This window comes from Pogona vitticeps, chromosome 4 (genome assembly GCF_051106095.1).
Source record: "Pogona vitticeps strain Pit_001003342236 chromosome 4, PviZW2.1, whole genome shotgun sequence".
Lineage (NCBI taxonomy): Eukaryota > Metazoa > Chordata > Lepidosauria > Squamata > Agamidae > Pogona > Pogona vitticeps.
This window is the reverse complement of record NC_135786.1, coordinates 34873257-34995152: the sequence shown is the minus strand read 5'-3', so window position 1 is coordinate 34995152 and position 121896 is coordinate 34873257. Positions and strand designations below refer to the sequence as shown.

The 121896-nt window shown below is 40.2% G+C and overlaps 1 long non-coding RNA gene across 2 annotated transcripts; it reads left to right on the top strand.

Moving 5' to 3' along the window:
• The first annotated feature begins 1702 nt into the window (after positions 1–1702).
• Positions 1703–81893, top strand: LOC110073342 (uncharacterized). 2 transcript variants are annotated; one of them, XR_013545063.1, is made up of 5 exons: positions 1703–1863; positions 6485–6604; positions 6953–31726; positions 76778–76988; positions 78996–81893. It is a non-coding gene; the product is annotated as an uncharacterized LOC110073342 (long non-coding RNA). The 2 variants fall into 2 exon arrangements; XR_002299563.3 differs by having other exon boundaries at positions 76778–81893.
• Positions 81894–121896: the final 40003 nt, after the last annotated feature.

Sequence of the window (121896 nt, the reverse complement as noted above, 5' to 3'; positions counted from 1 at the left end):
GACAATTTAGTGAGCTCAGTTTAGAAAATGAGCATTCTTGCAGGGTTTTCTGGGGCAGCCATGAGCTTAAATTAACATTGCTGAATCACAGAGCTCAGGACCATGCAAGGCAAAGAGTGCATCCATACATGCGTACCTTGTCATCAGGACAGCCAGACTGAAAGCAGAATCTTTGGCATTAGGAATGGGACTGTTTTATCTACCACACCTGAAGGCAGCAGGCAAGCTTAAGAGCCACAGGGCAGGCCACAGAGACCTTTTCTTCAGCAGTCCCTCACCATCTCATGCTTGTCAGCATTCCAGAAGTTGAAGGTAACTAGTTACAAGCCGGGGCAATGAAATATGTAGCTAACAGAAAGTTACTTTTTAGATGTAACGAGTAACAACAAATGGTTTTCAAAAGTTACCTCTAGAAATGTCTTAATGTACCCTTTAAACGTATCTTGACAAGAGTTTTTCATATTTTGTGCCATTCTAAAATGCAGTGGTTCCCAAACATTGGGCTTCCAGATGTTCTTTGACTACAACTCCCAGAAATCCTGGCCAGCTCAGCTAGTGGTGAAGGCTTCTGGGAGTTTTAGTTCAAGAATATCTGGGGACCCAAGGTTGGGAACCTCTGCTCTAATCTGTGCTAAATTACTATACAAGGGAGGCTGCAGGGCTGTTTTGACTTATTTTATCAATGAGAGCTGGCATGGTAGGGTGGACAGAGTGCTAGCTGAGGACTCAGGAGACCACATTCCTGCTCATTCATGGAAACTCACTGGGGAATGGCAATGGTAAAACCACTCCTTGAACATCTCACAAACCTTAAAAATCCAATTCTGGGTGCTGTCATTTGGAAGTAAGTTGACAGCACATTACCATTACTATTTTTGTAAATATTTCCAATGTGCAATATCAGAATAGGCTGTTAGGGGGAACCAGAGAGTACTGCCCTGCATTTTTCTTACTTTTTGCTTATAGAGTACAATATACAGTATTGTGCAACACAACAAATTAGTGCTCATTTGTAGCAATAGTAATAACAGCAATAGTTCCTTCTAAAATGTAACATTTAGAGCTGAGTGACTTCTGCTGTCTGAGGTATCTGTCTGACTTCACCACCACTTTGCACATGTGAAAATCTGTTACATGAGATAGCTGCCCAACTCTAACTATTGGTAACAATAGCCTTGCCTGATCAGCCCCACACCAAAGAAGATGTGGTGAATACTTTGAAACTAGAAGGTTCAGTTCTCTACATAAACTCTCTTTTCACTTTCACCTAGCATAAATCCTGGAAGCAAACAGATTTACAAATACCAGCCTTTAGTGGCAACTGGACTCAATTTACACATTTTTCGCCAAAGTGTTTTGGAGCAGAAATCACAAAGCCTTGCCTGTGGTCTTACAACAAGAGCACAAATAATCTTTCACAGACTTCCCTTTAGGCTGTGATGAGTTGTGAGCCTAACATGCCTTGGTGTAGTCACATGACTGAGTCCAACAACAAAATGGGTTGTAATACTATTTCCTATTTCTGCATGGTCATTATTTTTCTGTGGTTTCTTCATGAAGGCAAGAGCCGTTCCATGATGAGAAACGGTGCTGCCTCTGACACAGACAAATGACAAAGCATTTCCCCTAGCAACGCAGAGCAGATGAAAGCCATCAGATCATTTTCTTCTACATATTCAGTTCCTTCCTCCCCCCCATACTACTGTTGTCAACAGGAGAGCTAGATTCCAATTATCTGATTCAAGTGTTTCCAGTGAACTGTCATACACAGAAGCTAACAGCAGAATAACCTAGTTTTGTTCATGAACCAGTGAACAATAAAAATATGGATGTATTGCTTTGCTCAACCTTTCCTGCAAGGTGGTAAGTACAGGGCAGCCATTTCAAGTTTTTCTTCAAAGGAGAGACAGTGCTGTGTTTTAGAATATGTGAAAATCTATTTATTTGTACATGTATATGTTGTGACCAAATGACATGGAAGCAGCAATCAGCCTAGACAAGACATAATATTCTCAGGAGAGAAGCATCATGAATTCCCAGAATCCACTGAGTTCAAGACATTTTGTGGGTCTTGAAATAAGCTATCATTCTTAGCATTCAAGACAGTTCAGACTATAGCTTCCTTTCACATTCGTTTGATCCCTAAGAAACTGTTTACACCTGTCTGTGTTTTATTATTGCTAGCTACCTTGAGCAGCATTTTTGGCAGAAAGGTGGGATATAAATTTGTGAGATGAGCACTCCGGGGTAAAAGTGTACTAAAACTTTGGTAGCTGAGTGACTGCTTGTTGATGCTTTTGAATATTTTGCCCCTTAAGGTTCTGCTTATAGAAATCCTGCCTGGAGTTGTTTCATAGCATTAATCAGCTAGCAGTAACACCAGACTGATAGAAAAGGTAAAATTTATCACTTACCCAAACTATAGCTGAGTACAGTTGCCTTAAAACTATGGCAACTTCAATAGCTTCTTCGTAAACACAACCTTGCTCATTGCATTTGGGAGAATTGTCAGAATACTACTGGGGGAAAGAATTGAAAGCAGAGTTCAAGATGATAAAGGTCCAGTCTGGCTTCAAGAGAAATAAGAGTGACAACTCATAAACTTGTATTATTTCCATTTTAGTTCTCTAACAAGCCCCCACCCAACATTGTCCAGTAAAAAGCAGAATATTTTAGGGCTAAAGTACACATGATATTGGAGATCAGTGATCTGATTATTTCCTGGCATTATTTTTAAAAAAACTTTTGGAGTATGTGGATGTACAGTATGTGCAAATCCTCCCCCAGGAAGACCTTGGTTTGAATTGCCCTTTCTTGAAGCTGCTAGTAGTTTTGCAGGGGAAAAGGAAGGCACGTTTCTGTACTGTGCTGGAAGTAGTTTTTGAGTAGATGGTGTTCCGCCCTCTTTTGACCAGTTACCAGGAATTAGAATTCGAGAAATATAAAATAATCTTTTAATAGTAAAATGGGGAATCTCTGTGAGAAAAATGCAAGAGCTGAGTAAACAAAATATGTAAAAAACATAATGAACTTGTTTGGCCAAACAGTTCTGCCTACTAGACATATCACTGTGTTGTTTCCTTGTGTAGCACAGCTCCTGCTGCCCAAGAAGCTGGCAAAACCATGTGTCCTTCCACTTGGGAGCGAGGAGTGCAGAAAGCATCTCAGGCAGAAATCTATGCACATTTGCACACTGTCCTTGAAGTAAGCTCCATTGACAATGGTGGAACTTTCTTCTGTATAAACATGGATAGTTTGTGCTGCAAATAGTTAGAGCCTGACAATCAGTTCTTTGTCTCATTCAAATCTGCACATTTGTCCTTAAAAACATAGCCAACATACTTTCTCCAGTGCATTCAACAAATGTATGATAAGGAGAAACAAAAGTCTGCAGCTGACATGTTCCTGGCATGGAACTGCAGTGATGAGAAAACTTTCACCTGCTGAATATTTGTATGTCCTGCAAAAATAACTTTAAAGCCATCAGACCCGCCACCCCCAGTTAAAATAATACTCATAATACCAATTGACACCCTCCTGTTGGAAGTGTGTTTTGGGAGAATACGTATGACATGAATTTAGAAATCAAGGTACCTTTCAGCTACAGTGGTGAGATGGCCATGGATCTCAACAAAAACAACACTGTGAAAGGGGAATATTTTTAGATTTGTTGTATTTTGTTTCAACAGAATTGTTACTCTAAACACATGCCACTTAATTTCTAAATATTGCTGTCAATTTGAGCAGCTTAGCCAGTGGTTTGGAATGATGGGAGCTTGCACTCAACAACATCTGGAGAGCTACAAGTTGCTCATCTCTTTGTGTGTAGAGCACAGCTTCCTTTACTAAAACAATGAATGGCTTTTCTCTAGCCACTAGAGGTCATAGCATACCCTAAATAAAGAGAGCTTAAAATACTAATTAATCATTTACTCTTGCCTGAAAGAAACATCAGTTGCATGTACTCAGTCCCTAGCTGAGTGAATAAGTGTCCCTCATTTCACTAATTTGTTCTTGATAGTAAGTATTCTCCCCAGCTCTTATTTGGATCTCTAATTTGAGTGATGACTAAATGAGGTAAGGCTAGATCAAACTTTGCTGAGCAGCATCTGAAAACAGAATTCTGTGCAAATTTGCTCAGAAGAAGTTCAATAGCAGTTGCTCCCTGGAAAGCATCCTGTACTGTTCTTTACATTCATGGAAGACCAGCTGGCAGGGGAGGTATCTAGCAAGAAAGATGTGGTTCTGGAGGCACAATGAGGTTCCAGAGAAACAATGGGGGTGAGTGTTGTTCTCCCACCCATTCCTGGTTTGTTATTAGGGCCTTCATCTGCAGCATGTCTTCTCCTTATGAGTAGCATTAAGGATATTTAACATGCTCCCAGATGGGCACTTGCACTGCCAGCTGCGGGCTTCTATCTAGATATGCTACCATCTTGGTTCTTGGTTCCTTGGGTTAATCATGGAAAGCATGAAACAGGGAGATCCAACAAATCCAGGTGCTTTGGTTCTTCCAAACCTATAACCTCCCCAAGAAGGACATTGCTCCTGGTGCAGTGAGAGTCATCAGCACCTCCAGCTATCCTAGATCCAAACAACCATGAGGGCAAGTAACAAGCTCACTCTGATACTTGGATATCTCCTCCCTTTCTAGGGGTGTCCTTTTTAAGAAGGTGGTTGAATATGCTGCATATGTTGTTGTTTCAACTTTTGTACTGTCCTATGATGCTAGATAATTCTCTGGGTAGTTTGCAGTGTGATTATGCAAGGAACATCCCCCCCCCAGCTACCTGGATCTGTTGGGATCAAACTCAGGTTGTGAGCAGAGGCTTAACTGCAGTACTGCAGTTTAACCGCCGTGCCACAGGACTTCCATATAACTCCCCTTGTGCAGCCCAAAAACCTTCTCTAAAGAACTGGAAGATGCACCAGAGGGGGATTGCAGCATTATGGAAGACTGTGGTGTTGAGTCCTGATGCTACTGCTGGCATTGCTTTGGATTTAGCCCAATGAGACTTTTGACTAGATATAAATAAGACTGTACTCTTAACTATATATCCTTAGTGAAGTTTGAGCCTAAATAAAAAATCAGGCAAAGACACAATATGTGTAATAGAGATGGAGTAGACTTGTTCTTTGTCGGTCCAGAAGATGGAACCAGAATTTATAATAATATCATCATGTGCCATCAAATCAATTCTGATATATGGTGTCATATTCCAGGGTTTTCCAGGTAGAGAATAATGAGAAGCAGTTTACCATTCCCTTCTTTTAGGGGCATCCTGGGACCGTGCAGCTTGTCCAAGGCCACACAGGCTGGCTGTACTCCCAGGAGGCACAATGGAGAATCAAACTCCCAATCAATAGCTCTGCAGAGAGATACCTAAACCACTGAGCTATTCAGCCAGCTGAAACTAGAATTAGTGGGTGGAAATTGCAAGGATGCACATTTCAGCTAAATCTTTAGAAAAACTTCTTAATAATAAAATCTGTTCCACAGCAGAATATACTGCCTCTGGAGGTGAGGAGCTTTCTTTGCTAGATGACCTCGGATATCTCTTCTAACTTTGAAATACCTTGATTCTAGGGCTTACAAGAGAAAATCTAAAGACAACACTAAACCTGAAATCAAAACAGTGGGATAAAAGCAGTGAGATGAAAACAGTTTTCATCAGAAATTAAAAGCCTGGAAAAAACAAATTAAGAGCCCTTAGGTTTTGCTCTTTATTCTGCTCCATACTCTCCAGCTGGCCCATCTTCTGGTACCAATTCCTGGTGACACCTTATATCTATGTTGCTTCTTTTTTGCATTTCGAAGAGGCCCTGGGCTACTTTTTAAAATCTTGAGCAAGGCATGGGTGGGAGGAACCATGGTTGCCTCCTCTTCAATTGCACTGGATTTAATGGACGGCTTCCAGCTTCTGGGGAAGCAATGCTATACATTCGATTAAGCGTTAGGGATGCTCAAGGACATTTCAAAGAGGCCCAAACTGATTCTGGGATAACATACAGATCAGAAGGTAATTTTCCTCTAGACTTTGTGTATCACATTTTGTGGTGCCATTCTCTCTTTGGTACATAAACATGACAACATGTTTATAAAATGAACATTGTATGGTAAATTACATTTAGAAATGAATACATTTGGATGAAGTGCATAGAAATACAAGCATTTAAATACTACTTACATGCAGATTTTTGTTCGGATTGAAAAAAATTGTGAGTCTGTACAAGTCCCCCTCAAAGTCCTATTCTACTCCTACACTGTGCCATGGAAATGACCCTATATTCTCAAAAGCTGTTCTGTCAGTGCACAAGCTATGGCTGCTTTACTACTCTGATAAAGCTTTAAGTATGGCTGTGCTGATGGATCTCATGTCTGTGATTCAAGGCTCAGCTTAAATAAATATACAGAACCTTGTCATCAAAATGTTCCCCTTGCTTCCTTATGATTAATACAAGTATTTATACATTCCTTTTCTAGCCACCAGGACCCTCAAAACAAGTTGAATCAGCCAACGGGCCAAGTCTCCAATGGCAACTTTTTAATCAGCCAGTATAGACATGGGTCTAACAAGTGGTTGGCTACATTCTTTTAAGCAAGGTATGCACATTTTCACATCCAACAAACTGAAACTCATCCATCAATACTGGTTATATGGTTGCCTCAAGCAATTCGTCAGAAACTATCCTTGGTGTGGATTCCAAGCTGAAGTTAGTCTGAGTCATTTTGTCAGCAAACTGTTTCGAAAATTTACCACCCTGAGTTTTTGAAGGTTTCTGTTCAAAATTCTCTGGAGTCTAGAAGGTAATAGTTCCTCAGTGATTTAAAGAAAGTCCATTAGATGATATTGTGCTGACACTACCAGACAAGAAGAACAACTTCTTTGTTGCCTTCACACCATAAAAATGGAATTTAACTCATGTTTGATTGAATTTATCCTTTCTGCAGCTTCACTCTGGTGATCAATCCAACTGCTTCACCGCTCCAATCTTTGCAGAAAACCAAGGAGTCCATGCTTTGCATTCACATAGAGGGCCTTGGGTGTCAGCCACACAGGTCATTTCCCCTCTCAACAGTTCAGCTGGAGCTTCAACAGAATAACCAGACATAGCAGCCGAAAAATCCTCCAGGGCATCCTGGAATCCTTCTGGGTCCATCAGTCTCCGAAGGTGAATCTTTCTAACATGTCCTGCACTTCTATAAAGGCTGAGAATCCCAGTGGATCAAAACTCTGTTGGGTAGACAGGGCTCCATCCATGACAACAGAGTTATTTTAACTCCTCTAACACCATTTCATTCTGGCCATCAGATCAAGTTAAATGTAATTAAATACTGGGAGTAAATGATTGTGATCAGTTTACTAACATTGTCCATGCCACCACAAGTCAATTGCACTAGAGTAAATGACTGCAGTGTACAGCAGACAGAGAACCTGAACTGGTACTTAGAATGAAAAAAAAAACCTGTTCAAAAACACACCAATATCCCTTTTTCATTTGTGAAATTTAGAGGGTACAAATGCAAATTTACATCACATGACTGGTCAAGGAAGACTGGGATTTTCAGGTTGCAGTCTGTATCTTTGACAAACAGCAGTAATTAAAAATGATGCAGCCATTACTACTTTTTTACTGATCCTCTTTTAACTGCCACTCAGAATTGCTGGTGGAAAATGAGAGGCCTCCATATTTTAGAGGGCAAACTCAAACTATTTTATTATAACGGTCTATTATTAGTAACTATTTAAAATAGTTTAAATTTAGCTGCTTTTTCAGTTTGGTTCTGAATGGTACTACAGTATTTAATAGTATAAGCCTCACTGGCAACACTGTGGCCTGAAAATAAAACACGTATGCCATGAACAGATGGACTGTATGCTTCACCCCCAGGACCAATGAGTCCTATGCCCCCCCCCGACACTTGACATTATAGGCCAATATTTCTGGAGATCACTAAGTTGTGGTAGACTATTTTGCAGAGACAACAATATCTCTGAGTTGTAGTTGGCAACCCTTGGTGAAAGGATGGATGTTACATTTCTTCTGGAAATCTAAAGACAGGAAACCCACAAACAGCAATTCAGATCATGCCAAAATTCTTTTTAAAACCAACTCTTAAATTAACAGGTTCTTTTAGATAAGGGGTAATAAATAGTAATGGGCAGAGTAGGTATCAGACAGCTCCATAAATACACAAGGAATGGACTAACTATGAGATTTGTTAATCTATGGGATAAGAGCTATGAAATAAAAGCAACAAAAATCTATTACATCCATATCACCGTGAGGTTGGAATAAATTTTCTGGGAAGGAGAGAAGCCTGATTGTGTTGCCTGAGATGTCTCTGCTGGACCCACTGAGAGGCTCCTCCACCTCTTCCTCCACCTTGTGGCCTTCACTGTTTTCATTGTATTTACCTGTCAAAACCGTTCATCAAATGAGAAACGGTGAATTTGGCTCTGCTAGGGAGCCATCCAAGTTTTGTTTGGTGGTTATTGTACAGCATGTCATCTTTTGTCAATATTTGTAGTCTAGTTGAATCACTGGGTTCCTTGTGCAGGGCTGTGATGAGTCTTGAAGCTGGGCAAGATGGATGGAAAGTTTATCCAAGCATAGTCATTGCTTTTATCATGACATCTCTGGAAAATGCATGATGGCATTAATAGGGCTGCCATGTTCTTGCCTAGAGGTAGTGCCCATATATTTTTTAAAAACTCTACAACAAATTCAGTAGTAGCATTTAATAATGTTTTCTATGGCTCACTATATAGTGAATATAAAGATTCAGGTCTCTTACATATTTATGGAAATTTATATTAATATCCTATGTGATTTGGAAGACTCTGACACTTCAAACTGAATTCAACTGGAATAATTCAGATTTCTAACCTTATAATTCCCATCTTCCCATTCAGTCACACATGGTTTTTATGTCCACAATTCAGTAATATCTTCTTCAAACATGTCCATCTCGGTCCCCCCAGCCTTCCATCCCATAATATTAAAACACTTTGGTGACAGACATGAAAGAGAAACCAGTATTTTAGATGGCTAAACATCTCTAAGAACAACTGCCAAATAGAATTAAGCTTCACCACAATGCTGCTTCCTCTACCATAAATAATTTCCCCCTTGTTGGCCAAATTGAAACCCTACATTTATTGCTCTAAAGACAGAGACTGCTTCTACATCCAGTACTTCACAGTACACTTTGTCACAAATGCCACCCAGCCTGATGAGCATTGCCTGTCATGAATACATCATAGGAACTGATGGATTCTTTTCAATGTATCAGGATTTTTGGCATTATTTTAGTGAAACCTTGCATAAATGGAATGCAATTCCACGTTCAGTAGGCAATACATATGAGGAGCAATAACTGTATGAGTATAAAAGCAAACTTGAAGATTAACCTTGCAACTCAAAAAAGTCCCCTTACTTGGGAGAAAGTCCCACAGAAACAAAAAAAACTATCATAGGACACAATGAAATCCCTGCTAGTTCTCAGTATTTTAAATGGATTTGTGGCCTCTAACCTGCTCCGGTGCTTGATCATTAGATGCATTTATTGTATATGATGATATGTAGGTGAACCCCTGATTAAGACTACAGCTCAAAAATATTATATTGTGATTCTAATTACTATAGGTCCATCAGGACATGGATAACCAAGATCTGTGTTCTTGGTGATCACCTTATTCTCCAAATAATATGATGGAATTTCATTTTGTCAGACTGTTCTTAAAATCATCAAGTTGGCGCCATGTGGCAATAATCGTTTCACTATTACTAAGCTTATGCAATCAAGCAGAGCTGAGGCATTGCCTTCAATTTCCTACAGGAGAGGTGTGAACATCAACATGTGGCGTGCCTTTCTTTCCCGGACAAATGAAACTATGGATGAACTGTTCAATATACATTGGACAAAATGTTGCAAGAGGAACAGGTGGAATTGGTGTTTGGTGTGCATGGAGTGGGAAAGAAGAGATCTGTTTTATGGTTTGCTAGTTGGCCAATCCTGCTAATGGCTTTAAATACTGATGTGCCTTAATACTCCAGATCTGAAATGAAGGTGGGCAGTTTTCAGAGTTCTGGGGGCTTCTTACACCCCTGGAGATCTTAGAAGACTATCCCTGCCCCTTGTACCCCAATACATGCCCCTTTTAAAATAAAAAAAAACCACTAGGATGTAAAAGAAGAGTGCTGGAAACTGTGGGGTCTGAGGGTGTGTGTCACACTTTAACCACCATTGATTTAAAGGGCTAAATGACTTGTATGGGATTTCTGCTAATCTGCTGGAATTCACAGAAAGAATAAGCCTGTGAAATCTGTCCTCTGTAAAATGCATATGTGCATGTGGAAAGTAAAACATTTGAAAAAAGAGTTTCCTCTCTTATTTTGAAATTGCATTTGACATCTAAGTTTTTTTTTAAAAAATGTTCCTGAGTTCATTAAAACTCAGAAACAGTACAAGACTTAGGTTTACCATACTTTCAGAATGAATCAGGTTTCTGAACTTGTTTTAATCTCCGTATAATTGCTTTTCTGTATATGCTAACCTTTAGAAAATGAGTTTAATAATTAGTCATCTCAGGCTAGTTAAAAGCAACATCCTGCCCTCAGTGCAGTTTTTCTTTCAACAAAAAAATTATTGCCAAAGTAAATCCTCCGCCTTGGCTGGAAGCTTAATTTTAGAGACACTGTAGGTATCCCACAAAACCAGCTCCCCATCACGACTTCAGGGCAAACTACATCTTACATTAATCATATTACTAGCAATCAGATTTGTAGTTGGCTTTCAAAGATGAAATAACAGGTGTGTGTAGTGGGTGTTATCTTCATGGTTAAAGTGAGAAGGTGAGGTTTAAGCCTTTTCTTCTTAGGCATGTTATCAATGAAAATGGGCTCATTGGCTATTACCATAAAGGAATAAAGTACCAGCAGGGATGGTTGTGTAGTCTAAACTACTCTGTCCTCTAACACAGTGGTCCCCAACCTTGGGCCTCCAGATGTTCTTAGACTACAACTCCCAGAAGCCTTCACCACCACCTCTGCTGGCCAGGATTTCTGGGAGTTGAAGTCCAAGAACATCTGGAGGCCCAAGGTTGGGGACCACTGCTCTAACAGAGGGAAGGACTGGAGAAGTCATGAAAAAAGCCGGAAGGCTATTACCATCCCAGTAGCTACCATCATCACCACACACATAGTCTGATGCTGGGGTTGTTGCTTCATTCTGCCCAATGATAGAGCTGGCTCTGATTTACACCCAGTCATGCAATTCCTTTGGTCGGAATCCTGTTGTTCTGCTCTGCTCATACACTACTCTGTTGCATCAGCAGTTTCTACTTTTTTGGAGCGGGAGGAAAGAGGTTTCTGGTACCTGCTTAGTGTTAGCAGAAACCCCATTGGTTCCAAAAGGATAACCTCCTGGCTTGCACAATGGCAAGCAGAAACAGTGGAACACACCTGATGGAGCATTACAGTCCACCCACCCTGCTGTAGGTTTCTAGTCTCATGTTTATCAAACAAAGGTAACCAATGAGATCTCACAGTTTGAACTGAGTGTTGGGATTTTAGTACCAATTCTGCTTTTGTCCTGAGAGTTCAACAGAGAACAACAGACCTTCTAGGTCAGGCAACCCATGTTTTATGAAGGGAATATATATAACATGAATAATATTGAGCTACTTTACAGGGTCATTGTAAAGATTACTCAGCTGATGTCTATGAAGAATTTAAAGCAATACAGAAATGTGAATTAATGATAGCCATTTGATAACTGCACTATAACTTAGAAAATGTTTTCAAAGCCTGAAATAAGCACCATGGGCCCATATATGCTTTGAAAACATTTTCTAAATTATACTGCAGTTATCAAATGGGCATCATTAATTCACATTTCTGCATTGCTTTAAATTCTTCACAGACATCAGCTGAGTAATCTTTACAATGACCCTGTAAAGTAGGTCAATATTATTCATTTTAGAAATACTTGAAAATCAAAGATTGGAATCAACTCAACAGCATCTTATTATTATTAATAATATTCCTATTATTAATATTAGACAGCATACCTATGAAGTAATAATCACAATGGAATTTTTCCACACTTCAGGGTATAAGGACATTACTTTAGCAACACAATAAGCAATAATGTATTGGGTTTTTAAAAACTAAATATGAGGAGTGTTCGGGATGTATGCATTTGTCTAATTGGATCTGGCACCACGAGAAACTGTGATAGCTACAGAAATCACCCCTCCCCCCCAGTTATTAACATTACGGAGAAAAAAAAATCTCCTAATGCCATTTGAATTAACTAAAGATTTGGCATCATTTATTTATCTGTTGAAAGGATTTTGAGTCCATAAAGTGGGTTTTAAAGAGGTGGTTTATATATAGGGTGCCTAAAATAATTTTTAAAATAAATCTTTAATAGGAAAAAATGACACCACTGCTTACCATGTGTGTGCCTTTTTCTGTGCTTTTTCCACTGGGGAATCTAACAGGGATATAGCCCAACAAGTTAAAGAAGGATGCATTTCAGAAGGAGACAATGGCCAAAGTCTATTTTTTTTTTTTTTTGGCCAAGCAAGAGAACATTTTGTTAAAATTTAGCGGAACAAGTTTGTAATACAAATGAACAAACAACACACAACATCTATAGCCGTTGTTAGGTCTAGGGCTGTGAATTTATGCTTGGAAAATTCAAGGTCTGTTGAGATACCATAATTGAATCAGCACTTCAGGTGTTGTGTCAGGGGACCAAGTGTTGATGGTTGCTTTCTCATATATTGTATAAAGTGATGGAAAAACACAACCTTGCATGCTTCTCCTTTAACACAGACTGCCTGTGGGTAGCATGCTCAGTGTGTAATAGAGGTTTTCTTTTTGCACATCTCAGAGTCCTTAAAACTGCCCATTCCTGCTTATTGTTTCCTGCCTTTCCTCCCCTCCCTTTCTCCTGCTCTTTGAGAAGGACATGTGGAGATGCAGCTCTACATAGTATGTACAGAAAGAACGAAACTAAGAACTATACATTAAACATTAGGCAAGGAGATGAAGAAGCAGTAACAGCTGTACTGATGGAGGAAGCAGTGTCCTAGCTGTGAAGAAGGCGAGATCAACTGTGCTGGGCCTTTGGTGACTGCGTAGTTATGACACCTTGGTGTCCCTGCACTGGAGCATTTTAGCTTTATCTTTCCTAAATATATGAACTAATAGTTGCACACCTTGCCTATATGCATACATATGAGTGTGTTTGTCTGTCTCTACCTGTACCATACATGTGTTTGCTTGTAATTATTTCCTATATCTTATTATGTCCTCATATGAAGACATCATAAAAGGCACTGGTAGCTGAATATTTCCTGTTGCTCCACTATCATTTTTGCTGTGCTCTTTCTAAAAGCAGAGCCCTGAAGGCTACTCCTCGCTACCTTTTGTAAAAATCTCTGAATTCTGAATAATAAGCTCTTCCCTCCCCATACAACTGAGTAATCTTCTCTGATCAGGACGTAGGCTTCCCAGGTCCATCTTTGTCAAACCAATCTATATTAAAATCTCATCTCATTTATATCTGCCGCTTGCCATTTCACTATCTGCCTATCCCTAGTTGTTGTTTATTAGCTCTCCTAGTTCATTATGTTTGGAATTCACTCTGCACAAGACTCATATTGCTCTCTGCTTTGAGCAACAGGGAAGAGGTTGTATGAGCTGTCTTTCAGCATCAGCTCTTCAGCATATAGTTAAAAGAATAAAGGAATACCATAAAAGAAAGAAAAATGAAAACAAGGTTAAAAAAATGGGAATGTCAGCATCTGTCTAATAAATCAGGACCAACCATAAAGTAGCAATTAATATCCTAGACATAGAATCATGAAGTTGGAAGGGGATTATAAGGCCATTGAGTCCAATCCTCTGCTCAATGCAGGAATACAAATCAAACGATATCTGTCTAGTGATTGTCTAAATTTCTCTTGAATGCCTCCAGTTCCAGAGCACTCACTACTTCTCAAGGGAATTGGTTCCATTGCCATATTGCTCTAACAGTTAGGAGGTTTTTCCTGATATTCAACCAAAATCTGGCTTCCTATAACTTAAGCCCATTATTACATATCCTGCACTGTGGGATGACTGAGAACAGATCCTCCCCCTCCTCTGCCTTCCAAATGTTTGAAAAGTGCTATCATATCTCCCCTCAGTCTTCTTTTCTCAAGTTTCTCATGACCAATTCTTTCAGTCTTTCCTCGTAAGGCTTGGTTTCCAGCCCCCTGATCATCACTGTTGCCCTCTTCTAAACTTGTTTCAATTTGTTGGCATCCTTCTTGAAGTGTGGTGTCCAGAACTGGTACTCAAGATGAAGCCTAACCAGTGCCAAATAGAGGGGAACTAATACCTCATGTGATTTGGAGACTATACTTCCGTTAATGCAGTCTAAAATAGCATTTTGTAGCCACATTACACATATTCAGCTTGTGATCTCCTTTTCACTCATAGTATTGCTGAACCAGGTATTCCGTATTTTGTAACTGTATGTTTTGTTTCTTTTTCCTAAGTGCAGTACTTTGCACTTATATCAACAATTCAATGTGCTGAAATAGCTGAATGGTAGAGTTGCTGGGCTGGAAGGGATCCCATAGATCATCAAGTCCAACTCTCTGACAAAGCAGGAAATCCACAGCTGAAGCATCCTTTGTAAGAAAATCCTGCCCAAGGCTGTTAGCTGTTATCTGTTTCAGTGAAGTGCAAACACTCCTGGCAGAGAAGCAGCGCTCCCAGAGGGTGGGGTGACCTCTCATTCTGCCTTTCTGCCTAGAGTTAGAGAATTAGATCAAAGGGTTCTCTGGCCAATCCTAGTGGCGATTAGGTAACCAGCATTCTCTCTGAATTCTTTCAACATTCTGTGCAATCATGCTCTGTTAATAAAAAAAGTTATCAAGGCATTGCTTGAGGCTCCTCTGGATCGGACATCTCTGGTCGACTCTTTGTAATTTCTCTGAAGGCTAATTACCTTCCTTTTGTTCCATGATCACCTACATCCTTGATAAGTGGCCACTGAACCTTTGCTTAAAAATCTTCATTGAAGGAGAGTCTACTACCCTACAAGACGTCCAATTCCACTGATGAATAGCTCTTACTGTTCAGAAGTTCTTCCTAATATTTAGTCAAATGTCCTTTCTTACCTAGACAAATGCAATTGAAGGCTTAGAGGACCTGCCAGTTAGGAAGTTAGGCAAGAGTACTGTTGTCTCTCTTTTTTAAGAATAGGCAGCAGTAGGACACACTATCCAGATGCAGCTAAGTCTAGTAACTGCTAGTGAGCAAAATATTATATTATATATTATATATACAAAATATTATATATATTTTAGCCCAGATTTGCCCTTAAAAGGACCCAAGGCAGCTTACATCACTAAAAGACAATGTTAAAGTTAAGAAAAATGAGTGTACAGATACTAAAAAGGATCAAACAAATACCATACAAAAACATAAGCAACACCAAAACACATTCAAAGTAGTAAGTTACAACAATCCAGTTAAATACTCCACTCAGGTAGCCAGTCACTTAGGGAAAGCTTGCCTGAAGAAAAAGACATTGGTGTGTTTGCAGAACCCTATAACCAGTCCCAGTCAGCAATCTCGCTGACCTACTGAAGTGGCTGAAATCCAGTAATAACATATTCTCCTCTGTTTAGAGAAAAGAAATAAACTGTAAATATGGAGATATGGAATATACTTCCTGCATTTAACAACAAATACGTTTTTGACCTCAACATCAAAATGAAAAAAATCTGAGGATTTCTTTTATTTCTTCCTACATTAAAAGAAGACCTCTATTTTTTTCTAGCCTGATTATGTATTTTTTTAATTTTAAAAATATCATTTTCAATATTGAAAAAAAACTGATCTGAAATTTTCATCCATTTTTAACCTAGACCAAGGACAAAGAATCCTTTTTAAAAATCAAGCTCCCCATTTCTTGCGGGCTACATGACAGTTGTGCACAGAAGCTAAAGTCAACAGTAAGGAATGTCAACAGACAGGGCCAGCAAAGCATGGGGCTTTTTCCAGCACAATTACTAGAATTCACTAGGAATTCCCTCAGCTAGAATTCAATTGAAAAAAAAAATACAAGTCCAAAGAGGAGTTTTGATAGGAACAACAAGGAATTAGGATGCTGGTAGGCTGTCTGCTCTTTAGGATCTGTAGAAGGTGCAATTCAAAAGGAAACAAACAAACAAACAAAAAAGCCAGCCTTTCATGCCTTGCAGTTCCCATGGAGCTTAGAAAGTTCTCCCCATATCCTTCTCCTCCATGCTTAATGGCCATCGCTGCAGAGAGAAACATGTCAAAGCAAACATCTCTGAATCTTGTAATTTTTGTCAGAATTTTACCTGGGGGACATTCGTGATGAATTCTGGTAGCTGTAGTGAAAAATCCCAGAGTCCCATGCTTAGGACCAACTTCTTTCTCCCTTTCATTCTTCTCTCTCTCTTTTCCTCTCTCCTCTCTTCTGACCACAGTACTCATAGGATTAGGCTACATATGGCTTTAAATGGTTTGGATATTATCGAATGTGGTGGCCTAAATCCAATTGTTAGTCATCATTAGAGTAGACCCACTAAGTCACTGCAATGCACCTAAGTACTGACTTACAAAGTTCCAATTGAGCCAATGGGTTTGCTCTTGTTGAATGACAACTGGATGCAAGTTAACAATATCTGAGTAGTCATGTAAAGCCATGTGCAAACCAGCCCTATATTTCTCTACTCCAAAGTAAGTTTAGCTAAGTGGTGCTCAGTCTCAAGTAAGTGTAAATAAATATACGACCTTGTGTGTGTGTGTGTTTAGTCGTTTAGTCGTGTCCGACTCTTCGTGACCCCATGGACCAGAGCATGCCAGGCCCTCCTATCTTCCACTGCCTCCCGGAGTTGTGTCAAATTCATGTTGGTTGCTTCGCAGACACTGTCCAGCCATCTCATCCTCTGTCGTCCCCTTCTCCTCTTGCCGTCACACCTTCCTAACATCAAGGTTTTTTCCAAGGACTCTTTTCTTCTCATGAGATGGCCAAAGTACTGGACCCTGAGCTTCAGGATCTGTCCTTCCAGTGAACACTCAGGGTTGATTTCCTTTAGAACTGATAGGTTTGTTCTCCTTGCAGTCCAGGGGGCTCTCAAGAGCCTCCTCCAGCACCACAATTCAAAGGCATCAATTCTTCGGCGGTCTGCTTTCTTTATGGTCCAGCTCTCACTTCCATACATCACAACAGGAAAAACCATAGCTTTGACTATTCGGACTTTTGTTGGCAATGTGATGTCTCTGCTTTTTAAGATGCTGTCAAGATTTGTCATCACTTTCCTCCCAAGAAGCAGGCGTCTTTTAATTTCGTGGCTGCTGTCTCCATCTGCAGTGATCATGGAGTCCAGGAAAATAAAATCTGTCACTGCCTCCATGTCTTCCCCTTCTATTTCCCAGGAGGTGATGGGACCAGTGGCCATGATCTTAGTTTTTTTGATGTTGAGTTTCAGACCGTTTTTTTGCTCTCCTCTTTCACTCTCATTACAAGGTTCTTTAATTCCTCCTCACTTTCTGCCATCAGAGTGGTGTCATCTGCATATCGGAGGTTGTTGATATTTCTTGAGGTTGTTGATATTTCTTGAGGTTGTTGATATTTCTACAACCTTAGTATGCAATTAATTTGGTATGTTTCTTTAAAACCACCTTTGCTAAACTGAGGAAGTGGTCTGCTCCAACAGAGACCTTAAATTCCATTGTACATTCTTCTAGGTCAGATATTTATTTCTTGCATACATCTTAAAAAATAAAATAAAATTGGAAAGTAGGTTAGTTGAGAGCCGAAATACCTGCGCAGGCAACACTTGAATAATGTATAGCTTTTGTCAGTATCAGTATTCTTTTGATTGTTTGGCAAAGACCTTGAGTAGGAAAGCAAAGGTAACAAACTTGCAAAGTAACTGGGCTAGGTTCATAAATAAGACATTTTGAGGAATAAACTTGATACTGCACAGAACACATTGATAAAAAACCCAGACCTCCTATGAAGCTCACAAAATGAAAAAAGGTGTCATTCTGAAAAACTCTTTTGTTACTCCAGTTTGAAAATGGGAACTCTTTCCCATTAATATAGAGAATGAACACCTGAAACTCTATTATAAACCCTGAGATAGTTCCAGTTCTATAAAATCTACAGATAGTAATTTGGGCAGACAATATTCCATCTGGTGAGTCATAATTCACTCTGAGAGAGGGCAAACGAACAGCATCAGAATATTTATTTATTTGTTAATTGTTGTCGCTACTGTTGCTGCTATAGTATGTAATCCCTGATGCGGGTTTGAGTTCTTTTTGCAATGGGAAAGTGTGTTGCATTGCTCAAGTGGCACATTACTTCTAGCATTAGCTACAACGTGTAGTAAGGGAGGTTCATTCTTCCTTACTGCACTTCGTAGGTAATGCTAGAACAAACCAAGTGCAGCTGCTAGTATTGGCTACATCGGGCAATTGCTGATGTGAGTGTATGATTCCTTGTGATATTATAGAGGATGCTGAGGTTTGCCTTTCATACTACATAAAGATCTATGGAAGCAAGTTTGCAGAAGTTACTTTGGGGGAGGGCTATAACACCCAAGGCCACCAGTCGGCATCTAAATTCTGGTTGGAGAAGAGAGAATGTGAATTCTAGGAATATAATCAAAGCCTTTTATGGCTTTCTCTTTCTACCTCTCTGCCCTTGTACGACAATGTATCCATGTCATGCCCTTTATTTCTCTAACTCCCCTATCCCTAGCTATCTGACAGTCTCCTGCTCCGTCTGGAATCTTGTAATTTCTCTCTTGCATCCCTAATGCCTGAAATTGCCTTCCAGAACACCTGCATCATGTCATCTCTTGCTTCAGATCTTTTCCAGGTGCTTGACTTGGTGTATAGAAGGGAATACAAGTGGCAATTCCTTAAGTAGCATCCATTTACCACTATGACATAGGTTGTCTGCACTTACACCAGTGAACATAAGCAGCATGATTCTGGTCCAAGAGTAGCAACCCCAGGATAATTTGGAACCATTCAATTTCTCTGTAATTTGCTATTCTGACCCTGCATCTGTGCAGTTTGGATGAAGTCGTATTATGGTGATTAGAGTCTAGTTATGATAGGAAAAGTCAAAGAAGAAATATATTTAGCTAGCAAAATCCCAGTAAGGTAGCCAAAGTCAAGGAATACTTTCTTATGCATAGGGCAAACAAAAACAGAACCTTGGACAGCACCAGGTTCTCTCCTGGAACTATCGGAGAATGTTGTCTTAGCAAGGAATCAAGGCAAAGTGAAGTCTTACGTGCATTGCTAAAAGCTATATTTGGATTAGCTCCAGACATTAAGATCCATGCATTCCTTGAAGAAGCTTACTTGATTCTTAAAGAGTGTTTGCTTGATTTGTTGAGTTTTGTGAGGCTACAAAAGATGAAAGTTCTGCTAGGGCAGAAATGGGCTGCCCTAGCAGAAATAAAAAAAAATAAAATGTACCCTTTCTGCCCATTTTGGCTGCACCGAAGTGCACCAGATTCCCACAGGCAGTGGGAACTACCCCATGCCCAAAACTTCTCTGGTCACAAAGAATATGTGTATGTATGCACTCTTTTCCCAAGTGCAGGACTGATAAAATAATCTGCCTTCAAGTGATATGGAAGGAGATATTGGAGGATGGCTTGTATCCATTACACACAGAGGAAAATGCCCTGATTTTATGCTTATTGACTTTGGAGTAAGTTCCATCCCAGGGATTTCAGTGGGAGTTACTCATAAATAATTGTGAGTAGAATTGCCACATTAAAATAATGAAGAAGTAATCTTAGGGTGTGAACCTGACAGCTTTAACTTATTTGGAAGTAAGTTTCCATCAAAACAGGTAAGAGTTATACATAAATGTATTCAGAACAGGCATGAAAGGCTTCTTAAAGAGTTATTTTAAAAATGCAAACACAATCTGCTATCATTTGTGATAGATTTAAAATGCATTAACTGTGGCAGAGTAAACTCAAGTATCAGGGAAAAGTGGGAGAATGCAATAAGGATTCTTAACATTTGGAGGTTGGAAACAATAAGATACAGGATGATAGGCAACCTAAACTTCCCTCCCCCTAACAACTAGCCATAGTTCCAGAGAACAACAACAAAAAAATCAAGTTAGAAAATGTATTTATGGGAAAAATATCTATTTTTCTGAGAAATAATGTAAGAATAATGAGTGCATATTCCCTTTTGATGTGTGTGGCACATGCTCCTTTAAGGAGAAATTCTGTATTTCAGAGATAGTGTGCATATCGTGAAATGAAACGGTTGTTATGGCAACAACTCTCAAAAGCAACTACTTAACTGAGAAATATGTTCTATACAGCCATAGAAAAATGAAAACATGAAAACAGAGACAGGGAGAATGGCCAAACAGAAGCAGTATGAGATGGTGAGAGCATTGCTGATTTACAGGCACAGAGAAATGCAGAAGAAAGCTATTTATTTGGCTTCTATTTGAAGCCAAAGTTTAAAGCTGCATCTGTTCTTGGGCAGTTCGATAAGTAATTTAAAATGAAATCTATGTTTCCCCCTCAGTAATTAAAAAACACACACACCACATCACATTAGACCATCTTTAGTATTAACAGCATCTCAGCATGAGAGGGAACTATGCAACTTTTTTGATAGCTACTTTGGCCTTTGCTTGGATAGTGTGCCACATCTGTGAGGCAACACATGAGGCCCATGGCAGAAACTGGAGTGCCAGCCCCTACCTTTGCCTATGTTCAGTTACTTGCTCTAAAACTATTGTATTTCATTCATTGTCATCCCAGTGGGAAGATGTTTTAGTAAGTGGATTTTCTTGACCCTGCATTTTCCTGAAAGCACACCCCCACTGAATTATTTCTTTATTTATCGCATTTGTAGCTTGCCTTTCTTTCCTTCCAAGAACTCAAGCTGTTGCGCATACCTCTCTTTCCCCCTACTTTATTCTCACAATAGTCTTGTGCGGTAGGTTCACGCTGTGACTGTCTCCTGGTCACCCAGCTAGTTTCATGGTGGAATAGAAACTGGAGCTCACATCTTCTAAATCCTAATCTAACATCCTAATGCTCTCCCATGCTGGTTCAGTTTTATACAAAGAGTTGTGGAACCCCCTGAATAGAGTGAGTTTTGGCACAGGAGGTTGGAAAGTCTTCCCCACTAGAGATGGGATTTCCAGATTTTCTGGAGCACAGACACCACAATTCCCCATTATGGGAATAACATCTACTTTGCAGGCACCTGTCAAACATATCAATGCAGTACACCTGGGAGAAAGGCCTACATTTGAAAGCCTTGAAGCTTAGGCTAGGTACTGTGCTCCTGTTGGTGCAGTTTTGTGCACTGACACAATTTCCACAGATACATTGATAAACAGAGAAGACAGAGATACATGCAGCCATAGCCACAGCCACAGATTTATCTTGACCAGGAGGCAAAATTTAGTGACTTTAGAATTTTAGAATTAACTGTCTAGCCTGACATGATCTGTCTAAAATTGAGATGGGTCATCGCAGAGCAAACAGTTCTTTTTAAAACAGCAATTTGTTGCACTAAGCGATAGCTTTGTTTCTGTGACTGCCTCATTTGCACTATGTGGAGCTGTAGTTACAATGTCATACTGTATGCCTGTATCATTCTGCTGCCTTGAGGAGGTGGTTCTTTGCTGACATTCTGTAAATGTAGGGCATTATCCTACTGCCACCTTTGCAGCCTTCGGGAAAGCTCTCCTAGTGCTTTCCTGGCTTGAGGCAAGCTTCTCCTCCTCCTCCTTGAGCTTAAGTCTTAGTTTAAAGCCTTTAACTAAGAGCAAACAGGCTTAACATGCCTGCTAATTGCCCCTGGAGCCAACTATTCAGTTAGTCTCTTCAAGTTCAGTAAGAGTTCTCATCACCTTTCTCTCTTTATTCCTTTTGGCATGCTTATTTCTGGGCTGTGGGCAGAATAAGCATTTTCAGTGGAAGCAAAAGATATCTTTGTTTTGTCTATGCAGTACTGGGAGAGTGCTGGAAATGGTTTTAATCTTAACTTGCATAAGCTTGCAATAAGAAAATCTGAGCAGCTCTGCTGTAAAGGGACTGTCAGTCCAGTGATTATATTTTCCAGGTTGGTGACTAGAGAGCAATGCAATGAAAATTCATTCTACCAATGCACTCTCTTTCTCATTTCCTCATTGCTGCCCTAGTTTTATTCAGGAAGCTAAAAGCATAGCTCCCTCCCCTTTTAAATCTCCTGGGTGGGTGGGGGACCTGCTACTGCTGTGTTGTGCCATGATGTCACTTCTTCTTTGCTGCCAGCTATCGATTAACCCCCCTTTTGCCAGCTACTCTTTTTCCAAACCCCTGGCTCGCCTTTCACTTTTTCCATGTTTCTTCTGAATACAATGGACTGAGACTGGAGGGAGACCAATCAGCCTCTGTATCAGTTCTACATCTATTTGGATGCAAACCTTTTCTAAACAGAAGGGGATAAGAAAAAAACAAAACAAAACAAAATAGAGTAAAAGTAGAAGACTTTCTTTCCCCAAATTTAACAATGCAAGAGATATAAAGGGTAAAGAAAATGCAACAACTAAACAACTATTTAATACAAATTTGAGATCCAAGATTAAAGTATAACTTCACTATCACAATATTTGGGTAAAACTGGATTCAAGTCTATAAAATGCGGGTGTGTTTTTGGTTTGGAAGATCTTCAGAGCTTGTATGGGAAACAGTGTAAGCAATAATTATAATAAAGTTACAGAATTATATTACAGACTGGGGCCAATCAATCTACAAAGCAAACATAAAGCAGGTTAGAATTTTCAAACCCAAATAAAAAAGGCGAGATGAATAATATCCAGATATCACTGGGAAAATACATTAAATATTACATATATTAATTAATATATATTAACAAATATTAAAATAGCTATTCTTCCCGAGCCTAAAGAATCTGAGATGTAGGTAAATTTGTCTCAATTTTATCCTAAATGTTATTTAGTAGATGTATTTTTTCAGCCCCCTTTCTTCTGCTTTTTTATCCTGTTACTACAGTGATCTGTAGTATGAAGGTGGGCATTTGCATCAAAATTTGCATTTAGACAATAAGGGATCAAGTTTTCAAACATCTCTAGAGGCACCTTGGAAGAACACAGGACCCCAGGTATGTTTGGAAATGGGGGACTCAGATTCCTTTGAAATAAGTGGGATATCTATGCTCAAACCATTAATATGTGCAACAGTATATCCCTCTCTGTTCACTGCTTATCTACAGCTGCTACAGCCCCTCTGCTTGAATCAGGAGCCTCTTCCTCACACCACCCACTTTAAAGATAGGCAGGTCTTCCAGGACTTGTATTCATCAGTCCAAGTTACTAGTCATGTTGTCCATCTAGCTGAAGGAGGAAAACAACAACAATAACTTTAGAACTGCAGAGCTAAAAAGGACTCTATACAGTAGATCTCATTAGAGGCCACAACCACAGAATACCTTCAGGAAATGCAGATTGTATTTATGACCATCATTTCATTTTTTTCCTTTGGCCCCAATGTTGTCTTTAGCCTTTTGCTCAGGGGATGAAAACAAAGAGATATTCATTCCTGTGAATTCAAGGTTCCCCACTGAAGTATCATCAGGATCAAAGGGACAGACATGTTGGACACCTAGGACTTCAATGGAGCAGTGGGAAATGGACTCAGTTTCTTTGCTTCAGTCTGGCTCAGGAGATCCGACCCAATGAGAGGTGGTATCTGTATGGCTTTCTGCTTTTCTAACTGTAGGAGGATGCTTTTGGACAGTATACGAGAATAGCTGTCAGCCCCCATTGCTTTAATGGATGTAGCATACAGCTCTGCTCTCACCTGTCCATCAGAGCTGGGCAGGGGAACATCAGCCAATGAGAGGACGGAGGGTGGTGCAGAAGGGGGAGGAGCTGGATTATATAAGGTGTGTGTGATGTGTGAGAGAGAGTTTTGGAGAGTTGGAAAAGATGAGAGAAGTTGATTGAGAGAGTGAGATAGATTTGAGAGAGATAGTCAGTGAGGGAAAAGTCTGTGTGATCTAGTAATTGAGAAACGTGATTAACAACTTGATTTATTACCTGTGATTCACCCTTTTTATTTTGTACAAATCAATAAACACTTTATTTGTTTGAAAGAAAAATTTGTCCTTTGTGAGTACTAAGGATAGGCTGGTGGCAGCAAGTGAAGAATAGTAGTGAGCACTCTTGGAGGCCTGTATTGGTAGAGGCTTGAGAGTGGCCCGCTACAATGGAAGTATATTTAGAAGCTGTATCATCTACTGTGTAGGATCTTCTGGTATCCCTGGGCCCACTTTGACCCCCCCCAGCAAATCCATGTTCAGGATATTGATTAGCAGGGACACTGATGCTATTTTATGTGTACACAGATACTGGAGACCTATAGCTTGTATAGCTCAGGAAGCTGTCTGTCTACTTAATTAGCTTATGGAACCCCTCTGCCCATCTCTGCTATGTATATGCATGACATCCCATACACAATGTTCCCTTCCCTCTAGGGGAGTAGCAGTGAAGGTGGATGGGAAACAAACTAAAGGGATTATGCGGAGGAAGGGAGCAACCCAAATATTGCCCGTTGCTACCACCACTATCGCTGTGGTAAAATAACAGGGGAAGGTCAGCAAAGATGGGTAGGTAGGGAAGTTGGAATTCCTCTTCAGTATGGGTCAAAATCTCCAAGCCAGAGGAGAATCTTAGTGCTTGTAAAGCTCATAGTCTGTGTCATCAAGTCAGAACCATCTTATAGTGACCCTAATGGGGCTTTCAAGGTGAGTGAGATATTTAAGGAGTGGTTTTACTGGTTCCACTCCCCTAGTCAGCTTCCATGGCTGAGTGGGGATTCAAACTCTGTTCTCCGGAGTCCTAGTCCATCACTCCATCCACTACACCAGACTGAGAATCCCTTGTAAAGATTAGCACACTATTATCATAATTCAGTGAGCCCAAAAATGTGTTTCAAAGCCTGGTTTGGGCTCATGACCTTTGGGAACTGAAGAGAAGAGGAAATCTGTATTATTATGGGTAGGAATGGGTGCATGCCTGGCTGTTGGCATGTGACTATCCCAAGCTAACTGCATCTGATCAAAGAGGTACAGATTTACCTGGCAGCTTTGTGAAGTGCTAGCTAAAACCCAAAGAAATTTAATTGATACCAAGTCTCATTAAAACCAATGGAAGTTAGAACAGTTTCTTTGTGATATGAATACATCCATCTCTTTTCTGCATTGCAGTAGAAATGTGAAGAAACCTTGCTGAATTACTCAGTGGCTGATATCCTGTTTCTTAGTGTAGCAAGTTGCACTACAATTGGCTCATTGAATCAGTGGCAATTTGATGAAGTCTACTCCTCCGTAAGGTCCATTGATTCAAATGGGTCTGCCCTGATTAAAACAAAATTAGGTCCATTTGAATCATGGAACCTACAGAGGAGTTGACTTGTCATTACGACTTACTGTGCAACAGAGGTTCAGCCATTGTTGAAAAGTCAGACTGTCCAAACAAATTGAGATGTGCTAAACAAATAACTCTTTCATAGATTAACTCGACAATCTGTGTAATTTGTGCAATAGCACAGTTTGTGCAAAAATCATTCTTGCAAGTGTGAAACCCCTCACAGAGAATGGCAGAAAAATATATTGCAGATGAGAATAATGTTCTTGAGGTTTCTTGTTCTCATGCAACATTCAGAAACAAGAGAATGAGACAGGCAAAATGTACATCTTGTATAGATGAATTTACCCCAATATTTTACTTAGAGAGAGGGGGAAAGGCTATTATGAGACCGTCTAGACAGAGAATGGAAGTGTGCATTAGAAGCTGAGTGCTGCACTTAGTTGAATCATAAACTTCGCATGCTGCACCAAAAAGGAAGCTCTTTCCTTGATGTTGTAAATAATATGTCAAGTTGGTTGGTCAATTTTTTAAGGGATTGAAGGTGCCAACATCATATTCCTACACTGCATCTTTTCCTGGCATGCACCCGTTTTCCATAGCTGATGCCAGTATACAGGCAGCTGATCAAAACCCATGTATGTTTGAAGCCTCAGATCCAACACAGTCCTTGACACATGCTTCCTCACTGCTTGCAGAAACAGTGTGTAATTTAGAGCAAAGATGGCAGAAGTACCCGAACAGCACACATACACTTGTTAAGAGAAATGCATTTGCCTTATCTAAGTAAAGGGTTATTGAGATCATTTTGGTAGTCTCCTGCCTGGTGGCCCACAATAGATGGGGAGTGTTTTCAGCAACAGAGGTGCAACCTTAAAGAAAACTACAGTGCTTGAAGGTGCATCTGGCCCACACTTCTTTCCCCTGTTATCACCTATAAACTGGGGCTAGGTAAAGCTGAGGGACTGAATTCTGAAGAAGTCAGTTCTGGTTTATAGCCCAGGGAAATATGGCACAGAACTCAGTTCTGGTTCACAATCCAGGAAAGTGTAATACAGAATACACCTCTGCCTTGCAGTCTGGAAGTTTGCTGTACTGGCATTTATATCTGAGGAATGGGTCTAGAATTAAACTGTACTGATAGAAAAATGATACGGACTGCTAGTCCACCTACTTTGCTTTGGCTCCACCCTAAGCCATTCCCTGACCTATTGCCGAAATGCAACTCTTGAGATCCTTGGAAAGGTCCTGCACTGGAGACAGACTTGGTTGTGTGCTCAATGTGCCATTTGTGAGGGAAAATTCTGAAATGCATATTCTTAAGCCTGTCACTGGAAAATAGAGACGAAAATTGTGGCTGTGTGAATAAACGGCACTCCCAGCCACAACACTGAAGACGTTCCGATCCCTGTTCCTTTTATGTGACATCTTACTAGCTCTGAGTTTCTAAGCAGAAGCAGTCAGCAGATAACTAGATCAGGATTTAGACTGGTGGGTGTGACAAGTGAAGAGAAGGATTTATCAATCTAACCCAAAGAGGAGACAGCCGTCTGGAATCCTCCTTTACAAGGAAGTCACTTATGTATACGTCCCAAAAAGCAAAAGTACGCATTTGTAAATGAAAACTTTCCCCAATAAATCTTTTGTGGGGCTTTACAAACCTTCTGATCGGATTTGTAACTCTAGACGACGGTCTGTATATTTGCCTCAAGATTTGAGGGATTTAAAAACCCATCTCTTGACTCATGAAACAATTCAGTGTTTTAGAAACAGGTAGCTAAACCCAACTAAGACTAAAAGCATACAGCACTTGGCTCTAGGAGGTTTACTGACAGGGTCTTATACACTGGAATGAAGAGATAATGTATGTAACCCAGGTGTACTAAATCCTGATTTTATTAATAAACTCTAGTGTAATAGCTTTAAAATAACCTCTAGGACATTTTAAATGCCTCAAACGCTAAATGTTTCTCAGGTGTTTCTCCAGATTGTAAAACGAAGAAGGCTGAAAAGAGGTGCCATTTCATATTTTTATGTTGGAGAAGGTAAATATTTCAATGAGGAGGGGGAAAAGGAATGCAAAAGGAACCAGTGCATCCAACAGATATGATTATGTAAGGAGAAACGACAGTCTCCGGATATAAGAAAGTATATAACACCCTGTTTCAATTTAAAATTGCCAAAATTGCTTTAGCCTGAATGTAAGGCCTTCTTGAAGGGCTGTACAAATAAAACAAGAGTAAAACAAAAAAGGAGATAACGTATTAACATCTTTACATCCTTACACTTTTACATTACAATGTGTATACCTAAATCTTTGATGAACACTCACAAAGAGAATATTCGTCCAGCACATTATTAATCACATTTAATTGACAAATGCAGCCATTATATTCAAACATACCATTTGTTTCTTCCCTTCTTGAAAATTTTCTTTTGGTCTGTCTGTACCCAGATCCGATAGTTTGCTCATGGCACAATGTGAGAAAGGTCCCCCATTTATCTTATCCCAGGTCTTGTTCAGGGTTACTCTGATTAATCCATAGACTCCTGGCCTGCAAAGCCTGGGAAGTGTATACAGGAAGTGGTACTTCTAAAGACGAGGGAGAAAAATTGAATTCTTCATTTAAACCTTTGGGAGGCAATGTACCCAGTCCCAGTATCCAGTCGATTTCACTTTTCAAAAGAGCCTTGCCATTGCTTTGGAGGGCAGCTTCTATAGCCCAAAATTATAAATCCTATACAGAATAACCATTTTTCATGAAAGGACTGACAAAGGGGTTCCTGGCCTTTTATTTCTAATGTTGTCAAGATATATATGAGCTCTAAACGTACTTTACGGATCTTAGATGTTTTTCCTATTTAAAGCTTGTTACAAGAGCATAGATTATCCAGCTGGTGTTGCAAGCAGTAACATTTCTCAAGTTATACCTCTTGCTGCTATGGAGATCCACAAACTCAGTCATTGTACATAGGTAAAGGTAAAGGTTCCCCTTGACATGTAGTCTAGTCGTGTCTGACTCTAGGGCGTGGTGCTTATCCCTGTCTCCAAGCCGTAGAGCCAGTATTTGTCCGAAGACAGTGTCCGTGGTCACGTGGCCAGCACGACTAGACATGGAACACCATTACCTTCCCACCGTGGTGGTACCTATCTATCTACTCACATTTTTACATGCTTTCAAACTGCTAAGTTGGTAGGAGCTGGGACAAGCAATGGGAGCTCACTCCATCACGTGGATTTGATCTTACAACTGCTGGTCTTCTGACCTTGCAGCACAGAGGCTTCTGTGGTTTAACCTGCAGTGCCACCACGTCCCTACAATTGTACATATATATTGGTAATAAATGAAATGTCCACAAGGGTGGTGAATGATGCTCATGTGGGTGTGTTGTTCCTATCAAGATGTCAGGGAGTCACTTTGTCCTTCCCTGAATTCACTTCTGATCAAGATATTCCCAGTGTTTTGTGTTCTTTTAACAGAAACCACAGGTCTCTCTTGGCAATCACCTATATTATTCAAAATGTATCAATATTTCTTGATGCTGCCTTGCAATTTGTCAGTAATGTGATCAAAAGTAAAAAAAAACACAATTAGCTTGCTTCACAGGTTTGTTCTTATGCTTTAAAAAGAGATCAGTACAATGGATGGTCTTGGTGAAGCTGGTCAAGGTAGCCTTTATTTTTTAACCAGCTTCTTAGTAGCTTTGATTCTCACAACAGCAACAACAGCAACAATCCTGCCGGGTGCAGTTCCTTTTAATTCTTAGAAACTAACTATATGGCAAATTACATCTTAATGATCTAGGATGAGAGCTGTCACATATACAGTACGTGTAATTTGCTTCCTTTTTAAAGAGTTAGATCTAAAAATATATATCTTTATGCTTATGCTGGTAGCGAGTATCAAACTGGATGTTCATATTTATGGAGCAGGGAGGGAGAAGATTCTGGTGCAAGGTTCAGAGCTATGTTGGAATGTTTAAAGCTAACACTTGAGATTAAATTGCCACCACAATTGAGTACTACATTTTAAGCATATGTTTTCACATGCTGCCTTATTTGCCAGACTGTTTGTCTATCAAAGTGCAGTATTGCCTTCTTTAGTTGTGGGTTTCCCAGATTTGTGGGCAGAGGTCTTTCCCATCACGCATGATCTGATTCTTTTAACTTGTGAACTTCTGAATGCTAAGTAGGCCTTCACTATGATGCCCAGAGCTTGAGAAAGCATGTCCCAATCACTGTGGCCATTAATACTGCTGCTGGCTGTGAGACTTAGGAAGGAGAAGTCCAAAAATAATTTTTCTAGGAGCTGATAACGGCACTGAGCAATTAGGGTTGTGATAGTTCACTTACTCATTCATTTCATTTGTTAACCTCAAAATGCCTTCCAGCATTATTTCAAAAGCAAAGAAGAATTTACAATTGCATCTTAAGTCAAGGGGAGCTATAATTTGTCTCTCTTTTGCAAAAGAAAATATATAATTACTTAAAATGATTTCTTTACTTGTGTCTAACAACGCTAATTTAACCCCTTTTTCCTCTACCCCCTTTATGAATTGCTATTTTTAGTTAGATAAGTGATGGGACTAAAATAGATCTAAGCTCTGTCAGGAGATTTTAAAAAACCCAAAACAAATAACTCAAAACACTCTTAAAGGCTGGTGATGGATTATAATAATGCTGTCGGGAAGGGACTGTTTAATGCATTCTTAGTACTGATTCTCTGATAGAACCCATCTCAAGTTGGTGTTCAAAAATTAGGATAGTTGCATGTTTTCTCAGTGGGGCTAATAGCAATAGTGGGAGTCAACAGCATTGTCCATTGGCAAACTGGTAATTAAAAATAGCTTTTAGAAACCTTTCACCAGTGCCACTGGGTCTGATTAAAATCAGAATTGAGGGCTGGTGGTTTTATAGTTAAAAGGGAAATAGGTGGGAGATGGTCACAAATCTCCTACATACATCACATCTGTCTTGAGTCTTGGAAACAATAGAAATGAAGAAAAGTGAGTATTTTAATATCACTAGCAACATGTGAAGCTGTCAACTGCAGCTTCTTATTTTCATGATGCTAATTTTATTTCAACCCAAGTTAGGTGGCAATAAAGTAATATACAATTTTGAGTGCATTTCTTTTACCCCATACAATTTTTGGGGTATGCAATTGTTCCTTACATACAATTTTTTTTTTGCAAACCATTTCCCCTAAATATTTCACAATGTTACTTTTCTGTAATAATTTTGTATTCATTCCCCCCAACGTATTCATTTTTGTGAATTGTTTAAACAGCAAAACTGCACTGCAAATGGAGAGATGCAAATACCAAAGTATGGTTATGTTGACATATTGTTTCAGAAAGTATTAATTAGGTTGAAACAAACAAATTCTTTCCCGTATTACATGTATTGCAGACAAGTTATGCAGGCTATATCTCTGTAGTAAGTTTAGGAAAGCCCAATTTAACTTTTGCTACTAAGAGAAAAAATGTGGACTTTGTTTTTTTTTTTCCTGCCTCTCAAAGTATCATAGGCATATCACTAAGAAGGAACAGCCAAATAGTGAAACTGGGACATGTTTACAGGGAGATTGTGGTTGTGGCAATTAGTCATACTATACTGTTAAGCCAGTAGAAAAACTGTATAGTATATGTTTATTTTTTCTCAGAAATAGCTTTCAGGAAAAACAACAACACACCAACAACATTGCGTAGCATTTTTTTTTCTAAAAAGGTGCAACTCACTGAACCTTCCGATCAGTGATTAGTGCCGTTAAACTGAATTATTGTGAATTAATGTTCAACTTTTCCTTACAATGTTTTGTTTTGCTTTATCTGTATGTGTACTCTGGCAAGTTCCAATTAATCTGAATGGCACTTGATGCAGAAAAATGCCGTATTTGAGGTTACAATAGTTTCACTTCTTGTATTGCCATTGCTGTTTTGTCTCTGGAAAGACTGATGAACCTGATATCTCAGAACCAGGCCCAATTAACTTAATTAGAATAATCTGTTGCTGTCTCCTTTGTTTGACAGCCACAGGTGCATCTAGGATAGCAGAAATCAAGACATTAAAAAGCATACAATATTTCTGTGTAATTGATAACATTTTTACAAAGTGAAACATAGCTCCCGGATTTGTTATTTTGTTTTAAGATTATTTCTTATCCAAACTATCTTTGCTTTTCAGGACTTTGTGAAGTCACTTGCTAATGCTGTTTTACAGATGAAGAATATAAGGTGAGAGATGAAACAATTATGTTCCCAAGGACCTTGATTAGGGCTAGAGTAGATGAGATACTGAATGTGTTATTGACCCAGATGTGTTGCAGACATGCGGCCCTTGATTCAGAGTGGGACCATGGCAGGAACAAACAGGTAAAACAGAGACAAGGAAGATTTATTTTGTGGACAATGTTGGCTGTGCTCTAAACCAGAAAAGTAATGTTTCCCATATATGGCCTAAGTATAGTAGGTATACACTCCTTAGTAGAGGAAAAGACAAATATGTAAAAGCCAATCATGTCATTTATATCATACCTGACATGCTCCCATGCCACATAGTTGAGCCAAAGTAAAACAGATGATTAAAAAAAACTGTTGATAAAAAGTGGAAAAGCAAAGAATTGGTCAATTTTCAACCATGAATTCTATGTCATCGTTGTCGTCGTTTAGTCGTGTCCGACTCTTCGTGACCCCATGGACCAGAGCACGCCAGGCCCTCCTATCTTCTACTGCCTCCCGGAGTTGTGTCAAATTCATGTTGATTGCTTCACAGACACTGTCCAGCCATCTCATCCTCGGTCGTCCCCTTCTCCTCTTGCCATCACACCTTCCCAACATCAGGGTCTTTTCCAGGGAGTCTTTTCTTCTCATGAGATGGCCAAAGTACTGGAGCCTCAGCTTCAGGATCTGTCCTTCCAGTGAGCACTCAGGGTTGATTTCATTTAGAATTGATAGGTTTGTTCTCCTTGCAGTCCAGGGAACTCTCAAGAACCTCCTCCAGTACCACAATTCAAAGGCATCAATTCTTTGGCGGTCAGCTTTCTTTATGGTCCAGCTCTCACTTCCATACATCACGACAGGAAAAACCATAGCTTTGACTATTCGGACTTTTGTTGGCAAGGTGATGTCTCTGCTTTTTAAGATGCTGTCAAGAATTCTAGTCATGAATTCTATGACCTGCAGTAAAATTCTGTGCAGTAAATTGGTCTTGTTAAGGGTTTCAGGTGGTTACCATATCCTCTTCCAGAAAGATTCAATTTCTTCCTTGGATGTTCATTCCTCCCCCACAATAAAGATACTAAACATATTAAGTCATCATGGGAATGTTTTTGTTTGTGCATATGATTCTCTTGTCCCCTAGTTTTCTCTCCTGAAAACACTATCTACTTTCGTAAATCCTGGTTTTCCCTGAAATATATTTATATCCTGAACTTGGAATGTCATTTCTTGAAAGGAGCTTGCTCCCATTACTTTTGACCTGTTGTTGTTACTCATTGTGCTCCTTGTTAGTTTTCCTGACGGGAAAAATCCAAGGAGTGATAAAAGAAGATGATAAAGGTAGAGTGGTCCTAGCCGCCTAGAGTGGTCCTGACCTGACCAGATAGGTGGGATAAAAATAAAAGAAAATAAATAAATAAATAAGTAGGAAATATAGTACCAAAATGCTTCTAAACTACAGTAAAGTGTCCTTTAATGTCTAGGAGTAAGGGGGAAAATGTTGTTAATCCAGGTAAGTATCTTTGGTCCTACTTATTTTGCTACTTCTAATCAGTAATTTTCCCTATATCTCATTATGACAGCTGGAAAATATTACCAGCTGCGAAGTACCCCAACAAGTAACATTTCCAGGCTGCACTCATTACATTAAAAATGTAACTGTTTACAGGTAAATATGTCAGTCATAGCTTGCTTCTTTCAAGTTCTGCTAATATCTCCAATGTGTTCTCAGTTCCTCATAAGTAACAACCTGAGTCCTCTACCTGGCTTCTCCAATTTGGTACCCCCATAGTAATGTTGAACTACAACATCCATTATAATGAGTATGGGATTTGTAGTTCAATGTAATTATATGATAGGATTTGGAGTTCAGTGCAATGGTATCATGACCAGGTTAAGATTTTCTCTTTTTAGTGAAGCTTAAATATATGTCCAGGCTTTCTAGGTTTTCTAGCTTGGCTTCCATAATCTTTTCATGGTGTAGGGCAATGTTTAGCAACAGAGTAATGTATGACACAAAAAGCCCATGTAATTTTAAATTTTATATGAGCTTTAATTAGGCAACATTTATATAAAAGCTTTTGCTGTGTCAATTAGTTGATTGACTGTCGTCTGCTTTCTGGGTTAGTGAAACTTGATCTTCTGTGAATGAATTTGTTTATTGGGTTGGGGGTGGGAAGGGACCAGGGAATGGAAAAAAGATTGAATTAAATGTTGTATGCTGAGTGACAAGCTACATTTGATAGGGCTTTTAGTTTAATTACTTGTATGTAATTAAGATATTTATTCGTCAAGAAAGTTCATATTAGTGAGATCTTGGAGAGAACCTTGTTTGTTCATGACTTTTAGATACATTTATAATATTTTTAAAAACTAGAGCACTCTGTTTAATTTAAAATTGTAATTTATTTTCTAATCTCCAGAAACCATTACACGATGGGCCACAACCAATGACTTCTATCTTATGAGAAGCAAATACTTGATATTGTGTAGCTGGCATATTTTTATTCTTTGTTAACCACAAGAGAGCTCATGGAGGGAAATATGTTATCAACATTTATTAACAAAATGTATTGTTCAGTATCCATAACCAGTGTCTAAACAGCTTGATAAGTATGCCTGTTGATTCAGATAATACACCCCCAGCTCAAAGTCCTGGGAGCCATTCAGACGTTTGGATGTTTTATTTCATAGGGTAATACTCTCGGTTTTGTAAAATGCTCCATGTATCAAAAAACAATTATTTTCCTCTACTAAAAATTTGTAAGGACCATGGGCTACAATTTTGAACTACCTGCATTCATACAAATGAGAGGATCACAACTCTAAAACAAGGTGCACCCTCCCACACACCTTGTTTTCAAGCAGTTGTTACCAGCCTTGTGCCCCTAGATGTTCTTGGACTAAAATTTCCAAAAGCCTTACCACCTCGCTGTGCTGGCCAGGATTTCTGAAAATTGTACTGTTTTAGATGGGGGGGGGAGCTGTTTTATGGAAACCAAAGTGACTTGAATAATAAGTAGTTAATTGTGTTCCTGTAGCTTCCTACTAGGCTGTAAATATTTCTAAACTGGAAAAATTACAGGAACCTTTTTCCTGACAGATGGAAATCCAGAGTTTGGATCATTACCCTCATGGAAAACTTATTTAATCGGATTAAGAAATTGAGATATACAGATTCATGATTTATTGTGGAGCATACAGTTTCTTTTATTAATCTTATATAACAACTAAATAACATTTTCATGTCCCTTCTCAATCCTATGCCACACTTGAGAATGATAAATACGATTCTTTTAGTTATCTTTTATTATGTCCCATCTCTTATCTCAGTGACCCTGAACCATGCATTTTCATCAACGTAACTTCTCCTGGTTTTGCTACAACTGTTTGCCAGGACTCTAGTTTTTTGCATTTTGCATGTGGTTTTTTTAAAATTATTGTTGTTGCACTTTGTGAATGTATATGTATTGGGCGGGGGGAAAGCAAAGGTTTCTTGTTGACTGGTTCTGATTTCTGGTCACTTCCAGTTTCAATTGGAGCCCCTGGACCATTCTCCAGGGGTTTCTAGAGGTGGAAAAATGCCTTCCTCTGAAGTTGTCCACCCTAGTATACAAGATGTACGATTTTGGAATTACTAGCAAGAACCTGTTCTTAAAAGACAACACCTCTTGTCTTGATAACCACACCATAGCTTTCAAAAACTTGAAGGAAGTAACAAGTTATTTGAAAGAAGTACTTAGAACTCCATAGAGTACCCATAGATACATTCAGCAAGAATGTTTTGCCTCATGATGAGATTTATTCCTTTAATTAGGCTTATATACTGGTGTCAAAACCCAAACTATACACTAATCTTGTGTTAATCCTACCTAGAGTTGACACACTGAAATGCATGCAATTTGTTAGTTATAACTCACTCCCATTGACTTCAATAGGTCTAATCTAGGCAGAACTATTACTGGACTTGGATTTCCTTCAATGTTCAGAAAATAGTTTATGCAAAGCTCCCTTCCGAACCAAATCAGATACTATCACATCCCAAAAGATGGTATGAGGAGAGTAAACAAGGCCCCTTTCTTGCTTTCAGCTGTGAGTTCCTAATCTTCCCCCTTCCTCCAGCAACCTGATCATAACCTGATCATGCCTGCCTCCCGTTAAGCCTTATGTTTCTTCCTCCCATCTGCTTTCTTGGCTTTTGCTGTAGGGAATGCAGCTTTTCTATCATAGAATTATAGAATAATTGAGTTGGAACGGGCCTATAAGGCCATCAAGTCCAACCCAATGCTCAATGCAGGAATCCAAATCAAAGCAGATCTGACAAATGGTTATTCAATTTTCAGTTGAATGCCGTGTGTATCTTCCATGTATCATTTGGTATGCTGCTCAGGCTACAACCCTATGGCCATTCTATATTTCTATGAACTTCCAGAGCAGTATCATGCCCACTTCATGTGTGAGGCAAGCTTTCAGGCCTTGTAGGCAGGAACTACAGTATATGTTTCAGATAACCCACAGTAAGTTCTTGCATTAAAGCAGGATGTAGAGCAGTCCCTGGGAAGCCCTGCAGGCTGGCCAGTGCTGGGGGGCTTATCGCCACTGGTGACAGTGCCAAGGTTGGAGCAAACTTGCCCACTTGCCAAACTGGAAAAAAACAAACAAACTACTGGACCTGCCCCCACCCCCTGCAAAAACAGCATGACCATGGAATAGACTCATATGTTGAGTTCCGACCCTAGCACCATAAGTAGCTGGGATGCCTTCTAGCACTGATTGCCTAGGACAGAAGCCATGATGAAGCGTAAAAATTGAACCTATGCACACTTTTAAAAAATGGACCAAAGCTTGCATCATGTGAAATAACCAAAATCACTGTAAAGTGCAGTCGTGTGCCATGCTAAGAAAAATAGTATTTCTCTAATTTCCACATGTAAGGCTTACCTCATAATTGAGTATCTCATATTATCTATTTCAAAAATTGTGATCTGTATAGATCAGGGGTCTCAAACTCAATTTACCTGGGGGCCACTGGAGGCAGAGTCTGGGTGAGGCTGGGCCGCATCACATTTTCCAAGAGCCCGAGGAAGCAGCCCAGGAATGTCCTTAGCCCGGCTGGGACTCTGAAGAGAGGGGGGGTGCAAGACCTCGTCACCAGCCACAGCCCCCTCCAGCTCCTTTTTCACTACCACCACTAGCAGCAGTAGCAGGATGAAGAAGCGGAGAAGGGAGGGAGCACTGGTGACTGCCTAGCCAGGGGTTGAGGTTGAGGGGAGGAGGGAGGAGGAAGGAGGGCACGACATAAAATTTAAAAAAACTCACAGAATTCACCTTGCCAAAGGAGAAAAGCCCCCATCGGTACCCACGAAATTAAACAGAATGGAGTGGGGCCCCCACAGATGCATGCGCGCACACCCACCCACACACACATGCACATGGTGGTCCAGCAACCTTCCTCTGAGGGGGGGCCCCCTCAAAAAAGACACACTCAGCAGCAGCAGCTACCCCCACCACGACAGAGGGGCAAACTTTGTGAGGTGAGCCCAGGCAGCCTCCAGAGCCAAAGCAGCTGAAAAGGTGGACGAAGAGGAGGAGGAGGAAGCACCACCGGGTGCTGAGGCGGCTGCTGGCTGGGCTGGTGCTGGGGGTGCCGAGAGAGAGAGAAAGCCACAGAGCTGCTTTCCTGGAAGAGGCGGAGGCGGCGGCAGCTCCTCTTGGCGACTTGGAGGCGCTCTTCGAGGACAGGCCGGGAGTGAGCTCCGCTCACAAGCATGGCTCGGCGGTGGCTCGGCCACTCGGGGAAAAGGGCTGGCAGTGCGCCTTGCTCACCAGCTCTCTCCCAAGACAGCTCCTCTTGCACCCTCCATCCAGAACTGCAGCCCGGCAGACAGGCACGCTGGCTGGCAAGCTGCAGTTCCAGATGGAGGGTGCAAGCGGCGCTGTCTTGGGAGACAGCCGGCAAGCGAGGCGAGGCTTTTTTTTTTACTCTTGATAGCAGAGGACGCGTGGGCACTTCAGGGACAGCAGGCAAGGTGAGGGCCACAAACTATCATCCAGCGGGCTGCAAATGGCCCCCGGGCCGCATGTTTGAGACCCCTGGTATAGATGATACTGTACAAGGAAAAACAGAGGAGTTGTATCTGTAATATGAAGATTCATTATGATCAATGTACGCTTCGTTTGCATTTTTAAAAATCCCTGTTGAAGGATAACTCTCCTCCCTCCCACACAAAGAAAAGATTACTACCCTTTCCTTTCTCTCTTGTCAATTCTTCTGTGCATTGATTGCCACCAATTTATTCAGTGCCCTCCCTCAATTTTATGTGAATGCTTTCACAGAAATGATGCACACAATACATGCCTATTTGTTATGACGCACACTCTTAATGCTGCCTAAAGCCCCCCCCAAAATTTCATCTGTTGTCTCCAGAGCAACCCATCAGTATAGGGCAAAATGGCAGTGCTGAGGGGCATACATAATATTCTTCTCTGAACCTCACTAATGTTATGATTTGGCAACCAAAGTTTATTTTCCCGGAATCCAGAGAAGATAGTTGGGAACCATTTTAGAAAGCTGTTAGCATTAATATAGTTTTCTCTCTCAACATTTTGTCAGCAATATGGCGAGAGCGTTATGAGGAAGCTCTTTCCCTCAGTTGGCTGTACAGTACTTCTGAAGTATTTGAGACATGGTCTGTCTCTGTAGGCCTTAATAAGTATTTACAGTGGGTATGGATCAAACAATAGTGTGAGTAGTGAGCTGCTGATATCTTTGGCAACTTACTGTTGACAAGTGCTTTATCAAATGGAGATCACTATCACAGTGCTGAGGAGATCTAAAGCAGTGGTTCTTAAACTGGGGTCCCCAGGTGTTCTTGGACTGCAATTCCCAGAAGCCTTCACCATTTGCTGTGCTGGCCAGGATTTCTGGGAGTTGCAGTCCAATATCTGTGGAGCCAAGTTTTAAAAACCACTGATCTAAAGCACTGACTTGTGCAAGATAGTTAGCTGTTTTTTCCCCCAGTATTCTTTTAGAACTTGGACTGATTTGTAAACTTTATCTCTGAGTCATCTATCTATAAGCATTTATTTGATGGGAAAAGGACCTGTGGATTTGAACAGGAATATAATACTAATATTAGAGGAAGAATAGAATAGGACATAACCAGATTCTCTCAGAACAAATTTAAGAAGCACTGGTGTGTGAGGGGATTCACACACACCAGTGTATATGCTGTATCAGTCAGAAACTATTGGAGGTTTTACAACCGTCTATGCTGCCTGGAGAAGATGAGACTGGGAAGGACCTTTCTGGGCTGCAGTGACTGTCAATCTATCCAGCACTACCTAGTAGTTCCCTCCTGCCTCTTATTGCAAAGAGAGTCCTGCCTCTCTGCTAAGATCTTTTCCCCTCTCTAGAGTCAGTTGAAGTCTGTTGTTGAATGCAGTCATGTTTTTCAGTTTTGCTGTTGATCTGTAAGTAAATGAAACATTATTCTTTCTCACAGTGAGTTACTGAGACTGTAGGTGCCAGTTAATGAGAAAATGGATGGTCTAATCTGGGGAACATGAAGCTATTCTGCTGTGAATCCCTAAATTTCTGCTGCACAGCCAGAGGGATTTAACCAAAATAGTTTTCAAAACTCTGCAAGAGAAACTCCTGTGTGTTTTCTGCAGCTTTCATGGTTACTGGAGCAGTGTGAGTGCCTGTAGTGCTAAAGCTGAACTTCTGGGAGGATACGTGTCTAGAGTTGCTTCAACAGCACAGCCCTTTATGATTTCTGAGGTATTTTTCTACAAGCACCTGGAAGCACTAGTAATAAAATGCTGCCTCCAAACATCAGATGATACAGTGCTGTATCATCCAGCAATGTCCATCCTATGATCAAGCTTTCTCTGTAATACATACTCTGAAGGAATGCCTGGTAATCAAAGATCTGTTGAAACTACACTTTTATATACATTCTTCACATGTAATTCCTCTCTCTAATTGGTTGACATGCAGTGTGACTACCATGTTATTGATGAATTGCTCCACAAATGCCCATACTAAATTCTTGTGGTCCTCAGGGTGCACATCTTAATGTGGTGAAAGGGTTTGAGTGTATCAGGAGAAAAGCTGAGAGAAATTTGATGGGGGAAAGATAATTTCTAAAAGAGCTGCTGGGCAACAGCAGCAGTGAAAAGTGACATGGAAAACATCTATCATAGATAACAACAATTAATCTCAAGCTGAAACTGTAGAACAAGAAATGGAATGTTAAAGCATTGTAATATTTGCTTTGAGTGAACTCAAGTGGTCTGGAAAGAGACATTTTCAATCACAGAATTACAAATGGTTTTATGTTGGGAAGAATCAACTCAGACGAAATAGGGTTGCTCTGATACTGAGTTGTGATGTAGCACAAGCAGTTATGGGATATAACTCTAAGTTTGACTGATTATTATCAATTAGGCTTCATTAATGACCTTTGAATGTACTGTATGGACCATGAACATCTATGAATCATTCTAAAAGAAATAAGTGTGCCACAGTCTTTGATTATCATCATTCATGTTTCAAAAGGTTGCCATAAGAAGCAATTTGACAAAACGTAACAGCTTAAGGAGTGGCCTTTTTTTTTTAATTGAAAAACAACAGCTGTAGAAGAAGCCATTAATTAGCATTCCCCTCATGGGAAATGGGAACAGATAAATTAAGGGGAAAATTCAATAGTAATGTCCTGGCTCCAAACAGAGGTTGAAACTGGAAGACGAGGCTTTGAATTAAAGGAACAGTAGCCCTGAAAGATAAAAAAAATTCATAAGAGCACTTTGCCAGCTCACACTGCTATACTGGGCAGGTTTGTACTGCAATTTTACTTGAGTGGGGAGAATGACAAAATTTGGCCTAAATCCTGTTGCTATTTACAACCAGAATAGACCCATTCAATTATTAAAAACCCTCTGATTGAATAGATCTACTGTAGCTGGGACTAGCAATTGGGCCCATGAATCAGAAAGACAACAGGATAACAGAAACCATGGGAATACAATGGTTTGAAAACAACACCCTAAAGATTCTCCTTAAAGGTGAAGGACAGCTACTCCAGATTACATACTTAGGTTGGAATCCTGTTTGATTTCACAGAGTGTAGCGGTTCTGTGGGTGCTCTTCCTGCATACCCCCTAGCATGCAGCTTACTTCAAATATTTCCATTTCTGTCATTCAGGTGGTGGCCAAAGTGGAACTGCATACAGAACAGCCATTCCTTCTGGGATCCTGGTCAAATGCAGACCTAACATAGAAGCAATGTGTTTCTGCCTTAAGCCGAACTCTCTTCTTCCTTAGAACATCCCTCCTGAGTTAGAGGATCCACCATATATGTTGCACTTGCAAACTATAAATTTTCAACCAGTTATTTGGAGCAGTAGTTCTACTAAAACCTATACATGTAGCCAGTTATGTTTCAGAGAAAAGAACCCCTTGTGTATGGGGAAACCATATATATTAATAGCCTTTAGAGGCACATGGTTATAAGATAATGTGCTTTTTATCTGTCTCCACTAATGCATTAGAACATCATGGTAAAAGAGCCATCCATCCTATTACATTTTAGCAATCAATGAGATGCACTATTTATGTGTTTGGGAATAGAGTCCCTTACCCACCTATTTATCTTCCAGGGGTGTACTGATCAAGGAACTATTAACTCGCAATGGCCTAATGAAAGAACATTAGAATTTTATCATCTGGCATTTGCATTTAATCCTATACAGTATTTACATATCCTTGCTCTAAATACACCTCCTGCAATTACATATGGTTGCTTCAGAATCCTGTCTCTCATGCTTTGCCAGCTCCACTCTGGATTTTGTCTATACAAAACTGAACTTGTTCTGCTGACAGGTGCAGCTTTCTGCTAAATCTTTTGATCATTGCACAAAACATTCATCCTGATGTCTTTTTGATCTAAGCAGTACACAGAAAATCCAAGGTTGTAGATGCATACTCCCTTGCCTCCCCACTTCCGGACTTTAAATAGAAGGCTTCACAGCTATAGATAAATGACTCTAAATTGTTTATCTTTAACTAATGCAAGTTTAATGGAAAGCTGTTCAGTCCTGTCAAAAACTGGAGTTCCTCTCTGAAAGCTCAGAAACTAAGAACAGTTTCTTGCTAACTAATAGAGGAGTGGTAATTTCAGTTTTGGAGGTACAGTGTTGCTCACTGTTTAAATCCCCCCTCTATAGCTAAGATATCTTCCGCATATGACTTTCCAAGGGGAGGAGACTGGGGAGAGGGAAATGGTACCTGGTGGGCACAGCACAATCCTCTATGTGCCTATGTTCTCGCAATGTTGCATGTAGTGAGATCTCAGTCCTTCTAATCTCAACTGGTGTGAGATATGGGTACTCCAGATCAACCATCACAAGTAAGGCCCACTCACATGTTCTTCCATCACTGAGTGCTCCACACAGATGCTGGTTGTCCATATTGGACTAGGTAAGGTGTACTTTTCATTCCCTGCCAATAGTTTTACTACATAAGACTTGGCATGTTTTGTACTAGCTGCATTTCAGTCTTGGCTGCAGGATTCCTTACTGTTGTACAATATATTTGGAGCACTTATTGTTAAGTACCAGGCTTGTGGCTTGCATTACAATTCAACTTTCCTCTTTTTCATTTAGTGTTGGCTGAAATTGCATGGTGGGCAGAAAGTAAGGGTACAAAATGTGGCGTAGCAGTGCTGCCCAGGGACTGGGACTGGACTGACATGACTCAGGGAAAGAAGAAATAAGAGACTGCAGGGACATAGTGCTCTCTCCTCTCCCTCCTTTCCTTTGCCACATTTATTGATATATTTATGTTCCCTTGTAAATGTCCAATGAGCAGGCTTGCTTCTCTCCATCTCTGCCTCAAATATTTCTGGGCACACAGTGAACTAGACACTGTACTGGACTTTAGTTTTTTCTGCCTGGGTCTCACCAGGCATGGAATCATTCACAGCTTCCACGTTACCTACATGTCAACAGAAAAGAGGGGGATCATGAAAAAAATAAAATAAAAGGGGGGAGCCAATGATTCCCATACAAATATATTTGATAGTTTATATAGGTATACATGCAAACTGAGTAAAAAAGTCTAAAATTTGAATATGGTTTAGTATTTGGCTGTGGAGTCAGAAGTTGGGAGTTCGATTCCCCACTGTTCCTCCTTGACAGAGGCTGGAGTTGATGATTTATAGGGTCCTTTCCAGCTCTTCAGTTCTGAGATGATGATGATGATAAATAGAAATGTATTTTTCACCATATAGCATTACATTGACTGAATCAGATTGAGTATGCTTTCAGAGAACTGATTGTCAGACTCTTCAAATGGAGAACTGTTGTTTGTAAAGAAGGACACAAAGGCTTCTTAAATGCAGTCCCACGTTGTCTTCAGCACTGAATCCCCAAGGGAATGTCTTTGTCTGTGCATCTTTGCCATAGGTGGAAATGTCAGTGGAGCACAAAGGTCATTATGTCAGTCCAGGAAATCTGGGCTGTCTCCCATTAATTTTTAGCAACCAAAAAGGACTTCAAATGAGTTTCTCCAGAAAGTGCATCCTCTGAGCTGTAGTCCCCCCCCACAATCCAGTTAGAAATCTTAAGAGGTTGGGAGAGGGAGCAGTAGTGATCCATTTCATGTTGAATATTATGTTGTCATTTATTGTCTGCTTCTCCTTCTAATGTAGTGTTACAGGATGTTGAGAGACACGGACATCTGATTTGGAAATACAATAGAGTGCCTGGAAAGGGAGGAAAAGACATAAAGAAATAAAAAGGGTGCAGAAAGAACAGGCTTAGTTTTTAGAAAGGTCATTTCCTGGTTCATGCTGAGAACCTGTTTTTAAATATCCGAATGGAAGAGAAATGGGAGCTGGCCAGAGAGATCAGTGAAGAGCCCCCAGTTCTGAATGTGAGATCCCTGGAACTGAGTACCATCATATCCATCCCACACTTACATGTCGCCTTGAAAATACAGGTATCGGTAAAAGAGAATAATTTCTGCTCATAAATTATTTATTTGCTTTTTGCACCAGTATTGGGTGTTGGTATAAAAGCAGACATTGGTGGACAAAACAGACAAAAACCCAACCAAATTTCAAATTGGAAGAGGCTATGGGTGGGAGAGTGTGGTTCTCCAAAGCTTTATCAACTTTGCAGCATTATTTGCATGGAATATTTGACAAGATTTGCAACAAGTGGGTATTGGTGAAGGTAGGGAGAAAGAAAGAGTTTTTTCTTCATGAACTTCTATTAAGCTAATTTATCTTAGGACCCAAACTATAGTATGTATTTTGCAAGGATACAGAGTATGCATATAGAACTTATCCAGACTGGGGCAAAAGTAACCCATTCCAATTTCCATATCTCTAAGGGGATGCAAAAGGGTCAGTGTGTACTGACAGCAGAACTCCCACCTAGGGTTGCACTAGCCCAACCTTGAATTGCAATGATAAAGTAAGGCAAGAACAATAAACACCACATTTCAATATTTGGGGTTACTATTCATAAAACTATAAAACTTGAGCACTTTAGAGTTAGTAATAACTCTCTGTACTTTTAAAAATCTGATTGCTCTCTCTTTTATAATTACAAACTCACTTCTCTGCATAACAGAACAGAGATATCTATGTGTCCGTAGAATACACAGAAGAGCAAATAATCTAAATGGAAGATATTGTAATACAGTCAGTTCACAGTCTCTTGGACTTGATGTTCAGATTGTCCTTGAAGAAAGGAAAGCCTCATTTCCTTCACACACGAGACCTATGAACAGTTAAAAAAAACTAAGCTGATAAGCAAACTCTCCAGCCCATCCTAGCTCATCTGGAGCAATCCTTCTGTTTCTAAGCCAGGCTGAAGTACTGGAACATTTGGAGAGCAGTAACCCCTGCCCAGAAAGCTATATCTTGACTGTATTCCATTAACTAACTCTAAGAAGAGGAAGAGGAAGACAATGTGGATGAATACTGGTGTGTTGACAGCCTTTACAGTATGCCTAATAATCAAAAGAGTGACAACAGAATGGGTTACATAGGCACACACAGTTCCAGTGCAGACAGTGTGGTGTCTTGGCTTACTATGAATTCTGAGGCTGCCTTAGACTGCAGCATGGACTCTCACAGCTTGTTTTGGTCACACAGATAACATATTCAATCAACTGGCTCCAAACAGGTCATGGATACATCAGGGCTTTCAGGACCTTGGACAGCAAACTGTTGGCAGGCATATGACCTAAAATAGAGTTGTTGTTCCAGCAAAAAAACAAAAAACAAAACAAAAAAAAAACCTGCCATGAACTGACACCTTAAAAAGGCTGATGATAGGACCTGAGGTTCCTATCACTCCACCCCTGGTGGAAGCTGGCCACCATTCTTAAAGGACCCAAGGCTATTTTTGCAATATCATGCTTCCGTATAGCAGAAGGCTAAGAGAAACAACAGAAGAGTTGTCCCTAGAATCAGAGGTTGAGAGAAAACCATGTCCTCAGGCTGTGCAGGCACAGAAGGAAGCTATCATAGACCTATTTGACTCCAAGTTCCTCTCCAGGTCCTCATTCTGGAAACATGAACCATAGGAAAATAAGGGTGGAACAAGCACTTATTGTCCTGATTTCATCCCACCCTCATTCTGTTTTGACCATGGGATGAAAATCTACAGAGGGCTATTGAAAGCTTCCTTCACTCTCAGGATCACAAGCTAATTTGCTGCTTCCTGAGGATGGGAGAGAGAGACATTAGAATATAATATCTGCGGCCTTTGTATCATAATGGAAATCTTATTTCTTCCTGGACTGGTACATCAATTGTCGTTTTAGTAACTGGGGAAGTGCAACTGAATGCACAATATGGAATGTTCCTTAATCTTTTCTCCTGCAAGATAAGTGATAACGTCTTAATGTATGTTTCCAGTTTAGTAAATAAGAAGTGGCTACAATATACTCCTGTGCTCTAAATAGGATTTTATCCTCTAAACCCATTAGGTATATTTGAATGGAAATGGAGCCAGACGTGCTGGTTTCTGTAAGTGGAACACTCTTTCCTTATGAGAGCTATTCAAAAAAGTATCAGACAAGTCCATTCACAGGGTTAAATATATTTAGAGCTTGATTTACAAAAGACTCTGTTCTTAACATCAGAACACATTCATTTCTGAAACCTATAGATAGAAAATAATCTGTTGACCTCAGAGTGGACTCAGTTTGGGCATTTAGGGGAAAAGAAGTATTATTTTAACAAAAATACTTGAATACAGCCACCATCAGGCTTTTTTCATTGTGCAGCCACCATGCATTTAAAATTTCTGGTTATTTGGTCACTACTAAGTCAGTGCAAATGTTTTATAACAATGCCATCTTATTTATTTCAAGTTACAGTATTACTAACCAAATATTTTGAAGTTCTTCTGGTCTTTTCTGATAAGGATGCTTCAATTGGCTGTGATTACAGCAATATTCATCTTAAATACAGCAGCAATATTTAATCAGTTGAGCTAGTAGAAAATAATCAGTGGACAGATTATTCCTAAAGATGTTGAAGCCTGTCTGAGGAGCTTTTGGATATAGTTCTTCTCCAGGGGAGAGGAGAGACCAGTGAAGTCCTTAGAAAACTATATGGACACAGACGTACTGCCTGTGTAACCTGCTGATGGTAAGGCCCCAGCCAAGGATCTCTGTGGACCCATTGAGTGCTCGTACAGGGAAAAGAAAGTTGAGAAAAAGAATTAACCATTCAGCGAACATTTAGTGAGTTCAGTAACTGTCTCTGTAAGTGCTCAAAAGCAGTTAAATTACTGTTTATCCTGTTCTACTAACTTTCCCATCTCTCGTAGACCAGAGAGATGGCCTAAAGCCAGATGATCAGTTTCATGACTCAGCGAGATCCAGAATCTAAACCTTTTCACCCCATGTTCCAGTCATAAGAATGTAAGAGCCAATGCTTGATCAGCACAAAGGCTTATCTAGTCCAACAATCTTTTCACACAACAGCCTATCCATTGCTTATGGACAACCTGCTAACAGTTCATAAGGGCCATGGGACCCTCTAGGCAATGTTCCCTCAAAACTGATATACCAAAGCAAATTGACTCTGATACCAGAAGTGATAAATAGCCATCCTGACAAGCAGCCATTGATGGCCTTACACTGCATGAATGTATCCAAGTTTTGAAATTTTGTAATTATCAGTGTTGGCAGCCATCACAACATTTTGTGGTGATGAATTCCACAGTCTAACTATGCCGAACACTGTAACCACAGCACATTGTGTTAGATCTGGCAGAGGGCCCTTTTCTTTGTTTCTTGAAAATAAGCTCACAAAAATAATTGGCCAATTACTTACATATCCATATTTTACTCAACTGTACAATATGTAAGGATGAGAAAGAAACAAACAAATAAATAACCAACAGGCTAGTACAGTATATACATTTTCACCCAGTTGCCTGAAGGCAACATTTATGCATCAAAAGTGATCTACTCAGTGGCTGATTACAAGGCAGCTCTTGCTGTACATTGTTTGATTCCAAGTTTTTAGTGTTACACTACTTCTGTTTTCATTTCTTGTCATCTGGAATCCCATTAAGAACATTACCAGGTGAACCTCTTCACTAGGCTTTGTATTGCAATATGCTTTCTCTCTCTCTCTTGTCTTGTGGGAGGCTTTCAAAATTTTTCATGCAATGTCTACTTTTGTTAGCATCATCTGGATATGCATCTATATGTGCTAAATAGTAACTGGGCTGAAAGCAACAGCACAGGGAGCAGAAATGCTCTATATGAGAACAATCTGTATTCTAAAATGTATTATTTCAGTTCTTAGTTTAATTAAAATTTATTTTAAGCAAGTCCTCATCAACTAATGAAACAACTGCCAGGGAAGAATTACTGCTGGGCCAGCATCAGTGAAGTTTAATCTTCAGCTAGCACACACAGGAGTGGAAATGCAAGGGAAACCTGCAGAATGCTTGTCGGAGATAGACAGTAATTTAAAATTACTTACCGTAAGGATATTGATGCAGCAGTGAAACAACCACAGAATGCAAACTTTGTCATTAAGCAACTGAACCAGATACAGGCTTCCCTTCTAAAAAATATGTGGTCTATGCCCAACTAGTTCAGTTGAACTACAATTGTATACACAATTGCCAGGAAGTAAGTACCTTGGATTCAGTGGGGCTTACTTCTGAGTAGGCATGAGTAGGATTTCACTGTTACTTACTGAAAGTCTTTCTGTGTTTAATGGTGTTTAGGACTGGTTTCAATGAGGCAAAGAAAGGTATCTCTCTTGCTTCTCTTTGTAGTATTTTCTCAAAGACACCTCTCACCATGTTTGCCGGTGAAGTGTAAAGGAAAAATATGGTTCAATTTTTACTATAAGATTTGATTTCTCTAAAATTTCACTCCATGCCAGAGATGGAGACTGTTCCTTTTTTGGACTCCAGACTAATCAGCTGAAGGAATCTCCGTGAAACAAACATGACTGGCTTAAATCTCAGTAGGCATGGAGTAGAGGTTGGAAAAGTTACTGCTCTTGGAATCACAGTCACTTTTCCCATCTCTGTCACATGCTTTCTGAGGTTTATATCTGTTACATGTGCTGCATGAAGAAAGCCTCTAACTAATTATATACCTCAAGTATTTTTAGGCTGTTTCTTAAAAGTTCTTAAGACAGTTTATGCAGTGAAACAGAACAACAGTTAAGACATACTAAATATCTCTGCTCTAAAATCCAGCATAATTCACCACAGGCTTTCCCCTCATTCTGTTTTTTTTTTTTTTTTTTTTTGAAAAGGATATTCCTTAAGTCTTACAAGGTCTCTTTAGGTTGGTATCAGTAGTTTCTGGAATGTACAAAAGTGGTTTTGTTTAAGGTACTGAGGAAGAGTGATGCAAACAAAAATTCTTTTTCTTATTTTTTCCATGGATATTGCTTTCTTGGTTTCACAGAGGCTATAAGAAAAATAGCTGCCTGGGATTTTTCATGCCATGTATCTATCTAAGGTAACACAAAGGGGTTTCTTTTTCTTCCTTCAATTTTAGTTTAATGCAGAGGGCATGTACACCTACCAGTAACATGGAGTATTGTAGGAGTTGTAGAAGAAGTGCAACTTTTCCCATCTCTAGCAAGGTCGGAAGAACCACAGACCCTTTTAATATTTTCTTGCCTTTGTTTGCCTCAAGGATATTTTCCTGAAGTGAATGTTGTGGTTTCAGTTCAAGAACGCTTGAAAGAATTCGGTTTCTCTTTGGCTTGAATCCTATAGACTTACTGAGTCACAGGGGCTGTCATCATCTGACATCCAACCCCCCCCCCCCGCTTGCCCCTCTCTTCTTTCTGAACTGTGTTCCTCAGAGCAACTGGGAGATAAGTAGATCTTCCTCAGGAATGGCAAGCTGTCTGTGTTGTAATGCAAAGTATTTGAGCATGGTTTGGTCTTGTGTGGGCAGTTACATTTGACAACATGGATTGAACCAATAACCAGAATTTTGGATTCTCCACGCAGGGAGGGGATCACTATGGCAACCATCATGATGAGCCCTCGTGCTTCCAAATTTACTACTACGTCACTAATATTTGGAGGAGAATAGTTGTGTTTGCCACATAGACTACTGCGTGCTTAGGAAGCTGGCCTTCTATCTTCTAACCTGGAATGTGAGAGAGTGTGATCTTATCCTTTGCCTCAGGAGGCTAAATATCTTGGGGCAACAACCCTATTCATAGTGTGCCCATTTCCTCCAAACTTTATAGTATAATCCAAAAACTTAAGGAAATTTGAAACTTGTGGAGTGTTTATTCAATCTAATGGTAGGCATCCATGGTTTCATTACTTTAGACTACAGCCACTGACTGTAATGCAAAGGCAGCATTCCTTCTTTGGTTTCTCAGAGCTTTGGATAATTCATGGAGAGGCTATGAAACAGGAAGATCAGATACTCAGAGCTGGTGATGATAGCTGTGTGCCTCAACCCCATTTGAAATGGCATGTCATCATTTATGCTTCACTGCTCTGATGTTTAGCATCTTCTAATTGCTTTTTGCTAGACTATACAGTTGCCAAGTAAGAATTCACTGTCACAGTTTTATTTCTAGGCAGATGATTCTAGGGTGTGTGTGTGTGTGTGTGTGTGTGTGTGTGTGTGTGTGTGTGTGTGTGTGTGTGTGTGTGTGTGTGTGTGTGTGTGTGTGTGTGTGTGTGTGTGTGTGTGTGTGTGTATTAGAGAGAGAGATAGTTCTGTCTGTTTTAATGCCTAGATATTTAGGTTTACAGCAGACACACAAAGAGAAATCAGTCATTCATATCTCCATATGTATGCAACCAATCTAAGTGAAACCTGTAAAACAATGAGCGCTAAGACTTTTCACTCTTGTAAAACATGTAGAAGAGAGGGAGGAGAAGAGGAGCTGCTGGTGAGCATGGTACTTTACTCTTCTATGCCCCAGAGAGCTTCACTAAAATACTCAGAGGTTCAAAATTACAGAGCACACGTACTAATGTGATGCCTGTTTATTGACAGAGGCACAAGGAGGCTGAAAAAACAATTCTTTATATTTTTATGCTCCTGGGATAACACTTTGGTTTTTCTTTGCATATGAAACTATGGACAACATCCGTAAATCACACCAGAATTAATGCTGCAGGACCACCCTTAAGCAGTTGGGAGGTGTATCCCTAGGTGGCTGTTTCTTTGCCAAATCATAGGCTAATTTGGCAGACACAGCAGTGCTGTAGCATTAAAATAGCAACATAAATACCACCAGTGGATGAAACATAAGAACACGTAACTGTATATGTGTGTGCCTTTCTCACTGGCAAAATGGAGTAATTTTTGAGGGGTATATGAGTCCTTTGTGGATAACAAATATAAAACTAATATAAGAAAGTGTGTGTGTGTGTGTGTGTGTGTGTGTGTGTGTGTGTGTGTGTGTGTGTGTGTGTGTGTGTGTGTGTGTGTGTGTGTGTGTGTGTGTGTGTGTGTGTGTGATATGTGATGTACTACCAAGTCAGAACTGATTTATAGTGACCCTAATAGGGCTTTCAAGGTAAGTGAGATATTTAAAGAATGGGTTTTTCAATTCCGCACACACCCATGAGTTTCTATGGCTGAGTGGGGATTTGAACTCAGGTCTTCTGGGTCACTCTGTCCACTGCACTGCACTGGGTACACTCTATCTCCATCTCAGTGGTTCCCAGCCTAGAGTCCCTATATGTTCTTCGAATACAACTCTCAGAAATCCTGGCCAGTACAGTTAGTAGTGATGGCTTCTGGGCCTCCCTCCCTCCCTCCTCTCTCTCTCTCTCTCTCAGGTCTCTCTCTTACACACAGTATAAAAGACAAAAGTTCACCTTCAAGATGAAGAAGCTTATTTCAGCCTTTAATCTGCAACAATACTTTTTATTTCATTTAAAAATACTTGCTCTTTTTCTTAGACATGCTGAAACAAGCATCTTGAAAACCTTTGTGGTTAATGCTCCTGTTACTAGTGTTTGTGCAAAGCAGTGAGTATAGCTTGAAAAAAAAGCTATTGTTCTGGAATAGAGCTCCCATCATCCCCCAGATGGCAACTACCTAAACTCTGGTAACTATCTGAGCTCCTTAGCAAGTTAGGTTAAGCTGGACGAGGGAAACAACTAGGGCTTTTTATAAAAATAAAAAGAGGTGACTTTTCAAGCCTCTCTCTCTCTCTCTCTCTCTCTCAGAATTGCATCTAATAAAGGCACAACTAAAGTTAAAGCTGTGTAGCTACAGCTCTCCAATCAGAGCACAGCACAAGCTAGAGTGAGATTTCTGTACCAGTGAGCATTCTAACATTAGCGTCTATGCCTTGCTTTTATATATGAGTTAATTTGTACAGCACCATAGCTCCTAAACAAATACAATTGCCAGTGTAATTACAGATAGCAGCCATTATCCCCCGACCTCAGTATTAGGAAGTTATCCACCATTTTCTTTTTAAATTTCTGTTATTCCCCTCTCTCTAGCAAGCTGTAAAGCACCTTTTTCAGTGCCAGTATTAAAACAAAACACAGCTCTCACCTGACCGAAGATGGCAGACATGGTGAGGAAGGCCTATACTGCAGCTTGCCTTGATTACTGTAACATGGTTTCTGAAGTCCTCCTTTTGAAGACTTTTCAAAAACCTCAATGTAGTCCTAATGCTGCAGGCAGGCTATTGATTGAAGCACACTCTAAGGGCTATGGAACTCCCATGTTATAACATCTTCTGGTTACTGTTCTGTTTCTAGAAACAATTCAATCTGTGACCTACAAAGCCCTGTAAAACTTTCAACCATGTTACCTGACAGATTATACAAGACTGTGAAAGTCTCTGAAAAACACGTTCTGGTAAAAACTTGTCCAGATTTTAAGATCCTCAAGAGAAGCCTGTTTTTCACTCCACATTTGATGAGTCTCGACAGAGAGCCTTCTTTGTGTCTGCTTCTAGCCTTTCAGACTTCTTGCCAAGGGGTGACCACCTAGTCCTGGCTCTGAATCTGTTTTGCTTTGCTTTGCTTTAAAGTTATCAGGTAATTGTATTTTCTTAGACAGAACTTTGGTTCATAAGCTGACTTATTAATATGTTATAGCTATTTTTATTAACATTTCATCTACATTTTAAAAAGCAAACGCTATCGCTGTTTTACTGCATTTTAATATCAGTTCCATTGCTTTGTGTAGTAAGCTATACTAGAGTAGGCCTACTGAATCACTGGGGATTTGGTGAGTCAAATTCTCCATAAGTTCCATTGATTCAAATTAGCCTATTTGCAACTAAAGTAGGTCCAACTGAATTAATGAATCTTATGGAGGAATTGACTTGCCAAATTCCCTCTGATTCTATGGGCCTACTGTAGTGCAATATAGCAACAGAAACGTCTGCGGTTCTCTTCAATTTATTGATACAGACGAGGAAGAAGGAGGGACATATGTTGCATTGAGGAACATGTACTGTATTCTGCCACCGGTCTTGCTACTTACAATGAGGGTCAGATTTTTTGTAGTTAATTTGTATATAATTTGTTTTTATATAGATAGGCTGTATAAATAAATACAGTAAGTAAGTAAGTAAGTAAGTAAGTAAGTAAGTAAGTAAGTAAATAAATAAATAAATAAATAAATAAATAAATAAATATTAGCTGCCTTGAACACATATGTTGGGGGGGGGAAAGGACAGAAATTAAACTGATAAATAAACAAGATGGGTTTTCAAGTGCTAGCTGTTCCTCATGAATACAGTATATAAAGCTGGAAAACCAAAGGAACTTGTTGGGGTTAGGGTCCCCACTGAAAAAAGATAGGATTCAGAACATAGGATTGTATAGTTGTATAACCTTTTCTTTTGGAATGAGGTAACCTCTTTTGGAATTACAAATGTGAAAGCAGTGTATCATGTTTAGACTGGGCAGGTGAAAATAAGGGCCTTTCCTACAGTTCATGTACCTTTAAGGGTGGTATAGAAGAGGGAATTTCAGAGCTGTAGATTTTCTTGCAAGCTTAAAAGTGCATGAAATGTGAACACTACCTTCTTTTTCATTTGGCCCCCTCTCTGCACATAAAACACATTTTGCAGAAATAACTGCATACACGATACAGAGTAGCTATAGCTGAGAATCATTTGATATGAAATTTTCAGTTTGAAGGAAAAAGGCACAGGAAGCAGAAGGAGAAGAGATTCAGAAAGGGAAGATAATCATATGCAAGGCAATTTTTCTTTTAATTTTTGTGGGATATATTAGTGGTTTGTTGATATAGTGAATATTCGAAGCACAGACTATTTGTAGGACAGTATAGGCAGACGGTTGCTCCTGATAAGAGGCATTTTATTGTGATGAAGAATTCCTTTAAGATTTCATCTTAATTGTTCTGCTATTGAAATTGAAGAATAAAGTAATAAAATTAGATGTCTTTAAAGGGCTTGATTAAGAAAGTAATTATTCTGCTGTTTTATGAGTCTACTTTTCTCTGTCAGACTCTATGCTTCTGGAACATTCTGAGCTTCAGTCACCTATGAGCCACTGGGTAAGGACACAAGCCATTCCAATCTTGGTACATCTAATTTCTTGGTAAATTACTGTCATTTCAACTTTGACTATATGTGAAAATTCGTGTGCATTGCACAATGTGTTTTTGAGGCATTTTGTATGGGCAAATTTGTACTTGGAGGGAGGGGATCTGGGCCTTGCCATGGAGGGAGAGTTAACTTTTTCTTTCCAATCTGGTCCTAATCCATATTGTGCCTCTTATTAGAATGGTTAAATATTTTTCTTGGATCGAATGGAAGGTTTTCTTTCTACGCAAATAGCAGGTGGGGCATACTTCTCCAATCTGGATTGGCACAACACTGTGGGTCTAAGAGTTCAACTCCCCAGAGCGTCCATTTACATTGCCACCCTCATATTACTCCACTGAGTTATTGATCACAACTTTACATTCAAGGGCAAACCATGTGATTAATGTAATGCGTAATTTTGCCTCCATACTCACAGACTTTGATGTAGTTAGCCCATGGTGTTTTCATCACTTGATGGCTGTACCAGGTATGATGCAGGCATTTTCAGAGAAGAATATTGTGAACCATGGCAGCTTCTACTATGGAGATTTGGGGGTGGTTTCTAGAGATCCTTGACAAATGAAGCCATAAGAAAATCCAGAGTTCTGGGATGATAATTTCTAAAATCCTCCAGTCAGTATGTGCATTGGTAGGACAAGTCTTGGAATTTCAGTCCAAAACAGCAAGGTCTAGCACTTCTGGGAAGTCCATCCAAAGCACTGCTTACAATGTACTTTGTCCAGAAAGGTTTAGAGAACTTGGCATTTCAATAGGGAAAGCCTTATACTGTATTCATTTTCATTTCACTGTGCCAACACCATAGTAACTGACATCCTAGACAAATCCCATGCCATGGTGCACTCCAAAATCTTTTTCTCTGCTGCGTAGGCTGGTCCTCCAAGTATATACATATTGTCTGCAAAATCTGGACAAGGAGTTCAACTGGTGGAAGACGTTACTGCAAGTATCAAATATAGAGATCTTGAACATTAATTAATAAAATTGAAATTAATAATGCCTTAAAAAACAAAAAAAAAAAATTGACGTGAACACCTCCAGTATCCTCTTAGTTGGCAAAGCAAGTTTTAAGTACCAAGGTTTCACAGTTGCGGAGACAGACTATTTGACGGACAGCCACACTTTAAAAAAATTATATGCTGCCAAATTATAATGACGTTCATCGCAATTCTTAGAGTGGTGAAATATTCCAGGGTGTTGCAATTAAAGGTTTCATTCTAAGCGGAACATAGGCTAGTTTAGTTGAGTTGTCTTGTCAGTTGATAATGTTTGTATACAAATATACCGACTGGGCATAGATGGAGAGGCAGGTTAATTACTCCAACAGAGACTACCACATTCATTGGTCCTAAATCAGATTGCTGACGGAATACAGGTCCTTGCCTATCTTCTCTTTGGCAAAAATGCCTGGCTATTGTTTATCCACAGGTTTTACCAACTAATATCCTTAGCTGTAAGTCCCCCTTTTAGATATTTGCTAACTACTCAGAGCTGTCAACCAACTTAATAGTTCCTCTGGCAACATACCATCAGCTAAATTTGGCCTCTATAGCAGTTCACCTGTTATGCATTTCCAGCTATAGAATCAGAGTCATCCCATACAATCTTCCAAGTATTTATGTACATACCATGCAAAATAAATGAGGGTTCTGTCACATATAGGTTCCATCACACTTGGGTTCATTGATCATACGAAGGGGAAAACAATTTTCTGACAGGATTTCTTTCTGCTTCAAATGTATTCTTGCTTAGGTGCAAATGTGACGGTGAACTAAGGAAGACCTTCAGGCAACAGGTGTGAAAACTATCAGTATTTCTGCTAATTAATATTGGTTTTAAAAAGCCCATACTGAACTTTATCACATCCTGTTAGTCCTTTCATCATCCCTTTAAGTTTTGCCTGTCTCAGTCTTCCCAGATGCAATTGTAAAATATGTTCATTCTGCATTTCTAATGGGAGATTGCAGATGGTGACAGCTTAGTGTAACTGCAGCTATTAAAATTTGCTGTGATTGTTCCTCACAATGGGCTTTGGTTTCTTTAACATATTCTAGAGAGGATTCTCAGTGAAATGTGATGAGGTGGTGGAAGAGATTTTAAACTTGCTTCTTTGACTTTAAGGACACTGATTAAGGAAGGGGGGCTGCTTTCCTAGGCTGATAGAACAGCATGATGACCATGATTTCTGAAACTCTAAAATAATTCAGATGAGTTTCTATTAAGCATGTGCAATGGGTTCAGAAAAAAAATGTCAAAATGGGTGAAAGCAGAGCTATTTGTATATTACTAAAAGAGATAACAGAGCAGTTTAAGAAGCCCCCGTTTGGACTCAGAAGCCCTCCGGTTGGACAAATCATTGAAGTACGCTTTTGTGTTTGGATATGGGACTAAAAATCCTGGGATCTGGACAAAAATACTTGCTGCCAGTTGCTGTAGCAAAAGAAGGAAGTGTTGAAGGAGAAGGAGATTGACAGCTAAGGTTTCAATGAAAGACAAAATCCCCACTGGGAGCCCCAGTCACTGAGCTCCAAGGGAGGGCTCAGATTGATTGCACCAGGCTTTATTCCTCAGCCATTCGACATCACACATCCATGCCTGGCAAGGGGAGGGTAGCCCACTGCTTCTTAGCCTGGCCTTGTTCTAGACTAGACCTTTCTTGCTTTTTCTTTTGGGTAACAATACAGAATCTTCATATATTTAGACTGTGTGAATGTGGGATGGATAACTGGCTCTTCACAGACCACATTAATGCAGTGGACCCAAATATCAAGTTCACCAGTCAGCTGGTTGTCACCAAAGACAACTGGCTGACTTTTCTGGATTGTGCAGTCACCATAAGACCCAACTGCAGTTTAGGAATAGAAATCTACAGAAAACTGACACACACTGATCAATACCTGCTGTTTGACACTCATCACCCATTGCAGCACAAGCTAGGGGTCGACAAGATGTTAAACCACAGAGCAAGAAACATCCCCACCTCCACAGAAGCCAAGAAGAAGGAAGACAGACATCTGAAAAAAGCCCTTAAGGCCTGTAGATATCCAAAATGGGCCTTTAAAAAGGCAATGTCTCAACCCAGCAGGACAATGGAATAGTCTGAGACCCAGAACTGATGGAAGAACCTGGTCATTACTAACATGGTGGGTGTGTCTGAAAAGTTGCAAAGGATTTTTGGTACCCACCACATACCCATGCACTTCAAACCTACAAACACTCTAAGGCAGAGACTCGTCCACCCAAAAGACAGGACACCAAAACACAACAGGAGCAATATAGTATATGCAGCTGAATGTGAAGAGGAATGTTCGGAGCTCTACATTGGAGAAGAAGAAAAAACAGCCATTAAACAGGAAAATGCCTAAGCACAGAAGGGGTAACTGCTCAGGGCCACAGTTAGCAGTATTCCTTCATTTGAAGGACAAAGGACACTCATTTGATGACCAAGATGTACACATTTTGGATTAGAAAATAGGTGGTTTGAGAGAGGGGTCAGGGAGGCCATACATGTGCATAGAGAAAATCCCTCACTCAACAGGAGTGGAGGCCTTAGATACAGTCTGTCTCCTATATATCATGCTGCCCTTTCATCCTTTCCCAGAAAGATCAGGATCACACCCACCAGAAAGACCACTGTTAATGACCCATGACAATAGGTGGAGAAGGACTGCAGAGGTGGGATTTTCATTCACCCCCCCATCCTTTGTCCATCTAACAAGCTTTTTCAGACCAGGGGGAAGTGAAACCAAGGTGGAGGATATATCAGCGGTCTCCTACCAACTCTCCTCAGAGTGAAGAAGCTATTTGGATAAGCAGCAAAATGTTTCAACTTAATAAGATAGAAGTTCAGTTGCCATGATTCAGCTTCCAGAGAACCTCACCTTGATAACTGAGAATCTTCACAGATAACTGGCTCTTTTGTTCTGGCTTTGTTAGGATAGGCCAACATGGAATAAGGGACTATCCCCCCCCCCCAGGTTTCTACTTTCTTTAATGCCAGCCTTTATTTGCAGAACTATTTTTCTCCTGCTGTTAGGTCCTTAGGTATGTTCTAGAATGAAAGGGTGCAAAATGTGCTGAAGTCTGATTTGGACTAAACATTGTGTGGGCACACTTGGACAAAGCAGGGTACTGACTGGGGATACTAGGGGGACATTTTCCACATTCCCAAAAAATGTTTTCCTCAAACATAGCTTCTGGGAAGAGTGGAAGGAAAGTATGAAATTGGTAGAAGCTTTGCCTACAAACTTAAGGTCTGCCATATTCAGCAGTGCTGTCCCATCTCAGATCATAGCCCTTTACTTTCCACATTTTCAGTTTTTTTCCTCCCAATCTAGAAACATATGAATACCTCTAGAAACTTGAGAATGGATCAGTTCAGTCTACCTCCAAATCAACTTTAGACAGGTTGGTCCTGATTTCCATGTCAAATATTTGGATACAAATCAGATTATATGGTATTTGCATATCCCTAATTTGTATTCTCTGAAATTAATTGGATCGAGAGATTAAGGCCATAATCCACCAAAGTCAAGCCCCTTTAGAGTTGTGATCCTGATCTCTGAATAATTGTGCATATGGCCGGGCTATAATCCTTTTAGTGGGACTTGATAGATTTGGTTGTTGCCAATGTTCATTATTAAATTCACTCTTGTCTATATTTTTGAAAACATGAACATACGTATATCCAGATAGACACTCAGTTAATGAAACCACTGGGTGTCCTTAGGCCAGCCTATCTCTTATATTGATCGGCATTACAGAGCTTTTGTGAGGATAACATGAAGAGGGCTTGAGGCCTGAGTGAGGTCAGTGCCAAGCCGGCTGGGGTTGCGCTGTCTAGGGGAACATGCAGGCTCGGAGCAGAGGACTCAACCGTATTGGCTAAGGGTCTAGTGAGACCCTGTTATTTCATTCTGCACTACTGCAGCCCTCTCTTCATTTGTTCAGTTCAATAAAGCGTGGCCCTAGTTTAACCCAGTGCTTATGTCTCGCACCATTATTCTGGATGGGGTGGCAATGTGTATTTCTTCCTATAATGAAATATTCTCAGAAACAGCCTCCTTGACAATCAGATTTGCAAATGCATTTCATGCTTATCTTTTAAGAGTGGTGGCTCATGGTCTGAAAGAGAGCACTTCAATTCAAAATTCATAAGGAACATCTATTTTGAGCAAAGGCCCGGTATGTTTTCCAATTACCAATCTTCAGCTCTCAGAAAACCTCTTGGACTTCATTTCCTAGAAAACAAAGCATGCTAAATGCAAGATACATAGATAAGGAAAAGCATGCAGCATGAAAAATCTTTTCCCCATCTTTCTTGGGTTCTCCAGCACAGGGGTGCAAAGGAACTTTTAAAATGGTTAAGACAGAGGCAATTAGAAAGCACAATAAGTTAAAGTATTAAAATGTATTTTATTTTAATGAAAACAACTGACTTAAAATGATTTTAAACAAAAGCAGAAACAGATCTTTTTCAATAGTTGAGGAACCATCTCTTCCTTTAAAAAAATGTGCCAGGCTTGTCATCTTTAAATATTGTCTTGTATACTCATTGTCTTCAGCTTTAAATATTGCTTTTCAATGATGTAAGCCACCTTGGGGCCTTTTTAAGGAGAAAGGCGGGGTAAAAATACTTCAAATAAAATAAAATAAATCTAGCTTGACCCAAAGTTGCTGCTGCTTACTAGGGGCTTGCCTCTACAATGGTTATCCTTGGATTATAGAAAGCATCACTCCTCTGTTTCAATGCACAATTTTTGAGTAATTGCTTACTAGAAGAGATTTCTGAACTGGCAATCACCCTGCCTTGACTCCTAGAAGACAGACTCTTTTGCTTGCTGAGGTAATGACCTTATAATTAAACAGTAAAGAGGACAGTGCTCTGAGAATCCTGCTTGCTTAAATGCTTAAATTTCAGCTTGGGCTACTTCCAGCTCTCGTAAATCCATTAATTACACTCCATACAGCAACATTTACTGACAAATGAAAGATTTCATTAACTCAGCCTGCCTCCCAGAGCACAGTCAGACCTCAGGCAAACTCCCCTGAGCTTTTGTGCTGTTAAAATAGCAGTGCTGCATCGCTTTCTGTTACATCCACTGTTCACCTGAGGGGAGGACTTAACCAATGATCTTTCCTCTTATCTCAGCAGCTCAGTCCTTTGCTGCTTTGTTGGGGAGGGGATGAGTGGCATCACAGAGAAGACAAAAATTGAGTGGGCACTTAGGAGTTGTTACAGGTAAGTAAGCACAGTCTTTATCCTTGAGAGGAACAAGTAAGCCAATTTACTTCAAGGAAGAGAAGGAGGAAACATTAAACATTAATGAAAATGAGCCAGTGGTAAAGGGAACCTATCTGCTAGAGCAATGATGGTAGCTAACCAGGACTTTCTGGAACTGCTAACCACCTAACACATCCATTTGCAAAGGCCTTGGTGGAAGAAAAATCTGGCTCTTTGGGTACCATGTCATTCTTCTGATGAAATACCGCTCTTGTTCCTTAATTCACTGGTAGCAGACTGCAATGTCGTGGATAGAAGAATGTAGCCTTCCAGATGTTGTTGCACTGCAGGCCCTATCAGCCCTAGTCAGAATAGACATGAATGAAAAATGCAAGGAGATTCTGCCCAACAACATCTGTAGAGTTGTAGTTTCCTCACCTCTGTGTTAGAATGTTAGGAAGGGGCTTGAAGAATCCAGATTCAAGTCCCCACTGAGTTGTGGAAGTCATGAGTGACCATAGACTGGTTGTTGTGAGACTGATGTGAGAGGAGGAGAGACAATCTGAGGTCACTGGAGGAAAGACTGATTCCAAAAGTGGCTGAGGAAGAAAAAATAGCTATGAGACCAGGGACGTAGCGTGATGTGCTCTTCTGATTTTCCCCTTCCCTTTTCAATGGATTAAAGATGTTTCTGCGGACAGGAGAGACATTCTTGTGCCTGTATAAGTAGGCAAATGTATTGGGCCAGGATGTGAGCAATTATGAAATCCCCAGCTCTAGAAACAGCTCTGAAATTTAGGGGTCCCATAAAGAAGAGTCATCAACATGCATTCCTAAATTATTGGTTGTGTTTACCTGCGTGTATATGTACTGAAAGGGGCTTGACAATCTTGCTTATAAAAATAGAAAGTCTAAAGGGTCACTTCACCCAAGCAAGAAGGATTCATTGCCAGCATTAACTCTCAAAGAGTATGTGACTCATTTTTATTCTACATTTTTGCAAGAAGCCATATTTATATATGTCCTCTTCCTCTATCTGCATGAAAGTGCAACCATGTAGTCCCAGAGCTGGGGAAGGTTTCTCTTTTGGACGTCAGCTGCCAGAATCCTAACACCTTAATCATTACATCAAGCACCTGCTACAAATCTGGGAGAGGGGTGACATTTCCTGGTCTGGTCCTGCCTCTGATGAAGCGTGGTTGACTACCTTGACCATCGTCCACAGATTAAACTTGATAGAGTATGGGTGGTGGTGGTGAAGAAAGCTGTTCACTGTCAGGGCATGGACCCACAGTCTCTCTACTTGTGCGGCTTGTCTACTTTGACCGTAATATGAGTAGTGACAGAAAAAAGTAATAATCCAAGACATGGCACTTTCAGAGAGGACAAACAATGTGTGCTAAACCTTTTTAAACAGAAACACTTTATTAAAAAGTAAGTTTTATTATACAAAGATAAATACATAAAACAAATACATTTTTGTTGTTGTTTAGTCATTTAGTCGTGACCGAGTCTTCGTGACCCTATGGACCAGAGCACGCCAGGCTCTCCTCTCTTCCACTGCCTCTCGGAGTTGGATGTGAGTGCGATCTGGCTGCGACATCTGTCACCCCATTGATCGCCAGGGTTGATTCGGCCTCTCGGAGTTGGGTCAAATTCATGTTGGTTGCTTCAATGACACTGTCCAACCATCTCATCCTCTGTCATCCCCTTCTCCTCCTGCCTTCACACTTTCCTAACATCAGGATCTTTTCCAGGGAGTCTTCTCTTCTCATGAGATGACCAAAGTATTGGAGCCTCCGTTTCAGGATCTGTCCTTCCAGTGAGCACTCGGGGTTGATTTCCTTCAAAATGGATAGGTATGTTCTCCCTGCAGTCCAGGGGTCTCTCAAGAGCCTCCTCCAGTACCACAATTCAAAGGCATCAATTCTTCGGCGGTCAGCTTTCTTTATGGTCCAGCTCTCACTTCCATACATCACTACAGGGAAAACCATAACTTTGAATATTCAGACCTTTGTTGGCAAGGTGATGTCTCTGCTTTTCAAGATGCTGTCTAGGTTTATCATTGCTTTCCTCCCTAGAAGCAGCTGTCTTAATTTTATGGCTGCTGTCACCATCTGCAGTGATCATGGAGCCCAAGAAGGTAAAATCTGTCACTGTCTCCATATCCTCCCCTTCTATATGCCAGGAGGTGATGGGACCAGTGGCCATGATCTTAGTTTTTTTGATGTTGAGCTTCAGACTGTTTTTTGCACTCTCCTCTTTCACCCTCATTACGAGGTTCTTTAATTCCTCTTCACTTTCTGCCATCAGAGTGGTATCATCTGCATATTGGAGATCGTTGATATTTCTTCCAGCAATCTTAATTCCGGCTTGGGATTCCTTCAGTCCAGCCTTTCGCTTGATGTATTCTGCATATAAGTTAAATAAGCTGGGGGTCAATATACAGCCTTGTCATACTCCTTTCCCAATTTTGAACCAATCAGTTATTCCATATCCAGTTCTAACTGTTGCTTCCTGTCCCACGTATAGGTTTCTCAGGAGATAGATAAGGTGATCAGGCACTTCCATTTTTTAAGGACTTGCCATAGCTTGCTGTGATCCACACAGTCAAATATTTCTATTGCAAACTGGGAATTAATAATGCAAGGCCTATCACAATATTATATTTTGCTCTAGCCAGCTCCAGCCTGTCCAGAATCTGAGCAATATGATAAACACTGGACTGAAATGGTTCCAGATTCCTTCATGTTGGGGATGCCATCTTGTGCAGGCTCAGGGAGGTCCTCTAGGGGAGCTTTCTAAATAGGCATCAGATGAAGCAGTGCAATTATTACAGAACACAGTAGGAGGAAATTTGGAGCCCAGTTGTACATACTTGAAATCCCTGTGGTAAATTGTTTTCAATAGTTCCTTATGATATGAGCTGGCACTATATGCATGCAGTGGTAAGTATCAGTTTGTCACTTACACAGGCCTTAGGGTTAAATTAATTGAGATAAATACTGGCTGCGTCAGCCTTGAATCACCAGGGGCAAGACTGACTTGGGTATCTGTTTCAAAACACATGAGACTCTCGGAGTTAGGATGGAATGTGATGAGAGATTTTTTTCAGCCTTGCAGTTCTAGAGTGTGAATAATATTTGCAGGCAACATTTAAAGCAGTGATGGTCAAGATCGTTCTCCGGGAGGCCACTTTGGGGCACAATTCTGGGGTTCTGGGATTGTAAGTATATTTGATAGTACAGCTTGATTCCATCACAAGTTGCCAGAGTCCACAACTAAATTGTGACAGTCTAGTATTAAAACCCTCATACCTACAAAACGTGTCCACTTGTGTGTAAATGAAGGACTGCATACAAAAGCCAAAGAGATATGTAACACTCCAACCGTCTATTTCTCCTATCTCTTACAGTTTTGGAAAACATTTTCCCCCTCATTAGTGAAACTGTGGGCAGCATTTTCTCTTATCACATCTTGATTAATATTTGAGGCCAGATAAAATTGCTTCAGGGGGCTCAGCTCAGTCCCAGTTGCCACCAGATGGCTGTTTCCTGGTTTAAGGCAATGTATGAAAGTGTGCTTGCATTAATCTCCTCTCCTCCCATGTGACATTTTCTGCCCCAGGCTCACATCAGTAAGTGTTGTCGGGCCCAATTCACACAATCATTCCAGCATGATGTAATGTGAGTTAATGCGCTCAAGGTGATTGTATGTGCACCGAAGCGGTTATCTGCTTGCTTCTCTGTGAGCACAGGTCATGGATCACCTGTGTTCATGCTGAAACCCACAAACGAGAACTACTTGATGAGCACATTGTTTGCAGTTGCCACAAGTTCAGGAAGCCACATCTTCCTATGCCAACCTGCTCAATTTTAATTAGCTATTACACATAAAAGTTTTTTTAAAAGTTTTATGTAACAGCCAATTATCACTGGATATCAGAAGATTAGGAAATCCCAGAATTAGGGTTGTTTTTTGTTTTTAATCCTCAAACTGACTTTGCCGGCTGGGAGATTGGGGAGTTGTGGACTTAAAAAGGAGCAGGCCCATAGTAAGCCTCAGAATAGGAAGTGCAGGTGAAAATGTCTATACCGCTGCTCTGATGTGACAGAATCTCCTATTCAGCATAATTAGATCGGTCCTTAAGTAGATAGTGCATCAATGGCTATTTATGCTGGATTTCTGGAATTTACCGTACTTTTCTGTGTATAAGACGTCCCATGTATAAGCCACCCCCACTTTTCTAACCCAAAATTAAGAAATCAATATTTAAAACATAAAACAGAAGACATTTTTATTTAATAATTAGGTAATATTTACATACCAGTACTGGCATATTATGCATCACACTTTAACGTTATCCAGCCTCTGGGCTCAAAATGCTTCTGAGCACTGCCTACATGTTCCACCTCCAATAAGATGTGTTCCAATTGGTTTGTTCAGCATCAGCAGATGTCAGTTACATAAGGCTTGTGATTGGAGGAAATTAAGTCTCCTGACTGTAGGAAGCTAAGCCTCGTGATTGAAGGAAGCCTGTTTGCGGAGGCAAGATATGGGCTGTTTTGTTCTCTCCTCAGCTTCCTTCCCTGTATAAGATGAGCCTCAATTTTTAGTCTAACAATTTTAGGAAAAAGTAGTGTCTCATATATGGAAAAATATGGTAAATGTGTGATAAATTAGATTCAGGGAAGAAATCCATAGCTCAGTTTATAATGCATGCTTTGCACGCAAACAAAACAAAACACCACAAATTCCATCCTTGGCCTCTTCAGGAAGGCAGAGAACGAGTCTTGTGTGACGTCCTGGGATAGGTGGACTGATGTCTGTCAGTGCTGCCGATAGTGGTCTAGAGAGATCAATGATCTAACACAGTATAAGGCAGCTTCTTCTGTTCCTGATGTGTTGAAGATGCTGAAAATGCAGCGTTATGGTTGGTGACTGTGATATTTAAGTCATAAGACATGAGAGCAAGACAGTCAGTATGTCATTAAAGCCAGTCTTGGACACCTGCATTAAGTGCCAGACTGAAAGTCTAGTGACTCTTACATAGCTGTAGAAGATGGTTTGTCCCAGAGGTATGAATGCTTAAGTGTCCTACTTCTGTCAGATTCATGCATTCAGTTGAATTTATAGGCCAGATTTTTGAATTCAAGCATCCTTAAAGTCCCACACTGAAATGGTAGATCCTGTTGGGTAGCTTCTATATAGTTAGAGAGAGATTATTTATAACCAGAACAGAGGTTGGGTCTCACCCCTACAGTTTTTAATTTATTTTTTTTAGGTAAGAGGTCCTCCTGTTCATTAGTTGGAGCCACTGTTAGTGAGAACATAAAAATAAAGTTTGTTTTTAACTGTGGCCCCAAAAGAAACTTTGACAATTATGGGGTTTTCTACATCTGGACATAACAGTTTGTAATTCTTTCCTTGCTTATATGGACCAGCATGTCTGAAAGACTTTATCTTGGTGAAGTCAGAGGAAGTGAGTTATTTTGAGGAGCCAGGATTTAAGTTGCTTTGTAATTCAAAATATCTTGTCCTTTCTTGTAATCTCTAAGCATCTAAATTCATTATATTACAACAATGTATTAGTGAGAATAAATTTTATATTGCTTTTTGTGTATTATGTATGTTTGTTTAATGCCATTCTGAGCTGCTTTCAAGACTCCAGTCTTCCTCAAGCTTACAATATATGAAATATAATTCCTATTCAATTCTTTCAGAAGAAAAACTTTTCTGGTCTAATAATATTTTTGTGGTATGCTTCTGGGATTTATTATGCTTCATACTATGGTCAGAAACCTTTCAGTTTACATAAGTTAATGCAGCTAACTATAGCTAATTGACAAGGTGCTGGGATGTGTTCCCATTGCATGCATGGCTGGTCATAAGCCTAACTGCACAACTGCTACATCGTCAATAGGTCATGGCAAGTTGACAAACCTTTTGCAAACTTCCCTAGGATGCTGGCTTAAGCTACATAGGGTACAATCAGATTGGAAATAGCTTCCATTTAGAACTGCTTGTGGCATGATCCAGTATGAGCTATTTCCTGGTGTTCACAATGTATTAAGAATCAGCCTGACCCTGATCCATACCTATACTAGATGGTTTTGGTTCAGTAGCAAGGCTACCGTTTTCTGGGGTCAGGCTAGAACAATCTCTCCATACATGGAAGGGTTGCTTTAAGGGAGATTGCTCCCAGAAAACATTTTCAAATGTAACCATATGCAAACCCTTCTTGTCATCTGATCGCACTCTAACATTTTTTAATGAGGATGAACAATGAGATTAGAAATCCTCTTTTTTAGATTTAAAAGTACAGTAGATGTTACTATTCCACAAGAGTTTAGTTCCTCTTCTGTGTTAACTAGACATCTTTGGCAGTCTGGATGTAATGATGTATCAAAGCAGTGGCAGGCTGGCAACTATTTGTGTAACAATCCAATATGGGAGCTGGTAAACCTAAACCTCTGGGGCGTGGTGGCGCTGTGGGCTAAACCACAGAAGCCTGTGCTGCAGAGTCAGAAGACCAGCAGTCGTAAGATTGAATCCACATGACGGAGTGAGCGCCCGTCGCTCGTCCCAGCTTCCGCCAACCTAGCGGTTCGAAAGCATGCAAATGCAAGTAGATTAATAGGGACCACCTCAGTGGGAAGGTAACAGCGTTCCGTGTCTAAGTCGCACTGGCCATGTGACCACGGAAGATTGTCTTCGGACAAAACGCTGGCTCCATGGCTTGGAAACGGGGATGAGCACCGCCCCCTAGAGTCGAACACGACTGGTCAAAAATTGTCAAGGGGAACCTTTATCTTTACCTAAACCTAAACCTTGTTGTATGTTAAAAACATCTCATAATTGGTTTGAGGGTGAGAATGAAGTTAACAGAAACTGATGGCGCTCCTGGTGCATGGGGTAGCTTTTCACCAGTTTGGTCAACTTGACCAAAATACAACAATTTTTCTTCAGTAAAATATTTGCTTCCCCCCCCCCTGGAATTATAACACTGGAGCATCAAGCACCCTGAAATGTTATCCTTCTCTTTCAGCATACCTCTTTTAAGCTAATGAAACAAAAAAGAGAAGTTTCTCAAGAGAGAAAAAGAGAGAGAGAGAGTGTGAGGGAAGGGGATGCATCACCAAAAAAGGACACAAGTCTGTATAAAACTTTCATATGCTGATTTATATGTATGGCTGCACCTTTAGGAAGTACGTCTGTAATTTAAACAGAAATTTGTACATCTCAGCATAGAAGGGAAGAGTGTGACTATACAATCTGTGTGGTCTACTTTCCAGGTGCAAAATATTCATGGACAATTTCGGGGACCCAGCTCTTTCATTTTATGGTTCTTTTTCTTTATACAAGATTTGAACTAGTGCCCTACTGTTCAGAGAACCTGTCAAATGCTTGAGAGCATCTTTTATAGGATGAGCTACCTCCCCAGTATTAATGGAATTAGAAACCTCTTATCTTCCAGAGTTATATTTGAAGGATAAGGCTATTTTGAAACTCTCTACCCAATCCCCGTTGGTCACATGTTGATAATGTCTACTCAGATTCCTAGTTCTCTCATATTAATGATTTATGGAATAGGCATGTGTAATTTTTTGTTTTGCTGAAACATGGCTCTCCTGCAGTGACATTTCTGATGAAGACAAGTTTAGCCAACATGGAAATTTGAGAAGACATCTCAACACATTGCAATGCCATGATCTCGCTATGCTAGCATATGTTCAAAGAGATCGTGCACAATCAAGGTTTATTGGATGCTTGTGTGCTTCCAGAAAGAGGGCCCCTAACCGTTGCAACCATTGTTCTTCTCCTGTTACATATAAATGGATTTCCAGTTGACTAGTTACTCTGCGGGAGTCTGGGAGTTTTATTGGAGATTTGTATCTTGCTATGTTCTGTCCAGAAGGGAAGCATGTGGTCACTGTGGTGCCCTCTTCTTTCCTTGCCTTGACTGCAGTCACTGCATGAACTGTCCTCCTAACATTCTGACATGGGTGCTTCTACATGACATATTTGAACCATTTTACCTCTCCTCCCATCAATGTTTTTGGAGTAGTGGAACTGCTGGGTTTTTTTAAAATGTTGTTGTTGTTGAAAAGAATGTCTATAACACAGGGCAACAAGATTGCAGCTAAGATATCTTTCCAGTAAGAACTCTTATGATTCAAGCTCTAAGCCTGGTTGATTCACTCTGGATATGCCTGGCATCTGTCAGCTTCCCAACCCAAGTTATTAAGAGAACCAATCAAGTCAGATTTACAACCTTATCTGGTCAGTTTCAGAATGGGGCTGGCTTCCTTCTCCCCTGTAAAGAGGCTTTTAAATTGAAAAACACTGCAAGAAAAAAATTTTTTGTACAGTACATCCAATATCCTAAGGCACAATTCCTCTCAAAGTGCCTCAAATATGTATTTTCCTACCAACATCTAAAAAGAGATTGTGCTACTACTACACTCATTCCTTCTTTAGCTGCATTTGCTAATTTGGATGTACAGATGCAAAATTAAACAGCATTTTTTAAATTCAAAGAGAATTACAATGCATCTCACTAAAGTGCAGTATGACCAGGTGACCTGTGTGTCAGTGAGTCTGCTGGCTAGGTGCTGCTAACTTTGGACCAGCTGCTTCCAGTCTCTGATCTCCCTGCTTGTGGTTCTTGATCTTTAAATTGGATGGAATAATATTTCAGATGGAGGACACATTCAAAAGAAGGCTTGTCCACTAACAGCATTCCAAACAGAGGACTGTCTCTTTGAAATGGTACTGCTGCTTCTTTATAGCAGCTGGTGAGCTTATTCAATGCTTACTGGGCTCTCTTTTTATCTACTTGGTCCAGCATGCTGTTACTGTACATTGCTTTTATTTTTCAAGAGGCCTGTTTTGCCTCCAGGCTTTTCAGCAGAACAGCATAGGAGCACTGAGTTTAGTACTGTATTAGCAACTATGATAGCAACTCTTGTTGCAAAAGGAAGGAGGGGAAATCTATGCTGGAGAAATCCATATATATATCCACACTCACCAATGAAAACAATTCAGGGTGACAACCCCATGTTCTTTCTCTTTTTACTAAATTGCTGTTGCTATCGGACTGTTGCTGTTTGTCTCCTGAAAAGGAAGAGGTGAATCCATTTTTTAAATACATTTTGAAATGTCATATTCCCCTGCCTGTTTTCAAAGAGCAAAATCAAGTTTTAAAAGTTTTCTGTTTGCCTGGAGATTTGCTCATGTAGAGATCCTTTATTATTATCCATTGCCACAGGGTGACTCTGCTGCTCCATTGAAATCAGGCTGGAAATGTTTGTGTTAGTCTGGAGCAAATGTCAGTATAACCCATTATCTGGGACTGGGTTTGTTTAGCAACCAGACTTAAGGTGATTTTCAAAGGACTCCTACTGGTCAAGGATCTGGAGAGAACTGCTCATGCCCCAGCATACTGACACAAGAAAGGCATGCAGAAATTAGAGCTTGGAAAAGTTACTTTTTGGGACTACAACTGCCAGAATCCCCAGCCAGTATGATAACTGGGGATTCTGGGTGTTGTGATCCAAAAAAAGTAACCTTTCAAAGTTGTGGAATAATAACTAATAAAAAATAACTGTGAACGGGGAAGCGCATAAGCGTAGTTATGAAGCACAAGTAATGTGTCCTAGCATTTTTGCAGAGAAAAGAATATAGAATCAAAATGAAGAATTTTTTTCTATGGATTCTAATTGTGGTGTTTTATGCCCCTGGTTAGTTTCTACTCCTCCTTTATCTTTGGATTCCTGATCTGCTCCTGGCTATGCTTCTGGCCATCATATTTCTCTTGACATCTGCCTTCTATTCTACACAGTACCACTGGCAGAATTTCGACAGCCTTGTCCATGTTCATTGTGTGGTTGCAGTGGACCTGTGATTTGATAATCATCCAGGCACAGGCCTGCTATCTCTCTGCCTTGATACAGATGTTACATCCGGAGTTTGTTAAATTAGTGGTTTGGACAAGAGTTCCCACAATATTCCAACCAGCCTGGCTGGAGGGTTCTGGGAAATGTTGTGCAGAAAAGTAATGGTTCCAAGCTCTACCTACATTATGAACCATTACGTGTGTAGGCAGTAATCACTGGGTAAGAATGGAAAATTCAGTCAGCAGGTCATCCCAACACCTTTGGGTGCCCAAGGTGGACAAGTGAATTATCCCTTGTATTTGCGAGATCTAATGGTTGTTCTGGGTTTTTCGGGCTCTTTGGCCATGTTCTGAAGGTTGTTCTTCCTAACGTTTCACCAGTCTCTGTGGTCGGCATCTTCAGAGGACAGAACTCTGTGCTGGTGAGCACAGAGTGCTGTCCTCTGAAGATGCCGGCCACAGAGACTGGTGAAACATTAGGAAGAACAACCTTCAGAACACAGCCAAAGAGCACGAAAAACCCACAACAATGAATTATCCCTTCTCTTTCAAGATGCATGCCATCCTGTTCAAGTGAGTCACGTCCAACATCAATGAAGTTATAAATTATATAAGGTCCTCCCAACTCACGTGGCAATAAAAATATAGCAATAAAATTCCTTTTTTTAAAAAAATCACCTATTTGCTGGCCTTTTGTGAACCCAAAATGAAAGCTGCCAAACGGTAGGGATGGTCCTCTATTCAGTAAGAGCAAAAATGACAAAGATCTGTCCTTTAGGCACTTCAGTGATTAATTTTTTGTGGCGTGACCTTTTGTAGTTTACTTGAACATATGAGTAACAGAAAGAGATACATATTGTGTATTCATGTGAATAAAAATATGACACTATAAAACTGGCAAAGAAACAGGGTTGCCAACATTGTAATCAGTTTTTTATCCCCAAAGTGGCATAAAATAAATGTAACCTTATCATACTTTTTATTGGCCCTGTTCATCTATGTAAATAGCAGGCTAACAAATAAAGACGGGTAATTTTCCTCCCATTACTTTAATGAGGAGGTGGCAGGAATACTGCTCTTATATCCTACAAAAGCCAAAGCCACATTGAGCCCGCCAATTTCTGTGATATTAGTCTGAGTTATCTCTCTGCGATATATCTTGGTGGCAGGGTGAAGAAAATAATTTTTTTTCAATCTTCACAGCTTCAACATAGTCTTGCTAAAGGCAATCCTGCTGGCAATTAATGTAAAAAATAACTGTGAGAGGGGAGCTCATAAGCTATAATTCAGAGGATTATGTTTCTGGTTTTGTGTGTATCTGCCACCATTTCAGGTAATCTAGTTTAGGACTAGGAAGAAACAATAATTCAGTCAAGGCTTTATAAACTTGCTTTACTAATTTGGCCCAGAAATTGTGTTGGCTCCTCACCATTGATTCTCCTGATAATTCCACTGATTGGTTGTTGTGGGTTTTTCAGGTTCTTTGGCCATGTTCTGAACATGGCCAAAAGAACCCGAAAAACCCACAACAACCATCAGATCCCTGCCGTGAAAGCCTTCGAGAATACAACTCCACTGATTCTTTACTCAACACTTTTACCTGAGAGTAATTACAGGTGGTTATTTCAGATTAGATATGTATAGGGCTCTACTGTTATTCACTGATGTTCCGCTCCCCTCTGCCTCAAAACTTTGAAATCCTTGGGATTTTTCCAAATCAACTTTACTAGAAGAAAGAAATGAAATCCATAGCTTAAAACAGCCATTCTCAACCTTTTTTTGGCCACGGTCATAAACAGAATATGAAAGAAATATAAGCCAAAATATAGGATTGTATAAGCTGCATAACAAACCTTATAAGGTGGTGTGTGAATAATTGTTAAATGCCATAAAATATATTTTTCTGAATAGCAAACATATTAAAAGATGATCAAGTGCAATATCATAGTGTGGTTTTATATTTTTATCAAGTCAGCTTCGACCACTGCCTTTTCCCTGGGAATGCATTCAGCACTACATGTCTCAATGAATGCTCTCCCAATCGGTAAAGGTACACATTTATCATAGACAATGAATTTTTCAGTGCAACAATAGCAGTGAGCGATTGTCAAAGAAGGCTGTTTTTTTAAAAAATAGTTCTCCACATTCAAAAAGCACCTCAGAACAGGGCTTCCTAGGAAAAACAAAATGGTAGCGGTTCCAAGTGCAACATCCCATCCATTGCTAGAACATAAGATGCCTCGCCCCTGAAGCAAAGCAGCTGAATTTCAGGTACACGAAAAAGCTGACAAATGGTCCTTGATTGTTGAGAGCCAATGTGGCATCACGGTTGAAAAACAGGCTAAGATGTGAAATCCTTTTTGACTATTCAGTGAAATGGGTGGTATCAGGTCAGTCTCTCTCATGTGAAGATGAAGCAAAGGGACAAGCAGAGGGGGGAAAGGAGTTACGTGTACTAACCTAAGTTCTTTGGAGTAAAGGCAGGATATGTGTGTAACTAATAAGTAACTGTAGATACCTAGTGTGGGGTAGTGGATAAAGTGAGAGACCAGGGTTCAAATCCCCACTCAGGCATGGAAACTCACTGGGGTATGTGTGATGGAACTAGTAAAACCACTCCTTAAGTATCTAACTTACCTTGAAAGCACTACTAGGGTTGCTATAAGTTGGTTCTGACTTGACAGCGCACAACAACAAATAAGTACAGTGGTGCCTCGCTAGACAGTTACCCCACATGACAGTTTTTTCGCTAGACATTGACTTTTTGCGATTGCTATAGCGATTCGCAAAACAGTGATTCCTATGGGGGAATATTACTGGACAATGTTTGGTTCCTGCTTCGCAAACCGATTTTCGCTAGACAACGATTTTGACAGCTTCCTCCGCCTTAGCAAAACAGGTGTTTTCGTCACCTAAGCATCGCGAGACAGCAATTTAAACAGCTGATCGGTGGTTCACAAAGCGGCTTTCCTATGGCCGATCTTCGCTAGACAACGATGATTCTTCCCCATTGGAACGCATTAAACAGGTTTCAATGCATTCCAATTGGGAAATGCTTTTCACTAGACAATGATTTCGCTAAACAGCTATATCAGTGGAATGGATTATCATCATCTAGCAAGGCACCACTGTAACTAAAAAATAGAGGATGGAGAACTGGATTTTGAGCTATCACTCCTTCCCACTGGTTGTGTCAACTATGGCTGAATGAAATTATCCTCCAACAACATCTGAAAGATCATAAATGTCCCATCTTTGCTGTATATATGATTATCTAGTTATAGAAATGATTTGTATGCTTCCTTCACTGGTACATGAGATTCTAGTCTGATTGGAGATGTATGCCTACAAGCCCAGCTCTTTGCAGTACACACCCATTACCTTTGCTGGATCATAATTGTGTAAAGCCTGTTCCCTGGCCTTTTTCCTAATGAGACGAGGGGTATGTGCATTATTGTTTGTATTTCTGTTTCCTCCTTGTCTTCCTCTCTTTTCCTGGAATCACTAAATGCTGTTTGACATTTCAGGCCCTTCTTGGTGTCCCCCCCACAACCCTAATCAACGTAACGGTTGCAGAGATAACATAGCTTCCAAGGCAGTGACAGGACCAAAAGGGTCCTTGCGCAACATGCACTGCGCAGAACTTCATCATGTTGCAGTGCTTAAAGGAACGGAAGGCAAAAGAATAAAATCAATAAAATATTCAAAGCTTTCACATTATAAGCTGTAGCAAAAACTTTTCACCAAATGTTTACTGTATAATAAATTCTATTAAAAAGCTCAAGCTTGTACGGTTGGGGCGGAGGGAGAGGGGGCTGGAACGCTGTCACTTTAATTGCAATGGCATAAATATTTGATATTCAGTAAATTAGATCTGTAGCTATGAAAACATTCTTGCAAATGGATTTTTACCTGTAGCACAGTGCCATTAGCGGGGGAAAAAGTCAGCACTGCCTCGGGGCCTGTAATTAACTCAACCCAAGCAGAACTAAACATTTTTGACAGTTTTCCTGGTCTGGAATTAACTGTCATAGCAGAGAATGAAAGAAACTGCATTGTCACATTATGTTTACGTAAAGTCTGTAAAATGCTGTGTTCTGTATTTTTGTTTTGTTAAGTCTGGGTTTCATGCTGTATCATCATCATCATCATCATTATTGTTATTAATCCTGGAGATCAGATGTAGATAACAAATGTTGCATGGACTATCATCAAAGTAGAAATCATGGTTTTAGAACCATAAGGGTGCAGGCATTAGCTCCTGGAATTTTGATGTTGTTGGTTGCTTGTTAATAAAGACCAATATGTTGCACACTGATATAAATAATAATGCCGTGACATTTGAAGATATTAAAAACTGTGTATTTTCCCATCTGGATCAAGATTCTGCAGTAATAAGCAGTTTGGCTAGCCAGTGTCTGTATATCTCCTTTTGGATTGTGTGGTTTCCTTCCCCCCTCTACTCCACCCTTCTGTTTATGAAAATAACTGTCACTCTACTGGAATGCAAAACCTGGAGGGCAAATCTGCTTAATGCTTCTCTGAAAGCTACTTATTATCCAGTGGCTAAGAGGAAAGCAGAACAATAGTCATTGAAAAGATGTACAGGGCCTCATTTCCTGGCATTTTGCCCTAGACATTATTTTACATCATGGGAGATGTATGTGTGTGCATGGGGGTGTCCCTGGAACTCAGATTAAGGGTACTAGTCCATCAGCATTCCCACTCCCCCATATAAAAAATTATTTATTTATTTATTTATTTATTTATTTATTTATTTATTTATTTATTTATTTATTTATTTAATCTTCTACAGTAGATTCCACTGAATTCTATGGATTCTACAATCTGTTTAGGACTGTGCTGTATTATTTTTAACCCAGGGTTTAATATAACAATTCCAAGGTTGTTCACAACATTAAAATCATAATAAAAGTAGACAGAAAGTATATTTGCAATGAAAACATTTCTTTTTTTAAAAAAATCATCCCCAAACCAGCAGCAACTGAAGTTCCAAGGTTAGGTAAGATGGAAGGAAATGAAGGGCAAGAGGAACATTATATTCTGTGATGCTTGGTTAGGGCCACTGTTTGCTAACATTTATTCTGTTAGTATATGTCATGCAGAGTTGGGCTGGAATCAGGACTGTAGATAGGGTAGGGGTAAGGGCACCAATGCTTAGAAGGAAGTGGAATCCAAAGGTGAATGTACCAATAAGTGTTAGGAAAATAAGTGGCAATATCTTCCAAAACAAATCCTTCCTTCCTTCCTTCCTTCCTTCCTTCCTTCCTTCCTTCCTTCCTTCCTTCCTTCCTTCCTTCCTACCTACCTACCTACCTACCTACCTACCTACCTACCTACCTACCTACCTACCTACCTACCTACCTACCTACAGAAAATTACAGCAAATCAGAATATTAAAAACAAATTAAACATATTATTAAAACAACAAACTGATAAAACACTACTGAAGATAAAAAGCATTTTTAAAAGTAAAACACACACGTCCATTGAAATTTCTATTGTGGCTGCTGCTTTGGCCTTTTGAGGAACAGCCTTGGTCCCCACCCCGCCCCCAGACATTAGCTGTCAGGTCAACTCAGGCAAAGAGCAGAGCAGAGCTGTGGTACTGAGAGGAAAGAGGTTGGCCAAGCTCCTTCCTCCCTAGCAGAGGTTAGCATACAGGTCTGGTCTGCTGCTAGGGTTCAGCAAATTCAGTGTTATAGCCTGTTATCATAGAATCATAGAAAAGTGAAGTTGGAAGGGCCCTACAAGGCCATCAAGTCCAACCCTCTGCTCAATGCAGGAATACAATCAAAGGATATCTGCCAGGTGATTATCTAAGTTTCTCTTGAATGCCTCCAGTGTTTGAGCACTCGCCAACTCCCAAGGTTCCACTGTCGTACTGCTCTAACAGTTAGGAAGTTTTTCCTGATATTCAGCCAACATCTGGCTTCCTTTAACTTAAGCCCATTGTTGCATGTCCTGCACTCTGGGATGATTGAGAACTGAAAGAGCTTGAAAGCCAATCTCTACCATTCCTTGTTCTTTCTCTGTCTTCATGGGAACATAACAAGCCCAGTGTTGTCTGCAGCCTCTTTTCAGTAATGGCCGACCACCTGTTAAGGAGTTCAGAATATATTTGTTCAGACATAAGCCATCACTTTCAGCTCTGTCTTGAGATGCCTTCTCATTTAGCTCTTCTCTTTTACTCTTTGCTCCCCAGACATAGATTAGCCTGCTGTTATACATCTAGACCAGCTGAGAAAAATGCAGAACACGTGAGTCTTAAGGAAGTGGTCTCCTTACTGACAATAACCACAAGAAACCTGTCATCATTTCATCTCACAGGAATGTCGATCTGTTTAGATTGTGATGACAAGTCATTTGTATATTAAGGCTGAAACCCTTTGCGCACTTAACTTGGAAGCAAAGCCCACTTACTTTTTTCTGAGTAAATGGATACAGGAGCAGGCTGCAAATCCTATCTGTCTTCACAGTGCTTTTAAACTATTCCTCTCACAACTTTCCTCCCATATAATATGTTAGAGTATATATCAGACAACCAAACAAATTTCTTCATAATTGTGCTGTCTACCAAGTGGCCAGAGAACTCCATGGCTGCAGCCACTAAAATGACTTCATCAAGACAGCATCATCTTATTTCCAAAACATTGTGCTAATGCGCTGTTTTTCATCTCTCCCCTACCCCAAGTTTGTTTTCAACTGCCTGTACTTCTATAAATGCATAATTACAAACCATTGGAAGAACCACATTCCCAAAGAGGGTAGAAACTGGCAAAAATGAAATGCATGAAACCATTGAGCAACCACTTCCGTTGTATCTCTTTCAGAATCCTGATGCCGTGACAGTCCTTCAAAGAGAGGATCGTTGTCTGCAACACAAGACTCCGGGCCACTTTACATCATCAACCTTTGCTTTTGTCATAACAGACCTGAACACACATACACACTAGTCAGGCTGTTGTTCTTCAGAGCAGTTAAGAAGAAAAGTGAAAGGAAGCTTTCAGAATGAAATGCTGCGTTGACCAGCTAATCCTCTGTGTGAGTATTAGAAGTAACAAGGTCCCTGTGCATCCCATGCACTGCAAGTAAGATAAGACTGCTGAAATTGTGCAGCACAAGTATAACATCCAAATGATGACACCTGGAGCTATACTTAGCCATTCTGGTATCCAAGGCTTTGCCACCCTATTGGTTAAGCTTAGGTCACTTGAGACTGCTATATGTAGGGAAAAGACAGAGACAGAGGAATGGGGAGTAATGCCAAGGTCTGAGCACTTGATGGCCATATTGGTTCCACACTAAGCCTGGCTGTTTTATAATTTTTTCCACCTCTAGATGAGTGGCTAGAAAAATTATACATCATTGACAGGGGTACTTATACTTGAAAAGCAATATGTAGGTTCACGTCCCTGCAGCAGAAATTCCTGTAGTGTTTGAATATTGGTGGTGCCCTAGATCAAAGCTTCAGTCATCTCACCCTAGTTACACCTTGAGGACACCCAAGTTGATTCCTCCTACTCGGTTTAAATTCAAGGGAGTTGTTCTGATTTTAAATCATTGTTTAATGCTGGTAATGAAGTGGATGAGAGTGAAAAAAAATTGAAGCCTAATTCAGACAAGGCAAAAATGCTCCTGGTCAACCAAAAGGCAGATCAGGAAATACTGACTCAGCCTATGCTGGATGGGGTCATACAGCCCATGAAGGTTCAGGCTTGCTAATTTGGCTGTACTGTTGGATTCAACAGTACATGAGGTTTTGCCAAGCATTCTAATGCACAGCTGAGGATAAGCTCACACTGTGCGCTCATTCATAAAGATGTTGGATATAGCCCTAGTGACATACAACTACAGTGACATGTGGCTTCGTTACATCCCTTTAGGAATGCTGTAATATGCCATGCAAGGGTTGCGTCTGAAAAATGTTTGGACATTTCACGTGATTCATGTATCTTCAGTCAAACTGTGGACTGAGATGAATTAGACAAAGTGTGTCACCCTTTTGGTACAACAGCATAATTAAAAATACTAATGATGATCTACTCTACAAAGCTCAATAAAACTAGCTTGGCTCAATACTATCTGCAGGGTTTTATTTTCCTACTCTCTAGTTGTTCAGATTGTTGATGAAGTCCCTTCTCTTAGTCCTACCATCCTCAGAGACACATTTGGCAGTGGTCAGGTTCTTAGTAGCTGCCTAGAATCCCTCTCTTTTATTTTATTTAGGGCCGGACTAGGACTAGGAGTGACTAGGACTTTCTCCCTGGAAAAGACTCTGATGTTGGGAAAGTATGAAGGCAGGAGGAGAAGGGGATGACAGAGGACAAGATGGTGGGACAGTGTCATTGAAGCGACCAACATGAATTTGACTAAACTCTGGGAGGCAGTGGAAGACAGGAGGGCCTAGCGTGCTCTGGTCCATGGGGTCATGAAGTTGGACGCGACTAAACGGCTAAACAACAACAGGACTGTGGAAGAACATCAGTTTCTTTATATAAATGGTGGGCAACATGTGGCCCACGGAGCATTTTTGCTGGAGAAGTTTTAATTAGTTAGGCATTGTTATTTATTTGTTATTGATATTTTAAAATTGTGATTTAAAACTGTTTTTTATGTTTTAGTTGATTTTGGTTTTATTTCAGCTTCACTACTGTTAGCCACTTTGAGTGGCTTTTTTTTGTGGCAGGGAGACAGAAAAGGCATGGTCTAAATTTAATTTATAAACATGTTTGCTCAGAAGTAAACTTGATTTTTTGGGGGGAAATCATAACTAACTGAGTAACAATTACATAGCAGGAAAAATCAGACATGATCTGCTGTGAAGGTGTACCCAGGAAGCCAGGTGAATTTGCTTTAATAGACGACCCTGGAGTCAGCAGAGAGAGCAAAGGAAATTGCCAATGTGCACTTTTTAGCCCCATGTTAAGGTAGCTCTACTGCAGCCATCCAGATTTACAGGAGGACAGCTTCCACAGAGCTCCCTTTACAAGCTGCCAATTTCCCCCTCTTTGCTGATTTCTTGCTTATTTTTTTCCCTTTGATCTCCAGCTGCTCTAGCACACTACTGCTGGCCTCAAGCCTTTCAGGGGAACTGATTTGGAGACAAAGAGGTGCTCAGTCGAGGGGAACGGACATCCCATGAGTGCTCCTGTGCTTTCTGTCTCCCCTCCTTAAACTTAGAAGCTGGGAGAGCCAGATTCTGGCTCAAGCAATCACACCACTTGAACTGATGCAAATGCATTTGATTCTAAAAAATGGAGAAGCCACACAGTGGAGAAGGAAAAAAGTATGAATTGGAGAGAAAAACTTGGAGCTGAGCCTCATTGACTGTATATTGTATAGTTAACAGAAAATAAAGTGAACAAACTGTCCCAGTCTAGAAGCATTTCCTACAGTATTTGTTAATATAGCTGCACACCAAGTGTGCTAAACTACCATCCTGTCCTCAGCTAATGTGTTGCCCACTAATGTGTTGCAGAACAATTTTATACAGATCTATTCAGAAGTAAATCTCACATAGTGAAATGCAAGTCATTCCCATGTATGTGGCAACTAAGGATTTCATCCTTAGTTTTGCACCTCCCAGTGAGGAAAAAAGCAGACCGTAGAGAGGTTACATTCTGAAGTACTACTCTCAGAACCCTTAGCCAAAAAGGACAGAGATGGGACTGGCTGGGAGATTTTGAGAGCAGTATTACAGGGGAAAAAAAAAACTTTTCCAGGGTTTAGGTCTTAGTCCAAAAGGCTTCACACAGGGTGGGACTGCAAAAATCTTTGGTAGACTCTGTTACATTGGCTACCATATTTCATGAGGCCAGGTTGCAACCTCAAAGTATGAGATTTTAGGTTCCAGATTGTACCTAGCACTTAACAGTAGCATGAACTTACCATCAGCCTTGATGAATAAGATGGAAAGAAGGGATCTTGAGAGACAAAGGGGTCTTCTTCTTTGTTAACAGTTAGGCTTGTAATTGTTGAAGACTGCAACTGTTCTAATAGGCAAATACTATAAGAATGCAAACTCATCACAAGTTTATATAGTTAACTCACCCAAGCAAAATAATTATTCTTTTTAATCAAGTCTATTCAAACCTCTTATTACTTTATTCTTCCATTTCAATAGCAAAATGATTAAGATTGAATCTTAAAGGAATTCTTCACAACAATAACTCCTCTTATCACAGGAGGCAGTCTCTGCTTCGTCCAGCAAATTCTCAGTTTTTAGATATCCAATATATCTTGGGAGGGGGAAGCCCTCAATTTCTTTCTCAGGAAAAAAAAGTGTGAGAAAAGGAAGGGGGTAAAATTGAAAACAGACCCACTGCTATCTGAAAACAAATTCATGGGAGGGAGAAATTCTAGCATATAAAAATAGGAGTATATTTAGCTACTGTAACAGAATGACAGTCTTTTGGCAGCAACAATGCAACGGGAAATAGAAATTAACATCTTGAACACTCATTTATTTCTTTGTAGACTGGTTTCTAAAAAGCACACTCCTTACAATTTGTTGCTGTTTTGTGATTTAGCACAACACACGTAGGAAAGAACAAAACAGTATACTGTACATTTGTATAGGCAGTTCAAGAGACAGACATTTGTCAGGTTGCCAGCTGTCGTAATAGGTAGGGTTGCTGGGCCTCAGGGCTGCAGCTAGTGTTGCCAGATCAGCAATTTCATATACCTTGAGACTTCAGGGCTAAATCCTGCACTCTCTTCTGGGCTCCAAATGGCTCAATGGTTCAAGAGCATGAACCCACTGGCCCTCTCTCCAGTCCTCTGGGCCCTGGTGCTGACTGGGAATATGGATGCCTACTTGGCTTTAAAGTCACTTTACCCACAAAAGTTTCTCCCTCTCCAGAGACACTCACCTGGAAATTGGTCTTTACCACTTGGAAATCTAAGAAAGCATTGCAATGCGCTGTGACTTCAGCTTGCGAACCTTAGTGTAAGAAGGCCAGGAATGGACAGAGGAGACTTGGAGAGAGAAGTAGTGTGTGGGCCCATGCGTTTGTGCCATTGGAAGCAAGCAGTGAGTGGAACACACTTGTTACAACTCATGGGTGTGACCAAGCACAGGCACATATGCACATGTGTGTGCATGCACAGACACACCCTATTTTCCCTTCTCACACAAGGATCTATCTCATGGCATTATAAAGCCTACACCTAGCCTCAAAGCAGGATGAACTGTTTGCTTGGCAAATTCCAAAATCCCATCCTTGCCTTCACAGAACTTGAAAAGATGCCCAATTTTGTAGAAAGCCAACTGGTGATATTTACCAAAGAAGTACCCACCCCCACTTTCCATGGACTTTCCATGGACAAAACATACACACCCCATGCAACCCACACCATGCGAAACACAGACAGAGGCAAAGCACACATGCCAAATCAAATCAACCAACCAGTGAGTAAATGGCACAACATCACCACCAACACCATCAGCTTCGGTTACAGCCACAGCAGCCACCACCTCCATCCTCTATGTCAGTGGTTCTTAACCTGGGCGATAATGCCCCCCAGGGGGCGATTTCATTTTTCAGGGGGGCGGTAGAACGAAAAGGGGCAGCGTGGGGGCACTGGAGCAGAAGGGGGGCGGTAGGGGGGCGCTGGAGCAAGCCAAACCTGTTAAGATGGCTGCAGCCTTTTTACAGTGTGCATGAATATATATTTTCCTCCAATCTTAATTTAGTTTCAGAATTTTCGTCGTGAAATTTTTAGTTCCTGCATTGCGGTTTGTTTTTATGCCCTTTTTATATTTCTTTTTGCGTCTTAAAATTCGCTTGCAACTAAATCATTAAATGTTACTTTTTGGGGCCTTTCATTTTCTTGGAATTGAATTTTGTTTTCAGGGGTCATTGGATTTAAGTGTAATAAATAAATAAATAAATAAATAAATAAATAAATAAATAAATAAATAAATAAATAAATAAATAAATAAAAGATATCATCACCGCGGGGAGGGGGGCGATGATAACTTCCTCAATGGCTCAAGGGGGCGTTTCTTTCAAAAAGGTTAAGAAACACTGCTCTATGTGAAACATGCATGCATAATACAGGCAGAACATTACTCCCAATTCCCATCAACACCTTCTACCCCAGAAGACACTGCTACCACCCTAGCATGTCAGAGGCAGGGCTTTTATGATATCAAAGACAGTGTCAATAATGCCCAGCTCAAAGCATACTTTGAGTTGGGCATTTTAATCGTTTCAAAATAAAACCCTTCACTATAGCTGTGGCTTATTTTTATTTTCTAGGAGTGACTTTTGGCCTCATGAGGGATCCTGGGAAATCAAGATAGCTCTGGAAGGCAGTGATTTTCTTTGTAGAATGTCAGACTGTAAAGTTTATGTATATTAGAAATCAAGAGGGGCAGCAGGGAGCCTGGCTGGTGCAAAGGGAGAGTTCTGGGTGTGCATTGTTGTTTGTGGCTGTTTGCTGGGGAAACCTAGAAGTAACACTCTTCTTTCATGTCTGCAAACTGAGGATGAAGAAGTCTGCAAAGTAGGATGCATAGCCATCACTTCATCTAAACAACCCCTTTGGACTCTTACTTAGCCTTCTGTGTTATATTAATTCCTGATTACTATGCTTGCTAAAGTTGAGCACTGCTGAATAAACCATGAGCAATACAGGAGAAAGCAGGAGTTTCCAAATCTCGAGATTTAATTTATTAAGTAAACAGCTTCTGGAATGAGGCTCTGTCCATTATTTGATGATCTGGCAAGTTGTTTCCAAGCTGAAATAAAGTTCAATTTTCTATTAAGCGCGTTTTTCTCTGGCATAATAATGACCATAATGAATGTACAACATGCAAAAAGTCCAGGTTTTTTTCCCCTAACTGCAGTTACCTGACACAGGTTATGAAAGATTACTGGAGAGACACTAACATAAAGTAGATCTGTAGAGATGCTTACGTGATAACTTCTTGTTATATTAATGCTAAGGCTGCAGTCCTTCAGGAAGGCCTAGGTTTCATCAAATTCCATGGGCTGGGTAAACAGGCTTCCAAACTGACCACTCAGCTGGAATATTGTAAAAACTAAAATTAAAATAAAAGGCTGTAATCTAATTTGTTCTAAACACCTGTGTGTTTTTTAAAAGCCATTGAAGTCATTGTGAAAAGGCATCAAATATATAGAGTTTTGTTTCTGTGCTATTATTTAGGTATCATATTGGCACATCTACTGTACAGATTTGAACTAGTTTAAGACTGATTTTAAAAAAATAGAGTTGCCCTAGTCCATGAGGAGGGAGGGTATTTATCATTGGAGAACTCAAAATGTCACAAATGATTTTGCCAGCTTTCTGGTTCCACAGAATACTTCATGAGTCTGAGCAGTACAAAATCCCAACTCATTCCTTGTTTTCTTCAAAATGGATTCCTTATTGCTCAGGAACTCAGGAAATGCTTTTCTTTTCTGGTCAGTAAGACTTACATTGTGGAATAAGCGCACAGAATTGAGAAGTCTATTTTCTAGACATACTAATTTGTTTTGTTAGAGTCATGTTCACATTATAGTTGCATAATACGCATCAGGCTCCAGTGACTGTGATCACAATCAGGGTTATACAAAATGTACTCAGGAAAATAAGATGTATTTTTTTATAGAGAGTGAATCACCATGACAGAACATGTGAGCATTCATAATACACAGATGGCCCATGCAAGACACAAGAGCCTAAATGCAAACTCAATATACTGTGTATCAGATGTTGCTGACTGGATTTAGCCTCTAAACATCTGTTTGCCTCCATGCTGCCAGAAAGGTTTATATCAAGGCACAGACTGTATGAAGAGAGGGCCTGAGAATGAGGAGTAATTCATATAATATTATTCATGCTTCTTCCTCCCCAACTTGTATGGACCTCTCCCACGTCACCTGCAATTTTGCTTATTTGGTGCATTTCTATCCAGGGCTACCTAATATTCTTGGTCACACAGCTGTGAGAATGCTCACCATCTTGTGTCCTTCCAAGAAGACTAAAAACAAGAACTGCAATCATTGCAGAACAGAAAATACTCCTGTTATCTGGATTCTTTCTTTCTTTCTTTCTTTCTTTCTTTCTGACTTGCCTCTTTTCCTTTTCTCCTCTTTGTAGCGAAAAGTGTGGGAGATTTAGAGGCTCCCTTTAGGTATCTGTTTATATAGTAGCTTAATTGCCAATTTAGATTAAGGAACTGTAAAACAAAATAAGATACCTAACTGAATTGGGAAAAAATCTCAGTTCCTGGAATTCTACATTAGAAATAAGAGATTGAGGGCAGAAATGGATGTCATAGATCACAGAATCATAAAAAAGTGAAGTTGGAAGGGGCCTATAAGGCCATCAAATCCAACCCTCACCTCGATGCAGTAATACAAATCAAAAGATATCTGCCAGGTGGTTGTCTAAGCTTCTCTTGAATGCCTCCAGTAAACCCACTGTTACAAGGTAAAAGCATGTTGGTGTTGGAGAGCTGTGAATGAGGTGGTTTTTCACTTCTGAGAAATCAGATGTCAAAGGAATCCCAGGCTTGTGCACCATTCACAAAACAAAATGAGATAAATGGCAGACTCTGGAATGTGAGAGACAATCCTGCTCTGACATTTGCACATATTCAGCCCTTAAAGATTTTGCACTTTGAATGGTGGATTACCTGTAACATCGGTTTCTGTCCAAACTCTCCTGTTCATCTGAAACAATGTCAGGCAACCTGGTGATCTCTAGATGTTTTGGACTGCAAGTCTTATCAGTTTGATCTTGCAAGGTCAATAATTAAAAAAATGTAAGAGTCATGAACCAAAATATATGAAGGATACCTATTTCCCTCTCTTTGGTCTACAAGGATCATTACTGATATTCCTGTCTTCATGAATTTTCATCATGTACCTATTTTTTTAAATAGTTACATTCACAGAGTTTGTGCACATGTTCAATTTCCAGTGTTCCATGCAACAGGTGAAATCACACTGCAAATCTTTCATGAGCTATGACGAGTAGTGATCTAAGCAATCACATTGGAGTACCTTCATGACCACTCACCATACCAAAAAAGGATAGCTCAGGATTATAGTGACAACTTATCGAAATGGTCACATGAAATGACTCTGAATAAAGTGTTCAGGAATAAGAATCATTAAACTGGGGCAGGTGGAAAATTTGAATAGAAGAAAATAAGGGGAAATGTAAAGGGTGGGGTCGGTAGTTAAAAGTCACTTAACTGTGTATAATAAAACGTGATAATTTTATGCCTTTGTTATGTCTTTCCTTCCAAAAGTATTCCAGACCATTTCACAAGTTTAATTAACTGCTATAGCAAACTGTACACAGATCAGTAATGAAACATATTCACTGATGCACGTCAACACTCGACAGCTGTGCAAGGCAGGAAGTGAAGAATGCTTTCCCTCACAAAACGAGAAACAGTGTCAGCAGAAGTCAGAATGCAATCGCTAGTGTTAAAAATTGACTGGACATTATAGTTAACAACCCTAAACCAGGACACTATGATTAATAACCTGTATCAATTTTAAAAACCCAAAGTGTGTAACTCTTTCTTATTCTTCTTGCTGTGTGTGCCCAGTATCACTACAATGAAGTGTTTACCCTCTCTTTCTTAAATATCCCCCCCCCCCAGAACAGTGAACTCATGAGACACAAAATGGGGCTATTGAGGGACAGGAGAGAAGTATTAACATGTTGTGCGGGGGTGGGGGAGGAGATTCTGTGGCTTATATATACATATGTAAGAACATCTTTTTTTGGAAAAGCTGAAGGAGATAACTCTCCTCCCCACATCTTAAAGCAGACTTGAACATGCTTGTGGTTCCTATGGATGGACAAATTATTTCCACTTATGGTGGCCAGGTCAGCAGCTTACTATTCCCTAAGATATCAAGGTCAAGCCTGAGACAACAAAGTAGGTCTTTGTAATGTCGGAGGAGGCAGGCCCTTGTTTAAAAATGGCAAAATAGCACTGTATGTGTGTGTGCTTGTGACACAGACCATGTGTATTTCTTGTATTACCTCCTAGACAAATATTGTGTGTAACACCTACATACAATTTAGTTCTGAGCCAGTGAGTGCTGCTGCCGGTTGGGGGTGGATAGGAGCTCTGTGCATAGTTGTCGAAGTAATCAAATCAAACTTTCTCCTCCTCAAGCATTGCTTACCCTGAGATTTATCTCCTTATCTGGAGACATCAGGAAGCATAGAAAATCAGCAGTCCTATTTCGAGTGCATACCACTTTCTTTCTTTCTTTCTTTCTTTCTTTCTTTCTTTCTTTCTTTCTTTCTTTCTTTCTTTCTTTCTTTCTTTCTTTCTTTCTTTCTTTCTTTCTTTCTTTCTTTCTTTCTAGTTCCTGGCAGTTCACAAGTACATTAAAAAAAAGTTTCAAAATTAAAATACAATAGCATTAGAAAGTACCACAAAGTAAAAACAATGCATCACACAATAAAATTAGTAGCAACAGAAAGCAGAGTGAAAAAAGAAAAGAAAAAGAAGGAGCAGAAAGTCATTTAAATGCCTAGGAGAATAAAGGCCTTGACTCAGTCAGTGCCTAAAAGTTCATACTCAACTTGCCTGCCGAGCCTCTCCAATGAGGGCATTTCACAGGTTGGAAGGCACTTCTGAAGAGGCCCTCTTTCATAGCCACCTGCCTTGCCTCATTTGGTGGAGGCCCCTGAAACACGGATAAGGATAATAGGTTTGGATATGTAAATAGGGGGAACATCATCCTTCAGGTAGCCTGTTGCCAAGTGATTTACGGCTTTGCACCAGTGCATTGAATTGAATCTCAAAGTAGAACTGGCAATAGACAGTGCAGCACAATCAGCAAGTGTTAATTAGCAATCTAGGTCTACTGAACTGAACTTGCTGAAATTTCCTGACCATTTGCAAAATCTGTCCCACATATTCATGAAGGGCTAACTCAAAGAGGAGGTTACCAGAGAGTAAGTACAGTATCTGTCTGAAAGTTATTTCCATTTAGGTAGCATCATAGTTGGCATATAATAACGATAACAAGAATAATAATGTGACGTCAAGTCAGTTCTGACTTATGGTGAGCCTTTTCAGGGTTTTTCAGGTGAAGAATACTCAGAAGTGGTTTGCCATTCCAATCTTCTGGGGGGCACCCTGGAATCATGTGCAGTTGTGCATCTTAGAAGGACCTTGTTCCTGACATATTGATGTATCGATAAATATTATTTTTTAAAAAATATATATGTAGAAATCAAGGAGCTAAGTTGGACTTTGAAGGAAGAGAGAAAATAAACTGGTATCATGGTATCATGGTGTAGCCGGCCATAATGATTCAAATAGGAGAAAATAAATCGGTACCATTAAAAGTTCTCAGGATGCTTATCCTGGGATATAAACCACGTGACCACAATTCAGTACAACAGAGGTATGGAAAGAATCAGAAGAACTAGAAAACTCCCCTTGTGTGACCAGGGCCTAATGCACAATGTCCATATAGGCAGTCAGTAAAACCGTGCTTCTTAAAAGTTCCCATCTATAATCAAGAATGTGAAATCCTGCCTAAGCATTTCAGATTTTAATAATGAGCCTTAGTTTAGTACTCTGGGGAATGGAGAATGGAAATCTTACTCCAGCAGCTGGAATAAATGACAACCAAAAAATACCTCTCATTTTGATTCTCTGGAATACCAGCCCCTGTGTTTTAAATACTAGAATTGTCCTTAATATCTGGATATATATTAGGAAACATATGAAAGAAGGATATTTTATGGCAAAGATGACAGCATACGTCTCTGTCCACAGCATGCATTCCTTACAGCATCCTTGGAGGAGGCTTCTAAACTGCCCTATCCTGGGAATTATTTCTTGTTCCTGTAGAATGTAACTGAATCTTGGGAAATGACTTTCATGTGGTTATAATTTATTTTAAAAATTGATAGGAGGTCTAGGAATGGGCAGTAAATTAAAAAGTAAGTTAAGATAAAAACTTATAATTGTGTATAGAACATCAGGCAACTATTCACTGCTTCATTTATTAGTCACATTTAGGGCAGGTAAGTACATGGATGACCCAAAATAACTCCAGCTGGTGCTCAGATTCTCATTACAAGAAAGTTTTAGTTCTAAATGTTGGTGTTTAGAGGTATGGAGAGAAAAAACACCACCACCACGATGGAGTAAGAGCAGGTGTCTAATGGCAGCCATATTGAGACTGGAATCGAAAAAGTGTTTAAGATGAAACACAAAATGGAGATAAAGGCTCTGGTCTGGTGGCATGAAATGGAACGATTTTAGAATGGCAAAACAGAAACCTTGTTCTTGAACTTGTGAGGGCCAATAGCAATTTTATCCCTGAAGTCATATGGCACCACCACTTTCTAGTTGTACAGCTACTATGCATCTATCCCAATCACACACACAAAAATTCTGCATAAATCATAGCTCTATCTCCTTCCATTTGTCTCTGCAGTCACTGTAGAAAAAGTATTCTTAGGAAGTCAGTATTGCTGGCTGATCTTTAAAGAGTGCAACAAGAACAAATAATGTTCATTCTTATTTTGAGCATGTAAGTATTAATAATAGTAATGCATTATAATAGCACTATTATACAGTGGTATAATTAGAGCTAATGAGGGTACATTGTAATTACATGTATTCTAATTACAGTATTGGCATGCTGTATACTGTATGTCCTGAAATGTGTGATGATTAAGATGTCTCAGAAGTGATCAGTTCAAAATGAATCAGTGACAGGGCTGTTAAACAATGAATATATGAAGTCAATAGACAATCATTGTTATCTAAGCTTTGACATCCCTCAGTTCCATTTTACAGAGTAGAACTTCTGATGCAATAAAACCCTGGAAACATTTTTATCAATATTTGCTTATGCCTTTTTCATACCATGTTCTATAATTTTTTTTATTCGTTCATAAAATGAAAAGAGATTAAATAACTCCTACCTCTAGGGTTACAACGGTGGAAAGTGTGTGAGCGGAGTGGATAATGAGGTGAACCTTACAAAATGATCCCAGTGCTAATGACTGTGGAATAAATCTGCCTAGTTTAGCACAGAGCTCATGCCAGGACCATTAGTCCTTTCCCATAAGATGAAACAGTTACATTATATGAATTAGAAAGCATTAAAAATACTATAAGCTTTGGCTATGTTGGACAACCTGGCCTCATAGAATGCCATATTCAGGCAGTGGATTGGCATGTAAATAAACTTTTGAAAATGTCCTTGCCTAAGGGAACATCTCTTTCATGCAGAGCAAGTTTTCCCTCCAGAGGCTTGCTGTCCTATTAGCGAGGCTTTGGTCTCATGAGACTGGCCTGCGCAGGGAGAAGACCAAGGAATGGGGGTGAACACCTAGTGCAGAATTCTGGGAGTTGGTGCTCCCCATATCTCCACATAATGGACTGTTCTTAATGGTGGATGATGGATGAGGGCCTCCCCAGCAGATCTTAGTGACTGGCAGTGGCAGACCTACATTTCTGGGACCTTGAAGCTTGAACTGTTACAGGGCCCTTCCACAACCAGGAATGAGGTCTGGGTAACCAGCTTTATCGTCTTCAATGGGGCTGTTTCACAGCAAGTCACCATAGGTTTTTTTTAAAATGTAGATTAATGTCACTTGTGTGATCTCTCTGAGATAAGGAGCCCTGAAATATAAGCTTCATTAGTTTCATAGTAGAGCTACTCTTGGTGACTGGACATGTTTATATAAGGAAAAAGCCTCTCTCCAAGTTTTCATGTATTTTGGGCTTTTCTTCCTGTTGATAAAAAAGAAAACTGCTATGGTGCTTCCTGCAGGTTGTAGTCTGCCTGCCCTTGAGGGTCTATTGAAGGCACCTTCCAAAAGACTACAAGCCCCAGGAAGCACTGTGGCATCTTCTCTTTTTTATACATTCCACAAAGGAAGCAAGACCTGAGACAGACATGGAGCCTCAGCTATAGGCCCTGGTCCAGGTGAGCAAAATGTAGGTTCTGTACATGTCTGTCGGCGTGAGTCTGGGGGCTGGAACTCCCAGATTATTTTTTTCTGGAGAATTCTTGGAGAATTCTGAAATTGTAGCCCCCCCCCATGCATGCACATGAGTGCGTATGCACAGGTACACACACATAGAATGGGAGAGGGGGAATTTTGCTAATATATTTACTTATGGGTCGGTGTGTCATGCTTTTCCAGCAGCATTTTCTTGCATCCTCCAAATGTTGGCATTCCTGGTCAAAATCTGGACACTCCACCCTGATTACGGTTCCTTGCACCTAAAAATGTGTAGAGCTGCTGGTACTCTTACAGTTTGTTGCAAATCTTATAAAAGAGTTAATTAGAATCACAGAATCACAGAATGATAGAATAATGATGTTAAAAGGGCCCTATAAAGCCATCAAGTCCAATCCCCTCAAAGGATATCTATCTGCCAGGTAATTGGTTTCATTGCCGTACAACTCTAACAGTTAGTAAATTTTTCCAGATATTCAACCAAAATCTGGTTTCCTGTAACTTGAACCCATTGTTGCCCATCTTTCATTGCATGAAAAGTTTATTATATAAGTGAGTACACTGCACATAGCTGGTGCAATTCACACTGTTGCAGCAGCTTTTGCTCTTAACTTATCTAAATTCATCAAATATGAATCATGAGCACACAGTCAACATAGGAAAGCACTGGATCAAACAGTCATTTTTGAGCCCCTCAAGTCATAAGCCTAGCATCTCCACACAAGCAATGGGGACCACTGAGAACTGCAGCGGGACATGGAAAGAGTTGTGCCTCATGGTGAGTTTGGCAGAGTTATTTTTTAGGATTAAAAGTCCCCAAATCCTCCAGCCAGCATGTAATCCTCAAAAGTAACTTTGCTACATTCTGATGTCAGGAATGTGTGACCCAAGCAGTTTAGGATTACAGGTTAACAATTGTTGTAAGCACTGGTTCTGTTTTCCACATCTCTGACTGCTTTAAAGTCTTGAACATTTACCAGGAATTTTGTATAAAGTAGGTTGTACTCTTTCTATTTCGGATTATATCTGGAGATGTCTACAGTGCAATAAAAATGGGAAAGATTACCTTTTTGAATTTTAAAATGCCTTTCCAAGTAATTATATGAAGAGCAAAGTTTAAAGGGTTCTGCACGCAACTGTCACCAATGTAATTAATTTCCAGTAAGGCTTGATGTATGGAAAGTGCTGTTGCAAGTTAATTGGACAGAAGCCTCCAGTATTTGAGAGAAAGGAGGTTGTGAAAGGCTGCTGACTAATACAGCACTGACCTGAAAGCAAATCCTTACATTCACGCTGGACCGGCTGTTCCCATGACAACCATTGTTATTAGTAACTGAAAATGTATTGCTGTTAAGAGTGGCAGCACATTCTCTCTCTTTCTCTTTCTGCCAGTTGAATTTGAGGTTTTGGATACTTTACCCATGAAGATCAAATACTACAATCACAGTTACTCAAATATTACATAGGGGTTATCTAGGAAATTCATGAATATTTGCCCTAATACATTTTCTTTTTAAAGGAAGAATCTGGTCTAGAAAGTTCATTTCCAAGATGGTGTCAAAATCTCCAACCTAAAGTTACAGAGTGGGCAGGGGTGGACCATGTTGGGTTACAGAAGTGAGGTATAGCAGGTGAGTAACCGATCCCTGGATCATGGAAGAGGTGGAGCAAGGTGAAATACATTAATAAATCCAGGAATGTTGGCTCCCCTAGTTACACAGCTTCATCAAATGTTTCCTTACTAAAGGCGATTTAAAAGTTAGTCTCTGCGGGGGGGAAAAAAAGGTCTTTCTACTATGCGTAATTTCTTCTCAGATCTGCCTCTGATGCTCAGACCTTCATTTGCTTCCTTCACAATGTCTTGACTTCTTCCCTCTTGGTTTTCCTCATCTGCTCATTCTGTCAACTTTCACAGTCATTGCCTTTTTCCTTCTTCTCAAGCTTCCCTTAAATTTTTTATGTCCTTTGTTTTCTGTTATTGTGCTCACCCCACCGTCCCACGGATCTGGCTGCAGATCATTTGGCTGCGGGTTCTTTTATTGACTCAATCTATCTCATTTTAGGTTCTCTTCTAGGCCACGATTACCTTCCGAAGACCAACCACAAAATAAAAACAAGTCAATCTGCAACATGCAGAGCAAGACACATTCATGTCATAATACAGTGGACCCTTGACTTACAGACGGCTTGACTTACAGACTTTTTGAGTTACAGACTTCTCTGGCCGCAAAATTTAGGTTTGACTTGCAGACTGAGATTTGACTTACAGACCAGAAAAAAACCAAAATGGAACAAAAACGGCCTGTTACGGGATTAATGGGTTTTCAATGCACTGTAGGTCAATGGAGACTTGACTTACAGACTTTTTGACTTGAGAACCACCTTCCAATACGGATTAAGTTCTCAAGTCAAGACCCCACTGTAAACACATCATTTTAATTACTTAGGGAAGCTTTAGTTCTAATGATGCATAAATGATATTGTCCTGCTTGAGCCCAAGAGAAGTAGGTTCAGGATGTAGCCAGCATTAGCTTTAATCAGTAACCAAGAGGTATGGCTCTGAAGGTAAAATGCAAATGTGAAATCAGAGGCTAGTCATGTTCAGGGACTGTGCTCTATCTAGAGCAGTTTGAATAGGCAACTGAAGAATCTGTCCAGTTTTTTTTTAAGGCTCCCTGATCCGGAGTCAAACATGTTGCATAGGTCTGTAACACTGCTGACTACCCAGACATAAGATTCTGTTCTCACATATTTATTTATTTATTTATTTATTTATTTATTTATTTATTTATTTATTTATTTATTTATTTATTTATTTATTTATTTAGATTGATTGATTGATTGATTGATTGATTGATTGATTGATTGATTGATTGATTGATTGATTGATTGATTGATTGATTTGATTTGATTTGATTTGATTTGATTTGATTTGTATCCTGCCCATCTGGTCTATACGACCACTCTAGGTGGCTTTACTTTCTAGAAGAGCTTCTAAGTCCTGGATCAGATGGGAATGAGTCTGATTATTACCTACCTTGGTGCATATAATGCAGCAGTGTTTTAAAATATTTGGGTAGCTCATATGTTTCACGAGATACACAGAAGCTTAGCAGGGATGTTGGCATGCTTTTGGCTCAGAGTCCCAAGTCCGAGTTCAAGTCTTTGGTACCAAGTCGCAAGCCCCAAGTCTGAGTCCCTATTAAAAACAAGCTTCCCCATTCCAAAAAATGGAGGGGGTAGGTGGGTTCTGAGTCACAAGTTAAGTCTGAGTCATTGAACAAGAAACCCCATTGAGTCTAAGTTGAGTCATCAGTGTGACTTAAGCCCGACTTGACAGTGAGTCCCGTGACTCAGGTCCCCATCTCTGATTTTTAGCTAACATTTCCATGTCTAAAAGAAAACCGAGGACAAGATTTGAAAACACAAGGCTGTAAGAAACCCTCTGCATTGCTGAGTTTACACAGAAATTTTTAAATACAGTGGTCAGAGAAAAATCGATAAGAAGTGATATGAAGAGCATTCTTTCTGAAGGGCAGACTAGATGAAATGCTTGCTTCACAATTGGAAGCTATTAGAATGTTTAGCAACAGTTTCTTCAGCGCTTGGGTTCTGGGTAAATAGACCTGTCAATGAAGTCTGTGTTTACCTCTGGATGACCAATCACAAAACAAAAACAAGCTCATTTGCAACAGGAGTGTTAGTACTAGGATAAACAGAACTCTTTTATCTCTGCAGGAAGCTCTGTTCTTAATTTTAGAAAAGGTAGCCATGGTAGTCTATGTTTGCATATCAGGAAAAGACAAATAAAAAATAAAGAAGATACGTCTACTTCCTCTGTTTTCAATGGTACACTAATTGTACCATCAAGTCTGACCCTTTGTTGCTTTGGTTCTCCATAGTCTGTTGTATTTGCCTGGCTAGATACTGTTACGGTCTTCATAAGCCACTCTCAGCTTGGCTGAAAAGGAAACAACAATACTTTGAGCAACATCAATAGAATTGCCGTATTTTTCATTCCATAAGACGCACCTTTCCATAAGACGCACCAATTTTTAGGAGAAGAAAACAGGAAAATATAATCTGTTTTCTTCGCTCCATAAGACGCACAGACTTTCCACCCCCCCTGTTTTGTGGGGAAAAGTGTGTCTTATAGTGTGAAAAATACGGTATATGACATCTACACTCTGCAATACTTCTTTGGCTTCTGCCCCACCTTTTCTCAGTGACATGCAGTAGGAAGAGAATGGTTGTTTCCTCGCTCTACTGTTTTTCTGGATTGTGTTGACATAGAGCCTACAAATGATGGCTGGTTACCCTCTGGGTTAAAAAAAAAGAGAGAAACATTTTATCCTTCAATGGGTAGTATCTTGTTGACCTGTTCTCTGCATGCAATGCTTCACTGAATGAGTGGTGGACACTCCCAGAGCTTGTGCAAGGAGACATCTTGTACCTCCATATATAAGCTTGAAGCCCTTTGAAAGTGATGGCGGCAATTCTTTCACTAGTACAAGGGCCGAGATTGAGGCAGATGGCAGAAACTTTGGGGGAAGAGTATAAATCATCCTCAAAGAACTGCAGAGCTGAAAGGGTGTCTATGTATCATCTAGTCTAGTCCCTGTTAAGGAGACACAGTGGGGAATTGAACTTTCAACCTCTGGCTCAGCAGCCAGATACCTAAACCACTGAACTGACATATTAGCCTGATAATAGGCACTCAAATTCTACTGAGGCCTTCTCTGCATCTAATTGCAATCATTAATCCAAGGGGATTCCTTCAAAACTCTAAATGAGATCTTTCTCTGTGTGCATATGCTTCTGGAGCAGGCTGAATGTCACTTAACAGGTTCAGCACTACCATACAGCCACAAATATATCATATATCTACAAACAGTGTCTCTATGCTGTCTGGACTGAGTTATCCAGCAGTTCAAACTGCCTGCATTGAATAGGATACTAACCAATGTATCTTCAGAAACTAAAATAAGCCTAGATGTTAGGGTGCAGAACTTTTAAGGAAGAAGAATGACACTCATTTTAACTTCTTGTCATTTTCTGCTTAAATCACTCTCATTTCTCCTCATTCAAGATGCATGTAAACATTCACCTTGTAACAGGAAAAGCTGCGGGGTGTGTGTGTATGTACATGTGTGACTCTGAGTGTACTTGTGTACATGTGTGTGTGGGAACCAGCTCATGGGAAAAGTGTTAATTACCATTCCCTACTCACATGCTGCTCAAAATGCCAGCCTCCTCATTTTATACATGCTAGATTCTATATTTTACCCATGCCTTGCATTTTGCAGGAAAAAGACTGTTTCTGGCTCATTTCCTGGTGAAAAGACTATGTTATTACTCCAAATACTTTTGGGTGATTTGTGATAGACCAGAAAAGTGGGATCAGAAGATTATATTTCAAATTATATAATTTGCCATTAGACAAAGGGGAGAAGAGTGTTTCTTCAGGAACAGATGTTCAGCCAGGATGGATGAAATGGAAAAGGAAAAATAACTGAAATGGCAGACGTATTCTTATTATGTTTAATCCTGAAAAGAATATATCCAATATAGGATCATGTCCGATTGTGCTGGAAAGGGTCAATCTACAGTCTTCTTTTAAGCAGCCTTTCAGTCTGTGCAGGAATCACTCCAACCATGCCCCAGAATATAGTAGCCCTGCCTAAACTGGATCAAAAAAGTCCAGATTGGGCAAAGATCAAGGTCGGCCTGGAGTGCTTTTCACAAACTTTGTGTGATTGCTGGGAAATGGCTTGCACAGGATCATGCCACAAGTGGTCTAAAATGCAAACTGTTTTCCCATCTGATGGCGTCCTCAAGCCACCATGTAGCACGCTAAAATGGTTGCAAATTGTGGTTTTTCAGTTTGCACACCGTAAGGTATACACATTGTTTGCATATTGTGTTTGCACACTGTGGAATGCTGAATACAATTTCTCTCATGGAAAGGTGGCAAAAAGGGTTAATCAGAAAACAGGGAGAGTCTTCTGGCCGCTGCTTCCTGCCTGTTACTGTCCCCAAGGCTTCTGCTCCAGGGAAGCCTCTACACGCAGTTTTTTTGAGGCCCGAAATATCAGAGTTCCCACAGAGAAACTCAGCCTGTCACAGATTCAGATTGTCCTTCTTTGCAAGACCACAACAGGCAGTGGAGAAAGCCAGACCATTCCCACTGCTGGCAAGTTCAAATTAACCCCCATAGGGTTTTTTTTAGGTGAAGAAAGGATAGAGTTGGTGAGGAAGGTACAGATTAGCTGAAATTCTGAATAGTAACAGTTCACACAACATCATTTGATGGCAGGTCCTGTTTACAAGAATGTAACAAATACTTCCAAATGTTCTGAACTTTGATGAAAAATGATCTAACATTGTTGAAAAACTAGCCACTTCCTTCCAGAATTTCACTCCTACACAAGAGTGAAGAGCATTACTCCCCCCCCCACCTTTTTTGGTGGTAGCAGCAGCAATAGCCCAAAAAAAGTGTTTTTGCACCAGGATAGTATTTTGTGCAAGGTTTTTGTGCAGAACACACTGTTTTGAGCAAAAACACTTCCACAAATCTTTCACAAAAAAGTAAAGGGGTCATTTTACTCTGCATTTTACTTGTGTTTTTAATTTTGCTCTTATTATGAGTTTTAATGTGATATTTGTTTAACACTTTTTAAAATATTGTCATAATTTATTATTTGGTTTTTAACTTGGTTTCTTTTTTTTTTTTTAATTATTTAAAATATTTTTACCCTGCCTTTCTCCTTGAAAAGGACACTGTAACACTGTGAGCAGCCTTGGATCCAGTATGATGAAGGTGGCATATCCTGTAAATATTTTCAATCAATCAATCAAATAACATGAAAAATGCCAAGATCTCACCCAGTAGACAGAAAACTTCTGATTTTTAAAATTTATTTCACTTGCACCTGTAAGAATAATGTGAATGAAAATTTATCTCCCTACTGCTTCTGTAACCAGATTGTTGAGTATGCAAATTGGCTTGTAGTAAAATGATTGCTTAAACATGTTCATAGGCTGTATGTCCCTTTACATTTGATATCCTATGGTAGATTCATTTTTACTAGCTTACACACTCAGCACATGATGAAAGTTTATATACCATCTGCTGAATTCTGTATGGGCCAACCTAATTGAACCTGTCAACATACACACATACACACCAGTTTGGTTTTGTGAATTGGCCTTTTGTCTTATGTGGCTTCTTGATAAGGATGTGAGAAATCTTGTTAAACTATCCATTCTCTAGGGTACAGTCTGTTTGGACACATTGAAAGAGTCAATCAAGAGTCTGTCAACCTTGGCAATATTTCTTGCCCTCAGAATGGGAAGAAGATGTGTGCTTTTTCCCTTCCTGTTGAAGTGTCCAGAAGTTGTGCAAAATGTCTCTGCAAAACCAATGCCTTTTCCTTCTATGAAGCAAAGTGCCGGCATGCTGCAAGCACAAAAGTATTGACTGATAGATCAAAAAGGTGCCAGCATCCCATCTGATGCTTCTAACTGTAGTACGTCCATGCAACAAAGCAACAGTTTTAGCATTTAGTAATACTTTTTGCATAATTTGCAAATAGTTTATTCTCCCAGATATGAAAGCTATCAATGAGATTGTCAGAAATTATCTTGATATCTCACAGGGTGGTTCCTGGTGTGATGTAGCGGATAGTGTGATGGATTAGGACTCTAGAAAACAGGGAAACTGATGTGGGGGGGAGTAGAACTGATGATAACACTCCTTAAATATCTCACTTACCTTGAAAACCTGTTAGGGTTGTGTAAGTTGGTTCTGACTTGACAGCATGTAACAACAAAAAATTTGACAGGAAAAAGGGGGGCAGAATCACGTTTTTCTGTTCTTACACATAAGAAAAAGAGAAACAAGAATTTATATTCCAACTTCTTCTAAACCCAACCATACTGTGATCTCATGTGGAATAGCTAACAAAATTCCCAGTGTACCTTAATAACAAAATAACGACTGTCATCATCAGTGTCTTAGGAGAGTCTTCTTGTTTTACACAGTGGCTTGGAAACTGCAATTGCATATTGAGACAGCAAATAAGTTGCAGTCAACAATTAGATACTGAAAATTACATCCTTAATGCATTATATTTAATATCTATTTGGAAAAAAGACCTCTGGGTGTTTAATTGACACTTTCTGAAATAACTATAGCTTACTGGCTAGCTGGTTACCAATTCACATACTTATTTAATATCAATTAGCACATTCCGTAATTTGAAACCAAATTAGCTTGCTATAGCTATTCTATCAAATGGCAATTAAATGCTTGAAATTTCTTACAAGTTGGCCGTACGAAGATAATTAAGCATGCATTCAGTTAAGTAATTTTTGTCTTAATTACATCACAAACTAATTTTGGTTACACATATTAGACCTTTCAATAAATGGTGCTTTATCAATCAATTGGCATCTAATGAACCCATTATTCATTTTCTGCCTGTAAATGAACTGTCTCATTTACTCTTTAGCTTTGTATTACAATGGTGGCATGGAGCAGACATTGTTCACTTGTATAGACTGGTCTGAACTCTCTATTCATACCCTGAACATTCTTTTTGGTTTGGTTGCTTTAGTATTTCTCCTATTATCTCCCTGTCAATAGATGTACATGGATAGATGGCTTTTGCTTTTTTCAGTTCATTGAATCAAAATTATGGATTTAAAGAACTTGGACATTTTACTCCTTTTGGATTACAACTTTTGGTGAGACTAATTGGGGGATTCTAAACCAAATATAGTACGTAGTACAAATATAGTACTCACAGATTATATATTATATATTTTCTGTGGCTTGAAAAGGTTACCTTTTTAGGCTACAACTTCTGGGCACACCAACTGAGGAATTCTGAGAGATGCAATCCAGAAAAGTACTTCTATAACATTCCTTATTTACTTTGCAGAACTGGGCTGAAGCTGGGCATATCAAAATTTGAGCTACCATGGCATGAGTTAAGACTTTGTGTTCCATTGATGTTCTTGGCCACAGCTCTGCTTCCTTGCTCTCAACTTTGTTCTATGCTTATTTAGGCTGTATCTACAGACTGGAGAGTTGCAGTACTTTGATAACACTTCAATTGTAATGACTCCTTCTTATAGAATTCTGGGATCTGTAGTTTGATATTAGAATTTTCTGCTGGACAGTTGTAATGCTGTAATTCACAGGGGTCCATTAACAATCTTCATTTTTCAGAAGGTGATGATTTTCCCACTCATTTTCACATGAGTGGGTTACACGCTCTTTAGATGGTCACAGGCACCTCCTTGGCACCTTTTAAAACTTGAAACCTAGTCTCTATGCCTTATTGCCACTAGAGAAGGTGTTAACCTCAAATGACAACCACCCCTCAAAACCTCAGCCAATAATTCTACTCTACCCCAAACCAGAGCTTCCCTGCCTCAAGGTGCTGTCTTTTATTATTCATGGGTTTTTAGTGAAATAGGTTTTCCTATTTTAGTTAATCATTTTGTTTCTTCTTGGAACATGTAGCTTCACATGACATTGGTGTATTGCTCTCTGTTTTGTAGTGTGCTTACCTTATTTTAAGGAGAAACAAAAAGTATTCTATTGAGGGGCCACAGGTAATTGGCATGAAAGAATACGTATGCTCTAAGATATGAATCTTGCCAAGTAGCAGTTCAAAAGCATGTAAATGCGAGTAGATAAATAGGTACCACCATGGTGGGAAGGTAACAGCGTTCCGTGGTCACGTGGAGCTGGTCACGTGACCACTGAAACTGTCTTCGGACAAACGCTGGCTCTACAGATTGGAAATGGGGATGAGCACCGCACCCTATAGTCAGACACAACTGGACTAAATGTCAAGGGGAACCTTTACCTTTTAGATATGAATGATAAAGGTCAAAATAGCAGTAAAATATAAAAATATTATATCTGTAATTCAAGATCAAAATAACTTCTTCACAGACTCTCTAACTTTCTGACACATACTCTCCAAGCTCTCTAGACATACTTTTTCAAATTAACTCTAGTGCAGACTACATCCCCTGACTGACTGTTATTTCTCTCTCCAACTTTCAGCAGTAACTAGCTCTACTTTAAAACTGTACCACTACATTTCAATTACACCCACCCATCAGCAGCCAGTCATTCAGTTGCCAATCACATTAGCACTCTGCCCCGTGTGTACTCAATCCAGGCATTCAAAGCTGTTCCCATACAAAATTGTTACTGTTAATTACAAACCCCTGTAGCCACAGTATCCACTAGAGTTCTCTAGCAGAGATTCAGAGGAGACAACCATACTACAAATTCCAAGATACCATAGCCTGGAGCTATGACAGTTAAAGTCCTATCAAACTGCTATACAGTGTAAATAAACTCATGCAGAGAGACAGCAGAACTCCCTTTGAGGCTTGATATGGAATATGCACAACAGATAATATGTGCTTAAGGCTCAAGGCCAAAACAGATAGATAGGACAGCCTGTCACCTGAAGACAAAAATCCATAAGGAATAATAGAGTGGGTTACAGCAAGCATTTCTGCCACCACCTGGAGTTTGCAGCACCGATCACTTTGGTGATTGGTGGACCAAGATGTAGGATGCTGTTGAAGTATGTTTCCAAAGAGGTAACCATTTTAGCCTGTTTCAGCATGTCTAATAGAAACAAAAACCAGAAATGAGCCTCCTAATTTTAACCATGAAGGCTAGAATTACAATTTGTTCTGCTTCCCAATTAGGTTCTTGCTTAATGGCAATAGCGGAAGCAAGCCTGGTACTGTATCTGGCTGGGAAAACTTTCAATGGAAAAGAGGCATGGTGAGAATAAAGGGTTGTGGGTTTTTTTTGTTTTGAAAAGTTTCACAGTACTGTACTGGCATAGCATTTGGAATACAGGAATGGAGAGCATGCAGAGGGGAAAATTGAGAGAGCATGAAGAGGTTTGGGTTTAAATACAAGAAGTGTCCATTACTGTTTATGGCTATTCAGCTTGTCAAACTTTCTAAATTCTGGTGGTATTTTACAGATGATTGTTTCCTAAGTGAAGGGTTATTCAGTTCAAGGCTGATTTGAAGAACCCTTTGAAGGGAGAAAAGGGGCCTTGAGCTAGAGTTGTCCATCAACACTTAACACCTAAATTGCAGACAGAGCAGGTCTTACAGTGGTGAGAGGTACAGTCTTTCTATTTACATAATAATAACAACATCCATATTTGCATATGTACAAATAATTTAACCAATGTGATTTTTATGTAAATCCTATGCAAATCTGTGTCCTCTTTCATGTGAAGGGCTACAACTCTATGTACTCCTTCAGGATTCTGACACCGCATAATACTGTATGTGCAAACCAAGTCCAGGGGGATAATGAGAATGAGAAAATGTGTTCTGGATTATAGTAATATTATTGGATGAAGAACAGCAAGAACAGCATTTAAACGGGAAATAAAAGACTTGTTCATGGAAGTAGCTAATAAAAGAAAGATGTGGGACAGAAAAGACAGGGGTATTTGCAACATTGACAAAGAGAAAAAAAAATCAAGAAATAATACTGACCAGTGAAACTTGCAAGGGTTGGAGTTAAGATGGGTTGGAGTTAAGATGGACAAATGGAAAGGGAAGACTCAAAATTATCCCTGAATGTCAAGTTGAAGGAGAAGCCCCAGCAACACTAGTCTTGGTGATGACAAAAGTATTTGATGTCAAGAAGGGTGGAAGAAAAGAAGTTGAGGTGGGGTTGGTTCAAGGAAACCAAATGTTCCATTGCAACAGAAGTGTTTTTCAGGAAATGAGCAGATCTACTGAGAAGGTTAGCAGAGGAAGCTGCTGAAAGTAAACAGGGGCAGTTCAATAAGCAGGGAGCTCCGATACTCAACTGTAAAAACACAAATAATTAAGTGAACAAACAGAGCCAAAAGGAAGATGGAAATCCTTGCCCATAGAATTTCCTAATAGATTTGAGAGCCATTGTGATGGAGTGATGGGGACCCAGTGATGGTGATGCTATTTCTTTGCAATTATTTTATAAATGATTGGAAGTATTTTTATATCTCTGGTGAGATTGTAGATTGGAGTAAAGGTAAAAAAAATTAAGGTAATCTAAAGCAATCCTTTTTTTTTAGGTTATCAGGATTGTTTACCATAAATGAAACAACAATGCCTGAGCTGTGAAAGAAATACGACATCAATGTCAGGGGACATCTTAGGAAAGATGTTCCATAGCCAGGATAGCAACATGGAAAATGCATGTCTTTTTGTTCTTGAATATTGTTACCTCTCTAATGAAGAAGAATTCTGAAGGAGGGCTTCAGCAGATATTCTCAAGGCAGATTGATATGGGAAAGGGTGCTCTTTCAAGTATTTGTCTTGAGAGGCATTTCAGGTCTTAAAGGGAAGAACCTACACACTGAATTGGACCCGAGAAAAAAATAGGAAGACAGTGAAGATCTTCAAAGCTGCTGTTAAATCAAAACTTGGTCATACCAGTCAACCACATTCTTCACAAATCCAAGCTTAACAGATGTCTTCAAGAGTAAACTCAAATGTATGAAATTACTGCTCTCAGATAGAATTAGTTACATCTGTTTTTCAATGAGGTGCTTCCATGGTTCTTGGTACCCCATATATTTTTTAAAAAAAGATACTGGCTTGAATTTTGAGGTGGTATGACAAAATTTCTATTCACATTAGCAGAAAGTCTTGAGGCAGTTTTTGCTGATTCTCCTGCAACCCTCCCCCCTAAATCTACTTCTGAGAGTTGCTGAACGTCTGGAAATGTTAGGGAGGCAGTGTGGTATTAGGGCATAGGGAAGAGGAAATAGAAAAAATACCTCCACCCACTGCGGCTTATAGGAATATTCAGGAGATCAAAGCCCTTCCATGAATGGATGCCTATGAGAAATAACAAATCCAGGGTAAATCTGGGACATGTCTTTTCTAAGACTGCGGCTAAAATTTTGCATTCTCTGTATATTGTTTGGTGCTCCATAATGCATTCGTCCCAACCCCTTATGCTGCTAAGCTTCTGAGAGTTAAAAATCCCAAATACCTGGAGGTCAAAGGTCCACCTACCTTGCCTAAGAATTACATGACCTTAGAGGCCTAATTTTGTGTTCGTGTGCACATGCTCCTAGGGCAAGCATTCTTTGATTCAGCTTTAGTAGTGGTACTGAACATAGCCAGCTATCTGAAATGAAGGACAAGATAGTTCCCTCCTCTCTTTCCCAGTACAGAAAATGACTGGAGTGGCAGTATCATCTTATGTCAGCACTGGCAACAGAACAACATCTTGAAGGTGGCAGATCAGCTTACAGGGGCCAAGGTCAAACGGTGTGGCACACTGTAAAAGCCGCTCACACCTTGCTCCCCAATTGCACAGCATCTCCCCCCTGAGACAGTTGCCTCATTCTACCTAATAGTAGGGCCCGGCTGGTTGTGGATTTGCTCCATGACTATTTATCATTCACCTTGTGCTTTTCACACAAGCGCTCTCCACAGCAGCTCCCTTGTTGCTTAACTAGGAAGCTGACTGCTTGATTTTTATGAATCTCAAAATCTAATCTCACAGTGTGCCTTTGAGATGACACATTCCCCTGTGTCTTTGTGAAAAACAAAAAGACTTTGCAAAAGCAGAGCGCTCATCTCAAAACTATGTTGGTATGGTAATATATATATTATGATACAGGAAACCCAGCGCATGAATCCTTACCATTTTCTTATGTGTCCTTTTAATGCCTCTGTGCTGCACATCAACAAACTGCCAACACATGGTAACTGTGCTCTGATCAAGAAGGAAAAACCTTTCTTTCCCCTAGAAGGAAGTGGGGGCCTGGCTGCTGCTTTGGTAGCTGAGAGAGGTGCAGTTCACTGCATGGGGCTTGACAAGTGCATTTTTTACCCAGAATGAAGCAAGAAACCTGAACAAATGCCATTGTTCTGACAGAATGAAAGGGCTGCTCACTCTTTCTTCATTCTTGACAGAATGAAGAAAAGCTTTTGACAAAATCCATTCTACCCTGGGAATGAAGTTATTTATTTGACTAAATGCATTGTCTCGCTCAGATTTTATTTTTTGTAAAAAAAAAAAAAAATCAGACTCGCTTGTCATTTCAAGCAACTTGAACCTGGCATTGCTTTGCAACCAGGCCTTTCATTCTTGGGTTCCCAGTTCCAAATGGATGCAGATCTCCTAGCTGCCATCCTTCCAAATGCTGCCTGGATTCTAAAAGCAATGGCATATCCTCTGTTTGGTCTGCGCTACTTGTTCAAGGATGGTCAGCAAAGGGTCTAAACACTTAAATAAGAAGATGTGTCTGTGATGTGACATGCACAGCCTAACAGCCTGATACTTGATAGTTACAGTTATCCTAGGAACTAAGTACCTCCCTGGCCAGAGGGCATTAATTTTGCTATGGTTCCTCGTGCATCCATAAAACCTTGCCTTCACCAATGATTGAGGTAGCAACCAAGTACAGTGGTGCCTCACTTGACGATGTTAATTCGTCCCAGCGAAATCGCTGCAGAGCGAAATCGTCGTCAAACAAAATAAAAAACCCATTGAAACGCATTAAAAACCGGTTAATGCATTCCAATGGGCCAAATACCTAATTGTCCACCGAAGATCCTCCATAGGGCGGCCATTTTCCGGTGCCTGTAGAGCGAAAAATCAGTCCTAAAAACAGCAGGGGGCCATTTTGCACAGTGGCGGCCATTTTGAAACTTGCCGATCAGCTGTTGGAAAATTGTCGTAAAGTGAAAAATTGGTTCCCAAAGCAGGGAACTGATCATCGCTAAGCAAAAAAACCCCATTCAGACATCATTTTGCGATCGGAAAAACGATTGCAAAAACATCATCGTGAAGCAGATTCATCGTTAAACGGGGTAATCGTTAAGTGGGGCTTATTCTGGAGCTGGTGCATGTGTGAGTAGGATTCAGGTTATATTAGTCTGAATAAGTTTCCCCACACTTGATATTAAGGTGTGTGGGGTTAAAGGCAGAGATAGGGACTTGAGTCGCATCACTCACTATCAAGTTCGACTTAAGTCACACCAGTGACTCGACTCAGACTCAATTCGTTCCCCTCCCCCCCCCGATTCAGACTAGTCTTGTGACTCAGAACCCACCCAGCCCTCTCTTTTTTTCAGGGGGAAAAAAGCTTGTTTTTAACAAGAACTTTGCCTTGGGGCTTGGTACCAAACACTTTGGACTCAAACCCAAAGATTTGCCAGCATGCCTGGCAAAAGGTAGAAGAAAGAAGTTGCCAGTATTTTAGGCAGCATCCCTAACATTTTCCTTTCAAACTTCTAGCAGCCTTTTTTCCTCATTGTGTTGTTCCACAAGGTACCTTGCTTTGACGATTTCATGCCATGTATCCTACATATTTCCCGATTGTGTTCACAATTTCTTCAGATACATCTGTTCGGGAGTGGGGATGGGGAGATCATCATGGCATGCTAACAGCAGGCCAAAAAGGAACAGGTCTTAATCTACTGGTGAAAAGCTGTAAGGGAAACAGACTAGGTGGAGTGTTTGATTTTTACCAAACCAGGATCAAAATTTGATCAGACTACCTGCTGTCAGATAGAACTGGTTTAGGGCCTGAGCTAACTAATGAGTTGTTATTTCCAGCTGGATATATTTGTGCTACAGCAACAATTTTTATCTTTTTCAAGGAAACTATAAGTTGGTATATGGGTGGAAATAGTTTCTGAATGTTACAGAGTTGTTGCTGTTGTTGTTTAGTTGTTTAGTTGTGTCTGACTCTTCATGACCCCATGGACCAGAGCAGGCCAGGCCCTCCTGTCTTCCACTGCCTCCCAGAGTTGGGTCAAATTCATGTTGGTTGCTTCGCAGACACTGTCCAGCCATCTCATCCTCGGTCGTCCCCTCCTCCTCTTGCCTTCACACTTTCCTAACATCAGTGTCTTTTCCAGGGAGTCTTCTCTTCTCATGAGATGGCCAAAGTATTGGAGCCTCAGCTTCAGGATGTGTCCTTCCAGTGAGCACTCAGGGTTGATTTCCTTTAGAATTGATAGGTTTGTTCTCCTTGCAGTCCAGGGGACTCTCAAGAGCCTCCTCCAACACCACAATTCAAAAGCATCAGTTCTTCGGCGGTCAGCTTTCTTCATGGTCCAGCTCTCACTTCCATACATCACTACAGGGAAAACCATAGCTTTGACTATTCGGACTTTTGTTGGCAAGGTGATGTCTCTGCTTTTTAAGATGCTGTCTAGGTTTCTCATCACTTTCCTCCCAAGAAGCATGCGTCTTTTAATTTTGTGGCTGCTGTCAACATCTGCAGTGATCATGGAGTAGAAGAAAGTGAAATCTATCACTGCCTCCATATCTTCCCCTTCTATTTGCCAGGAGGTGATGGGACCAGTGGCCATGATCTTAGTTTTTTTGATGTTGAGCTTCAGACCATTTTTTGCACTCTCCTCTTTCACCCTCATTACAAGGTTCCTTAATTCCTCCTCACTTTCTGCCATCAGAGTGGTATCATCTGCGTATCGGAGGACGTTGATATTTCTTCCGGCAATCTTAATTCCGGGTTGAAATTCCTCCAGTCCAGACTTTCGCATGATGTATTCTGCATATAAGTTAAATTTAACTCATGGTTAAAGGCACCATTTCCTTAACTGTTAAAACGTGTCTGATTGTCATCACATAAGCTATTTTGATCTCCCTATCTTACAAATCAGATAGGTTTGTTTTGTAATTAGTCAACAGTACTTAAATGTAGGCTTCATCTGCATTCTGATTGGTCAGGTCCAAACTATATATTACAGATTCCTTTAGGCACTTTGGTGATGGTGCAATCTTGCTTGCGAGCAAAGTCTATGTTTAGCTGGAGAATAACAGTCACAGAACAAAATAAGCTAATTAGCACAGTACAAGCTGCATGAAATGCTTCTGCTGTTACAATCAAATGCTTTCAACGCTTGGCAAATTCCCTCCTCTACTAATGAAGTACCTGTATCTATAATGTGTGCAGTTTGGCCCTTAGACACAAAGCTTGGAGGGGATTTGTCTTTGGTACATTAATGTCACTTCATCTTCCAATGTACTATACCATGTGATTTGCTCCTGTTTCTGATGGTTAAAGCAAGGTTGAGCAAATGGCCTGTGGATAGCAGGAGGAATCATGAAGCCATCCCATTGAGTCCTAAGAATACAGAGTACAATCTGAGATTATTTAACTAGGGGAAAGTATGTGTAGACCTGGTCAATGTTTACCTCTGAAAGACACTGTAACAACAGCTCACCTGGTGACCCTGGTGTCCATAGCAATTTCTAATAACAAGTATTCAGTGGAAATATTCTCCTGTAGTTTCAAGTGAATTGTACTTTCTGAACTGCCCCTTCTGCACCACCATGCTGTTATAGATTTCTTCACCTCAGCAGCATATACATTGAAATGGTGAATGCTGCAGTCTTTGTCTATTACTTATTGAGGTTTGTTAGTTTAAGTCAAAATACCCATCCTTCCTCCCACGCACCTTATGTGGACACCATGTTAAGGCATTTACTAAGCTCTGACTCATTTAGTTCCTGTATTATTTGAAAGCTCAGAATACAAAGTTTTGCAGAAAAATAACTGATAGTCTAAATCTGGTAACCACAATATAAAGTTTCAACAGCATGTTTTACTTCTAAAGCAGATGGAGATAGTGAAGTTACTGGTCCTTTAAGTGTGCAATTTAAGAATTAGTTCAAAAGAAAATTTTTTGTGTGTGCCATGTAGTATTCTTTTTTTTTAAAAAAAAATAGAGAATAGCACATTATTTGTTTAGTTATTTTTGAATGTTTTATATGCCTAAAAAGTGTCCAAAAGGTACAGTTGATAGACTGTGAGATTAGAACTCAGGAGACCTGTGTTCAGATCTCTGCTTGACCATGAAAATTCCCTATGGGGTAGCATTCCAACAACATCTCACTTATCCCAAAAAACCTTGTTAGGACTTCATATGTTGGAAACAACTTTATGGCACATAACACACATATATCCCTTAAAAGAGTGGGCATTTTGCAGTCCTTTTTGGAATAATAGCTTAATACAAGTATAGCTACATTATATTCCAGTGCAACACAGATGGCACTGCACATTTATATAAACTGAATTATGTCCACAGCCTTTGAAAACACTAGAGTTACAGTGGGGTCTTGACTTGAGAACTTAATCCGTATTGGAAGGCAGTTCTCAAGTCAAAAAGTCTGTAAGTCAAGTCTCCCTTGACCTACAGTGCATTGAAAACTGATTAATCCCGTAACAGGCCGTTTTTGTTCCATTTTGGTTTTTTTCTGGTCTGTAAATCAAATCTCAGTCTGCAAGTCAAACCTAAATTTTACGGCCAGAGAAGTCTGTAACTCAAAAAGTCTGTAAGTCAAGCCGTCTGTAAGTCAAGGGTCCACTGTAAATGTTTGGGACATGGATGATGGATGATGGTGTGGTGCCCAAGCCTTCTTAAGGAGTGCTTAGCACTCTGTCAGAGAGTTCGACAGGCCACTTACCTACCACCTTTGCACTGAGGCAAGTCCCAAGACCTACCTCAGCAGTGTGTACCATAAGGCCCTTGAACAAGTCTGACCTTAAAAGAACACTTTTCTTTTACCCAGTACTTTGCAAGTACAGACACATTGGCTTTGTGATTCCTTAGAATTCACAACAGTTCAGTTAGGTAGGACTCTTAGAGATAGCTAGTTTGTGGCCCTCTCCACTCCCTGGATTTATCCAGACCCTGCTGTTGAAGAGACCAGTCCTTTTGTAAGAATTTTTATAATTATTTTAATTAGAAAAATAGAGTTTCATAGAATTAGTTTATAATGCTCAAGCTTTAGCATAAAGAACATACTCAAAGATTATTACAGTTAAATAAAATAACTAGTCCCCATTAAAATAATAAACACTACTAAGGTGGGCTAGCCCACCTCCTTCTTTCTCTTTACTCACATTCTCTCTCCTTCAAGTCACATGCTCAAACCATCAAGTTCTTTTTCTCTCCCATCATCATGGAATCGAACCTCTCCTACATAACCCATCATCCATTTTGTACATTCTCTAACTCCGCCCTTCTTCTTGACACTTCATGGCTGTTAAACAATTAGCCTCAAGGGGCTGTAACACTTTCCTCTGCCCTCAATTCCCATGAAGATCCAGGTGTTTTATCTCTTATCCAATTAGCTCAGAATGTTGAGTCCTTCACGGGCCTCTTTGTCTGACCTTCAGCTTTATCTCGAACCAGGCTGTACCAGTCTTCAGAAAAACACTCTCCTAGCACTTAGAAAAACACATTCCAATGGCTCTCAAATCATCTTCACACAGAACCTGTCTTACTCCACCTTATATTTCTCTGACTACATATTCCACAGTGGGGAATTGAAAGGGCACATGATGTTCTTTCCTGGTTCTCAGATGTGGATTGCTTCTCAACTTTTTCCAGTTTTAAATCTGATGTATATAGACTGTGTATTAAGATTATTCTCAAATTAGTCATCAACTTTTTACTTTAGGGTGCAATTTTGTTAGTTTTCAATATTATGACAAAGATAATATTAGCATTATTTAATTATAAATTGTGCTAAAACCATAATTACAAAATCATAATTTGAGAATTATGGGCACGATCCCTTGTGGTTTTGAACTCAAGTAAATTCCTGGCAGAGCCCTATATAGCAGCAGGAGAAAAAGGTAAGAGTAAGAGCAATGCAGCAGCATCAAAGTGAAATTAATTTAAAACATCAAAAGAAATGCATACCATAATTTTGTTAAATTAAATGTCAATACATTTCTGTTACACTTAAATATAACTTTAAAATGCAACTCTCTCACCATTGCTGCCCAGTTAGAAATTAAAATAACACGAAACATGTAAGTACTTTTATTATTCAGGACATTAATTCTGGAGTTTTACAATTTAACAAATAAATTTAAAATGTCTTGTTGATTTTTCTTAACAAATTAGAGATAATGAATTAATTTTTAAAGCAGTGATTTCCAAACTCCAGTGCACATGCTCTGATCTGAAGAAAGAAGAAAGCCAGTTCAAGGTCTATGACAAACCATTGGGTAAATAGATACTAAAATTCTAAGGCCATTTGAGCTGCTCGTAGTCAAGTCCAACAGGCTGCCAGGAGATGTTCCAATAATTATTGGCTTCAGCTCTGCTCTCAGATACAGACAGCAGCAGACACAAGTAACATCAAGGGAATGTATGGCAGTATCAAGGAAGCTTTAGGTCCAATACAGAAGAAATCTGCTCTCTTGAAGTCTGCTACAGGCGTGATCATCCAGGACCAAGCACAGCAGATGGAACATTGCATGCAGCACTACTCTGAGCTATATTCCAGAGAGAATGTAGTAACCGAAGAGGCATTAAATAACATCGAGTGCCTGCCTGTCTTGGAAGAGTTGGACAGTGAACCAACTTTATCAGAAATAAAAGCGGCCTTGGATTCCTTCACCTCCAGCAAGGCACCTGGGAAGGATAGCATCCCTGTTGATGTGCTGAAGTGCTATAAAGAGATTATCGCCATCGAGCTGTATGAAATCTTTTGTCTTTGCTGGAGGGAAGGTAGAATACCACAGGACATGAAGGATGCAAACATCATCACATTGTATAAGAACAAAGGAGATGGGACGACTGCAATAACTACTGTGGCATCTCTCTTCTCAGCATTGTAGCGAAGCTGCTTCTCCGTGTTGTGCTGAAGAGGCTCCAGGTGCTTGCAGACACAGTCTATCCAGAATCACAGTGTGGATTTTGAGCTAACAGATCCACCACTGACATGGTATTCTCCCTCAGACAGTTGCAGGAGAAATGTAGGGAACAACAACAGCCACTCTTTGTGGCCTTCATAGATTTCACAAACACCTTTGATTTGGTTAGCAGGGATGGCCTTTTTAAAATCCTTCCCAAGATTGGGTGTCCACCTCGACTCCTTAACATCATCAGGCCCTTTCATGAGGAAATGAAGGGCACTGTAGTTTTTGATGGCTCTCCATCAGATCCCTTTGACATCCAAAGCGGAGTGAAACAAGGCTGTGTCCTCATGCCAACCCTGTTTGGGATCTTTTTTTGCTGTCATGCTGAAGCACACCTTTGGAACTGCAACATGAGGTGTCTATCTCCGGACTAGATCAGATGGAAAGCTCTTTAATCTCTCTAGAATGAGTGTGAAGACCAAAGTCCAGGTGAAATGCATGCGGGACTTCCGTGTTGCCTATGATTCAGCCATTGTTGCCCACTCTGCTGAAGACCTCCAACAACACATGAATTGTTTTAACAAGGCCTGCCAAGACTTTGAACTAACAATCACCCTGAAGAAAACACAAGTTATGGGCCAGGGCATGGACTCACCTCCCTCTATTACCATCTCCACACAAGAATTGAAGGTTGTTCATGACTCTGTGTACCTTGGCTCAACATTCTCTGACACTTTCTCCCTAGATGTCGAACTAGATAAACGCACTGGCAAAGCAGCTACCATGTTCTCTAGACTCACAAAGAGAGTATGGCTCAGTAAGAAGCTGACGACATATACCAAGATCCAGGTCTATACAGCCTGTGTCCTGAGCACACTCCTGTACTGCAATGAGTCCTGGACCCTTTGTGCACGGCAGGAGAGGAAGATGAACACCTTCCATATGCGTTGTCTCCGACGCATTTTTCATATCACCTGGCAGGACAAAATTCCAAATAGAGTAGTCCTATAACGAGCTGGAATTTTTAGCATGTATACATTACTAAAACACTGTTGGCTTGGGCATGTAGTGAGAATGGTTGATGGTCAGATTCCAAAAGATCTCCTGTGTGGAGAATTAGTGGAGGGAAATCGCTCCAGAGGGAGACCACAGCTGCGATACATGGATATCTGCAAGTGGGATCTGAAGTCCTTAGGAATGGACCTCAGCGGATGGGAAACCTTGACATCTGAGCATTCAGCCTGGAGGCAGGTGGTGTATCATGGCCTCTCCCAATTTGAAGAGACCCTTGTCCAGCAAGCCGAGGCGAAGAGGCAGTCCCGAAACCAGCAAAATCAGGGAGCTGGACAGGGGACAGATTGTATTTGTCTTCAGTGTGGAAGGGATTGCCGCTCTCGAATTGGCCTTCTCAGCCACACTAGATGCTGTTCCAAGTCCTCCATACAGAGCACGTTACCATAAGTCTCTCGAGACTGAAGGATGCCTACACAGAAGGCCATGCAGAATAATGCAAGAATTAGTCCTATTGAACTCAGTAGGCTCACATATTTGGGTAGACATGTGTAGGATTGCAGAAATGTTGTCTCCCTTAAAACCAGTGGGACTACATGTTGTTGTTGTTGTTGTTGTTGTTGTTGTTGTTGTTGTTGTTGTTGTTGTTGTTGTTGTTGTTATGTGCCATCAAGTCACCTCCGACTTATAGCGACCCTATGAATGTGCAATATTCTTGTCCTCAACAGCTCTGCTTAGCTTCTGCAGAAGCAAGCCTGTGGCTTACTTTAAGGTGTCAATCCCCCTTGTGTTTGTCTTCCTTTTTTCTGCTACTTTCAACCTTTCCCAGTATCATTGCCTATCTTCTTATGATGTGCCCAAAGTAGGACTGCCTCAGTTTCAACATTTTTCTCTCCAGAGATAGTTCAGACTTGATTTACTCTAGGACCCACTTGTTCATCTTTCTGGCAGTCCAGGGTATCCACAAAGGTCTCCTCTGGCACCACATTTCAAACAAATCAAATTTTATCCTGTCAGCTTTCTTAACTCTCCAGCTTTCCACACCCACAGTTGCTTGTAGGATGGAATTCAGACCTCAAGATAGGCTCAGCTGTGGTGGGTTTGGAATGAGCATTACAGTATATCCCTTCTACTGGCATAACTGCCCTTGCGCCAACCTAACTCCCTGGGCTGGCTAATCCCAGATTTGTCTGTACAACATGTGGTGGCATAAGATCAGCCAGTGCAAGAGCCAAAAAAAAAAAAAAAAAAAGAGGTGTAACAGGGGAGGAGTTGAGTTACATCAAATCCAAAGCCTGCACAGCTCAGACACACCACCCTTTATACTGGCACACGTTAGACCAGGGTCAGGGTAGTTCAGCACATGGAACCAATAGGAGCTCCCAAAATAATTAAGGTCCCACTCCTCCCTCCTCTAAGGGAGCCACACTTAGCCAAGAGGACTGAGGTTAGGAGACAGCACCACTACCACCAATCAGAGCACACCAACAACTGTCAATAAACTCCATCCAGGGAAGCTATCACTCAGGTTACAAAATGTGTGCTGTGGACTCTATCTTTCTAGCTCCACAATGTGAACACTTTCCACTCACAAGGAGACATGTGGAGGGTATGTGTGACTCACTATGGGAAATGGGGGTTGGCACTATAGAACACTCCACTGAGGAACGTAGAAGAAAACAAACCGTCCCAAGGCACATCCTCATTCCGAACATCTCTCTGCCTAGTGTTCTAAGACATAGACCCTTCCAGCAGTGCAGCTGCCAAAACCAACAAATACCCACAAACCTCAGGCTTTTAGCCCCCAACAGAACAAACAGGAGATAAAGTCATGGAATTGCTGTGTACTTTAAGATGTCTAATTCCCAGCAGTTGGACACACACATATGTACAGGTAATTTGGGTATGAAACAGTAGCCCCCTTCCAGGTATGTAAATGGAAGGGGGAACAGAGAGTGACTGGAAGGGTCTATACGTTAAGATATCTTAACCTTATCTTTTTGATGAGAGTACTTCTCTCTCTGGTTTCTTTCCAGCAACAAAAAAAGGCTTGAGTTTCCCTCTCAGCCCTGTCCTTGACTCATTAGTGTAATGCAAACAGCTGCGCTAGGAAACAAACACTCCTTCCCACCTGCGTCTCCCAGGGCTGGACTGAATTTGCTGTGAAAAAGTTGAAACCTGCATGTGTACAAGAGACTTCAGGGAGACTGCAAAGCTCATGGGCCTGGTCAGTCCGTATCCCCTTGGCACCCCCTCCCCACAGCAGCACCAATTGCAGTGCCCTGCACTTCAAAAGAAGCAAATGTTCCCCCTCCTCTCCCATGCCATGCTAGCGCTTGAAGTCCATAACTCGTTTAGTCATTTAGTCGTGTCCGACTCTTCGTGACCCCATGGACCAGAGCACGCCAGGCCCTCCTATCTTCCACTGCCTCCCGGAATTGGGTCAGATTCATGTTGGTTGCTTCGGTGACACTGTCCAACCATCTCATCCTCTGTCATCCACTTCTCCTCTTGCCTTCACACTTTCCCAACATTAAGGTCTTTTCCAGGGAGTCCTCTCTTCTCATGAGATGGCCAAAGTACTGGAGCCTCAGCTTCAGGATCTGTCCTTCCAGTGAGCACTCAGGGTTGATTTCCTTTAGAATGGCTAGGTTTGTTCTCCTTGCAGTCCAGGGGACTCTCAAGAGTCTCCTCCAGCACCACAATTCAAAGGCATCAATTCTTCGGCGGTCAGCTTTCTTTATGGTCCAGCTCTCACTTCCATACATTACTACAGGAAAAACCATAGCTTTGACTATTCGGACTTTTGACGGCAAGGTGATGTCTCTGCTTTTTAAGATGCTGTCAAGGTTTGTCATTGCTTTCCTCCCAAGAAGCAGGCGTCTTTTAATTTCATGGCTGCTGTCTCCATCTGCAGTGATTATGGAGCCCAAGAAAGTAAAGTCTGTCACTGCCTCCATATCCTCCCCTTCTATTTCCCAGGAGGTGATGGGGCCAGTGGCCATGAAGTCCATAACTACTACCAACTTATGTAGCGTGGCACACACTAGCACCACTTTTGACACCTTTTCTGATTTGCACCTGTGTGGTGCAAACAATGGGAATGCATGGTCTTCTAGTGTGCTTTGTTATAACACCTGATGTATCCAGGAAGCTCTTCAGGGTATGGTGACAGCAGGAAGGCCCCAGAGGATAGCCCTGATCACTAAGAGAGGAGGAAACATGGCCATCAGCATCTATATGGGTCCTCTCTATCCCCTTCCATTCACCACACACTAAATTTACTCATGAGCCAGCCCCAGCCAGCAGGCCAACTGTCTAGCAAAACAAGCAAACTGGATGCCTCCAACACCTGTGCATCATGGATCATGAGGTAGTGCCATTCATATATGTGAAGATTCCCTGAACATTGCAGGTGGTCATCATGTTGATACATATAGGGCTTGCCAGGAGAACCCTGTATACTCACAAACTTTCCATTAATGAGACCAAAGGCCCCAGGAAAACTTGCAATTGCATGAAAGGCCTACCTAGTCATTGTCAACTGTTTGTGGTGGGTAGTCAAATAAACTGCTGGCAGTGATGAGCCATGGCATCCAGGAAATCACTAAGAGTCCTGCTGGTGGAGGACTGTGACGTAGTCCCACATCCCACTGGAAGTCTCCAGTGGCCAAGTAATGCAGCTGGCAATGTGTGTTTCCCTCTGAACCTTTTGGTGATGGGTGGGTTTTCACTGAGGTCACTGTGATCTGTGTTTGCCCTTTTCTGGTTTTCTCTTACATTTTTGTCTGCTGATCAATAAACAACATACTTCTTTGGCTGTCTGCCGTGGTTCTCTCAGACTGTAGTGTGTGTGTATGTATGTATATGAGAGAGAGAGAGATGGCACTCTGACTGCACCAGGTCCATGAGAAAGGACTTGGTCTTCTGGGACTGAGGGCACAACTGGTTCTGCAAAGACTTTTGCACCAGCAGCAGAAGGGGCTTGCATTTGGGTGAATTACCACATAGTGCCTTTAACCACCCTTTCCCCTTTAATTGTGCAACTGTGCTTACCACCTGTCCTGGATAGATGGCTCCCATTGGCTTACTAGGGTAGAGTTTAGAGCTGTGCTGGCTGCCAGCCGCTGATTGGTAACTACCATCACACATCCCATGGTGATGGTGCTTCGCTTGTGTTTTTTAATTTCTTTTCCCTGTGCTATTTTTTCCCCTTAGGCCAGCTAAAATTCCTCCCCTTCTGAGGAGTTTGGATACAAGGTAGCCTCAGGATTGTGTCACATGATGTGACTACACCGTGAGAAAGATGTGAATTCACTCACTATGAGGTTGTACCTGGAAATTTGGATTTCCCTGGATAAATTCAAGTTAACTGGCCACATAGAGGGAGACGAAGAAATTGAGAGTTTGCAGCTTGCTAACATAGCTCTCCTGTAGCCCTCCTGAATCACAGGAAGCGCAGCTACAGGAGAACTACCTTAATAAAATGTAAACAAGGGACAAGGAGCAATTTCCGCTTTTTTTCCTCCTCTCATTCTCTATTTCATTCTTCTTCTTCTTTTTCTTTTGGTGTCTTGGTACCCTGGCACAGCAGTGCTGACACCAAGGTTTTTTCTTCTTCCTTGTAATAATTTCTGCCTGGAGGGGATTGGCTGAAAGCAATATCCATGCAGGATCTCATTTTCCTGCGTTGGTTCAAGTGATCACATTATCTGAACCAATGCAAATTGGTCTGCTGTGGAACAAAAGTAGAAACCCCAATGGTGCAGGGGAAAAACTGAATTGGGAGGGGGAAAACTCTGGGCTAATTTGCATTTGCTTTTACATCATGTGGTCAATAGAAAAAAAAAGTGAATCAGACCATCACATTCCCATAGCATTTACCACATTTTATGTCAATGTAGTCCCAGCTGCATCTTTATAACTGCAAACTAGAATCATGTCTCCAGGCTGTGAGTACACAACAACAATGTATTGAGAAAGAGAACATTATAGAAGAAACGAGCAAAGGGGTGCTACATTTGTGAAATGGGAGGGGCTGATACAGTGCCAGATCCAAAATGTCTGTTCCAGAATGTGGCTGCTTTCCTCCACATAGGAAACTGGGGAGAGAAAATGGCAGCCATCTATCTCTTTCAAGCACTTACAACACATGACATGATTCTCTCTCAAAGCTGAGTCCCATAAAATATGTGAAAATTTAAGAATATTTCTTTCGTACTCACTTGACATAGCAGAATACTGAGGAAAATAAATCATATGCAGTATTTTGAAGACACTGAGACAAGACTTCCTAGAAAAAATGTGCTGTGCTTATGTACTGTCCATTCCGTAACCAAGCTGACTATAGAAATCCGATTTTTTCCTAACAGAATCCAAGGAAACTCCTTCTATCTCATTTGCATTCAAGAATATTATCCAAATTAAAAAGAAAGCACTCAGTACACGAGAGGACTACAGCTAACTCCATGTTCCTTTTAATAGTTTAGATTTCTCTCTCCCTTTGTGTGTGTGTGTACAGAAGCAAATTTGCATTCATAGAATGAGGTTTTATTGAATCAACCATTCCTGCTCAGCCCCCTACACCCCATGAAAATCTGCTTCCATGGATTTGAAGACTCTTGAGAATAGTATCAATGTAGAACACGATGCAGGGCAGGGCTGGGTTGAAACAATTTATTTCCTGTTAAAATGAGAGGCAGTGTATGGAGTGGTGAACTAGGACTTGGGAAACCTGAATTAAAACCCCAGCTTGGCCTTGGCAATCACTGGGGAGGGGCACCAGTAAAACCACTATGTGAGCATCTCACATACTTGAAACCAATATTAAGGTTGCCATAAGTTAGAAGTGGCTTGATGGCACATAACAACAATGTAAGTGGACGGAAGAACAGAGAATGCTGCTTTGTAGTGAGTCAGATCATTCACGTGTTTACCTCAGAATTGTCAACTTTGGCAGTAGTTTTCCAGAGTTTCAGCAAGATCCTTTCCTGGAAATTTGTGGCATTCCATCTTGTTCCTAAACAAACACAGTTGTGGTGAAGAAGCAACTTAGGATCCAAGCCATAGTAGATATCATACAAGTCTGAATAATAATAATAATAGTGGTTCTTCAGGTATAATATTATATTGACAAGGCATTCAAGTGCCATTTGAACAAATAGGTGACTGCTGGATCCAGGTTGACTTGGTTATCTTTTCTTAATCTACTGGTTTCATTTGGATTCATGTCCCTTAACAATGTTTTTGATTCAGCACTTCTGAGATCATATCCTCTCACCTTCTAGCTATTGGACAGGACCTTGGAAAGAAACTGTGAATCCCTGAAGCCACAAGATTTGACTGAAAAATGAGGGGCTATTAAACACACAATGGAAGAAGAGTTTCCATTGACTCAAATTTGAATTTGTGTTGCCTTTCTGTCATATATTTGGTCGCTTGACATGTTCGCAACTTCATATTCTAAAAACACAGCATGCCATGACATGGTGCTGATTTCATTATGTCTGACTAAATTCGAGAGCCGAAAGTGACCCAAATTGGTAAAAATTACTGGGAGAAACCCAGCCACAGGCTGAAAAACATTCTGTTTTTCTATTCGGGCACTTGTTATTGGAAATAGTTTTGAAGTCTATTAGTAATACTTTCCTATTAGATAACCTCCTGTATAATTATGAGGCATATTAATAATACAATGTAATGTTTCGTCATTCTGAAATTCGACTAGCAAGACCCTTGCGGTTGGTTTTAATATTTGATTGTTAGTCGAACAGTGGAAATTGGCTAGATTTATATAATCTCAGGAGATGATTATCTCTACTACAACAGAGCTAGATGAGACAGAATTCCCTCTCTCCTTCCATCAGCCTGTTTACCTAGAAAAAGGATGGGCAGAAATGTATTGCACTTGTATTTGAATGTAATTTGCACACCAGGCATCAATATGTGAACTGATAGAAGCTCTATTTAGCTGTTCAGTGAAAAGGTCAGTCCAAACTCACAAGCACAGCAGAGCAGAAGGGGGCATGCCCTGTCTCTCCATCCTACTTCAAGCCAGTGAAGAACTAAATGTGAAAAAGAGACCATCTCCAACTGTGGTGGTCCCACCACACAATTTAAATGTGGATTGTTTGAAGATATAACACTATGCACAGAAAACACTCTCCTCTTCAGTGTTAGCTGTGTACACAAAAAATCTAGGACAGAGGGAGATGGGGGTCACACTGCTCTTTCTGCTCTCAGGTTAAACCTTTTATTCAATGTTTAAATAGGGCAAATTTTGTAATGTCGTTTGCCACTGAATTAATGTATGCATTAGAGAAAAGTGTACACAAAGATTCCTATGTTTAAAAAATAATGTAAACAAATACATCTTATTAGATGAAACTGTTTGGGGAAAAAATGTTTATTAGGCAGAAATGTGAATGGAAATGTCTGTATTACAGGATGTCCACAGAAAAATGACATACAGATTTTCATGTGGCTCTTTAAGAAACATGGAAACAAGATGAGATGAATTTAAGACTGGGATATGAGATAATGGGAGAACCCCAAATTAGATTTGTCTCCTTCTACTTGTAAGTCAATCATGTTGTTTTCCCCTAAGGAATTTACTTCTAAAACAATGTTTATGATTTGTAACCCAAAGATAACCTAAGCCAATTTTTTAAAAGTTTAAATACATTTGCTGGGCTGAGGCAAAAATTACCCTCTGCTGTAGGATGTAAATAATTGACAGAGAGCAATCTTTTGAGTAATTGTAGTAATCAGAAAGAATAGATGGCTTATTAACAGTTACATGAATGATGGAGGTAGTGTTTAATTTGTCCCTTAAGATGAGCTTGGAAAGTTACTTTTAATAAGAATTACAACAATATGCTGAAGCCTTCCATAACTGTAGTAGGAAGATGCTCTGGGGCCTCAAGTATCACCATCTGATAAGTGGGCTGCAAATTATATTTGGAAATAAAATTCTCCATTTCATTTCTGGAGGAGGGGGATCAGCCTACAGTGAGCTGTTGTTGCCCAGGGGGTGCTCAAATGTGGCCACAGTCCTCACCTTCTTCAGGGAGGCTCCTTCCTTGTCCCCCATCACAAAGCAACTTCAGCTCAAATAATTAAATAATCAAAGGCAAATCTCTACCGTTCCATAAAAATCAGTGTGAGGTTTACTATTAGCTTCAGGAGATGGAGAATTGTGTTTCAAGTAGCGAAACTTTCATTGCTCTGTGTTTCTTGAAGTGTCAGTTCCCAATATACTTGTAATATTTCTGCATCACAATGTGATAGGGAAACTATTGGTTTCTTCTTGGGTTTCATTTCTGAGCAGAGCATTCTGTCTGACCAGGAAATGAAATTGAGATTTATATTTCCAAATAGTTGCAGCCCACTCATCTGCCCTCTTTCTTTCTCTTCTTTCCTTCTGAAAGCATGCAATCTCTTTCTCTGATCAGCATGAATCAAATCTTAAGAAAACATTCCACTGCTAGGTACTGATCTATAGTTTCCCTACCAATGCTGCTCCTACCCTACTGAATGCTGAGCAAAGATATTTCCGTAGGACTCCATTTATATCCAGAACAGGTGCCTCCATATTAGAACTAAGAATGTAGTGAGAATTTTGAGTCTTTTCTTGAATGACTAATCACCAGTGTCCCTTGATGAAAACTAGTATGGCTTAGTTGATCTAAGCACCTGGCTGCAGAGCCAGGAGTTCACCTGCCTTGCCTCTGTCTTCTCTTAAAAGGAAATGTTCAGCCTAGTGCTGGTAGAATAAAGGAGGAAGGGAGGGATCTGCTACCCAAGATTGGCAAAGAGATGTTATGGTAACATCCAGCTAATTTTAATGAATTCAGATTTCATGGAGCTGCATCCAAGGGTATTAAATGAACTTGCAGCTGTAATTTTAGAGCTTGTCTATAACTTCTGAGCATTATTGGAGAACAAGTTAGGTCCCTGAAGACTGGAGACCAAGAAGTGTCAGCCTTGGCTTTAAAAGGTGGGCAGGGGAGAAAAGGATCCAGGCAACTATTGACCAGTCAGTTTGATTGCATTGGAGTGGACTTGACAGGAGCTGGCAGTACCAAGGGGAAACTAAGAAACTGGGGCTTTTGCACCAACACTGTTGTTTGAGAGTATCGAAAAGAATAGGCAACTGCATGTTTATGTCAATGTACTCTATATCCCTTAACATATGCTACAGGAGATTTTATATTAGCTATCCAAAATGCTCTTGATGTTGCGTGTTACCTGGCAAAACCTATTTGATATATTTATTAATTGTACTGTAGGGCAGTGGTTCTTAACCTTGGGTTACTCAGGTGTTTTTGAACTGCAACTCCCAGAAACTCCAGCCAGCACAGCTAGTGGTGAAGGCTTCTGGGAGTTGCAGTCCAAAAACACCTGAGTAACCTAAGGTTAAGAACCACTGTTGTAGGGCTTCTGATATAAACAAAGAAAGAAGAAGCTTGACATCAATACCAGGAAGAGTTATAGAACTGATCATTAAACAGTCAGTCTGTGACCATTTGGAATAGATAATAATATTATGGTTATGAAGACCTAGTGTTGGATTCTCAAAAACAAGTCAAGCCAGACTAATCTTATCTCTTTTTTAGAGATGAAATTTGAGTCACAGACTTGGCAGAAGAAGGGTGTCCTGTGGATATACTGTATCTTGGTTTCAGCAAAGCTTTTGACAAGGTTCCTCATAATATTCCTATGGCTAAACCAGTAAAAAGTGAGCTAGACAATGCTACTGTTAGGTGGATCCATAGCTGGCTGGCAGGCTAACTTAAAGAGAGCTTGTGAATGATTCCTTATCATCTTGAGGAAAAGTGACAACTAGGGTGCCATAGGGATCTGACCTGGAAAAAGGATGGAAAGAAATGTATTGCACATATTTGAATGTAATTTGTACATGAAGCATCAATATGTGAACTGATACTGTAGAAGCTCTGTTTAGCTGTTCAGTGAAAAGGTCAATTCAAACCCATCAGCACAGCACAGCAGGAGGAGGAGACATGCCCTGTCTCTCCATCCTTGTTTCAGCCTGTGGAGAACATTTGTAGAAATGACTCGGATAAAGAGTGTGGAAGTGATACTTGTGAAAGTTGCAAGTGACACTAAACTGGGAGGGGAGTTAATGCATCTGAAGACAGAATTAGAAATCAAGATCTGAACAAATTAGGGAACTGGACTGAAACTAACAAAGTGAGTTTCAACAGAGAGAAGATTGAGTTCTACAT